Source organism: Eulemur rufifrons, chromosome 19, assembly GCF_041146395.1.
Source record: "Eulemur rufifrons isolate Redbay chromosome 19, OSU_ERuf_1, whole genome shotgun sequence".
Taxonomy (NCBI): domain Eukaryota; kingdom Metazoa; phylum Chordata; class Mammalia; order Primates; family Lemuridae; genus Eulemur; species Eulemur rufifrons.
Genome location: NC_091001.1, coordinates 61,757,102 through 61,901,280, shown reverse-complemented (window position 1 = coordinate 61,901,280; position 144,179 = coordinate 61,757,102). Strand labels below are relative to the sequence as shown.

General features: G+C 43.5%; 1 protein-coding gene and 1 non-coding gene across 3 annotated transcripts; one reads left to right on the top strand and one right to left on the bottom strand.

Annotated features, from left to right (window-relative positions):
* Positions 1 to 38,810: 38,810 nt before the first annotated feature.
* Positions 38,811 to 119,133, top strand: ARHGAP25 (Rho GTPase activating protein 25). 2 transcript variants are annotated; one of them, XM_069494272.1, is made up of 11 exons: positions 38,811 to 39,056; positions 76,977 to 77,176; positions 84,318 to 84,405; positions 89,570 to 89,686; positions 102,678 to 102,885; positions 107,723 to 107,855; positions 110,204 to 110,277; positions 111,846 to 111,967; positions 112,794 to 112,990; positions 115,444 to 115,976; positions 118,308 to 119,133. In XM_069494272.1, the coding sequence occupies exons 1-11, from the start codon at positions 38,816 to 38,818 to the stop codon at positions 118,513 to 118,515; spliced, it is 2,121 nt and encodes a 706-aa protein (XP_069350373.1). In that variant the 5' UTR covers positions 38,811 to 38,815; the 3' UTR covers positions 118,516 to 119,133. The 2 variants fall into 2 exon arrangements, with proteins under 2 accessions (XP_069350373.1, XP_069350374.1); XM_069494273.1 differs by lacking the exon at positions 89,570 to 89,686.
* Positions 39,563 to 39,627, bottom strand: LOC138400430 (small nucleolar RNA SNORD22). Its single transcript, XR_011236314.1, has one exon. It is a non-coding gene; the product is annotated as a small nucleolar RNA SNORD22 (small nucleolar RNA).
* Positions 119,134 to 144,179: the final 25,046 nt, after the last annotated feature.

The following is a 144,179-nucleotide window of genomic DNA, read 5'->3' as shown; positions in this document are numbered from 1 at the left end:
GGGTCATGAATATTCTAACTATGAAAGAGAAGACTGTATTATAAAAACAACTGAAGCTTCTATGGAACTTTTAAGGCTTATAAACAGAACATATTCAAGCTGGAAGAGAACTTAGCAATTATTTCATCTAAATTCTTTGTTTTATAGAAAAAAATTGGACCCTAGGAATTTGCTTAAGGTTGCATAACTAACTGTAGTAGAATTTTAGAAAAATTTTATTCCCCTTTAGACAGGGTTGAAGTGGAAGTTCAAAGTCTTTAATTTATGCGTTCATTCAATACATATTTATTACAGCCCTACTCTATGGCAGAAAGTGCTCTAAGCACTAGAGATCTAGGGGGAACAATCAGAAAAAGCTTTGACTTCATGGAGTTTATATTCTGGTGGGGATAGACAGGGAATAAACCAATAGGCAAATGAATATATACTATGGAACATGAAGAAAAATAAAAAAGGCTAAGAGCGATTGAGGGTGATGGCTATGTTAGAGTGATGTGAAAGTATGGCATTGCTAGTAAACTACCTAACATAAACACATCACTGCACACAACAGTGTGCTGGCCCCTATTGCTTGCTTCTTGCTTGACTACTTGTGGCTTAATTTGTTTTTTTAAGAGCTTGTTTTGCAGAACTTGAAGAGTACTAAAAAAACAGAATATGGCATATAGCCCCTCAGTGTCTGCCAGACCACACATTCTGAGAAGTCAGATAAAACCAGCCCAACAGAAAACAACTGCCTTCTGTTATCATTTCGCATCAGCAAATGCTCTGGAAAACAACTGCCATCCATTATCGTTTTGCATCTGGAAAACAAACTCTTTCCATTATCATTTTGCAACTACAACTACTCTGCTCCTTATAATTCCAATAAAAGCCCAAGGCACTCGTCCTTGGGACTGGCATTCTTTCTTCTTTTCATGCCATGCCCTTTCCTCCCTTAGAAAGTAAAATAAACTTCTTGCTTCAAAACTTATCTTAATCTTCAAGTCGAGAATTCTTTCTCAGCCTGTGGCATGAGCCCCCTAACATGATGGTTGGGGAAGTTTTCTTTGAAAGAGGTCACATGTGAGGTCACCTCAATAAGGTGAAGGAGCAAGTTGTTGGAATATCTGAGGCAGAAAATTCCAGGTTGAAGAAACAGCAAGTGCAAGAGCCCTGAGATGGGAAGAAGATTGGAGTGTTTAAGGAATGGTGAGAAGGCCAGGGTAGAGGGTACACAGTGAACGGAATAGAGGAGAATGGGTGACAAAAACTGGGTAGCCAGAGGCCAAATTACATGAGACCTTGCAGGCCATGGAAGGACTTTGGATTTTATTGTGTTTGGGAAACCATGGGGAGTTTTGAGCAAAGGAGTAACAAATATGGATTGCCTTTCAAATGTGCACTCCCCCTATTGTGTGTAGAGTCAACTGTGGAGGCAGGAGTGGAAGAAGGGAGACCAGTTAGGAAGCACCAGACCAGGTGAGATAGAAACGTGTCATAGGCAAGGATGGTAATCACAGAGATGGGGAGAAGGGAATGGATTCAGGCTGTATTTTGACTAAAAACCTGATAAAACTTCCATCAGTCTTAGATGTGGGTGTAGGAGGACAGAGGAGCCAAGGATGACTTCAAGGCTTTTCCTGAAAAACAGGGCAAACAGTGATAAAATATTTTGCTGAGAATGCTGAGGATAATCAGGCTTTGGGAGAGTGGTAAAGTGAGTATTTGGCAATATTAAGTTTAAGAGCAAAGTTAGAATGAAGAAATTAGGAAGTTATTCAGATATACAACTCTGGAGATAATGAGAAAGATTGGGGCTGTAGATACAAGTTATTGAGTCATCAATGTCTAGACAATATGTAATGCCACTGGATTGCATGAGATTGCCTAGAAGGTGAGCATAGAAAGGACATAGGTCCAGTGATTAAGTCCTGGAATATTCTAGCAAAGAGAGGCTATGTGAAAGAAGAGGATACACTAAATGTTACTGAGAGGGACGAAGTAAGAATTAAACACATGGGTCTTGTGTACCAAGATACACCAGGTTGTTCAGTTATGCTGGAAGCTGCACATAAACATTCATTCCTTTATTCAAATATTTATTTAGAAGAAAAGGTCCCTTCCTTTCCCACATAGAATTTAGGTTCTTATGATGGAAGGCAAGCCAGAACCTAGTAAACCAAAATTAAGAGATCATAAATTAATAACACGGAAAGTAATAATAATGAAATGTAGATGATCAATAAAACCAATAAAATTTGTTCTCTAAAAAGACTAGCTAAAGACAAATCTCTGTCAAAATAAGGAAAGGCAGAAATAAACAACATTAAGAAAGTAGTATACAACTAAAAATATATTATATTATTTAAAAATCATAAGACATTGTTATGAACAACATTGTGCCAATATATTTGAAAACCTTAAATGTCCACCAACTGCAAAATACACATTCCGGTAACTTACCAAGTTAGACTATATAGGCTAAGCCATAAAACAAGTTTTAATAAATTTCAAAGAATTGACATAATATAGAGTATGTTCTCTGATAAATGTGATTCAATCCTAAATCAATATCAATTATATAGTAAAAGAATTCTCCAAAGTTTGGAACTTAAGCAGCACATTTTCTTTCTTTTTAAAAAATTTCAGAATATCATGGGGGTACAAATGTTTTGGAAACACGGAAGCAGCACATTTTTAAATGACCCAATGGTTCAAACAAGAAATTACAAGGGAAATTAGAAAATATTTTGAACTGAATGATAATGAAACATGATATATCAGTATTTGTGGAATGCAGCTAAAGCAGTTCTTAGAGGGAAATTTATAGTTTTAAATGTTTATATTTGAGAAGAAAGTGGTTTAAAATTAATGATCTTAGTTTTCACATGAAGACTCTAGAAATCAAAAAGAAAATGAAATCCAAAGGAAGTAGAAGAAAGGAAATAAAAAAAATAAGAAAAGAAATAGAAAGCAAACAAATAATTGAGAAAAACTGACAAATTTAAAGTTTGTTCCTTGAAAAGATTAATAAATTCATATATCCTTAGCAAGACCAATCAAGAAAAGGAAGAAAAATACAAATAATCAATACCAGGATTGAAATAGGAGACTTCAATAAAGATTATAAATACAATAATTAAAAAGATGAAGGGGGGTAATATGAACAATTTTATGCCAATAAAATTTAAAATTCAGATATAATGGATGAATTTCTGGAAAGATACAACTTAGCAAACTAACACATAGAAAATTTTAATAACTTCATATCTATATTTAAAACATTGAATTTGCAACCAGAACTCCCATCCTCCTCCTCTATTAAAACTACCACCACCAACAACAGCAGTAACTCTGTCCCAAATAGTTTTATAAGGCCAGCATAACTTTGATCTAAAACCTGACAAAGATAATACAATAAAATTACAGACTAACATCCCTAATTAATTTAGATGAAAAATTAACAGGGTATAAGAAAAATGAATACAGTAATATATATATTTAACATATTAATTAAATATATCTATTCAAATGTGCATATGTATTATATATAATCCGGTAATATATGTGTTTATAGGCATATATATTATATGTATGTGTATATACATACATATGTAAATAAAATCACAGTAATGACATTTATCCCAGGATTGCAAGGTTGGAAAACACTTGAAAATAACCAAGTAAGGCTGGGCGTGGTAACTCACACCTGTAATACTAACACTCTGGAAGGCTGAGGGGGAGGATTGCTTGAGCTCAGGAGTTCGAGACCAGCCTGAGCAACAGCAAGACCCTGTTTCTACTAAAAATAGAAAAAATTAACCAAGCGTTGTGGTGCACGCCTGTAGTCCCAGCCACTCGGGAGGCTGAGGCAGGAAGATTGCTTGAGCCCAGGAGTTTGAGGTTGCAGTGAGCTATGATGATACCATTGCACTTTACCCAGGGCAATAGAGTGAGACTCTGTTTAAAACAAAAAAACAAAACAAAAAAGCTCAACCAACAAAGTTCACCACATTAACAGAATAAATAATAAAAACCTTATAATCATCTAAATAGACACATATAAAACATTTAACAAAATCCAACACCAATTCTTGATAAAAATGTTCAAAAAACTAGTAATAGAAGTTGGCATCCTCAATCTGATAAAGGTTACCTACCTACAAAAAAACCTATATAAACATTAAATGTTTTTCCTTTAAGATCTGGATCATGACAAGGCTGCCTGCTCTTACCACTTCTGTTCAACATTGTGCTAGAAGTTCTGCTAGTTTAATATTAATAAGTCAAGAACAATATTTAAAGAGGCATAAAGATTGAAAAAGAAGTAAAACTATCATCTTTTGTGATTATATCATTTTGTTTCTAGAAAGCCCCAAGTAATCTATAAAAAAATCTATTAGAATTAATAATTCAATGTAGCAAAGTTGTAAGATTTTGTATGTATAGAAATCAATTACATGTCTATATAACAAACAATTGGAAAATAAAATTTTAAAGCAATACTATTTACAATAATAGCATCAAAACCCATCAAATACTTAGGAAGAAAAGATGTGCAAGACAATTGTACTCAAAACTACATAATTCTCTTGTTATGAGAGAAAAATTTAATTAAAGGAGAAATAAAAAAAAAATCCAACCAACCTTCCAATGTGCATGGATTGTAAGACTCAGTTTTGTTAGGATACTCATTCTTCTCAAATTTATAGATTCAATAAAATTCCATTTGCCTTTACCTGTGGTCCCTCTTGAGGCATAGCAATCAGATTTTAACCAGGTGCTACCCTCACAAACATACAAATATGTTCTGGTAATGATTTGAGTTTTCTCACAGAGTAGAGGCATTTCCATGCAGAAGAGCAACAGCCTTAGCAGTGAGTAAAATTCTCTTAGAAAAATTATTCCAAACTGTGGAGTTCCTCTGGAGCTTCATAGTGATAGAGGTACTCACTTCATTGGACAAAGAATTCAATCAGTATGTAAAACTAAGCCTATTCTCCAACATTTTCACTGTGTTAATCATCTCCAGTCATCTGGCTTAGTGAAACACACGAAATGATCAAAACTCTGTTGGCAAAATCAACTGAGTCTTTTAAAATTCCTTGGCCGAAAGCTCTTCCACTGGTTCTGCTTCATCTGTGGTTGACCCCTTTTGGTAAACACCAGTTATGCCCATTTGAAATTATAATAGGCAAGCCTATGAAATTATCTCCAGGAAACTGTACATCTTTAATATTAATAGATTGCTTTTATTTTTTGTTTGTTTAGATGCATTTAGAGCAGCTCTTCTTGCTACTTTATCAGCTGGCTGATTTCCTTTGCTTTCTGGGATATCTGATTTGGAATAGCCTAGAATTTTAATTATGGCCAGTGCCTTTGTTGGTAATATAATTTCTAACAACTGTGAGATGAGGTGTCCATTACTCATGGATTGACCAGAAGAGGTTAAAAATTCTCTCTGTTTCCATAGGATTCCAAAATCATGAGCTACTCCAAAAGCATATCTACTGTCTATATGAATGTTAGCAGTTATTCCTTTTGCTGATTGACAAGTCCTGATTAATGTAATTAATTCTGCTTGTTAAGCCAAGGTGGCCTCTGGAAGGTAAGCACTTTCTATTTTTGTTGTTGTTGTTAAACATACTATTGCATAACCTGAGTGGTAAGTTCCACATACACCTTTTAAGTAACATCCGTCTGTAAACCAAATATCAGCCTTAGTAAGGAGAGTCTCTTGTGGGTCAGTCCCAGGACAGAGAAGTTGATCAGTTAGAGTTATGCAATTATGTTGTTATGTCTGAAAATGAAAGCAGAAGAGTTGCAGGATTTAGGTTATTACATCTAGAGATGGTGATGTGAGAAGCTGAAAGAAGTAAAACTTCGTATGAAGCTAGTCCACTAACAATAATGTTGAGTGTGGTGTGAGTTTAGCAATGCTTCCACAAAATAAGGGATGAAAACAGTCAGAGGTGTCCCCACTACAATTTCTACAGTTGCCTTAACTAACAAGGTAGTGGCTGTTATGCTGCATGCAAGGTGGAAATCCCCTTGTTACAGGGTCTAACTGTTGGCTATAATACCCTACGGGTCTGTTTTGGTCGCCATGTTTTTGAGTTAGGACTCCTAAAGCGTTTTCATCACTTTCATGTACAAATAATGCAAATGGAAGGTGATAATTTGGATACCCCAAAGGTAGGGTGTCAGCAAGGTCATTTTTGATCATTTCTAACATTAGTTGATTTTTTTCTGTCTAATCTGGAGTGCCCGGTATGTCCTGTTTTAAGAGAACATATAAAGGCCAGGCTTTTAAAGAAATGTTTGAGATCCAGTTTCCACAATATCCTACCAGTCCCCCAAACGCTCTTAACCATTTCCTGGTTCTGGGTGGTTGAAAGGCTAAAATTCCTTTCTGTATATCTGGATTAATAAAAAGTCCTTCCTTAGATATGAGGTGGCCTATGTACTTTACTTGTTTTTGACATAATTGAAGTTTTTTTTTAGAAACTTTATATCCCTTTCGGGCTAACTGTGGTAATAAGTGAATCCCATCTTCTATAGAGGCTTGCTTATTCTCTGAGCAGAGAAGTAAATTGTCTGCATATTATATTAAAATAGATTTTTTAAGAAGTTGATACCTGAGAGAACTGCTTTTAATATCTGTGAAAAGTAATTTGGGACCTCAGTATATCTCTGAGGCATGACTGTCCGTGTGTATTGTCTAGCTTCCCACATGAAGACAAAGAGAAGTTAACTATGTTTATCCACAGGAATACTAAAGAATGTACTATATAAGTCTGTTACAGCAAAGAACTCACCTTCAGTTGGAATGGCGGCCAGCCACATGTGGGGGTTTGGCATTACTGCATGTCAAGGAGAGACTATGCTGTTAATTACTTTCAGATTCTCTACCAACCTCCATCCTCTACCATGTGGTTTCCTTGCAGGAAGGACTGGAGCGTTACATGGTCTTGTACAGGGAATAATCATTTTCCTCTTTTTGTATAACTGAAATTATAGGCTTTACTCCTTTGGGGGCTTTAGTTCTTAAAGGATATTGTTTAAGGTTTGGAAGGGGTTTCATGGATCTGTTGGAACTTTGATTGGGGTAGCCGAGAAGATTCTTCCAATATCAGTGGAAGACTCTGACCACAATTGATCAGGTACTGCTTTTAGCAGGTTTTATAATTTTTCATTACTCAATAAATCAGTGTCTTCTATGGCAATATGGATTGCAATTGGATTAGATTTTGAAAAATTTGTTATCTAGTAACTCAGTTTTATTTTCTAATTCTAAATATTAATACATTTTCCCCTTTTGGAGGGAAAGAAATGTAGGTATTATATACTTTTTAAAAGTCTCTTTTCAGAAAATGGATGGGTACTAATGGAACCAGAAGGCAAACATGAGTCCCTTGTAACAGACCTAATTGAAAGATTACAGGCTGAGACTTGTATGATGATACAGGAGTATTTGTGACACCCACCATTTGAACTGTTTATTCTCAGGAATGGGAGTTTATAATAAGGTGAAATTTATTACAGATAATGTGACTCTAGTGTTAATAAAACCTTGGGTTAGCAAGAGCTTCTGTTAGTCCTCCATTTAAAATAATTTTTATTTTTGCTGAAGTAGAGCCAGGGACATAAGCTTGAATATTTAATTGAAATTTCCTGACAAAACCAATTAGGATCCTAGTGAGGATCAGAAAATTTCTTAGTTATTTCAAGTTCTACTTTTGACCATGATTGGTAAACGAGGGCAGGTTCTCCCCTGCCAGACATTGGCTGTTTAAGAAATGGAGCCAGAACAGTAGGATTAAGAAGAAGAAGACAAAGAGGAGGTAGATCTGGGCAAGGTAGTTCAGATAATAAAAGATAAAGAGAAGAAGGAACTGCAGGAGAAGAAGGAGAAATCTCAGTAGTCTTTTTAAATTCAGAAACTCTTTTAGACAATTTTTTGTTCTCTTGTAATGAAATAACTTTATTAGAATCTCTTTTGGATGCTTCTAAATACCATTGAAAATAACTCTCCCAATTATTTTGGTTTATCCCAAAGCTGGATTTTTTTAATGGAGTATGCAAGTAAATTAGTTTAGGCATGTCAAATGTACACCACTTTGGCCACTAAGATTTTGGTTTTGGACACGCTTGAAGTTCTGACTGAGGGGGGATGGGGCGGGGGAGGGGATGGGTGCACACCTACATGATGAGTGTGATGTGCACTGTCTAGGGAATGGACACAATTGAAGCTCAGACCCGGGGGGATGGGGAGGCATGGGCAATATATAAAGCCTGAACTTTTGTACCCCCATAATGAGCTGAAAAACAAAAAAATAAAATAAAAATAAAATAATATAAAATAAAAAAGATTTTGGTTTTCACAAGTTATGTGAGACCATTTTTCTAAATAAGGACAAGAGGTGGCGCCGTAAGGATTGCACATGAACTCAGCTGGAGTTTTTAAAGGCGGATCTCTACTTAAGCAGAAGGATGCAGTTTTGGATGTTCTCTTCTTAAATGACCGTAGGGGAAATTTTGGTCACTCAAAAAGAACACTTAGATATGTCATTTGAACCAAGCTTCAGAACCTGGCCAGTTTTAAAAATTACAAATTTTGCTAAAACCATAAATATTCACTTCCTCTTTTCAAAGAGAAATTATTTTCTCCTTGACCAAATGTGAATGAGAGGAAAGGTTACACACTTTAGCAAGTAAGGCAAACAAAACCTTAACCTCAAAGAAAAGTGAAACCACAAACCTGCAAACAGTGGAATCTCTAGAGAAATAACAAATGAAATTCCTACCTTAAAGCCTTAAAGCTGAGCTTCAATTCCAGACCCATCAAGTGTAGAATCAAATCACTTGAATAAAGACTGAATCTCAGCCAAAACCAGGGAGATTGGAAACCCAAGAAAGCATTACTGAATCGTCACTTGTCCCCAAGGCCACATCAGAAGAACGAGGACAAGTGGTTTGAGGAGAAGGAAAGAGAAATGTATTAGTTTATTGGCAAATAAGGAAAATGACAGATTCACATCTTAAAGTACCAATTCCTTATCATAAGCAAAAATACAGGGCTTTTAAAGGGAGGGTTCTCAGCTTCAGGCTATTGCTGAACTATAGTCATTGATTCTGATCAGTCCATTTCCTGAGAAGACAATTCGTGAACTCGGCCCATCCGGACCTCCTGGACCTCTGCCCTGACAATTCCTTGGAACCATCTCCGTGGGACAAAGAACAAAGGACACTCCCCTGACCCTCCCAACCACTGGCCTCAGGCAGGAATGCAGGTTTTAATTCTCGAAAACAGTGAGGGAAATTTTAAAGAGACAGAAAACATCTTTACCCTATTTTCAGGCTATTCTCTCTGTTACATATTCCCCACTATCAATTTTACCCTTCCATATCTATGGGAGGAGGGGCGGCTAGTCTGTTTCAGGAGGTCTTACCAAAGACTCCCGTGTCTCCAGGGAAGTTGGCTGGATGGGCAAGTGGTCAGTGCTGGTACCTGGGTCCCAGCTGTCCACAAAGCAGTGGGAATCAGACAAAGCCTATTTTGGGTCCCATTTGGGTTGCCAAAATGTCAATCTAAAATAATCAAAAGTGTCAGAATCTAATTTAAAGGAAGTTTATTCAAGCACAAAGTGTGAGGATGGACCACTGGAAATACCAACTCCAAAGGAATGGAGTCAGAATTCCCAAGTTGGGAAGTTAAGATTTTATTTATATTAGCAGAGACAGAGGATCTTTTACCAGGATTACAACATTATTCATACAAGGTTAGCACATAGTTACAGAAATTTGATTGGTTATAGGTAGTGTTCCTTTCTGGGAAGGATACATTTAGCATTTTTTAACAGAGGGTGTAATAATCGAGGGCTTTCTGTCATCTGGTCTAAGCAAAGCAGTACAACAAAGGAGAGGTTTATCTCTAACAAGGGCCATTAATTAAGAGGGTAGGAGGTTTTTGTCCCTGGTGTGGTTAAATTCTCTCTAGTCATTGTATGGAATAAGAAAAACAAGAAAGTGAGTCAATCTTTAACCCGAGAAACAGAAATTGTAACCACCTGTGATGTGACTCAGATCACAGTCACATCTCTCTCAAGGCCTAGACTGTTTGCGGGGTTCCAACAGCTTTTAAATTATATTTGTTTTCACACATGTTCATATTGTTCGTTTATTCAAAAGTATTTCAATCTCTTTTTTCTACTTGTTAATTTTGAAAAACCGCAGGGTATTGATGGAATGATCACACATAACCATTTATCTCCTAGCTACTGGGCAGAGCAAAAATCAGTAATTAGTAAGAAATGTGTTTTACATGAAATTTTATACTCAGATCAATGTAACTATAGCTGAAATTGATATCACATTCTAAATAAAGGACTGGGTAATTCTTATAGGAAATCTGAGTCTGGTATGAAAATTAAGTGCTTATCAATAACACTTCCAGGAAGCAATTTCCACTCAGGGGGCCATTTGCTGTGCATGCCGGGTTACTGCTGCATTCAAAGCTTGAGAACTTTAGAAGATGAAAATGCTTTTATTCCAGGTGACTCACACTACTGAGTTTCAGAGTTGGGAAGGCCCTTAGAGGCCACCGGTCCAACTCCCTTATTTTTTCAATTGAGGAAACACTCCAGGGAGGTTAACCATTTAGGCAAAGATCACTTAGTTAAGATTTGGGATAAGTATGTGGTCTTGCCATGCTTGGTTCATTATTCTTTCCTTTACTGCAAGTAGGTAAGAAGATAAATCATGGGCATGGCTTATTGCGGGGGTCCTGAGGGGACGGAGCATCAGTTTTGGGGAGAGTAGATTAATCACAGAGCTTTCCAGAAGCCATGTTCCTCAGCAGCTAAACTACACATTTTCTTTCCCTGCCACCAACCACAGCCTCTCGTGCAGGTTTAGGTCAGGCAGGTGGGAAGGGAGCTGGATACTAAGGGATCTACAGAAAGTGAAGTTCAGCAACTCAGTCACGGAAGAGGAACTGAGACTCGTTGCACAGAGAGGTTTAGCAACCTTCTTCATCCTCTTGGTAGTGAAAGAGACAAATCCGCTTTAGAAACCCATGTGAGAGCTTAGTTCTATTATAGCTGATTTTGAATCTCACATTGAATCACGGTCTCTAAGCTGTGGGCTTTATGGTCTTGAGGCTCTCGTTTTACTGATTTATAAAGCAGAAAAACAGAGAAGTGTGTGGTGTGGTGAGAAAGTGCTGGCAGGAAATGAGATGGCCGTGACCACCCGGGGCTCTCCTGTTTGTCTCTGCAAGGCTCCTTCGGAAATCTTCTTACACTGCCTTCCCGTTCCGAGTAATTTAGCAGGGCTTCATTTAAGTCGTGCTCATTTGCATTAACTCTCATAATGAAGGCAGACATGTGTTCCCAACCGGACTAGAACAAAGCCTGTGGTTACTTTGTGCCTTCTGTGCTGTCTCCATTCTCTGGGGCCTGAACCATCCTCAGTCCTGAGAGTCAGAGAGGAGTGGGCCACGGATTACATGAAATAAAGCAGTATGTGCCCGACACCCAGGAAGTATTCCATGTTTGTTAGCTCCTACTACTGTTGCAATATTCTTATGAAGCACATTGTGACAAAGGAAATGACAAGAATGTTTTCTATCTCTCAAAAACCTTCTCACCCTTTTTGAGAACTAAAACCTACATCCCTGCCTCAGGCCAGTGGTCAGGAGGGACAGAGGAATGTCCTTTGTTCTTTGTACTATAAGAAATGGCTTAAGAAAATTGTCCAGACAGAGGTACTGGGTGGAGGTCATGAAATTGTCTTCAGCAGAGAGAGAACAATCACAGTCATTAACTGTAGTAAAATGACAACAGCCCAAAACTGAAAACCGTCCTTGTAAAAACTCAGTATTTCTGCTTATTAGTAAGATGATGACATTTTTAGACAGGAGTCTCCATTCTCCTCATTTCCTGGCAAATTAATAAACTTCTCTTTCCTTCTCCTTAAACCACTTGTCCTCATTCTTCTGATGTGACCTCAAAGAAAGTGCTGAGATTTTGGTAACAATATCTTTTGATTCAAAGGTACCATTAGGCTTTAATAATTATTAACCAATCTAACAAGTTAATGTTTTAGTTTTTACTTCTGTTTTAAAATCTGAATATTATATGTAAATTCCAAGCAGATATTTGGTCATTTGTAGGTGTGTGACAGGAGTAGAACCTGTTTGGAGTTGACATCAGTGTCTAAAATGGAAAGCCGTGCATCCCAGCACATGGTGATTAGCAGCCAACGGTCAGTGAAACCTGCTTCTCTCCCTCAGAGGTGTTCGGTAGGGGCTTATCTTGCTCCCAACACACCTGGCCTGGGCTCTGCTGTGCAGGAAAAGGTTTGCTCACTGCACTGAGACCCCCAGAGGTAGAGCATATGGGGACAGAAGCCAGGTCTCCCATGTTGCTGGGTTTGGGGAAGGCCTCTAGTAGGTTCGGGTGCCCAGCCGAAAACAGCTTTCCAGGAAGTGTGCTGCTGAGGGGGATGGTCTCTCTGCACCTGGCCTGTGAGCCCTTAGTGATGCTCTAACCAGCAGGAGTACACCAATGAGCTCGACTTCTTGCCAATGGCCAGGGCAGGAGGGCCTCACCCTCATTTTTCACAGGGACCTGGCCTACAGAATTCCTATCCAGGTAGGGATGGTGGTTATGGACAGTTGAATAGATATGCTACCTAAATTGAAGGGGAAAAAAGCTAATGACAGAGCAGGCCATTCAAGGTCCCTGACACCTTGCTCAATGATCTCACATGAGTCCTCATAATTCTAAAATGACTAATTAAGGCTTTGGTCATGGTGGTCCCTTCTGGCAAAAAGGGCCTGCTCAGATAGGTCTAGTGAATAAGGGCCATGGATATCTGTTCATGCCTCAGAAAATCCCACTCTAAGCTTCTGTTTTTTATTTTTTGTTTTTTCAGTGAAGCCCCTTATCCAGATATAAAAGTGGTGGATAAATGTTTCCTCCCTATCAAAAAAATACCTTGATCCTGTCTAAGAAATCCTATTTTCCATGAATAGTACAGACAAAATCAAATAATGCATAAACAATCATAATTTCTGACATATCCCTTGCCCATAAGGAACATTCTGGAAATTCTGGCATTGTTGACTTGGTCCTTCCCTTTGACCATGCTGTCCTCCCTGCTCTCCTTCTCCCCACTCTACTCCCCTTTTCCCAGTGGTCATTTTTATTATCATGAGGTCTAGTTTATTAGACAACAGAAGTGTTAGAGAATTTATACAGGAAATTAAAGAAAAATGCAATAAATCTAGGAATGAGGTGGAGTGCTAGAAGAGCCCAGTGGGGTAGGTTTCAGGGAGTTTTAAGTTGGGAGTTGAGGATGAGAGAGAATTTCCAAGGGAGCCACTTGTGTCTACATGAAGGATATTGAGAATGGCAGAGCTAAAAAAGAGGACGCTTAAGATATTTGACTATGATCTAAGAATGTGGGTCCTTAAGAGATGGAACGTATCTGAATTATCCTGAATTGTTTTTGATGACTATTAAGTCATCTGACTGTTTCTCTTTGAATTAGGAGGCATTATTTAGAGTTTAGACCATGGGGTAGGGGCAATTATATTCATGTTTTTCAAAAACTAAAAGTGTAGTGAAGCTATCTTTGCACCGCATGCAGGAACCCTGCCTTAAGAGAGAAGGAGCATTCCTTCCAGTAAACAGACAGGAGCATGAGCAGCGCCTGTGTGGGCTGACTTCGCCTCATCCCCCAAAGCCTCTTGTCCTTGGGAGCTGGGTAAATTGTCTACTTTAGTTGCTCTTGCCTGCTGCAGTAACACTACCTGGAATTGCCGCTGACAACCCTTTGCTGAGTGTGTAGAGATGTGCTTCCTTTCTAAGAAGCACCCCCATGCCATTGCCACCATTGCCTCTCCTCACCCCTTCCCTCTCCCAGGGGTGCTCCAAAGATGGCTGGAATTCCAGGCTTCACTCAACTACTGAAGTTGGTTGTCTTTCAGCAGCCCTCCCAACTCCTGTTCAAAGAAAAAAGAAGGGTAGAAGAGAACAGGTGAGATGGTAGAGGGACTTACACTGTCCGGTGTAATTCCAGATCTTCAGCAAATCCTACCAAACTCAAAAAAATGGTACTGACTTCTGAGTCTAAGCTGATGCACAACAGAGACAGTATCGGCAGACTCGGGAGCCATTGGCAGGGAATACTGAGAGGATAACTCTCAAAAAATTCACAAAAATCACAAGGAGGGCTTTGGATCTCAAGGCTGTGCCATTGGGGGCTTTGAATCAAGTTTGCCTGTATCTCCAGGAGAGCTGATACTGGATTTTCATTTAAAAGATTTTCAGAACACAGTTGGAAATAAAGCTCTAGAATCCAAGTGTCTCTGAGGGAGATGACTCGTTGGCATAAATGCACACTAAGGTATGAAGAACTGAGTCATTTAAAAGACTTATTTAAAAGTGCACATGAGAGGGTAGTAGAAATGTGAAGCAGAAGAAGAGGGAAAGAGAAGAGGTGCTGATATGAGAAGGGAGGTGGTGACAGGAGGACATATCGACAACTGGGCAGCTTGTGTGGGAGGTAGGGGAGTGATCAAGTGAATAACAAGTGCCAACTTTTCTGTATTGCTGTATAAATTGTGAATTTAACACAAATATTTTAAAAGAGTCTGCTTTATAAATTATGAATTTAATGAAAACATTTTAAAAGGGTCTCAATTTCTGTTCCTAAATCTCAGTGATATGAAATAATATATATATATATATTCCTACATCTTTTTTAAGGACCTAAAAAAATCAGGTATGAGAACTTGAGATTTTGTGATCTATTACAGTGTGCACATTCTGAAGTTTATACTCATTTTCACTTTTAAGTGTCTTTGTTGTTTATTTTTCATTAAAACATTATGCCCATAAAAAGAACATGTTTTTTCTTGTAAAAATGTTTTTACTTTTCTCTTTTGGTTCACTAAATCACTTCCAAAAAAATGATTTCTCAGTTAAATTAGCTGCCCTTTTCTGTTCTTGACATTGAACACATCCGCCCCCACCACCACCTCACCGCTCCCAAAGATAAACACCTATAAATGTCAATTCATATGATTAAAATGCAGCAATTCCAATTGCATTGTGAACACTTGAGCCTGCTTTGCATTTTTCTAAGGTCTTTGGGGAAAAACACCTAATGAAAAATATATTTTCAACATGGACATTGCAACTGGAGGCACAGCCTGCTGCGAAGAATTCAGAAATCCTTGGCTAATAGGTGAACAGATTTGACAGATGGCTATTTGCACGGGGGACAATGGAGTCTTCTGACTGGTGCTGCATGTCTCTGTGTGGGATTCAAGCTGCACACACCACTGGAGTTCAGACATAACAGGGTATATCTGGGGAGCTGGTGGGACGGCCTCAAAGAAGCCTGCTGTGGGAGGTCGTAGCCTGAGGGAAGAAGCAGCCAAGGAGAAAGACTTCCAACCTGTGAAAACAGGTGTTTCCCAAAGGGAGTAGGAATTCAGAAAACATAATTGCTATTAGCTTAAATCTGCCTTGCTTAGATGCCCCCATGTCTATCAGGGGATAAAACTGAAGGATAAACTGGAAATTCTGTAATATACCAGGCTCCAGCAATCCTGCTCTGGGATCCCTCACACAGCATGTAACACTAAATGGAGGGAAACCTTCTCTCACTGCTCTCTACAACTTCGCACAGCTCTGGTGCCCTGTGGCTCACTCCTTGCAGCAGGATAGCCCGGGGTGGCAGCAGTGATGGTCATCCCCGGACAAGCTTCACTGGAGCAGGGGCAGGATCTGCTTGGCAGCATGATGGTGACCACAAGCCAGGAAACTCTGAGTGCGGTAGATATTTGAAGAGAGACCATGGTGCTCACACAATGGCAATGCCTGCAGGTCTGTGCATGGTAATGAGATTTCCGTATGTACACAGCCCAGGGAGACTACCAGAAATACTTGGGTGGGAGTAATGGTGCGGGCAGGTAAGGGTCAGGCTATTTCATTTCTGTATTTGGCGGTCCCCAGCCTTTCTGGCACCAGGGACTGGTTTCATGGAAGACAATTTTTCCACGGAAAGGGGCAGGGTAGAGGGGGAAGCAGAGCTCAGGTGGTGATGCGAGTGACAGGGAGCAGCTACAGCCAGTTCCTAACAGGCCATGGACTGGTACCAGAAGACAATAGAGTGATGTTATCTTAAAAAAAAAAAAGGAATTGTCAAACTAGAATTATATATCCAGTGAAAATATGTTTCAGCAATAAAGGTGAAAATTTTTTTAGGTAAACAAGTACTAAGAAAACTCATTGCCAGCACACCAGCACCATGAGAGAGATGAAAGAAGTTTCTTCAGGCTGAGGAATGTGATACAAGATGGAAATGACATTTGGATACATACAAAAGATTGAAGAGTGCTAAAAATGGCAAAAAAAGGTAGAAAACTTTAAATTACTTTTATTCTAATTTTCTTTAAAAGAAAATGAACTGCTTAAAGCAAAAATTATGACATTATTTGGTGGTGTTTATAACATACATAAAATAAAATATATGATAACGACAGCACAAAGGCAGAGTGGGGAAAATGAATGTATACTGTATATGTGAAATGGTATAATGTTATTTGAAGGTAAACAGTAAGTTAAAAACAAGAACAACTATTAACCAAAAACAAACAAATAAATAAATAAAAGAGTTATAGCTACTAATCCAATAAATAAGATCAATGGAATTATAAAAAATAGCAATTTAATAAAAAATACAGGAAAAGAGAAAAATGAAACAAGAACCTGATAACAGAATTTCAAAATATATTTTAAAGAAACCTAACCTGATAAAACAGAAAATAGATAAGGACAAATCCACAATTATAGTTGAAGATTTCAATACTTTACCTTTAGGAATAAATAGAACAAGTAGAAGAAAAGTAAGTAAGGTTATAGAATTCCTGAACAAAGCCATCAACCAGTTTTACCTAACTTACAATTGTAGAAAAATCCACTCACAACATTAGAATACACATTCTTTTCAAATGTATACCCTTCATTCATCAAGATAGGAAATATTCACAATAAATTTAAAATGAGTCAAATTTTATAAAGTATGATCCCCGAACACATTGAAATTAAACTAGAAATTAAAAAACAGAAACATATCTAAAACATTCTCAAAGAATTTAAAATTAAACAACATACTTTAAATAACTCATGTGTCAATGAAGAAATCACAAGCTAAATTGGAAAATATTTTGAATTAAATGAATATAAAAATACAACATATCAAAATTTGTGAGCTAGAGTTAAAGTTGTGCATAGAGGGAAATTTATGGCATCAAATATTAGAAAAAGGATAAAAAGTCTTAAGTCAATAATTTAAGTCTCTATCTTAAGAAAATAGAAAAAGAAAAGTAAATGTGATAATAGCAGAAAATTAATAAAAAGTAGGAAATAAGAGCAGAAGTTAATAAAACTGAAAACAGAAATATAATAGAGAAAATCAATGATAAAGGAAATTAAGTTTGTTCTTTGAAAAGATCAACACAAATGAAAAACTCTAGCTAGACTTATCAGAAAAAAAGGAAGAAAATAGATAAACTAGTAAAGCTCATTTAAGAAGACAGTAATCTGATTAGCGCTATATCTATTAAATAAATTAAATTTGTGGTTAAACACCTTCCCACAAAGAAAAATCCAGGCCTGGATCAGTTCATGGATAATTTCTATCAAACATTTAAGGAAGAAACAATACAAATCTTATACAAACTTCTCCAGAAAATAGTAGAGGAGAAAATAGTTCCCAAGTTATATCAGGCTATCATATGAGTACAGATTATGCCCCATCAATCTAGACACAAAAACCCCTAGTAAAATATTAGCAAATCAAATACAGCAATAAATAATAAGGAAAATTATCAAATTAAATGGGATTTATCTTGAGTGCAAAGCTGGTTTAACATTCAAAAATAAATCGTTATAATTCATATAAATGGAATAAAAAAAGAAAAATCCTATGATCTTAATGTATTTCACATAATTATTTGACAAAATTCAACATCCATTCATGATAAAAGCTCTAAGCAAATCAGAAACAGTAAGGGGACGAGTGGCTTTCTGAAAGGCCAGCAGAGGGAGCTAGAAACAAGAATTGTTCGTCTTGGTAACTATTTCCAGTGATCACATACAGGTGAAGAAAAACAGACAACTTTTCCCTACCAGGCTATAACTTGGAACAGAATAATCCAAGATCCAAATATCCCATAATTTGGCAAGTACATGTGCCTGGTATTTCAGTCCCTCTTTGCCTCCCTGAGCCAGCCACGTGGTCCTTGTCCCTGAGTGCTAGGAGGACAAATGTGACAGGCCAGCCAATGTGGACGTCTGTATGGCCTCATGAGCCTCTTCAGGGTGGACACAAAAAGAGCAGAATGTAATTGGATTTTGGATTATGAGGCTAAATGGCCAATACATTTCTCCTCAAATTTTTTTGTTCTAATAAGTTAAAGAATGGCTTTCCTTAAGGTAATAGTGTTAACCTTTCTGAGAGATGCGTTATAGAGCGGTCTGCTGACAAGCCTTTCCATTTGATCCATAAAGGAATCAGCCAATTACCCAGCATGATAGCATGAAGTTGATTTTATGTTAGGTCAGCAAATGAATCAAATAGGTAATTTATAAATAAAAAGGAGAATTGGCCATAGAAAGGAAGGAAAAAAATAATAATTCAACCTAGGATTGCAATTAGGAAGAGAAATAGCAATGCTTTTTTTAAAAAAAAAAACCACAAACTTGAATTCTAGAAGAAATGCATTGATGAACAGAATCCATTAAGTTCCTGAACAAATGGAATAATAACAATAATTTTGTACTAATGGAAGAACTTCAGATTATTTCCTGGGTATTAGTGGGGAATGATGACCAGAACCAAATGGAACATAAGTATCATTTGAATCAGAGTCTCTATTCTTCACAAGGTGAATGAAATAATGATTATAGCATGAACCAGGCTTAAAATAACTATAGAGCATTTATTTATTTATTTCCTTATTTACTTACTTAGAGAGTTCCCTGCAATGGGTCAGACTTGGCTTTTGTAGCTTCTTCTATAGATAAATGCCAGCCTAGGAGCTCTGAGAGTTGTTCCATCCGAAGGATACACTTAGCTTTTGGTCTACAGTGACCTCTAGCCTAAGTGGCTCTGGACCCTGCTGGACACCCCCCTACCTCCAATCCCCAAGATGTCTCTGCAGCAGCTGAGTGACAGCTCCTTCTCAGAAGGCAGAGTCCTCAGTCACCTGGCAGTTTCCCAGGGCTGAAATATTTGCTCTCTGACATGAACTTGGCGGCTTTATCTAGTTCTTATATAACTGGGAGTCATTGCCTTCAACTCTTGAATAACTTGGCCTACGGAAAGTGAAAACGAAGATCTCTGCCACATCTCCCTAGTGTGGACTCACCTTATGTAGTTCTTGGATTCTCTTCTGCCTCCTTGGCCTTCTGCTTCCTCCTGGGTTGTCTGGGTCATCTCATGTCAAACTTGAAACTTGGCCTTTTTAGTTTCCACCCAACAAAATCACTTACATGGTGTGCAACCCCCTCCCTCTGGACAGCACCCATTTCTCTCTTATTCCTTCTCTGCCCTCTGCTGGATTTCCCAAGGAGGTCCAAGGGCTTCTGTATTTGCAGAACATTCAGCTTGTTTCTCTGGAGCCTTGGTGCTGCCTTCGTGGAGGTCCATGGTGCTGCTGGTGGTGGCTCAGGGAGGGAGTAGATGTGAACTTTCCTCCCAGGTCCTCAGAATATTTTTCCAAAGGGGAAGAGTGCCCTTGCTAAGATAAATTTTGGTGCAAGCCATAGCTTAATATTTTGTCAGCCTCAATACAGTGATTTAAACTCAATTGTTGGTATTCTTGAAAGAGCAGCTACTGCCACCTACATTAAGTTCCATTCACAACCTTGACTTGATGCATGGAAATGCCTGTTTGGAGAAAGGAAAAAAGTTGAGAATATTCTTTAGTAGGAACAATGTGTGCTACAAATGCATTCTTGTTAAAGTAATATACAGAAGAAAAGAAAAATCTGATCTGTTCAGATGGGCATATAACAATCATAAAATGTGTCATTACTTCCCTTCCTCCCCCTCCTCTCCTGCTGCTCCCCAGAGGTAGCTACTTTAGGACATTTCTGCTTTTAGCTCTTGGTGATGGTTACAGTTGCAACTTCCCCGACGGAGAGGGATGACTGGCCCTGAGCAGGAGGGCGGGCCGTGCGCGCTGGAAGGCTTAGCTCGAAACGTGTGGGCAGGAAGTCAGGCTTGAAACCACTCTTAAGATGCTGAAAGCGGATGGGCCCTTTCATGGCTGGTTTCCTCCTCAAATCGAGTGGTTCTCAAACCAGCATCTTCAGCACCACCCGGGAACTCGGTAGAAATGCAAATCTCCCCGCCCCCCACACCCAGATGTATTAAATCAGAACCTCTTGGGGTGATGCCCAGCAGTCGGCCTGATGGTTTAGCATGTTCTCCAGGTGTTTTTGATGTCTGCTCAAGTTGCAGAAGCAATAAGACAACCACAAACAAACAAACAAACAAAAAACGAAACAAAAAAAACCCCAAACCATAATTTCTCTTGCCAGTGATTGGTTTAGGGGCGGGTACATGGCCCTGCCCAGCCTAATGAAGCGTGTTGGGAGGTTTGTTTTAGGGGCTCTGGGAAATGTTCTTCCCTTAAAGAGATGCTCCTGAAGAAGGGAGGCCTCCTCTGCCCTTGCTGGAGGCGGTTTCCCGCCTAGGGGAGACGCATAGGACTGCTGCTGCCACCTTGTGGTGCTGAGATGTGTGACACTCTGAGTGGGAAAAGCTGGAAGGTGGGAAGACTGAATGGGTAATGACATCTCAGAGCCCCCAAATGAACTCTCTGGGAGCCACCCTACCCTGGCCTTCTTGTCGTGCAATATGTTTTTTTTTTAAGTTAAAAAGTAGTTGAGTTTAGGTTAGTAGTTGAATAAGGTACTATTCTAGAGTGATGTCTCCTCCCAGACACACGGATCAAGTGGCTGCAAAGAACAGCTCTCTGGCTCCAGGCTGGGCCACAAAAGCCACTATCCGTGAATGGGTGGGGGGAAGGAACCTATCCACAGGTGTTTGTTCGTATTCACACCTGCCATTTCCAAGGCCGAGGTCCTTCCAGCTCCCTGCTCTGTTGCCGCCTTCTCCTCGCCACGCTCTGAGCTGTTGTTCCTTCTGCTGGTGTTTCTCCCTCAGTGTAATCGCACCCACCAACTGACTGCCAAAAACTGGCCTGGTGATCCTTTCCTGTGCCCCGCTTCCTCCTGTCCTTCTTTACTGCCATCTAGGTGGGATTGGGGACAGCAGAGAGGTAAGGAGTATGTTTGCCTTGCCAGCTTAAATCAGAAGGCCCAGGTAGTTTGTTTGTTTGCTTTTGTTGACACTTGGCACTCATTGTCCCTGGTAACCCATTTCAAAAGAAGAAGGAAAGATGAAATAGAGGAGGGGGACAGCTGCTCAGAGAGGTCCCCTCTCGAACATCCATGTAACCCTTTGGGGACATACTCTGGTGCTATGAAAATGATTCCCAACTCTTACGTTCCGTGGCTCCTCCCCAGAGCATAGACAGAACCGTCAAGACAGACAGGGACACTGCCGTGGGTCAGCTTGACGGGGGAGAGGCCTGCACGTTTCCTGAGTGTGCCCTGGATTACTCCCATCTTTCCCTGGGGCTTGGATGGACACCCTTCTCTCTCAGAAGGTAACTCAGAAGATGGGAAATATGAGTTCTTTTGCCTTCATAATTTTATAAAACCAAAGCTTCAATTGTCCGGCACAAACAGATTGAGAATGTTTATATATAGTTTTATTCAAACCCTCAACCACATGATGTTATCTTGAGGTAGCTCTTACATTGGTGAGAAACCACCTCAGGGTCTCTAGGGCCATCTCAGATCAGCATCCTTCTTCTACTTTATACAGTTTTCTGACCCAAACTTTCTTCACTCTGCTGTGGTTTTACCACAGCCTATCAACCTGGTTGAATAATACATTCAGGCTTTTTCTCTTTAAATGTCAGAATGTGACATTCGATATGTTTAGGAGTATTTATATTCCTTAATGTTTCTGTTAAAGTTAAAAACAGTCATGCAGGAATATGTTCTGAGATGTGTTGTTAGGCAATTTCATCGTTGTGCAAACATCATAGAGCATACTTACACAAACCCAGGTGGTACACACCCAGGCTATATGGTAGCATGTTACCACGTTACTGTACTGAATACTGTAGGAAGTTGTAGCACAACGGTATTTGTGTATCTAAACAAACATAGAAAGGTACAGTAAAAATACAGTATTATAATTTTATGAAACCACATTGTATGTGCAGTTCGTGGTCAACGGAAATGTCGCTATGTAGCGCATGATGGTATATGTTAAACTTTAGATCCTACACTTTATAAATCAGAGACCCCTTTTTTAAAGGGCAAGTTCTGGCAGAACATTGTGATCTGGCCCCGGGTCAGGATGTTGAGGCTTTTACCGGCTCTAGAACTGAGTCAATTCACTCTTTTCTTTTTGAGTATTAGGCTCTTCCTCTGCAAAAGATGAGAGTTTAATCACAGCCTCTGACAGGTTCACGGAGCTGGGGCTTGTCGCCGGTGTCAGGTAAAAACTGCAGTGCTGTTGTGAAGCCATAGGTCTGCACTGCGAGCCAGCGCACCAGCACCACCATTCAGAGTGACAGCAGTCACTTGACCTTTTGTGTTCTAACTTAAAAAGCAGATGCATAGTCCTATGGCTTTTCTTGTAGAAACCTTATCTGTAAGGCACTGGCAGGAAAGCTTTGGCTTCTTTAAAGTGGAAGTGAAAACTAGGATACATGTCAAGGTATCCCACATGTAGAGATTTTTGTGATTCCCCCTTCCACTTACCCATATGTAAATTGACATATTTTATAGTAACATACTTTTATTCTCTCTTTCCAAAGCAATGAACTTAGTTTTCATAGAAAGAGCTCTGTTTTTTTTCCTTTGCACTCATATTTCTTTGGTTTAAGTAATCTACTTCATCATGTAATTAGAAGAGTAAGTACAGTTTGTATTATCCTGGGATTCATTAGCTGGAAACGGGTACAGCTGAAGTTATCTATACACTTTACTTGGGGAAGCAGAAGTGAATGGCTGCTATACCAGCTGCGAGCACTCAACAGACACCGGGCACGGATCGAGGACTTTTAGAAAGGACTGGAGAGAACTGGGAACTTAGTTAAGGACAGATCTGTTAAAAGAGTCTCTTCTGTGCTAATCAAAAGTGTTCCCTCAGAGTGGTCCTCTAGAGCCTGGCTACTCAAATTGTGGTCCAAGGACCAGCAGCATCACATCATCTGGGAGCATGTGAGAAATGCTCAGTCTTAGGCCAGATCCTGGGCTTCCTCAGACTCTTCATCTTAACAAGAGCCAGGTGATTTAAATGCACAGGGAAGTCTGCGAATCACTAGTGTCAGGTCAGCCTTAGGGCCTCTGTTCTTCCCATGCTACACATTCTCCCTTGGCAGGCTTGCCTACTTTTGAACCTGGTACAAAATAGGTATGTCATAAACAGGTAATAATCTTGCTCTGAAAAAATGGGAAAGGTGGTCTTGTTGGAAATTTCTTCCAGGGGCAGCTTTTGGGCCACCTGAGAAAATTGGTTTCATAACGTTTGTTTGAGTTTCCTCTTGCTGCTGTGACAAATGACCACAAACTTAGTGGCTCAAAGCAACACAGGTTTATTCTTTGATAGTTTTGGAGGTCAGAAGTCTAAAATTGGTCTCACTGAATTAAAGTCCAGGTGTCAGCAGGGTTGGTTCCTTCAGGAGGATCTGGGGAAAGAATCATTTCCTTACTTTTTCCAACTTTTAGAGGCTTCCTGTATACCTTGCCTGTGGCCCCTTTCTTGCATACCTCTGACCTTTGCTCTGTACTCACATTTCCTACTCCTCTAGTCACATCTCCTGCCTGTCTCTCATAAGGACTTTGTCATTACAATTAGGGTCCACCTGGATAATCTGGGATGATGTCCCCATCTCAAGATCCTTCACTTAATTATATCTGAAAAGTGCCTTTACTGTGCTGTGAAATAAGAAGAAATATATATATATTGGTCTCTGCCCATGGTTCTGGACACAGAGCTCCTAAACCCTTGTCATTTCCTAAGTGCTAAGGGTGCTAGCAGCATCTTTTGTTCTAACATTTGGTCTTTGACCCTGGTTCCTGACACAGAGCTCTTAAATATCTTGGTATTTTCTGGGCGATAGGAGCATGTTTTGTTCTAAGAAGGCAACTCTCGATGGTCCCCTAGGTAGCTTCAGGATGGGGGCTGGTCACCAGAAAGACCAAGCCACAATTAGAGATTTGGAACTTGCAGTCCTCTGAGGAGGGCAGAGGGGCTGGAGATTGCGTTAATAATAGATCAATAATTGATCATGCCTACATGATGAAGTCTCCAAAAAAAAAAAACCTTCTAAAATATGGGGTATGGAGAGCTTTGGGGTTGGTAAACACATCCACATGCGAGAGGGTGGTGCACCCCAACTCCACAGGGAAGGAAGCTCCTGCACTCAGGACCCTTCCAGACTTTACCCTACATACCTCTTCATATCCTTCACTATATAATAAACCGGCAAACCGAAGTAAGCGTTTCCCTGAGTTCTGTAGGCTATTCTAGCAAATTAGTGAACCCAAGGGAGGAGTCCTGGGATGCCTGATTTATAGACTGTCATTCAGAAGTACTGGTGGCAACCTAGGACTTTTGATTGATGTCTCCAGTGGGGACAACCTTGTGAGACTGAGCCCTCAACCTGCGGGACCTGATGCTAACTCCAACTCCAGGTAGACCATGTCAGACCTGAACTGAGTTGTAGGACACTCAGCTGGTGTCAGAGAATTAGTCAAGATGGCAAAAAAAAAAAAAAAACCAAACCAAACAAAAAAAAAAGACTCCACACATTTTGGTGACCAGAAGAGAAATGTTGAAAATATGGAGAAAAAAAGTTCTTTTGTACACACGTTTTCAAGTGTGTGTAAACATACTCTCAAGCATTCTCAAGTTCTAGGTACTAGGACATGGATATCTTCAGGGGACCATCATTCAGCCTGCCACAAGCTTATTGTCAGATACTGTTTTAAAGTAATTTAGCAATTATCATCACTGCTCTTTAACAAGTACCTTCTATGAGCCAGGCACTTTACCTATACGTGAGAGCTAATGCTCACCAGAAACCCCACAGTAGATATTATCATCCTGCTCTTGTGAATGAGAAGCCTGGGATTCAGGAATCGCAGTGGGTAATGACAGAGCGGGGACTGGCACCCAGACCCCCAAGGGTCCAGGCCTTCTGAACTTCTCCTGGTGCCTGGCTCCTGTCACCATCGGAATCACCTGCTTTATTCCCAAACTCAGCAGGAGTGACGTCTACGGTCAGGGTTATCCAGTGACCTGTCATATCCACTGATCTAAAGCCCATACTTATTTTGAGAAGGGACATTTGTTATAAACGTTATGCAAAGACCAAGTGGATGGGTTTGGTGTCAATCTCTAGCAACTTCCTGTGTGCTATCAGCTGACTGATCATGGCCCTTTTCTAGAAATCAGCTCCCATCTAGAAGGCCCCATCTTTAAAATCACAGGTGTCAGAGAGAAATGCTGCTCCCTGGCAGGGGGTGGTGGCTTGAGCGAGGCCCCTCTAATGAGCTCCCATGGTAAACCGTGGCTCAGGTGTTTAGCGGAGCTGAGGGACGAAGCTGGGACAGAACAGAGATCACAGACGTGGAAACATTTCAGTCTTTGAAAAAAATACCTCTTGTACTTGCTCTGGTAATTTTGCTTTGTGCAGAGATCAAATTCCTCTCAATTATGTGGGCATAATCACTTTGTTATTGGTATCACCTGAATGAGCATGAAGGCCACAGTCTGTTTTTAGCCTTTTCCCCACCTCCCAGACCCAAAAGTCCTATAGCAAGGTGGGAAAAATTTATGTGGTTTTAAAACTTGCAGGCTATTTTCTGCTACACTCCCTCCACTCCAGATGTTTTGGGTATTTGAAGGTGATCCCAATACACTCCTCTGCTTGATCAATGTTCTCTTTCAAAATGGAAATAAATTTTTATAGAAAACCAGCTGTGCTCACAGATGTGACCGAATGCAGAAACACGCATTTAGGGCACCCCAAGACCCCAAGGCCTTATTGTTGTTTAATATCCTCATTGCTTTCTTCCTGCTGCAAGTATCTGGAACCACACATGAAACTCCTTGGCGACAACTTTACCCAACACCAACTCGAGATTAACATTGGAAATGATTATGTTTCAAATGAAAGTGTGCACAGCTTTTAATTGTACTGGGTACTTCAAATTTCATAAATAAATTTTTTCCATAACAGCTAAAGAGTGGTGACTTCTTTTATGAAACTGGCCAAAACTGATTTCCTCTTTGTGCCGGCAGAATTAATAATCAGAAATTAATTCCATGTTTTATTTTGAATTTTATACTTTATTTCAATGATCACATTATATATCTTCTGACCATTAAGATTTGCAACAGTATATTTTCTGGCCATTAGGATTTGCAACAACTCATGGACAAAATGTGGATTTCTGACCTGACCTGTAAGCAAACTATCCCTCCATTCCATGCTTCTTTTCTATAAAATGGAATGACTGATTTCTGCCCTGTTTATATATAAGTTTGTGATGAGAGCCAGAGGAAATGGATTTGAGATGATTATGAAAGTCAAGTGTTCTCTTTGCCAATGTGTGGATTTCGTTTACAGTGAAGTTACACATATGCTCCCACTAGCTCCTTCCTTCCCCCCAAAAGGTCTGGGTGCTCGTTGTGTAATTACTCAAGGTGAACCATGACTTTCATATCAGCGGCGAGATCAGCTGGCTTTGCCACTTCCTGTTCTGGTGGCGCCCTGCTGAGCATCTCGTGATCTCAGGAGAGTAGAAGCTGGCTGGGGGAACAGTCCAGGTTTGGCTTAAAAATATTTTTCTCCCACTGTTGTGCTGGATTTCCTCTCAGTGAAACCTCAGGTAGACAGATTACAAGTTTGCCTTTCTGCAACTTGGATCCCTTCCCCTTCCTTGTGTATCAGGATTATAATTCTCCCCTCTTCCTACCTACCCATCCCCACGATACCACTTCCTTCCACTGAGTATGTCTAAGCTAATCAAATTGGGTGTGTCATTGTTTGCACACGTGCTGGGCCACTGGGCAGGCAAGTGGCCCAGCACGTGTGCACCAGTGGTTTGTGGTCCAGAATAGTCACCACCCCGAGCATCTCAGCATTGCAGTGCTTTGGGGACGGACAGTGTCCTTCCTCCCTCCTCTACCTGCCCCACCCCAGCTGGCCCGAGTTGGCGTGGCACCCTGATAGGCCTTTTAAACAAGGAAGGGCAGGTCTTGCAGCTTCCTCGAGTTGGAGCAGGTAGAGCACATTTTAACTTGTTGGCTTTCCAGCTCACTTTCTCAATAAGGCTTGCAGAAGGAGTCAATGATATTCCCCCTACCCCAACAGTGAAAGCAAGTCGGGGGGGAGCAGTAAGCAGGGTGACCACAATGTCTATGGGCCAACAAGACCCTGAGAGGGCAGATTACTGGCCTAAGGACAGTTGGTGGTCTGGTGGCCATGTTGTCAGCTGTGGGCCAGGAAAGCCCTGAGGAGGGTCACACAAACCCCTGGTTACCCACAGATGGGGAGCAGGAACTAGTGGGCTGCTGCATTCAATCCTTTGGCTCCTCCTCATGGCATGAAGGGCTGGGGGAATAATGGGACCAAAGATGTGCCCTGGGATGAAGCAGCCACCACACAGATACACCCTGGGGCCTTCTGGAGACAGAGAACTGGGCTCCTTAAGACCCCTCAGGAGTCTCCAGATGGAATCTCTTTGCTGTTGAGTAAGCCACATGACAGGCAGGAGAGGGTTAATATAGGGCCCTTTATTGCAGAATGCAGTGTCTGGTCTGGCTGATCAGGAGAGAGCAGATACATCTTCGCAAGTCTTGAACTGGACTCACAGCGAGTAAGTTGACAAACCTGTGTGGAGTTTATAACTTCCTAGAGACCCCGGATGCAAAGCTGAACACCCCTGCCAAGACCACAGGCACCTGGACACAGTCTGCTCTGTCAGCATGGACTGTAAGATCCCAGCAGGATGGGTACAACTCCCAGGGTCTTCATCCAGAAAGAAATTAGGAAAGAAGGGGTAGAGGGGACCCAGGAAGGGAAAAGTGGGTGGGACAAACCTGCTGGGGGAGACCATCATCTAAAGCAAGATGACTAACAGCATTTTCGTTAGATGAGAAATAGAGGAGTTTTTAATTCTTAAATTATGGATAAAAAGCATACTGAAATCCAGCAAGGGAAAGCCCCCAGGCTCAGCAGAAGCCTGGGAGAACTGGGACAAATGCGTGTGAGACCGTCGATCTTCACACTGGGCTTGGCTGATCTGCACCAGGCAGTGGCTCATGGTCAAGGCCAGGAGGAAACATCTGGGCTTATGAGAGCCTGCAGGGAGCCACCTAGGTGGCTGCTGGTTAGTAGTGAAAAAGGCCAAGTGGAGCCACAGTGAGAGAGGGAGGGTGGTCAGCAGAGGGAGGGCATTCTGGTGGACTTACTCCTTGGACAGCCTGCCCAGGCCTATAGACCTATTTGGAGACCAGCTGCAAAACAGAAAACCAGTGGGCTACCCAAGACGTGGAGGGGCCATTGAAAATGACAGGAATGGGCTACGTGGATTGGGAATCCCCTTGCAGCTATTTGTCATAGTTGGGACAGAGTAACAGGGGACAGATAAAAACCTAGGGCATTACTGGGAAGAGGGTGGCCATCTAGAACAGGGTCAAGGAGGAAAAAGGGCAAAAGGGCCCCCTTTTTGCCCCAGGGCTCCATCTAAGGATTAGCAACAAGTCCACCAGGTTCAGGGCACTTGGAGGAGAAAGAGGAGGGCACTGACTCTTAGCGTCTCAACCACTGACATCCATCTTTGGGGGCTGGTGTGAGCTGAGTCTTTGAGAGAGGCTAGTGTGGAGGAGGCTCCCTGAGGGACCGCTCTGCTGTAGGGAGACTCCAGAACCCTTGAGAATGGTAGGATGAGGGACTGGAGAAGCTATTCTTCCTCCTCCTTGGTTACCTGGCCTGCTTGGCCAGGTCGTCCTCTCTCTTCCTCATCCAGGTATTATGGGCCATGGCCTTGACTGATGAGCCAGTGTGGCCAAAGAGTGGAACCATGCAGGTGAGCAGGACCATCAGACAGGTGACCACAGGTGCTGTCTGGGTACCTGGCAGGACAGCTACCCTTCTTCCAATGGTCAGGCCTGAGTCCCTCCTGGACTCAACTTCACACAGGACTAGGCCCCCAAACTCTCCAAGTATCAGGGAGCTGACTTTCCGCTCAGCCCCCTAAACACCTGGCCTCTCAGCTTAGATCGCCTGACATCTGAGCCTACAATATTTCTTTGTCCTGAGCAAAACCTCTCTCATACTAGCCCCTTTTTTAAAAAAAGGAGAGCAACAATGGGCCACTGCCTCAGCTGGGACACAACCAACAGGGCACAATCTCTGCAGGATGCTGAGAGAATGGGGGCCACAGGCACCTGTTGACTCAGGCTATTACCAATTGTACTTACCACTGTTCTTCCTGAGCCACTTTGGGTGACCAAACATATTTAAGGTCAAGGGAAGAAGTCTTTTTACATTATCTAGACCATGCATCCAATGGACCTAGCCCCAAACACTCATATCCAACTGCCTACTGCACCATCTTCTCTGGGTGTTTACTGGGCATCTTTAACTTACTATGGGCGGATCTCTACCCCTCTCCCAGCCTGCTCCTTCCCCATCCTTCCCATCTCAGCAAGTGAGACCTCCACTGTTCCATTTCTCAGGCCATGGACCTTGGCTCTTCCCTTTGTTCCTCTCTCTTTCTCACACCGTTCATCCAGTCTGTCAGTAAAGCTGACAGCATCGATCCAGGATATATTTGGAGTCTTGGCATCTCTCACCGCCTGCCTGGCTACCGCCAGAGCCTTTGCTGGTCCACATGGTGTTGATTTTGTAAAATTTAGAAAAATATCACCCCCATGACTTAATGGGTAGGCAGAGCCTTTGTGCAGAGAATGGTGCCCCTTCCTTTGATGGGTGCAGCGTCGCACTTAGGCCCTGGGCTGGATTCCGTGGAGGCCGATGCCCTGTGCAGTGCCTCAGTGTACAAGCACGTACAGGGAGCTGGCCGGTCCACACTGGTGCAGACCCACCATCCTCGCTCACTTGGGCCATTGCCAGCAGCTCCCATGTCTCTCTGCTTCTGCCCTTTCCCTGCCCACCCCTCAGTCTATTCTCAACGTGGAAGCCACAGTGATCTTTTAAAAGTATAAATCAAATCAAGTCACTCCTCTGCTATAAACCTCACTCCAAGTAAAAGCCAAAGTCCTGGCCAGCTCCTGTGCATCCTCCGTTATCTCTTTGACCCTGTCTCCAATAAGCTCCCCTTCCTTCCTGTGCTCCAGACACATGACCTTCCTGCTGCCACGTCCCTTGACTGTGCTAGGCTCGCTGCCACCTCTGGCGGAGCTCCTGCTCTCACTCTTCCCTCTGCCGGAAGGTTCATCCACACGAGTTTCCTGCCTCATTCTCACCTGCTTCAGGTCTTTACCCAGATGTCACCTACTCCATGAAGGCTTTGCTGCCTGACTATTTAAAACTGCAATCTCCCTCCCTGCTCCCCTAACTGACACTTCTTCCTCCCCTTCCCACAGCACTTTTGCTTTTTCTCCACAGCACTTACCACCATCTAACATTTGTATTTCATTTATTTATTTGGTTTATTGTCTGTATCTTCTCACTAGAATAAGCTTCGTGAAAGCAGGCACTTTTGTGTGTCTTGCAGTTCTCAGCACCTAGAGCAGTGCCTGGTACCTAATAGGTGAACAATCATTTGATCTTTGTTGAATGAATGAGTGGCAGGAAGAAGAGTGGACCTCTTATACTGAGCCATATGAAATCATTTTTGTAGGTCAAAAGCTGTCAAATATTGGTAGTTTGATGTGGTTCAACCTAATATAACGTAACCTATTACAATGGCCCAAAGGAGGTGTCATGTGAGGGACATTTTCTTCTGATTTGCTCTGTGTACTCCCATTTGAAAACATGGGGTTCTGTTTATAATACCTTGGTAACAAAAGTACCATTTAAATAGACACTTTTCTTCCTAACCCCATGATCCATGGAGCAGCCTTCCTTCAGGTACAATGACAATAATGCAAGTCTTGGCCTTCAGGCCTCCAGATTTAAATTTTGTTTAGCCATGGGACAGATAGAAAAAGTAAAGGTTAATAGACTATCAAACTGTGGCCAGAAATCATGCCCAATAGCAGGGACCTTGGCAGAGGAGAGATCAGTAAGGAGACAGGCGGCTCCAACTCATTGCTCGGGGCTGGGAGGAGCAAGGCTCTTGGTCTGAGCCCAGGAGCCTGTGTCTGGTCCCCTGAACTCATACAGAGTGCTCAGAGGACAGAAATCTCTTCCTCAGCCAAGTTTTTGTTCTTTCTGTTTTCCCCATATATCCAAAGGAAACGAAATAAAACCTGGAACCTGTGCCTTCTAAATCCAGCTTTTTAAAAGATATAGACTATAAATATCCATATGAAAAAGACCTTTACGTTTGCTGTCTCCAAATGCCACATTTCTGGACATAGATGCTGGGGAATCTGTCATTCAAGATCACAAGATGCAGCCATCAGCCCTGTGAGCCCAGCAGTAGCTACAGCGTGGCTGGCGCCCGAGGGCACCTGCAACGTGGGGCCACATTCAAACGCCCGCAGGAGCCGGCTGGGAAACAGACGCAAGTGAAACCGCTGGCTCATGCCCACAACGAAATGTGTTTTCTCCCAATCTGCTTCACCTAAGGCTACCTTTATTCTCCCCACTTTTGAATGAGATGTGGGTACAGAGTATTACTGTTTTCTCTTTCAACCTATTATGAGGAAAACAACAGTATGAGTGTGACTGCAACGGCTCCTGGCACTGCCTCATGCAGTGTGAGGGTTTGGGCCAAATTAGGGCACTTGACCCGTCTGAGAGGGTCAGCCTCTGCCGAGATCCCCCTAGTGATTAACAAGGCGTTGTCCTGCTGCACGAGGGCCTGGGTTCAGAGAAATCTCTCCCAGCTTTGTTCCGTGAACAGAGACCTCCCGACAAAGGTGGACACTCACATTCCGATTCTGGATGCTTTCTTCACTCACAGACCCAAACTGTGTACAACTCAGAAAGCCCAACTCCCCTTCTCCCTCCACGCATTTCTCTGATGCTTATTAGGGAGATAGCTGGAGCATCATCCTCCCCAGGATTCATTTGTAGTCCCTGCATGTCACAACAGCAATGGTGATAAGGATGATGGTGACAACCACAACCTGCAGTGTGCAATGCGGAGGGAGAGGGAGCAATCTGGTGACAAGTGACTTTCTCCAGCAGATCTTATCATTCCCGGGGAGACATGACTACTTTTTCATGCACACCATCACTTAAAACTTCTAGAAACCAGGCAGGGCTTAGTGGAACATAGCACTTCCGTGGAGCAGAAGTACATAGGAAAAGGTCTGCTGGAAATTTGAGATGATATTGAGCACAGTATACATCAGCTTCCCCTGAGGAAGGATTAAAAAGAAATAAAACAAAAACAGAATTGAAGTCAAAGTTGGAAACCTGAGTGTTAGCTGGATGTGGTCTTGAGGAAATGCAGGATCAGTGTGGCTACATCTTTGGATGTTTCATGAAGCAGGACTTCATGCTTTGGAAAACCAAACCAGCCAACAAGCACAGGAAAAGATGCTCAATGTCATTAGCCATCAGGGAAATGCAGATCAAAACCCCAATGAGATAACATTTCATATCAATTAGGATGGTTAAAATAAAAAGGACAGATGATAATAAGTGTTGAGGAGGATGTGGAAAAAATACATACATACATCTCTGCTGGAAATGTAAAATGGTGCAGCTACTTCAGAAAACACTCTGGCAGTCCCTCAAAAGTTTAAACATATAGTCTCCATATAACCCAGAAATTCCACTGCTAGGTCCATACCAAGGGAAGTGAAAGCATATGTTCACACACATACTTGTGCATGAATGTTCACAGCATCATTATCCATGATAGCCAAAAGGTAGAAACAATTCAAACGTCCATCACCTAATGAAGAGATAAACAAAGTTTGGTATATCTATACAATGGAATATTATTTGGTCATGAAAAGAAAGTTCTGATACGTGCTACAATAGGAATGAACATCATGCTAAGTGAAAGAGGCCAGTCACAAAATGCCATGTATTAGAGTATATGGTTCCATTATATGAAATGTCCAGAACAGACAAATCTATAGAGACATTAAGTAGGTTAGTGGTCACCCCATGGCTGGGACAAATGGGGAGGGTCTGCTAATGGGTTTCTTTTGGGGATGATGGAAATGTTCTAAAACTGATTGCAGTGATGGTGGCACGACTCTGTGAAATATGAAGTCATTGAATTGTACACTTGAAATGGGTGAATTGTATAGTATGTGAATTGTGCATCAATAAAGCTGTTAATAAAAAACAAGCAGTGAGGTAAAGGACTAACATGAGACACTCTCTCCAAATGCAGAAACAGTAACAGAGAAGATGAAATGAAAGACAAGGAAGTGACAAAGTGGAGAGCTAGCGTGCAGATAACTGAAGTTTCTGAAGAAGATGAGTAGGATAAATCACAAATAAAGATACAAGAAAACCTCCCTGCACTGATTCCTTGCAAAATCACTTAGGTACATGGACACCAGACACATCCGACCCCTACAAATGGCCAATAAGCACATTCAAAAATAATTTTAATTTCACCATATAATAAACAATTATTTGCTTATTCAATTGGAAATGACTTATAAAAAATAATGACAATATCAATTATTAGTGAGGCTATGAGGGAACCAGGCCCCACATATATTACTGATGGAAACATAAATTGATAGAACCTTCTGGAGGGCAATTTGAAAATACATGCCAAGTCTTAATATATTCTTATCCCCTTTCCCAGCATTTTTACCTCTGAGAATTCCTCCTGAGGGGGGAAAAAGAATAAATTTATCCAGATATTTGGCTACAAGAATATTATGAAAATTCATACACATCTCAAATTTTCAGTGACGCAGGGATTGTTGAATACATGTTGCTCTCACCATATAGTTAAAAACTATGAGGCCACTAATGATGTTTTGGAAAAATGCTTAATGACAGAGAACTACTTTTTTTTCTAGTCAGGGGAAGGCAACAGTTTATAAAACAGCTTATACACTATTTTTTAACATTTAAAATACTTATATACATACACTACCTATATAGACAAATAGAGTGAGAGAGAAATAGAAAATCAAGAACGGGAAAATTTTTATTATGCATTAAATGGTAACAGTGATTTTATTTTCTTTATGCTTATTTAAAACTTCTACAAAGATTAGTGAGGACTTCTGTAATGGTAAAATTAACAATGAAAGAAAGATTCAAAAAGTTCTCCAGCGATTTTCCCCTCTGGGTAGGGTCCAACCCCTCAGCAAGCGTGTCAGGCCCTGGCCCTGGCAGCCCCTGCAACTTCCAGTCATCCACCTTTCCTGGTACTTCCCTAAATGGGTGTCGTACTTGTGTCTTAACAGCTTTCTGCCAGTTCATTTGCCTGCAAGGTCCCCCCACTCCCCAACCTTGCTTCCTGACTACTCTCTCACAGGTCACCTTTCCTGGGAAGCCATCCCCGGCCACTCAAGCAGGGCTAACCATTTCCTCTCCCACCCTCCCCTGTGCATGCACTATTTTTGTACTTCGCACGGCACTGCCGTTCTGTTTATACTTCTCTCTCATGAGTCATTTGAGGATTAAGCCAGGTTCTTATTCACCGTTGTTTACTCAGCATCCAGCACAGCCCTGCACAAATGTTTACAGAGTAAATGCACGAACGAATGCACGAGTCTGTCTGAGCGCTAGGCTCACATACTTGCAGAAGATCTGCATGCAGGTGCGCTATAGTTCCATACATGCAACGTGTCCCACACTAGTCCACCAACACCCCCCTGGGGTGCATAGACTCCCCATTCCTCAGTATCCATCCTCACTCTTCTTGTGCACAACCCATCTCTGTGATTGGAACCTACATCCCTCCAGTGACTGCAGCCAGGATCATGGGTCTCTCCTTTTTCTCCCATCACAGTTCCCCTAGGGCTATGAATTCTACCATGCACATGGTTCTCAGGTTTCTTTCCATGCCCCCTGCTGCTGACATCTCTCCCTTACTCTCCTTCTCACTTGGATATCTGCCATACTCTCCTCTCCCCTACCCTGCTACAACTCATCAATGACCTCTGTTTCCCCACGGTAAAGTCAGAACTTTTCACCGAGCCTTAGTGGGCCCTGTGTGACTCATTCAGGCCCCCCTGTCTCTCCAGCCTCACCTCTTCCCCACCATACATCTCATCCTTCTCAGCAGCAACCTGAAGAGTTCTTGGTTGCCTCTGTGTTCCTTGCATGCTGTTTGCTTCATCCGTAACCCTTTTTCCAATCTCCTTGCTTCCCTAACTCATTCATCAAACCTTAATTTAAAAGCCACTTCTTCTGGAAGCCTTTCCTTACTCCCCAAGTCTCACTTAGGCCCCTCCCATAGGCACCCCCGTAACTCCCTACACTTGCCCCAACACAGCTCTTCTCCCACAGTATTTAATTGTTCATTTAATTGTTCTTCTCCCTCAACAGACTGTAAGCTGCGCAGGGTGGTGGTGGAGTGGGGTGGGGGAGCAGAAACTAAGTCTGCTTGTTCATGAACATTCCTCCAGCGTCCAGCAAAAATATAGTCCTTAATAAATAGCATTTGATAAGCAAATAGATGAATAAAATTTTTGTTTTTTCAGCTGCTAATTCAAACTTTGGGATCAGACAAGACATCTCGTTGTTGGTCTTATGAAGGTCAGGGAGCAGCAGTATGACAGATAACAGCCTTCTACCCCGACCCAGGCAGCTGGCTGACCCAGAGAGGGCTTCGCCCCGTGGAGGGAGGGCTGCTGTGTGGGCCTTTCTGCGCGGGTGTGCAACCAACTTCCCCCATGGGTCATGAGTTTTTCCAAGACTCACAGGAACTTACCCTAAAGAGTAAAGGAAGTTCCTTGTGTGTTTCTAAATGCCAGCTTCAAAATATTTCCAGAGTTCCTGAGCAAAATGTCCCAGAACTGAAACTGGTGTCAAGTTCCCTGGGGAGATGCAGCTGGGCTGGGGGTCAGGATGGCTACCCCAGTAGTCAGGATAGGAAAGAGAGCAGTGGTATTGGGCTGGGCAGGCACTAGCGCAGAGTGGGCTTCAAAATCTCCAACGGGCTGAGTCAAGTTCAGATGAATCCAGCACCCCTGGGAGGATGGAGAGTAGCTGGTGGATGGGGTTGGTGTGGTGGACTGGCCCTATTCCTTCAGCAACACTCTGGCCCTATTCCTTCCCCCAGCCCCTGTAGGGCTGGGTTACTTCCTGCCTCGCTGACTTTGGGGTTGCTCATGTGACCTGCATTGGCCAATGGAATGTGAGCAGACAGGATGTGAGCAGAGGCTCTAAATACACTTGTGTGGTCCTTCCCTCTTATGTGCCTTTCATTTCCCATGAGAAGAATATGCCCCAGGCTGCCACTGCTCTTTCAGCCTGGTTTTTGGACACATTTAGTTCTGAGATGGCTATTATAGATCTAAGCAGAGATGTGTGTGATTTGGAGTTTAGGGGGTGGTCTGGGTGGAAAGGTATTAACACATGGAGTCATCCATGTAAAGCCTTGAGATGGAGGAGCTCACCAAGGTGTGGCACAGAAGGAGAAGAAGTTCACTGACGGAGTCTTGGTTTCTTCCAATATTTACAGGTCAGAGCTATGAGAAGGAATCAGCAAGAACATAGACACATAGCAGCCAGGAAGGCAGGCAGACAACTAGGCCGATCACAGGTCCTGGGAGCCACAGGGAGAGAAGGCTCAGAGCTGGATAGAGCCATCAGATGTGTCCGACACTGCCGATGGGTCAGTGAGATGACGATGGAGAACTGACCTGTGGGTTTAGCGACAGGGAAGTTGTCACTATCCTTGACACGAATATATTCTGTGCAGTCGTGGGGTAAAAGTATTAACAGAGGGGATTCAGGAGAGAATAAGAGGAGGGAGATTTGCAAGTGTAGGCAATTCTTACCAAAGTTTTACTCAGAAATGAAGGAGAGAAATGGGCTATAGCCCAAGGGGGAAATGACATCAAGATAGATTTTTTCAAATATGGGATAAAATATAATAAGTTTGAATGCTGATGAGAGAGATCCAGGACAAGAGAAGAAACTGAGATGCAGCAGGGATGGGGGCGTGATGACAGCGGTTCATCCACTGTGCCAGGGAAAGGTTGAGGGTTTGGGTTTACAGGCAAGTGGGCAGATAGAGTAGGGGCCCTTGGGGACATTCTCTTCCAGTTGCATCAATTTTCTCAATGAAACAGGAAGCCAGGTCATCAACAAAGCGTAAGTAGGTGGGAGGTGAAGAAGAAACTATGACAGAGTCACCCAGGAGAGCTGAAGAATGAATGGACCGAGGGTGTGTAGCTTGCATGCTGTCCAGCAGTGACTGTCCTGAGCACTTGGTATTTGCTATCTACTAAAGCCTCACAGCAGCCCTATGAAGTGGGCCCTACTATTTGCTCCCTTCACATAGGAGAAAATTGAAGCACGGAGTAGTTAAGAAACTTGTCCAAAGTCACACAGCACATGGTAGAAGCCGGGATTTGAATGCAGTCAATCTGGTTTCAGGGTCCAAATGCTGAATCGTAGGTTAGGTTGACCCAGTTAAACATATGAAAGCCTGTCACGGAACTGAACTAAATAGAATGAGGGTTGAATTAACGTTGTGGTGAAGCCACTGTGTCAAGCTCTGTTCTAGATTCCTTTGCAAAAACTCTGTGAGTCATGATTACTGTCAACCCCATTTTACTGATGAGGACATGAGGCCTGGGAAGAATCAGTTGCTTGCTGAAAGTTGCAGAGCTAGGAAATGGAAGAACTGAGTTTTGAAGCCATGTTGGTTTGATTCTAAAGCGCACACCCTGCACACAATATCAAAGACCCTCACGTGGGCAGACCCTGCGTGGGTCTGCCCAGCTGAAGCTGATTTAGCTAAGGACGTCAAAACCCTCCTTACCTCAGGCTGGGATCACTTGCAACCTTTACCCCGAGCAAGTAGAGAACTTGCTATGTGGTCCTTATAGCGGGAAGAACTTAAAGGAAGGTGACTTTGGGGCAATGCTGGCTGTCTTTCTGACATCTGTATCCCTGGATGCTTGTTGATCTGTTGGGGGAGGAGGAGGAGAGCTTTGATTGACATACATGGTGGGAGTCTTAGAATTTTCTTTTTCTTTTAATTAAAACTATAGCCTTTTATAACAAAAGCACTCATTCTAGTTTCACAAGCATTTCCAAAAACCATTTTCTCAAGAAAGAGTGCTCATAATGCATCATCTTCACTGAACAGCCACCCACTTCCTCAAATGCAAGGAAGCAGACAGTTAAGAAAAAAAAAAAAAAGCCAGAGGCGGCAGTTGTTTATCACAACCTCGCCTCAGCGAGGCCTGAGATTCTTTCAAATAGGAGCTTTGCTTCCCATGACGCAGAGGGAAGTATCAACCGGGATCTTTCTGGTAAAACTGAAAGCAAGAAAAGCCGGTGCCAGCCCCCTGGGGGACTGTGGGGCTGGGGCGGCGTGGGTGCCATCCCCCAAGTGACAGATGGATGGACCTTTCAACTGAGAAAAAGGAGGAGACACATTGGCAAATCAACCTCACACCTAAGATTGCTGGTGAAGCAATCGTAAGGGGGAACAAAAACAGACACCAGCTCGAAAAGACAAGAAGGGCGCAAACTTTGCCAGGCTCGCCGCTTCACCAACTGCTCACCGGAACCAGAAGCAAAATGTCCCTGAAATTGCCCAGGAACTGGGATTTCAACCTGAAAGTGGAGGCTGCGAAAATAGGTATGGTCATCATTTTCCGTTGCCTCTGGGGTTCTTGTACTTCAGCACCCACCATTTGCATGTTGGTCTGCAGGGAGCACAGTCTACTTAAAAATGGATCTCCCAGCAAATCTGAGTTTGGGGGGAAATTTGCATTCAAATTGATATGTTGGCTCAAAGTTCTAACAGGCTGGGAGGAGGTGGCATTGGAATGGAGTTCCTTGGTGTGCGGGATCTGGGGTACGTCGGATGGTCTAAGGCTACAGAGCACACACAAAACTGTGAGTTTTTTTTTGCCACATGTCATGGAAGAGTCATTTCCCTCCTGTTTGGAAATTCATCCATGTTTTGAATGGTTTTCAACAGGAGCACAAAGACTGGAGTCTTTTGAAGTGCTCAATCTGTAAGTAAACTCAATGGGTGTTCTGTTTAGTGAGCCCAGGGCGGGGTCAAGGTGGGGCTACTTGTTGCAAAGAATAGACAGTAAGGACAAGACAGGAACGTAGAGATGTTTAAAGATATGATAAAGACAATTTTACAGGCTCTGGAACTGGGACAGGAAGTAAGACATGTGAATGTTTCTTCATTGGGAGATAAAGACAATTTTAAAGGAAAAGAATGGGAGAGAATTCTTAGAAGAGTTGGAAAAGAGATGCACTTTTGATTAATCATCTTAATACTAATTAAGATACTCTGGCCTTTAATCCAGATCCTTTCCTTCTAATGATGGTGCTGACACATTCAGTTTAATCTGTTATACAATTGTTAGCATGAGGTTCTTTATGTAGATTTTTTCTATTGTTAAGTTGATCATAGTAATTTAGGGTAGAGCAATTGGGCTGAAAGTGATTGCCTGTGTTTTACACAAATCTCACCCATATAATGAGATGACTTCCTTGATATTAGACATAGATAAGCGTTAGGTGTTTTTAACAGCTTGGTGGAGTTTTGCTTAGAACGAGGTCTAGATTTGAATCGCTAATGGTGGTTTGTGTGCTACTAAAGTAAGTGCCCACAAACAGGGAGTGTTAATGATGTAGGTCTGAGAAAGGATTGGAAAGAAAACTAGGTAATCAGAGAAGCCATTTATCTTGGTAATCAGAGGGGATTATTAATCCCTGGTTATCATTCCCTAACCAAGCTATTGTGTGCTGAGGTCAGTTCAGAGAAAAGGTAGTGTTCATACTTCTTACAGAAGCAAGACATTTTTCTCGTAACTACCATTGATATAAATGTGCTCAGCTAATGGTCAATCTATGTCATAAAAATTGTTTACAAGTAAAACGTCCGTGGTTCTATTCCTTTGAAAGTGTCGTGCTTCTACGTACATAAGGTCATTCTGCCCTCTCACCATCTGTGTTTCAACAGGTGTCAGAGTCTTACTCTCTTACGGTTTAAAAATGGGAAACTTGAGACAGTTAATAGTTAAATGATTTTTTTTTCCCCAGGATGTAGGAAGTCACTACATTAGAGCTCAAGTCTGCAAATGCTCAGTCTGAGGACTAAATTGGGTGGATTTCATGATTTTTAGCAGGGTCTCCTGAAGCGTGGTCCCATGGATAGCCTGCATCTGAGTGACCACAAGTGCTCGCTGAAAGTACATATTTCTGGGCACCATCCTTACAAAATCAGAATCTCTGGAGGTTGGCCCAGGATTCTGCACTTTAACAAGCACCCTCCCCTTCCGCCCCCACCTGATGAAGAACTCCTGCTGTAGGTGCTGAGGTCCGAGTTCACTAGCCTCAGAGAGTTAGCATCCATGTAGCACAGAGCATAGCGCCTGGACTTACCAGGCACACGATAAATATTTGTTGGCGAATGACTGTTTGCCTACAAGCAGATAATATTATTTAGTATTATTTAATATGAAAAAAATAATAATGTCATGATGAAATATAGAGGATCCTTTGTCATTATCCATGCCATCTACAAGTTTGTCACCCTGAAGGACTGGACTTCTGTAGAACGCATTTGTGAGTGTCACGTAAACTAGAGTTCAGCTCATGAGCCGAGTCCTCTGAGGGGGGAGAGTCACTGACTCAGTCACAGGACTTCTGGTCCCCTCTCCAGCGTCCTGTATCCAGATGCAACTGTAGGAACTGGCTGAACAATACATCAAAGAAGCTCACCTATTAGGAAGAAGTGTGGAACTGGAGTCATGTCAGGAAAGCCAATAATCTGTGGGTTTTTGCAGCCCAGATAGTAAGGAGTAGATCAGGTTTTCTTAACCTGGACACCACTGGCATTTTGGCAATGGATACATCTTTGTTGCGGGAACTTATCCCCAGATATTGCCAAGTGTTCCCTGGGGGTAAGGGTGAGGGTAATATCTTCCCTAGTTGAGAACCACTGGAGTAGATAATCACTTAAAGGGTGGATTTATAAGGTCACTTGGGATGAGAACCCAAATATTAACTCACGTTTCACTCTCTAGCTCAATTTTCAGGAGCTTCTTTTTGAGATATGACCTCAGAGGGATGGTCCATAGCTTAGAAAGGACATCAAGATGGACATTTGTTAGGGAAATAGCAAAGCACTGACTCACAATGTGGCCCAGGAAGGGGACCCAGCTTTTTCTTCATGAGCTGCACTTCTAGTTTCCCCTAAATCCTTTGGGTGCTGAGCCAGGGCTGGTATGAAAGTGAAAGTCTCTGAGAGTGAGGGGAGGGACTCTCCACTGTACTTCCATCTCAGAGCTGAGGGGTCCTTGCTGGATGACAGGACTGACCTGAGACCACCACCATGGGCCTGCCAGCTCTTTGTGCTATGATGGGAGAACATGACACAGCCCATCTTGCATCTGAGCTATTGATCCTGGGCAGGGGTGGGGAGGGAGCAGGGGTTGGAAGAGAAAGGGAATGCAGAACAGAGTCTTGACTTGAGATGGTGCCCGGAGCACACATCTCTTCCTTTGATCCTTTACATCATCAATTGTAGTCCAGCAATTAGAACAGTGACAGCTTTTCACTGCATTCATGAACTGTTACTCAAATATTTTATTCTTTCTGAATTGTCCTCACGGGAGGGCAGTTTCTAGGACACAGCATCCTTTCTTGCATGCTCCCTAGGGGTCTGGCACACCTAGAGCCTGCGTGCAGGTGGGTCATTGAGAGGGCAGTGACCATCCAAGGGGAGCGCCCTGTGCCCTGGGGTTTGGGAGCCTTTAGTTGGAAGACAATGGGGTGAATTGCAGGACCACCCATACTGAAAACCCATTTTTTCTCAGTCTCCCTAAGACAAAATAGGGGAGAAGTGGGCTTAGTGGGTGTGTGATTCTGAAATACATAATGAAAGTGACTGTGGAGGGGTAGTTGTTTTCAACTTTTTTCCTCCCTGAAATTTAATATTGAAAAAAAAAAACCCTATTCAGAAACAAAAATTCATTTATTATAGTTTTCAAATAATGCCAATAGTGAGGGATTTTTACTACTTGATATTTTTCCATTTGACAGTAACCTAATCATTAGTTGTCCAACATGGGGTCTAGTTTTGCCTTTTAGAAAATTGGAGTAAGAGGAATGAAAACATCTGTTACTTAAGACTTTCATAACTAGACCAACTTATAAAACCATAAGGCTTTATGCAATGTAGATTATTATTCTTATTAAAAGAAGGAATTTGAGACCAGTCTGGGCAACATAGTGAGACCTAGTCTCTACAAAATTTTTTTTTAAAAAATTAGCCAGGCATGCTGTCGTGTGCATGTAGTCTCGGCTACTTTGGAAGCTGAGGTGGGAGGATCGCTTCAGCCCAGGGATTTGAGGTTACAGTGAGCTTTGACTTTGCTACTGCACTCCAGCTTGCATGGAAGAGTGAGACCCTGTCTCTAAAAAAGAAAAAAAGAAAGAAAATAGTTTTAGATAGATAGATTTGTAGGTAGATATATAGATACATAGAAATAGAATTGAATGTATAAAGAAATCCTACAAGTTATTAAAAAATAGTTTTAAAAATGATTAAAAACATGAATAGACATTTTACAGAACAGAAATAATACTTGGCCAATAAACATATGACAGTATACTTAATCGCAAGAATCAGGGAATGCAAATTAAAAGCACAACAACATATTTGTTCTCACCCACCAAATTGGCTGAAATACCAAGTGTTTTCAAGGATGTGGATAGGCTCTCTCACGCTGGGGATACAACCATTTGGGAAGAGCATTCGGCATTGCTTAGTGAAGCTGATGAGGCACGAACTCTGCAAGCAGCTCTTCCGCTCCTGTACCACCCCCAGAGAAGCCCTGTGCATGTGAACCAGAATAAATGCACAGAATTTTCATGGCAGTATTGTTTTTAATGACAGGAGACAGGGAACAACCCAAACGTCCATCAGTAACAGAATGGAAAGATAAACTGTAGCATCTTTATAAAATGGAATGTTACGCAAGAGCAGGGAGTAATTAACTAGAGTTACACATTTAAATGAGATTAAACAGGCAAAACTTAATATTGAGCAAAAAAAGGAAGTCCCAGAAAAACAGAATGATATTCATTTATGTTAAGGTTAAAAACTATGTATGTATGCCTATATGGCAAAACTATAAAGAAAAGCAAGGAATTGACTGATACAAAATTCAGGGTTGCCAATATTTCTGAAGGGGGAAGGAAGGCAAATGCATTTGGGAAGCTTCAAAGATACTTAACCTTAGTAGTAGGTACATCAGAGTTTATTTTAGTACTGTATGTCAAATGAGCAAAGAAACAAACATATAAGTAAGCCCTCAAAAATCTGGAGGAATATAAACCATTTGTTAATAGTTGTTAACTATGGGTGAAGGATTTATGGGTGAGACATACCCAAACATATATGTTTTATTATTTTGTGAGTATTTTCTAGGTTTTCTATAATGAGTAAGTATTGACTGTGTTATTAAAAATACCCAGAGCTAAGACACATTCCAAAGTGCTGGCCAGGCATGGTGGCCCAGGGTTTTATAGAGGGCACACACTCTTTGGTGACCCAGCAGCCAGCTCCGGAGCCCTTGTCTGGCTGAAGAGGCTCTAACAAGCCAGGCCCACGCCTCGTCTTCAGGGTACTTTCTGGACCTCCAGTCCCGGGGTACAGGGCTTTCTTGAAAGGGCTACATGGCTTCCTAGTGACCAGGACAGCCTGCTCGAGCCTATTTTGTACATTATCTGAACACTGAAGTACTGGTTCCCCAGACTGGGAATCCCAAAACCATGCAGCCTGTGCTGAGCTGGTCTGTGTTTGGTGTTCAGCTTTGGTATAAGTTTTCTTTACAATTCATTGCCAAACTTACTGTGTGCTAATCCAGACCATCCCGAGTTCCGGACTGAGCACAGTTCATTTGTTGTGGCCGAAACCTTTGCACACCCTGAGCAGCTCCCAGTCCCTGATGGACAAAGATTCCCACACAAGCCTTCCTTAGACAGTGCGCACTGGCACAAGGGGGTGCTCCTTCCAGGGCCCACAGCCCACTGTATGCAAAGGTGATGTCATCATTCCTTGTTCCAGTAAAAATGTCTGTCCCTATCTTGTCATTGACTTAACCTTCAGGTTTAAATTAAATTCTTTCCACAAGGTGCATGCCCAGGTTGACAGCCTCCTGGCCACCTGGGGAACAAGGACTGGTGTCATCTCTGGGCCTCCTGTGGCAGCAGCAGCAGAGTGAGGCCCGATCTAAGTGGTGATGGGAAGACAGAACCTGGTTTTATGCCCATTCATGCACAAAGGACCCCCTGCAGACACTAGCCGAGGTTGGCTTAGATTCTGTGCTTTGTGTTAGCCTGGGAGCCAGTGCACTGGGATCGGCAGAGGCCAGCTCAAGTGGCTCTTGGTGCCTGTGTCTCTGAAAGTGGGTCTGGGCTGAGTTGCCCCGTGGCCTGGCGTGGGTTACATCACCATACGCAGCTTACAGTAGTGGCGGCGCTGCCACCTCCGCCTCTCACACAACACAGTTTATAAAGCGTCTTCACAGACAGTCCAGTGGGAAGACTCTATGGAGACTCCCCAGAGCTGCAGTGTGGTCATTTGAGTAAGGAGTGCCCACTACGGGGGTATAGAAAGATCCTAGGAATAAGTTGGTGACAATGGTCCTTCACACACAAGACAGCTGGAAAGAAAAGACTCTTGCATGAGGCAGCACGTGTCAACTAATTAGGTAAGTTCAAAGGGAGATGGGGGGTATAGAGAGCAGAAGCAAAGCCCCAGCTGCAGCCACAGCAATTGAAACCAACCCTGGTGAGATGCAGGGAGCCTGAGGCAGAGCCCCGGCGGCCGAGGCACAGGCCGGCCACAGGGATTGCACCACAGCAGGGCATGGAAGTTTTGTAGAGTCCCCAGACAGGAACTGAGATACGAAACTTACAAAGAGGCATAATTTACATTTCTTGTCTTATGCTTTACTCATCATCATTTTTCCCTTTGAAATCTCGTTTAGAAACTAAAACTCACTTTACAAAAAATAAAAAAAGATACCTGTAGATCTGGCAGTGAAATCTAAAGACAGCCCCGCAGAGCCTGTGGGCAGGTCGGGGCACGGAAAGGACTGCAATGCAAGGAGAGACGGCTGTTAGGGGAACGGCTATGGGAGCCCCAGGGGGTGCCTGTGAGGAGGAATTATGGTCCCGCCACCCTGTCCCCATCACTGTCATTCCCTTTCTTTAAGATACCGGTGTGTATATTCCTCAGTGAGTCCCAGACTTGCCATTTCTCTTACGCTGACTTTCCTGCACAGTCTCTGCTTCTTTGGAGAGGCAGAAAGCTTTACAATTTTGTACAGCTTCTCCTCTTGAAGGGATTAAACGGAAAGTCCTTATGATCCGGCCCTGCTCACCTGTCCTGTCTCTTGCCACGCCCCCTGTGAACACACACACACACACACACACACACACACTGATACTTGAGCCACATTGCACCTTCTGCAGCTCCCTGCTCTTTCTCATCTGCTTGGAGCCTTCTCCCATCCACGGCTCCCTGACCACCACCCAATTCCTGCCCATGCTGTGGTCACAGTGCAGACAACTTGTCACTGGGAGTCTCTAAGTCCACTAAGCCCTGGAAAGAGAGAATAATAATCCTTTTCCAAGCCACTTAAATGGAGACATTTACCGCTCTGGAAGATTTTGGACTTCCTTAGAGGTGAGAGCTGTGAAATGCTTCTGAATGTCCATGATCTGAGTCAACCTACCAACGAACTGATCCTTTGGGCTTTGAGCGAAAGGATTTGTCCTTAATGAAATATGTGACACCGGCACTGTAGACCCTCACTGGAGAGAATAACCTTGATGTGTCTGACAAAAGTGGCGCTGGCAGAAGATTGTCTAAGGGCTGACTTGTGCGTTGTGGCTTCTGGACAGGAGTGGCAGAGGCAGGAATGTGCGTGGTCCAGGAAAGACTGCGTGAGTTCGGGACCCTGGCTAGGCAGCCATGAACCTGGGACAAGTGGCTCAGCTTCTACAAATAAGATTTTAATAGCACATATGCTGAGAGGAAGAAAATACTTCACGCACACGGTGTATGTTGGGTGCTCAGCAAACATCTGTTTCCTTTCTTTATAGACGATCCTATTTCCAACCTCAGATCAGACTAGAGGCTGTCCTTGGATGACATTATCTTGGTGCCCTCACAAAACAGGGCTCACTGAGCTGCGCTTTAATCCTCAGTTTTCGTCTTTCCTGCAAGCAATGATTTCATGACATCTGCTCCTAATTGTGTTGGAAAAATGAGAAGGAGGAGTGGACAATGCCAGTGACTCCTGTGTCTAACTCTCTGTGAGAAAGTTATTCAGGAATTCAGTGCTCAGAAATAACTTTGTCTTCTTGGAGGAACTGCTATGCTTCCTCAAAGACAGTAATTCAACTTACTGTGTTCCCCTCTTTGGCTGCCAGGAAGCTGAGCTAAATTGAAAGTTTAATCACAACTACCTCTGCCCATTGGATTAGCATACATATATTCTTTGTCTTTGATAAGAGTTTATGTGTTCATGGCAATTAATTTTCTATTTCAATATGAAAGCCTCATTAAGTCTTTTCTTTGATGAAGAGAGAATAAGAATATCAATACACAATGTATCAATACACAGTGCCTCAGATAGCCTGTGGGTAGACTTCATACTTTTTAGTGGCAACTGAACATCACAATTTTTTGATGAAAGTTTCAAAGAACATCAAAGTTCTGTGGATCATTTCTTTTATTTAAAGGTTCATAAATGAAAACAAAATTTTGTGGTCACTCATATTCTTTCCCTGGATTACATACAATTATGGTATCTTCAATACATTCAAACCAGTCATTTCATTTCATTCATTCATTCCTAAAACATTTATTTGCCCACCTCTATGTGATAGGTACTTTTTAAGGCTCATTCCCCTGCTGTGCTTCCCAAGTTGAGAGCACCCCTCACCCACACATCCACCTTTCTAAAGAATCTCTCAACTTTGCAATCACCACATATTCTCCATAAGCTGTGATGTGTCTGTCACCAGGACTGTGCCTGACTCAGGTGACAGCTGCTTCACTCTCTCCCTTCAGCTCCACGTTACCCATCCATCCCCACAATGCGCACACACAGATCTTAGTTCTAGACGGGGCGGGCTGTTCTCTGCCGCTGGAATTCTTGCGTATGTCTCCTGAACACTTGTGTGCTTCCTTGTTGGTCTGGAGTATCAAAGTGAAAGAGGAAGCATACAGGATAGAGTTTCTGAGTCTGACGTGAATAATTGTTAATATTTTAAAATAATTTTATAATGCCTACAAAAAGAATTTTCTAACAAAGTCTAAACTAACTGTAATCGAACAAGCCAGCTACAGTACAGTGGTTAGAAAGCTGGCTTTGGAGTCAGATTGCCTGAATTTGAATCCCAGTATCTCTAATTGCCAGCTGTGTGACCTTGGTCCTCAGGTTTTTCAGCTATAAAATGGGTGTAATCATAGTGCTAACTCATGCGGCTATTGTGAGGATTAGAGGAGATGATCTATGTCAAACCCTTACCATAATAGCTGGCACATGGTAGGTGCTTCATAAACACTAGCTGGAATTATTACTGTCATGGGCAGTACTGCAATCGAGGTCTGATATCAACTCCTTCAAACCAAGTCGTTGGTGAGAACCACGGCCAGCAGTGCTTGGGTTTTGTTGGTCTTGGTCAAGTTTAATTCTTTCTTTTCTTTACACACACGGCCTCTACAACATCTGCAGACCCCCTTTCCTGCCCCATGTCCATCTCTGGCCCACAGCAAAGATGCTGGTCTGTAGTTGGCTGGCTGTGTTTTGTTTCTTACCCTTTATGCCTCCAATTGCCACGTGTTCAGTCTTTCCTTAATTCACATGAATTTTATCCGTCATGCTTGCATAGCTATGCTTGTTTTCTTGTTTTGGGTTTAGTTTTGTTTGCTTGGTTTTGCCAGTTGTCTCCAAATCAGCAAAATGCCAGAGTTGTGACTTTCCAATAAGGATAATGATAGCTTCTGGTAAGTGTCCGGCAGACCCTGCTGAAGAAGTGTCATGGTCTCTGTGCTGTTATGGCAGGAGCAGTTCCTCAAACTACTTTCCTTACTTTGGGCAGGAAAAGGGGGACTCTGGGTTGTACACTCCTCAGAAGACCTTCCTTTGTGACTTAGGAGCCACTTCCCCAGACTTGCTGACCCCTTTCCTACTGTCACTTGTCCTCTGGCTAGGAAGGGAGGCTGAAACTTGTTTGTTTGGGCCTCCCTGGGGCTCAGTGGTTAACTGTTTGTGATCACTTCCATGTGGGTGGCAGCAGTACCAGAGTAGGGTTTCCTGTTTGCCGTAAGAATCCTGCACCTGGCCTACATTCAGATCATTATTTGTTGGGAATTGTGAAGGAACAACAGGACCTTCGAAATGAGGCTCCTGTCTTTCTTGCCCTCAATTCTGCTGCTGCTACCCAAGGATTCTTGTGTGTTGTTTCCCTCTAACTACTGTTCTACATTTTATCTCATGCACCTGGTCACTTTGCTAATAGGCGAGGAATCTTGTGAACACAAGTCAGAGTTATGATGATAACAGATATCGAGTTGTCACCTCCAGTCTATTCTCAGCCCAGGCCCTTTGTGTGCTGCATGAGACCAACCTGTTTGATACGCCTTTTGGCGCTGATCTGTTCCCTCTGAGTAATCCAAATTCTCCCTCCCAGCTGGCGGAATGAGCTGACCGGATTGGCCTGAGACTCAGGGAGCTCCTGGGACATGGAGCTCTCAGTGTGAAACTCAGAAAAGTCACCCAAGAATCAGCTGTCAAGGCCTGAGAAAGCAAAATATTTTGAGAAAACAAATACCACAATGGTGATAGGTACTCTGTATATTTTTTTAATTGAATTTCCCATGAGGCCACACAGTTTATAGGGTAAAAATTGAGTTGTAAGAAAACATTTTTAAACCCAGCCATACTGTTCGTTCTTTCTAATACCCATGGTTAGAAGTCCTTCCAAATTCATTTTTGAGCCTACTTGAAGGTGCCATGCTGGCTTCCTCCATTGATTCTCTTGTGGAATCTTTTATTCTTGCTCACACTTTCTCTGGAAGGATTGGGGGCCACAGTTGTCAGTCAGTAGATTGCGGGGTACTTGCCAGAATCACACAAAAATTCTTGCCCTCGTGGATCCTATATCTTACTCCTAAGTTTGCATTCTACTTTCTGCATTTTATTTTTCAACTCTACCCCTCTCTCCCCATCCACATGGCCACAATTCATTTCCTCCTGGGAAGCCTTCCTGAATTGCCTACATAGGTTTAGCTGTTCCTTCTTCTGTGAAATCGTAACACTTTGTTTATTTTTCTTCTATTCTGATTGATACGTATTTATTCGACACCTACTAGGTACTGAGCACTGTAGAAGGCTCTAGATGTTAGAAGATTTAAAAAAGATTAAAATTCTGACAGTTTCATTAGAGTCATTTTGAGGAAGCAGGGCTTTCCTGCTAAAGAGAATAGACAATGCAGTGTAACTGATCATGACATTGAAAAAGCTGACAGAGGGTTTGTTTTGTAACTAAAGATTTCCTTATTCCTCTTGAGCCATAGCCTTTAAATATCTACAAGGGGCAAGTTTTTGCATGTTAATTCAAGTCCCTATGCTCCTTCCAAAAACCCACAAATCAAGTTTCCAATCCCAGGTTGCTATTCTAATTTAGAGCCAGTGGAGAGAGCCTGCAGACAACATAGTTGCATTGCCAATGATAAAGGTGATCTGTTTCCATTATTTCTCCCCAAAAGCCCTGAATTTAACCAATTCTCTGGTCAGTGCAAAATTATCCTCATATCTCATCCTTCTGTGGCCTGAAATGCCCAGCATTATAAGGAAAGTGACTGATAATGTAGTCACCTTTGTGTCAGTAAGGTTCCATAACAAAAGTGTTTCTTGAAAGAACAAAAAAGGACTCTCGACTTAACTAAGAGGCTGGACCTGAGTATAGTGAGGGGATCATTGTGAAGGGGGCCCTTGCAGGCAGATAAGCCTGGGTTTGATTTCCAGCTCAGCCTTTTACTACCCCTTTGACTTTGGACAAGTCACATTAATGCCTCTGTGCCTGTTTTCTCATCCGAAAAATGGGGGCAGTAGTTCTGCCTACTTTACAGAGCTGTTAGGTAATGCTTGCCCCAATCAGCTCAGACACTCACAGTCATAAGTAAACCATGTCATCGCCTGTCATTGTAACATCTCTGAAATCTCACTTTCAGACATCCCACTCTGTGCCCACCACATCCTATGTGCCCAGCTCACCCACTCCAGCAATTCTCTGACGTCATCTCGGTGTGCGATATTCCACCGGTCCTATTACTTTTCCACTATTAATTACCATATTACGTCCTCCTTAACATAGATTCCTAAATCTAGCATTAAATCCACTGCTGAATAAGCACGCTTAAATCCTCTTGTCCTCTTTTCTCATCACCACCACCTGGAAAACCCCTAACCCTGTTTAAACCCAACAGTCTGCCTTCTCAGTGCCTGCATCTGGGCAGCTGGACATCACTGGAGAAAATCAGACCCTTGAGCTGCCTGGATTTACTTAAAATTTATGACCAACCACCTTAGATGGGCACTCAACAGAGCCTGACCAGCCTACTACATCTACTGTCGTAGTCCATTTGTGCTGCTATAACAAAATACCTAAGACTGGGTAATTTATAAAGAGCAGAGATTTATTGTTTACAATTCTGGAGGGTGGGAAGCCTGAGGTCAAAGCACCAGCAGGTTCGGTATCTGGTTAAGGCCTATGCCTCATTGACAGTGCCGTCTATGTGACCTCGCATGGCAAAAGGTACGGAAGAAAGAAATGGATGGGTGCTGTGACCTCACATGGTGGAAGAGAGGAAAGGGGTGGACCCAGTCCCTCAAGCCCTTTTATAAAGGTCTTAACGCCATCTGTGACTTGATCGCTTCACAAAGGCTAAACCTCTCAATATTGTTGCATTGGGAATGAAGTTTCAAAGTGAATTTTGGAAAGGACACCATCGTTCAAACCATAGCACCTACTTAGTAAATTTACTCTCCTTTTCCCCAAAATTTTTATGCCTACACTTTTTCTCTTTTCAAGACCTTAAGACCTCCTCCTGTCATCACCCTCACTTATGTGTTTCATAGAGAAAAACATGTGCGACCAAGTGAGAATGACTGTTTTCCTCCCACCAAAGGCTTTTGTCTGTTCACATCTTTACCTCCAGTACTCCCTATAGACATGGACAACAGGGGCCCCCATCTGGAGATCCATATTTTAGAGGCTTCTGCTCTGGTCTTGCTCCAGATATACTCCTCCCTATAGGCAGAGTCTGGCCAAGGGGACATGTCCACATAGACCCTGTGCCCTGCCTGCCCCCTAGACCAACTGTGATTGTGAAATACTCTACACAGATGGCCAGGGGCTGCACAAGAGCTTTCCTGAGTCCTCCCAATTTTTGTTCCCAGGATGGTCGATTGCAGAGAGGCCCAGAGTTTGGACATCTGCACTGGCGTGTCCACATGCATTTGTGTGGAGCCCTCACTGTGAGAAATGGAGCTGGGAGTGGGAAGAGAAGGGACGTGGACTTTAAGACAGGGACCTCCACTTGTCTTCTTGCAACAGGTTCTCAATGATCAGCGATAGACCTGGTCAGTTCTCAAGCAGCAGTAAAACTAATTAAGCGTCGGTGCATGCTCCTCCGCCAGGAAGGGTCACCAGCACTTCATTTCTTGCCAACCCAAGGGTGAATCCTCCATGCTCATCTCACTCAGCTATCCTGTAGCATTGGACGCAGTCATTTTCTCCTTGAAATAGTTTATTTTCAGACTTCCTGGACACCACACCCCGGCTTTCCCTCACCCCATTAGCTGCTCTCTCATGAAGTCTCCTTCGCTATCAGAACTCTTAACATGGAAGTGTCCCAGGCAGGACTGGCTACATCATTTGTGAGGCCTAGTGTGAAATGAAATTGTGGGGTCGCTTGTTAAAAATTTATTGGGAGTTTCAAGATGGTGATAGCAGAGCATTAAACCAAGTGGGGGCCCCCGTGTGAGTTACAGGCTATCCATGTAGCTGGCCCTGGTCCCAGGGCTCAGTCTCCAAATGCTCTGCTCTTCTCTTTATCCAACTTCGAAACCTAGGTGACCTCAGCCCTTAAATTCCACTTGCACTTCTGTCCATTGGCCCCCGCCCCTTTCTGGCTTCTGGACAGCTCAGCATGTCCGCTCTGCTGTCCCCCAGGCCGCTCTCCCCCGCGTGGCCAGCACAGAGTCCTGCATCACCTCTCTCCCACTCCTCCACCCCGGTTCCCTGGCCTTAGTAAGAGGCTCTCCATTCACCAAGTGGCTCAGGCTAAGGTTTAAATAAGATCACAGCTTTTTTTTTTTTTTTCCTCCCCTGTCCTTATAAGGATTGAGTAAGGGCTTGATCCAGAGATATTTCTGACTTTCTTATGGAGAGGGAAGTAGGACTCTCGGTTTCTGAAGCTGGTTTGGAACAGCACGTGATGACTGAGCATTGAGCTATCCCGGAGGGCAGTCAGGGCTGAACAGGGTCACAAGGGCACTTCTTCCTCCTGTAGTCAAAGTCTTCTTTATGACTGAGACTGAAGTGTGGGCAACCAAGTCCGCAGACACAGGGGCGGGGCCGTCTCGCCCGCCCGCCTGCCTCCCTCCGCCTGTCCTCTCTGACCGAACCTCCGTTCTCTCCTTTACATCAGGGAGCTCCTAACTCCGGCAGGTGCACATTTCCACACTGAGGGCTACAGGTAAAGTGAGAAATTTAGTGTAGGTTTTTTTTTTCCTCTTTATCCAACTCACATTTACTAAGAAGCATGAGAGAGGCAGCTCCAGGCAGAATGCAGACATGGAAGCGAAGCCTCAGTTTTGTACCGTGGACAGTCAGGGTCTGCGGGTAGCTGTGATGCAGGTGGGGCTGGGTGAGGGAGGGAAAAACAGACAGACAGAGAGGGCAGGAGAGAGACACCAGCCGTGCACGTGGGGCTTGTGCAGCAAAGGCAGAGGGAGGAGACACAGAGGAGAGAGGGGAGAGCGTTCGGGGGTGGGCGTAGGAGAGGCGCCTCCAGGCGGTTCTGCTGTCTGGGAGGACACCGTCTACAGCCCTGCAAGTCAGCGTTTAGCAGCCAGACCGAGCTTGTCACCCGCTCACTCAGAAAGTGATTCCACTGGTCGCCACTGGCTGATGACACACAGGCTGTGTTCGTTACTCCAGACTTCAGTAGATCTCCATTCTACCTTCTTTCTACATGGAGAGGTTGGAAAGCTAAAAATGAAACTTCTCAGTGGCTCAAAACATCTTCCTGTGGCTCCCTTCTGACGACAGCTGCAGGTGAGCGAGGCCAGAGCAAAGCCCCAGCGTCCAGTCTCTGTCATCCTGGGCACGAGCCAGTGGCAGCAGCCGCTGTGGTGACACTTTCCTTGTGGAATTTCCCCAGTTGTGGCCTCCAAGGGGGTCACTCCCTCAAAGAATCAGTTCTGTATGGCTTTGGGAGGTGTTGTAGAACCTGCTCCTTCAGCCCCCCCAAATATTTTATAAGCACCTAAATCCCTGGAAGGTCGTTCCTAGTTCTTACACTGAACTCCGGCTGATATGCTGGGTTATGTCATCGTTGCAAAGTTTGTACATAACTTTGTTATCTCCACACAGATCAGCCCATTCCGCAGACTCATCCACCAAATATTTCTCCAGAGTTTCTGATACCATCAACAGCCAGTTAGTGTCTGAGCAAACCACAGGCCTCAGGGACACACTTCTGTCATTCAAATATTCTACAGGAAGTTCACTGACTCGTGGGAAAATCTCCTACAATAATCCCAGCTAGCGCTTCTGTGGGTTCTTCACTGACACAGAGGTCATCAGTCCGGTGACCTTCCATTTCTGGTCATCTCTCCACGCACCCCCTCTGTCGTCCACTCCCCCTTGCTCTGTCTAGTGACCAAGCTCCCATTCTCAGGGCTGGCTGCTTGGGTGTGCAACCTGTGCATAGTTTCAGGGGGCCCACATTCGAAAGGGCTCCACACTGAACTTAATGTTTTATTGTTACCAACTTGAAATTCTTAATGATTTTTGAAGAAGGAGCTCTACATTTTCATTTTGCACTGGGCTCTGCAAATTATGCAGCTGATCCTGCCATTCTTCCACCTTGTATTGCAGGAGCTAGGTCGTTTTTGAGCCAGCCCTTGGCCTCAGGACCTCTTCACATCCCGACTAGAGCACCAGCGGTCCTATCTACCTCCTGTCTGTATCTCAGATCCACCTACTTTTCTTATCTCCAGTTCAGGCCTAGACTACACTGCGAGCTTCTTAACCACTCCCTGTCCTCCAGTGGGGGAGGCCTTTAATTTATTCTATGCAAACTCCCCAGTGCCTGCACGTGTTGGTAGCGTCATTGATCGGAGCAGTCAACACCATGCTCAAGGGAATCACACAGAGGCAGCGTCACCTCTTGAGCTGAACGTTCTCTGCCCCTCCTCTAATTCATTGGCTTTCAAACTTGGCTGTCCTGGGATGTTTGAAAAAAAATTCTACTGCCTGTGTTCTACTCTGGATATACTGATTGAAGTGGCAAGGGCTGTGGTTTAGGTACTTGGATTTTTATAAGCTCCCGGGGGACCAGATATGCAGCAAAGTTTGGGATCCGCTTCTGTAATTGCTGCTAAGACCCAGAGCCATGGCACGAGGGCAACACCTATGTCAGATTGGAAGGGGGATCTGGAGCAGTGGTTCCAGAGTTGTTTGGAATTGTGTTTCTTTATCATGGTGGGTTTGAGTTTTCAAAATTTTTCTTCTCTAAATATGTACATGAAAACATTATTTAACGTTCCAGTGTATAGCTTGGAGTGAGATATAGTAGTTCATGAGATAAAAGTGATATTTTAGGGGGTTGCCAAAAACAAAGGTGAAAGTTTTTTACTTATAATATGTGTGTGTGAGACAGGCACTAATAATAGTTACTGATGCTGTTTGTCAACAGACCCATGGAAAAGAGGACATTACACCTTTTTCTCCCAGCAAGTCCACCTGACATTTATTTCTTCTGTTGTAAGCATGAATTGCCCATGGAGTATCCAAGAAGGACTTGCTTTCGGAATAACATTGCAGACTCCAAAAATTGTATGCCACTCTGACTCTTTCATTGTTTTCCACCTGTACACAGTGTCTCATTCCATCCCTAAAGGGATTGAGGGACGCTGTCCTCATTTGGGGCCCAGAGAGGGTGCAGGACTCACTCCCTCACTGGGCACATCGGGCTGCTGGCCTAATCCCAGCCAGTCTTCTCACTCCCAACTCAAACCTCACTGCTGGTCTGCCAGGGACTTTGGATGGAAACCAGAGGGGAGTGGGAAGGGCCAGGAAGAACTCAGGTGTGCAAAACAGGGAACCCATGTTCAAGGTGAAAAGACAAGGTGGAGCACACACAGCTTGTATAGATGTGGCTGAAGAGCCATGGGCATTTGGCACATTTTAGAGGGTGGTAAGACTCTTGTTTTCCTCTGATTAGCAGTAGCTGTCCTCTTCCTTTTCTTATGCTATTTTCCTTTTCTGCTCCAAATGGCTTCAGAGTGGCTGACAGTTATATCCAATTAACATCTCTGTGAGGACTGCATTCTGTGTCTTCCCCTTTGTTTTCATGGATTGGCTTCAGTAAACCTACAACTCTCCTGAAATTGTATGAAAAATATGTGTCCGTGCAGATTCTCAAAGGGGTCCGCAATCTTACAAAGGTTAAAATCACTGCTTTATGTTTCCAAGTACACAAAACCCCTCAATAAGGAATCCTGTAATAATTAGCCCAGATAGGACATGAGGGGCAAATAGCTTCCATCCTCTGCCCTGCCTCTTCTATGCAAGGTGTTTCCTGGGTTTTGTGCATAGAGAGAAGTGGAGGAAAAGTTTAGGCCGGCTGAGAAACACAACGTGGGTCCCCTAGTTCACAGTCTTTTCCTGGCTCAATTTTCCTGATTTAGGCCAATCTGAGAGTGACAACTAACTGGGAAATTCTTAGAATTGCTTCTTGTTGCTGTGGCTGTTTGTTGCTGTGGCAGCCACAGGCTCGCAAGCGCAGCTCATCGATGTGCAAGCTGAAGTGGACAGTGGCCACCAGATGGCAGCAAACTCAGCCAGGTTTGGGATGGATTTTAGTTGACGCTGACCACTGACAAGATGTGCAGGTTCATGGCAGCCATTTCATTAGCTTCAAAATAACGTTACCATGAGCAGTAGACAATTAGAATATAAACCCCACTTAAAACACTTTTGGACCCCACTTACTGTGCTGGGTAGCGATTTACTTTCCTTTCAATTATCTCACTTGGTCCTTATATTAGCAAGGGCACGCAGCAAAATTACCCTCTGCGTCCTGACATCGCTAAGAGGGTAAAACTTGGGACTACCATAAATGAGACTTGTTAAAGTTAAATGAAATCAGCTATGCAAATGGTGGCACATGAGTAATGGTTCCGTTTGTTCTGTAGCAGTGTAAAAACCCTATATATATTAGGGTTTCCCAACCTCAACACTATTTTGAGCCAGATAATTCTTTGTTGCTGGGGGCGATTTTATGCATTGTAGGTTATGAGAAATGGCCCCAGATTTCACCCAATTGATAGCAGCAGCAGCCCTCCCAGTTGTGACAACTGAAAATATCTCCATACATTGCCAAATGTCCACTGGGGGTGGGTGATGGAACCACCCCCAGCTGAGAACTGTTATCTATTTACCTAGATTAAACCAACTTGATTCAGTGTCTGTTTCTTGCAGCCACAAAACTGTTCACTAAGACACTGAAAAAATAAAGACATAGTGAAATTGTGCGCAATGCTAAAATACAAACACAGCAAGTTAGTGGCAGAACCAGGACTAATCAAATCTCTTGAACACCAGTGGGCTTTCTACTACTGTCCACAAGAGGACTCCTTTGCAGGGTCTTTAACCACATCAACTTGCCTAACATTTCACTTTCCCTTATACTAAAACCCAGTACTACTTGAATTAGAGATTGCGTTCATGAAAGGAAACACTGCTGGCTACATTCCCTTATCTGCTTGGGACACCGAAATGAATAATGTGGGTGAGGATCATGGTTGGAATTTCTGCCCAGGAAGCTGAAGCCGTGTGGGCTTGTTGCTAAGGATGGCATTGCCATTGCCTCCTCCGGCACCTATTACGGGGACTTGCTAAATGCAGGAGCACTATTGGCTGATTCTGAGCTCTGACTGAGATCACTGGGCTAAATTCAGCTTGATATTTATCTTGAATGTGGTCTTCTCACATTCCCTTGGTTCTGAGGTCACCTGCCTCACCCATGTCACAGGGAAATAGTAAGCATCACTTATTTTTTTCTTTCAGAATTTGCATTAGCTATGGAAACATTTGAAGGTCAGGAGGAGGTGAGAACGTCAGTTCTGGGTAACAAGTGTGAGCAGATGAAAAAATATTTATTTTTAAATTGTCATGCAGTAAAATTTATTCATTTTGATCTGCAATTAGATGAGTTTTGACAAATGCATAGAGTCATGTCACAACCACCACAATCAAGATACTGAAAGAGTTCCATCATTGTAAAAAATTTCCTCCTACTATCTATCTCTAATCAATACCTCTTACCTCACCCTCAGCTCAGGCAACCACTCATCTGTTCTCTGTTCCTATAGTTTTGCTTTTTCCAAAGTGTCATATAAATGGAATCATATAGTGCATGGTCTTTGGAGACCGGGATTTTTTTATGCAGCATAATGCATTTGAGATTCATCCATGTTGTTGCTTGTGTTGACAGTTTTGTCCTTTTTATTATTGAATAGTATTCCAGTATATGGATATACCCATTCATCAGTTGAATGATATTGGGGTTGTTTCTAATTTTTGGAAATTATGAATAAACTGCTGTAAATATTTGCTTATAGGTTTGTGTGAACATAGTGTTTCATTTCTCTTGGGTAAATATTGAGGAGTGTAACTGCTGGGTCATATGGTAGGTGTATATTTAACTTTATAAGAAACTGCCAAATTGTTTTCCAAAGTGGCTGTACCATTTTGTGTTCCCACCAGCCATGTATGAAAGTTCCAGTTGCTTCTCATCCTTACCAGTCCTGGATATTGTTAGTTTTTTTTTTAATTTATTTTAGTTATTCTAATATGTTTATAGTTATATCTCATTGTGGTTTTACTTTACATTTTTCTGATGATGAAAAATTTAGCATCTTTTCATTCAGTCAAGTTTCAGTTCAAATATTTTGCTCATTTTAAAAATTAGCTTGTTTGTTTTCTTATTGTTGAGTTTTGGGAGTTCTTTGTCTATTCTGAGTCCAACTCCTTTGTCAGATATATGATTGGCAAATATTTTCTCCCAATCTGTGGCTTGCTTTTCATTCTCTTAGTGTCTTTTGTAGAGAAAAAGCTTTTAATTTTGATGAAGCCCAACATTAAGTTTTTCTTTTATGGATTGTTCTTTTGGTGTCAAGAGTTATTTTTGATAATCCCAAACCAGGATATTCTGTGGCTGTCAAATATGTTTCATAAATAATATAAACTCCTTGAGTCTTTCATTCAACTCCTGCTTTCAATGGTCTGCAAATATTTTCTCTCATTTTTTAGCTCCAGCACTGCCCACATGAACACACCCACACACTTAAGCTTTACAAACACAGATTTCCTGTGTCACTGTGAACCCTCAGCCCTTCCTTTCCAGGCCTCCTCCCAGAGATCATAAAAGCCACATTTTCCAAAGTATATTTTATCACTCAGAGGAAAGTGCTGTAAGATTGGAGTTTCCAGTACTATTTTTATGGCAGAACACTCTGAAATGTCATTCTGGATGCTCTTTCTCAAAATTATGAAAGTTAACTGAAATGGCATTTTGAAAACTCATCCCCCCAAAATACATCTGTACCTGGTATGACAAAACTCATGCTATATATTAATGGAATTTAATGTTCAAGTCAATTAATTAGCTGTGTTTATCTATTTGTGTTTTGAAACATCTTCCTATTTATTAAAAGGAATAGATGTTTTGGTGGCTTTTCTTTTTCTATTTTCAACTCCCTCTTATTTCTTTTGGGTCTAATGTGAAATTGGCTCATTTCACAGTTGATACAGTAAGGAAATGCCAAAAAAGAAAAAAAGGGAGGGGAATGGTTGAGTTGAAGGAGGAAAAATATGATTCCTTCTTGAGTACATGAAGCAAATCTTTTTCTTCTTTCATTTTTTGAATTATACATTAAAATATTTATTATTTCTCTTACAAATGTACCCTATGTCAGCTTATTATAAGATAGGTGGGTTATTTTATGTTTGATGAATCTCTATTTGGTGCATGCAATAAAATTTAATGAAATTGTACTCTTAAAACATAGCTCATAGAAGATTCTGGGAAAACAGCAAAGTGGGAAGCACCAGAAATTTATCTACCCACCTAGATAAAAATTGCTGTTTCAGAGTCTGTCTGATATAAGTATTTTAGAACTCTGATGTTAAATGGAAGCTTGCAAATTCCAGGGGAAGGCTTGGACAAGGAATTGTACTTAATTTTGGTGAATTTCAGCTCTTAGCACAATAGAAGTTAACCAGCCCCCACCACCACCCTTGTGCTCAGCTTGCGGGAGCCAGGGTGGGCAAAATGAACCCTGTCCTCCAAATAATAGGGATTTATGCTGTGATCACTGATTGTTGCTTCTGATCACAAAGGTGCAAACAAAGAAATGGCAACCATAGTTGTTGCACCTCTCCCTATTGTTGTAAGCCCCCTCCCCCGCCAGCTGAATCAACTTCCAGGGGATTTAAAGGGCTGATGTTTTTTCCCCCATCTCTTTCATTTTTCTCCTTTTGGGAATCAGACATTGAAGACTAAGATATTAAAAGCAACATATATGGGGTAAATTAGAAAGATATTGAGCATGCCCAGGGGAAGATGCAGCCTCAGAAAAGACCCTAAGAAGACCTTAAGTTTATACCTCACTCTGATGCTTGGCATGGAGACAGCCTACAACAATCACAACAAAGAAACAAAAAACAGCACACACTGGGGGAAGGGGGAGAATTTCATTTCCAGCATTGTCATATCATTAGATTCAGATATCCAGTTTTTAGCAAAAAAATCACAAGGCATGCAAAGAAACAGAAAAGTATAGCTCATTCAAAGGGAAAAAAAGACCAGCAGAAATTGTCTCTGAGAAAGACCTGATGGTAGACCTACTAGACAAAGACTTTAAATCAATGATCTTAAAGATGCTCCAAGAACTAAAGAAAGATATGGAGAAAATTAAGAAAATGATATATGAGCAAAATGGAAATATCAGTAAAGAGATAGAAAATCTGAAAAGAAACCAAAAGAAACTCTGGAGCTGAAAAATACAATAACTAAAATGAAATTTTCACTAGAGGGGTTTAAAGGCAGATTTGGACAGGCAGAAGAAAGAATAAGCAAACTTGAAGATAGAACAATGAAAATTATTGAGTATGAGGCAAAGAAAGAAAAATCATTGAAGAAAAGTGATCAGAACCTAAGAGATCTGAGGGGCACCATTAAGTGGGCCAACTTACTCATTGTGGGAGTTCCAGAAGGAGAAGAGAGAGAGAGAAAGGGGCAGAGAGAATATTTGAAGAAATATTCTTCAAATGTGAAGTGAAGAATTTCAGTCACTTCAAAAGTGACTGAAATCTTCCCAATTTGATGAAAGACATAAATATAAACTTCCAAGAAGCTCAATGAATGCCAAGTCTGATAAACTCAAAGAGACTCACCCTGAGACAACATTATAATCAAACCGTGAAAAGCCAGAGATAAACAGAGAATTTTGAAAGTAACAGGAGAGATGTAATTTGTCATATACAAGGGATTCTCAATAAGATTATGAGCAAATTTCCCATCAAAAACTTTGGAGACCAGAGGCAGTGGTCAGATATATTCAAAGTGCTAAAAATAATTTCTTTTTAAAAAAGCTGTCAACTAAGAATTTTATACCCAGCAAAGTTATCCATCAAAAGTGAGGGAGAAATTAAGATATTCCTAGATAAACAGAAGCTGAGGGAGTTTGTTACATGCTCTTGCAAGAAATGCTAAAGGGAGTCCTCCAGGTTGACATGAAAGGACACTAAACAGTAACTTGAAGTCATATGAAGAAATAAAGATCTCAGTAAAGGTAAATATATGTACAATTATAAAAGACAGAATTATTATAACTGTGGTATATAACTCCACCTTTTGTTTTTTGCATGATTTAAGAGACTAATACATTAAAAAACAATTATTAGTGTAGAAGATAGTATTATTGTAATTTTGGTTTGTAACTTTACATTTTTTTATATAACTTAAGAGGCTAATACATTAAAAATTATTAATTATTTAATTGGACACACAATATATTAAAAAGTAATTTTTGACATCTATAACTTAAAGGGGTGGGGCAAAGCTGTTAAAGCAGCAAAATATTTATGTATTACTGAAGTAAAGCTGGTATAAATTTAAATTATAGTATTATAACTTTAGCATGTTAACATAATCCCAATTGTAACCAAAGGAAAATAGTTAAATAAAATGCACAAGAGGAAATAAGAAAGGGGGTTAAAACTTTCACTACAAAAAATCAACTAAACATGAAAGAAGACAATAAGGAAATGAGGGACAAAAAAAACTATAAGTCGTGTAGACAAATAGCAAAATTACAGAAGTAAGTTCTTCCTTATCAGTAATTACTTTAAATGTAAATAAAATTAAGCTCTCCATTCAAAAGACAGAGACTGGAAAAATAGATAAGAAAACATGATCCAACTATATGCTGTCTACAAGAGACTCACTTTAGATCCAAAGATACAAATAGTGAAAGTGAAAAGATAGAAAAGGATATTTCATGCAAATAGTGACCAAAAGAAAATGAGTAACTCTACTAATATCAAATAAAATGGATTTTATTTTTTTAATTTTTAAAATTTTTTTTCAAGCTTACCCTATGTGGTAATTTAAGAAAAATGGACTTCAAATTCTAAAAATTCTATAAGAGACAAAGAAAGATCAATAAATGGTTCAATACAGCAAGAAAATATAACAATTATAAACATTTACACACCTAATAACAGACTATAAAAATATATAAGGTGAAAACTGACAAAATTGAAGAAAGAAATAGATAGTTCTAAAATAATAGCTGGAGACTTTAATCCACTCTCAATAAGGGATAGAACAACCAGACCAGAAGATAAGTAGGAAATAGAAGACTTGAACAATGCAATAAACCAACTCGATCTAAGAGACATATACAGAACACTCTACCCAACAACACTAGATTACACATTCTTCTCAAGTGCATATGGGATATTTTCCAGGATAGCCCATATGTTAGTAAACAAATTAAGTCTCAATAGATTTAAAAAGAGAGATATACAAAATATCTTTTCTAACCACAATGGGATGAAGTTAGGAATCAGTAAAAGACAGAAAGTTAGAAAATTCACAAAATTGTGGAAATCAAACAGTACACTCTAAAACAAGCAATAGATTAAAGAAGAAATCACAGGGATAATTAGAAAATACTTACAGATGAATGAAAATGAAAATGCAACATATCAAAACTATGGGGCATATAGAAAGCAGTACTAAGGGAGAAACTGATAGTCATAAATGCTTGCTTTAAAAGTAAAAAAGATCTCAAGTCAACAACCAAACTTTACAATTAAGGAACTAGAAAAAAGGACAAACTAAACCCAAAGCCAGCAGAAGGAAAGAAATAATAAAGATTAGAACAAAGATAAATGAAATAGAATAGAAAAATAATAGAGAAAACCACAAAACCAAAAGTTGGCTCTTCAAAAAGATGAGCAAAATTGACAAAATTTTAGCTAAAAGGTTTTTCATGGCTTATAAAAAAAGCAAAGAAGATTCAAATTACTAAAATCAGAAATGAAAGTGGGGATATTACTACATATTCCACAGAAAGATAAAGAATTTTAAGAGTACTTTGAGGAAATTTAGACCAACAAATATGCTAACCTAGATTAAATGGAAAAATTATTAGAAACACAAAACCTACCAAGGCTAAACCACAAAGAAATAGAAAATAGGAATATACATACCTAAAATTAAGGATATTGAATCAATAGTCAAAAATCTCCAGGAAAAGGAAAGACTTGATGGCTTCCCCAGTGAATTCTACCAAACATTTAAAGAACTAACACAAATCCTTTCCAAACTTTGGCAAAAAAAATTAAAAGGAAAGAAAACTCCCTAACACATTCCACAAAATAGCATCATATCATCACTTTGATATTAAAGCCAGACAAAAACATCATAAGAAAACTATAGACCAATATCCCTTATAACATCGATGCAAAAATCCTCAACAAAATTCTAGAAAACTAAATTCAACAGCACCTTAAAAGATTATACATTATGACCAAATAAGCTTTATTCTTAGAATGCAAGGATGATTCAACATACAAAAATCAATCAATGTAATACACATCACTAACAAAAGGAAGGAAAAAAAAAAACACATGTGGAGAAATTGGAATCTTAGTATACTGTTGGTAGAATGTAAAATTTTACAGCTGCTGTGGAAAACAGTATGGCAGTTCCTCAAAAAAATAAAAATAGAATTACTATATGATCTAGCAATTTCACTTCTGAATATATACTCACAGAATTTGAAAGCAGAGTCTTGGAGAGAGATTTGTACACCATGTTCATAACAGCATTATACATAACAGCTAAAACATGCCAGTGACCCAAGTGTCCATTGACAAATGAATGGATAAACAAAATGTGGTATACATTCAATGGAATATTATTCAGCCTCAAAAAGGAAGAAAATTCTGCAATATGCTACAACATGAATGAACCTTGAGGGCATTAGGCTAAGTGAAATAAAGTAGTACAAATACTGTATGATTCCACTCATATGAGGTACCTAGAGTAGACAAATTCATAGAGACAGAAAGTAGAATGGTGGTTACCAGGGAATGGAGGAAGGAGGATTGGGGAACTTACCATTTAATGGGTACAGAGTGTCAGTTTTGCAAGATGTAAAAAGAGTTCTGAGAATGGTTAATGGTGATGGTTGCACGATATGAATGTACTTAACACTACTGAAATGTACACTTAGAATGGTAGTAATTGATCAACACTTACGTGCACATATGGAAGTAACATTCACTGGGTGTCAGGCAGGTGGGAGTGGGGACGAGGGGATGGGTAAATTCACACCTAACGGGTGCGATGCGCACCATCTGGGGGATGGGCATGCTTGAAGCTCTGACTCGGATGGGGCAAAGGCTATATATGTAACCAAAGTGTTTGTACCCCCCATAATAATCTGAAATTTAAAAAAAAAGTCACATAATAAAAAAAATTTACTGACAGCCTCAGGAAAAAAAAAAAAAGATAGTGACTTTTACATTATGCATGTTTTACCACAACAAAAAATAATTGGGAAAAAAAACCAAATCAAACATTACAAGTTATTTTTCACCTTAAAAAGGTCTCTATTAAGATATCTATCTACTAAATATGTGGAACCAGAGGGATTTGGAATTGGGAGTGCATCCTGGGTGTTCTGGCGTCAGCCTGCTGAGTCACTCACTTGTGCTTCACCTTCTTCCTCTTCCTGTTTGTCCGTCATGGTTCTTGCCGCTTCAGCCTCGGCACCCACTCCTTCAAAGCTTAGTACCATCTTTCAATGATCATTGGCTAAAAACAAACAAATGGATAAAGAAAAAAGAACGAAGCCAGATACAGAGGCTCATGCCTGTAGTAATCTCAGCACTTTGGGAGGCCAAGACAGGAGGATTACTTGAGGCCAGGAGTTTGAGACCAGCCTAAATCACATAGCAAGACCTCATCTCTACAAAATATCATAAAACTAGCCAGACACAATGGCATGTGTCTGTAGTCTCAGCTACACGGGAGGCAGGAGGATGGCTTGAGCCCAGTCGTTTGAGGCTGCAGTGAGCTATAATGGCGCCCCTGCTCTCCAGCCTGGGTGACAGAGCAAGATCTTGTCTCTAAAAAATACAAATTAAAAAAAAAAATTTTTAAAGAAAGAAGAATGGTGTTCCTCTAGGCTTCTATAGGAACCATGAAGGAGTGTCCAGCCACAAAGACACATATGAGGGCAAGGGCCAGTGTGTGAGCACTAAGAAAGCCCAGGCCAGACAGAGGCACCAGGGCTGCTCACACATGCATACAACATAAGCCCTGACATTTTTGTGAAGACCTTGGATGATAAAAGGGAAACCCCCTAAAGCATTTTTCAGACAGCTGATAATGTTTGACAGCTTTGAAGAGGAAACAGAGCTGCCGGATGTCAGCGGCAGAATCACAGGGAAAATTCTGCATTCTGCAAAGCCTCACTCAAGTACTGTGAAGCATAGCTTGAAATTGATAGAAATGCTGGTAATTGACATAATTTTATGTAAAAGTAAAACCTCAATAACTTTTTACAAGTCGGTAGCTCTAAGCAAGGCTTTGACTTTTTTTTTTTTTTTTTTGGTATTTGATTATCTTTCATGAATTTTAGAATGATTTCTTCTGTTAAATGCTAAAAAATTTTTAACAGACTTGCAAAATGTCACAGCAGTGGAAATTTTTACATACTCCACAGCTTTCAATTATATGACACAGTAGAAGTGTCAGGAATTTTTTGCTGTATCATTTTCTGTTTCTTTGAAAAGTCTCACCTGTACTTTACTTTTTCCCTATACAGCTAAAACACCAAGAGAATACTTGGCCCGAGTCCTAAGAATTTATAATTCTTCCAATTTTCAGTAGTTAAATTTTCAGCAACATAAAGCATTCTTTCAATTCCCTCCAATTTTTTATTTGAGATAGATATTCTTTAATACCTAAGACTATAGCCTTCTTGTTTTGATAATTAACATTTATAATACTTACATTGCATTTATCAAATGAAAGTTCACAATCTTTTGAAAACATATGGCTTTTTTTACTTATTGATAGGATAAACTATGTATTAGTTTTCCTAATAGTGAAGCATCCTTGCATTCCTGGAATATACCAGACACTTGGGATAGATGAGTGACAAAGCAGGCAAAAATCTCCAACATCGTAGAGTTGATGGTCTATTTAACTTCATAAAATGTGTTGGAAATGATTCCCTTTTTAATGCAGAGAATATTTTGCTCCTCACTGTTTCTATTGTGGGATTTTTGTGTGTATGGTAACTACATATATTTATTTAGTGCTTGATCTTTCTTCTTAGAGCTTTATTGGGGTATAATTTATATACCTTAAAATTCCCTCATTGTAAGTGTACAAGTCAATGATTTTTAGTAAATTGATAGAGTTGTGTAACAATCACCATAAACCAGTTTTAAACTTTCATCGGCCCAGAAAGTTCTCTCCAGTCCATTTGCAGCCAATCCCTGCCCTCTCCCTCGGCCCAGGCAACCCTTGCTCTTCTTTCCATCTCTATAGAGTTGCCTTTTCTGGATATTTCCTATCTAAGGAATCATATAATATGTTGTCTTTGGCATTTGGCTTCCTTCACTTAGCATACTATTTTTGAGGTTCATTATGTAGCATGTGTTAGTCTTTCATTCCTTTTTCCTGCTCAGTAGCATTGCTTTGTTTGGTTACCCTGCCTTTTGTTTAGCCAGTTATCTGTTTATGGCTTGTTTTCAGTTTTCACCATCATGAATAATGCTGCCAGGAACATTCACATACAAGGAATTTTGTGGACATGTGCTTTCACGTCTCCTGAGTGGATTCCCAGGAGTGGAATTGCTGGGTGGTATGGTAAGCTTACGGGTAACTTACTAAGAAGAAGCCAGTTAAGGGAAGGTAGCTCTCCTTCTGTTTGCGGAGAGTTTCTTTTTCTTCTTATCTTTCTCCTTGTGGTATCTCCAGGTTAGTTGGAAAAGTGTCCTCTGTTCTCACTGGTATAGTGACTCAACTTAGAAGCTAGCAAGACAGGGCTGTCACTTTTTGTCTGGCCTAACTTTGGGCACTCAGAGTAAACTAGAAATAACGTGCCCAGACAGCCTCTGTTCTGCACACACTTTGGGTTTCCGTCTGTTCCCTGCCTCCCGTGCACTGTTCCTCTCTGGGAGTTGCAGATTCTTCCTGGAGCTCTCTCTACTCCCTCAGGGGCAGGCTGTAGGCCATATGCATTGAGTTGGGGTTGGTGGCTCTTTTCAGTTAGCCTTGCCTATCCTACATCTTAAAGAAATCACCAAATGACATGCAGATAGTATCCTTCTTTAATTTTACTTTCATTTCAGATTTCCCCTTAATATTACTAAGATAGTCCTTTGGGCATGTCATGGAAGTTTGGAAATGGGAACTGTTGCCACGAGGTGGGACCCCCTAGAATTCCAGGCAGTCATTCTTTCCTGGGCTCCCTCAGGGGCCACCCTCAGGCTCCCTCGGGTTCCTGCACCCTTTCTTCCTCTCCACCATGAAGTGCTGGAGTACAATTTGACTTTACAGGAAATCCTATCCATATGGAAGCATCAGGAGTCCCTTGCTTCTTCCCACTCATTAACCAACAAAATGACAGCGCAGGGGAGGGCGGGGCGGGTCGTCTGGAAGGGAATGCCTACGTGTGTGGTATAACATCTGTGCAGTGTCATTCTACAGAGTGACTAACAGGTCTGGAAATGCAGGCCTGGGAAAATAGGCAAGTTGAAGTTCAGGGCAATAGCTGATGTGTGAAAAAAAAATATGCCTAATAGAATTTATTTTCTTAAGCCCAACAGAATCTGGAAAATATTTTTTATTATACAAATATTTCAAACATCAACATAGAAAGTATAATGAACCTCCATCTAGACTCATTACTGAAATGCAACAATTATCAAGATTTTGTCATATTTGCTTTATCTATCCCTTTGTTTTTCTTCCTCCACTCCTTTTCTTTGCTGAGATATTTTTAAAACAAATCCCAGACATGACATATATTTTTTCCTCATGGTTATGTGTGCATCTTTAAAAATATGGAAATTTTGTTTCCTAACCACATTGCCCTAATCATGCCTAACAAAACCAATCAATAATTTATTGGTATCATTTATCTTATAGCTGTAATAAAATTGCCTCAATTGTTAATGGATTTTTTAAATCAGGTTGTAGACTAAGAAATACATGTTACGACTTGTACCCTGGGCCCACCCCACTGCTAGCATTGTTCATTGTTCACGGTCTCAGTAGAGTTAGAGGCTGCAATCACTATTCCCAAAGACCAGTGAAGGCTCCAGGAACTGACCGGAGTAGTGTCTGTTGGAATGGGCAATAGTCTGTGGCCTTCTCGGGGCCCAGTGCTTGACTGTAGTTGCCAGTCCTCGAGCATTGCTCAGGCAGGATTCTTGCTATGAAATACTGGGCCATAGAGTCCATTCGTGCTTACTCAGTACAAATACTTCAAGCATCCTGATGCACATGTTTATTTACAAATGCTGGTGACCAATGAAGCAAAACTTCTTACCTAAAATGAATAACTAGCTTTGACAATGGAAGAGTTAATACTTCTAATACTCTTCTTAATTTAACACAGCACGAGTATGCCAGGCAGAGCTTACTGTGCTAGTTATCCCACAGTCCTACATGATGAGAATTGTTCTTCCTAACATTCATGCCTGGGAAAGCAGGTAGCTTCCACAGGCAGTTTACCAGCCACGCGGTCAGCCCAGTGTAAGTTTACCATCTGACTGCCAAATCTCCACTTCACCTTGTGCTGAGGAAGAGGCAGCTCCAGGGCAGGGTTTAGTAGGAAGCATTCACAATTCTGCAAGCTTCTTGTTATTACACGTGGCTTCCTGTTATGCAAAGATAGGCGGAGAAGGCCTGGTAAGCTGTTGCAACTGATGGAGACACAGGCAGACCTACAAGAGGCAACTAACTACACTCTAAATTCCTAAGACACACAAAAGCCCCAAAACATGAACACCAGAGGGGTGGCCCTGGAGAGACACCCTAGGCCAAGTGAATTTGCTGGATGAAGCGAAAAAAACTTGCAAGACTTATTGCTAGCTTCCAGATGTCTCTCTCTCTCTCTCTCTCACACACACACAGACACACACAAACACAGAATTTCTCTTTCTTTCTCTCCTATTGCTACTCAGACAGCGTCTTTACCTCCTCCTGCAGAAGACATAGCTATCTATGCTAAGCCCCTTTCCAAAGCAGAATTTATTCTGTTAGATTGAAATATTCACTTGTCAAACAATGAAGGTCGTTTCTAGAAGCTGCAGAACATGAGAAAATTAAACCTGCTCAATTCCTGGGGATTGAGGCAGGCATTTAGGGAATAACTTTTAGATATTTCTGTGAATTAGGTTATGTAAATTTGTCTCGAGGGTGAGCATCCTGGGAAGGCCATGTGGTCTAATTTTAGGGTACAGAGAGAAAGCTCCTTTGCTGTCACCAGTCTCACAGCTTGTTGCCTTTTGAAGGAGCAATGCTTTCCATACGAAAGTTAAAAATGAAACTGAGAATAAAAATAACAAAAGAAAATCCAGGAGAGAGAGTAATCACGGGATAAATTTGTCCTAAAGTCTCAATGCCGTGTTTTGAAAGTGGAAAAGTTGTAAAAGTCCTGCTAACCCCCTGTGTGATGGGTGCTTTGAAATGGAGGGCAGTTTGCTCTGGAGACAGAAAAGGGATAAAGAGAGTGAGCCTGGAGGTTCTGAAGCCAAATGTTCTAATTTTCTTCTGGGTGGAAACCGAAGGCCATCATCCCATGGTCTGCTAGGTCGGCCGTGTGTGTGAGCGCGGAGGGGCATTGCACGTGTGCGCATGTGCGGCGTGTGGGCAAGGGCAGTACGAATCTGTTTGTCATGTTCAGGAGGCAGTGACGAGGGGTCTGTGCTGCACAGGGCTCCCCAGCAGCCCCCTTCTCCGCTGTGGTGTGGGCCTGAGCGCTGGGCCCATGCTGGGTTAGCTCAGTCTTCCTTCTTCCCATGCCTCGGCCACACTGGGTTTTGGCCAGAATCCTTAGGTCTCTTCAGATGAGCTCGGGTAGCGCGAGCTGGTAAGACGTGGCAGGATTACCTAATATGTCCACTTTCCTGTCGGGGCGTCAGCACAGCCTCGGTGGTGGCTTGAGGTTTCAGTACTATTTCTCCGTCACTGTTTTCTCAAGGCCTGCTGAGCCTTGCAGATCATACATTGGGCGGAAATAATAGCACCAAGTTGTTTATGCACAATAGCGAGGCAAAATGGGTGGGGCTGAGGCAGGTGCTTGGTGTGATAGGTTAGGAATTGTGGCTTTGTTCCCTGCCCAGAGGAAGGGTGGAGCCCTCTCTCCTGTCCGCTTCACCCTGCACTCTCTAACCTTGTGAATTGCTGCACATCCATTTGATTCCCAGGGCAGACGCTGCTTTTTACCACGAGAACACAGGCTCCTTTCTGGACTGTGTGGATATTGGACTTTGAAGTATGACTTCTAGCCGTTCATTGGAGCAAATCATTTCACCTCTGTGAGCTTCAGTTCCTTGTCTGAAAAATGGGGGCGTGTACCATAAAGAGCATGAACATTAAATGAGACTAGCCATGCAAAGCGCTTGCACTGTGGCTGGCGCATGGTAAGTACTCAATAGAAAAACATCAATGTGCATTATTACTAGATCAGGGATCACGTCTTCCACCAGCCACTCTGCTTGAGTGGGCACAGTGAACATTTCTAGAAATCCCACAAATAGGTACATTTGTCAGTATTTGTGGCAAATATAAAATGCCTGGATGGTGGCTCACATTTCATTCTAAAATATTTATATTCTTCACTCAACGAATATAAATAGCATCCTTTTCTGCCTTACATCTGGGTTTATCTCCATAGCCCCAGGTACAGAGGCTTCCCTCAGTGCTAGCTTCCTCTTGTTTAGTTTCTGAATGTCTATGATGTCACTCTTCTGACCTGAGATTTTCATGTCCCTGAAATCTCCTGGCTTTCACGTGAACCTCTCCCCCACCCCATCTCTTTCTTAATCCATACATTCTACCTGTCAAAACCAGACCTCTGGGGAAGCCTGAGGCCCTCAGTCCACCCTCACACTTTATCGTGTCCAGACCTGGGCTCACCTGCCTGTTCACCCAGGCCTCGTTCTCCAGTTTCCTTCCCGGCTTCCATGAGTGGGTGTGTGTCCCCGGTCGCTCGGCACATGTCTGGCTGACCCTATATGTCCAGGACCGTGCGTGGTGTCTGGAGGAGGCTGCCTCACCTGAGCCACTCAGACTGCAAACATTGTGACAGTCTTTGGCACCTGCTCTTGCTCGTTCAGCCAGTCGCCGAGGCCTGTCGGTCTGCCTCTGCACTGCCTCGAGTGTTCTTTCCTTTTCCGTTAGCACCGCCCTGGGGCATCATGCGCTGTCCTGCTAGTCTTCCTTTATTCCTCCTCTCTCCCTCCCTTCATCCCTCTCCTGCTTAATATCTTTTTCTTTTCTCTCTTTAACATATCATTGAGTCCATGCTATAATAATAATGTGAGGAATAATAGCCTCCATTTAATGCCCATGTTGTAAGAGGCAGACTCTGGCTGGGACCTGTCCACTTACCATATTAATCCTTTTAGATTAATCACCCCACGAGGTACATGAAATTATCACCATTTCACAGAGGAGGAAGCTGGCACTCAGAGATAGAGCATGGCCTACCCAAGGCTGCACGTGGAGGCGTCTGTGCACATCTGCTGCTCTGTCCTGCCTTCTCTGTGCCAGGCACAGTGGCAGGGGCTGGGACACAAGGATGAGCAAGGCCGAACGTGAAGGCGGCAGCCTGTCTTCTTAGAGCACACGTGGAAAGGGAAGGTAGGGTACAAGAGCAGTACCAAGCAAGGGGATGAGGACTACAACGCACATGTACCCCCGAGGAGGGGACAGGGCCAGGGTGCAGCTGTGTCTGGCTGGGCTGAGAAGGCTTCTTATGGGAGGTGTGTCCTGAAGTGAGTCTTGAAGGATGAATGAGAGTTTTCCACGAGGTAGAATTGGGTGTGGGTGGGCACGGAGGGGGAAGAACATCGAAGCAGAGGGATGGCATATTGTCATGGGTAAGGTACAGGATGGGTATGGAGGAAGAGCAGGAAATGAAGTAGGAAAAGCCATAAAGGACTCGAACTCCATGGCAGGGGGTTTAGCCTTCATATTTTAGGAGGGAAGTGTTGGGGGCCACGGGAGACTTTTAGGCAGGAGAGTAACATGATCAGATTTGTGTCATAAGCAATGTTGTCCGTGCTGGCTGCAAGAATGGGCCACTTCTGTTTGGGTGAGTTGGCTGGGAGAATGTCATTCACAGCACATCAGAGAGACCCGTGGAGGTAAAGCAGGTTTCAGCGTGTTTGTCAGTGCAAGGCGGGAGAATGGCAGAAGGCGAGAAGGGGAAGATGGTAAGTTTATTTAGCAACACTGTGAGCTCGAGATTCCCGTGGAGGTGCATCAGGCAGCTGGATCCACAGGTCTGCAGCTCAGGAGAGGGGGCTGGGGGAAGCCATGTAAACTCTGCTCCCTTTTCAAATCCATTTAAATGTGGTTCCCAAACTAATGCACTGCTCATCTCAAATATGGAGAAAACACCTGCAATAGTTCCCCCAGCTTTGAAAGAACTACCCATACCTCACCCACACGTTCACGGCCATCTAAAACAGAATCTACACGGAGGCAGAACTGAGAGCAGACATAATCGAAGGTAGACCCTAGGAGATTTTGTGATTATACTGTGTGTTAGAGGTCAGAAGATGGGAAGATAAAGAAAGGAAGTGATAATGTTTCTCAGCTGACTTCTCTGTTCGTACTTCCTTCTTTAATTTTCTCTTGTTCCAACTTGGGGTAGAAAGTAGCTAACTTCTACTGCAGAAACCACATCCCTGGCAATAGGGTATTTCTTCCATTTCTCTTCTTTCCCTTCTAGAACCCTCCCTCAGCTACAGACTAAAATTCAGCATAAACAGTCCAACTACATAACTTACCTATTTTTATCCCAGTCCTCCCTTGCTCAAGAACATGAAATGGCTCCCTATTTCCTCTCAGACCAAGTTGGTATGCCTCACTCTGCCACCTAAAGCCTCTTGTTCTCTGGGCCCTCCAGCTTGGTTTCTCTGTTTGATGAAATGCTGTCCCACCATTATGGCCCATGTCATCCCATGCTTTGTATTGAGAGCACTCAGGTTCCAAGAAGTGCCAACCAACAGAGCTTTTTGTGGTGATGGAACTGTCTTCTATCTGTGTTGTCCAATACTGTAGCCATGAGCCACAGGGGACTACTGAGCACTTGAAATGTAGCTGGTATGACTGAGGAACTGAATTTGAACCTAATTTAATTTAATTCATTTAAATATACACAGCCACTCACAGCTGGTGGCTCCTGTACTGACAGTGCAGTGCTAGGGACTAATTCTTTCTCTCTCTGCCACAGTGAGGGGTTTCTGACCTCATGAGACCCTCATTTCCCACTCGCCCCAGAGTGTTCCGTAAACACTGAGCAACGGCCTTCCCGCCTTGCCTCCCTGGTCCGCCTGCAGCCCCGTCTCCGGCCCACGGCCTGCTTTAGACCCCTCCCTGGAGGGCTGGGAACGTGCACTCAGGGCACAATGCCTGGCTCACAAGCAAAGCTTATCATGGTTATTATTTTCATTATGAGAAACAGCTCCATTAATAGTAACAGATCTCTCTGTTTACTTTATCCGGAACAAGTCACACCCACAAAGAGAGGCAGTTCAAAGAAACTAACAAGGAAAGTTAGTCAAAACCAAGGCAGACTCAAGGCCCCCAGGCTTTCTTCTCTGATATTTGAATCATCTCGTGGTAGGCCTGGGTGGGAGAGCGCTTTACAGATGGGACAGAAGTGCCCCTGCCTGATCACTGGCTCATCTGAGCCCCCAGCTGTCGCCCCCACCCCCGTGTTTGGGCCTAATTTCAGCAGCGTGGAGGTGGGTGCCAAGCTCGCCCCACTCCCCCACTTGGAAGGATGGCTCAGTGGCCATGGTCACATCAGCTCTGGTGGGATGATAACAGGCACTAAAGAAGCACTGGTTGGATGTACAGTGAGTGGTTTGATTTATGGAATACGAAGTGCGGTCAGTCAAAGCCTTGATCAAATGTGGGCAAACTAGGTGGCCATCCTCCTGCCACAAGCGCCTCAAAGCCCCTCCTGGCCAGGTCTGAGGGCGTAAGGCCTTCACACCTACTCCTGCCTTTGCCAGGCCATTCTGCAGGGCACGGATGCTGCTAAGGGCATGTTTACGGTTTTTGTTTGTTTTCTTGTTGTTTCTGCCACGACGAAGTGTGAAAAATTTCACAGATTTAAGCACAAAATAATAGCCACTCTGAGTTCTTCCACGCTGAGCTAATTCTCTTCACTTCGTAGCATCCTTTTAGCTCCTGTGGGCACCTGCCCATTCTTCAGTGCTGTGGGAGACCTCCAGTTTCTCCTGTCTTCCACAGTGGTCCTAACAGTGTCTTTGGGAATCTAGGGGTGGCCCAGGAGGCCTGGGTCCTTATAGCCACCATGTGGCACCTGCCTGACTTACGCTTCTCCTGAGTTGGTGGCATCACTCCTGAAGTCAGGAGAAGGCCTCTCATTGCACCGCTGCCAGGAAGAGGCCTTCTCTCTCATGTCTGATGTTTCTTCTGGGGGATGGTCACAAAAGTCACACTGTGGTGGACCACACAGAGGCTGTTGAGGTGGGGAGAATGCCCCTTCATTCATCAGAATGCCTCACTCTTCCATTTTCTCCAAAAATTTTGTATGTAAACCATCCTCTTCGTTTCTGCCTACTCTCAGCCCTCTTTCTAGGACAGATAAGGTCCAGTCTCTGAGCTAGAGAGACACAGAGACACACACAGTCCTTCAAATTCCCTCCTTCCCACTGCCTTCCGCCAACACCCTTCCATGGTTCCTGTGGATCATTTACACAGCCTTAGCCTTAGAGCAAGTGAATTGGAGTTATTCTCTTCTAGCTATTTTGAAATGTACAATTGATCAATCCATTAATGTGACTGTGGTCACCTTATTTACCTATCAAACATCAGGTATGATTTCTTCTAAGTGTATATTTGTACCCATTACATTTTGAAGTGAAGAGAGAAGTTGAAGAAGGTCTTGAAAATGGTCCCCTTCCTTGTGGTAGGAAGTAAACTCATCTATTGATAAAAGTAATAAGAGTAACCTATGATTACCTGTGACCAGGGACTGTGCTAAGTGGTCTGTATATGTTAGTTTGTTTAATCTCCACAATTCCATATAGCAGGGACCATTATTATCCTAGTTTAACAAGCAAGGAAACTAAAACTCAGGGAAGAGGCATAATTTATCCAAGGACAAAGAGCCAGGAAAGGAAGAGCTAGTCTTTGGTCAGGTGAGACGGATTGGGCTAGCGAGGAGTTGACAGCTTGGTTCAGCCATGTCCTGAAGGTTCTTGGACTGACAAAAGCTGACGGAAGGCATTGGAAGATGGAGACCTCCAGAAATGCTTGGCAGAAAGAAAGAAACGCAGACTCTGAGTACTAGCAACGGTGGAGGGTGGCACAAGGCCAAGGGGACAAGGAGTTCTAACGTGGGTTTAAGGTCACTGTTGAGCCGGCTGGCAAAGTAAGAAGATGAGGCTCAGAAGGAAGTGTGGAAGGGGGACAGGATGACCAATGGAGCCCTGTGGGGGCAAGGAAAGGAGACAGTTGTCGTGGGTGGGAGTTACCATGGAGACAAAGTGTGGACGCACAGGCCGAGGCCTAATCCAATGACAGGCAGAACTCATGTATGACAACAAAAGCCATTCCGTGCAGGGGGTTGAGGGGTCTGGCTTCAAATGCCGCTTCTGAATTCTGTTGGCAGCAACGACCTGCCTGGAAAGGTAATGGAAAGTCCTTGTCCAACATAAAGTGCTGTGAAGACTCTCAGCAAACAGGGGACAGGATGGCACTCAATGACACTCAGCAGGAAAATTCAGGAGGTACTGACTCCCTGCAGGCTGGTCGTGGGGCCGGGGGGCCAGGGTTTAGTGGGGTCTGTTTAGGACTCAATTCGACAGCAAGGTCAGAGCTAACACAACCGGCTCCTCCTCAGATGCGGCCGCTGTGGAAGAATGCCCAGGCCACTTCCGGCGGCCTCTGCAGCTGCGTGGGACTCACCCTGAACCCTCAGAGCAAGGCATTATTTTCTCCTCTCTCTTGTCAGATGCTGACTCCCACGCAGGAAAAAGGAAGCACCTTGTGTCAGATGCTGCGGCCACTTCCTCTTCAGAAGGCTCCAGCCAACCTTTCGCTTTGCAGAATGAGAGGGCAGCCAGCAGCGCTGGACTGCGTGTGCACGGGGCCACTGGCGTCCCCCTCGTTTTGGGTCCCGGCCCGGCCCTGACCGGGAGCTGACCCCTGGCTGCCTCTCTGGCTCTCGGGGGATTCTCTCTGATACAGATCTGCACCCCTGAACTGGACCTGGCTGTGGCCTCACCCGCCTCTCGCCGCCCCCCCCCCCCCCCGGGCTTCCCCTGTCATCTCTCCACCCACTCTGTGCCTGCTGCCCCATGTCCCTCAGTCAGGCTGCCTGTCTGTTCCTCTCTACAGCTCGGTCAAGGAGCGTGATGACCGGCGAGCAGATGGCCGCCTCTCACCTCTCGTCCACTCCCAACCCGCTGGAGAGGCCCATCAAGATGGGCTGGCTGAAGAAGCAGAGATCCATCGTGAAAAACTGGCAGCAGAGGTACTTTGTGCTGAGGGCGCAGCAACTCTACTACTACAAAGATGAAGAGGATATGAAGCCACAGGTACCAGCCTGGCTGTTTGTCCCCACTGATAATAAGACTGTCCCTCTCCAGGCACGGAGGAGGCGGGCATGAGGCCCACTCAGACTGCACTTAAACTCCCATGGCCTTCTCAGTAGGACTAGACACATCCAATGGAGAGAGGTCACTTTTTTGCCTTTTTACCATTTTCTAGCTAGATAAATGGAGTTGTGAAGATGACAGAGTGGCCCTCCAGGAAGCGCGAGATGGGCACTGGGGAGTGTCTTGGATGCAGCTGTAGTTCAAGGCTCCGGGCACGGTAGTGATGGTGGTGATCTGGCTGCAGGAAAATTGACTTGGGAGCTCACTGATTTGCTTGTTCAAAAATATTTATAGAGCATTTACTACATGTCGGTACTGTTCTACGTGCCTGAAATAAATCAGTGAGGAAAACAGATAAAAATCTCTGCCGTGTGGAGCTTAGTATATGGGGGAAAAGACAGAAAATAAGCATGATAAATAAGGGAAGTATGCAGTTTGTTAGAAAAAGATTAGAGCTATGAGGGAAAAAATAGAATGAGTGAAGGGGGGATCAAGAATTTGGGGAGCTTTAAATAGGGTGGTCCAGGTGACCTGAGGAAGAGGATGACATCTGAGCCAAGACTAAAGCAGAGAAGGAATTAGCCAGGAGGATCCCTAGGAAAGAGAGTTCCAGGCAGAGGGAACAGCCAGTGCAAAGGCCCCCAGGGGAGCACGTCTGGCCTGTGAGGGGAGCAGCAAGGAGTTCAGTGTTGGGAGCAGAGCTAGAGAGTATGAAGATCAGAGAGGATGAGGTCAGAGAAGTGAAGGGGGTGTCAAGGCACAGGGGCCAGATTGCCAGGGGCATTGTTGGCCCCTGTAAGGACTTGAACATTCACACTAAGGACCACAGAAAGGCATTGCAGGGTTCCAAGCAGAGAGGGGACATTCTTTGGCTTATATCATAAAAAGATGGCCCTGGCTTCTGTGCTCAAAAACAGACCAGGGCTGGCGGGGGTGATGCAGGGGTAAGCTAGGCAAGGAGTATGATGCTTAGAATCTCAGTGGGAGCAGTGGGCTGGAGCAAAATGGTCAGCTTCCAGATAGACTTTGAAAGTCGAGCAAACAGGATTTCCTGATGCAGTGCACAAGGCTGTGAGAGAGGGCTTCGATTCTGAATCTTGGGCCCAGGTCTCTTCTCCCCACCTCACTGATTCTCCACAGCCACTGTGGAGAGTGAAAGAGGGCACTATTAACAATTACCCTGGGACGCCAGGTATAAACCGGACGTCTCAGGTCAACCAGCACAGCTGGTCGCCTACCGAGGCTCACATCTGTGGAGATGGAAAGATGGGCCAGAAGGAATTTATTAGAGAAGACAGATTCTGGTGAGGATAAGAAGTATATGGGTGTTAGGGGTGGATGGGCAGGTGGGTGGAACTCACATGAAATGATCATTTTGGAAGAGGACAGTTTTCTTTAAGGGCAGGCTTGAGAGTCCGTTACACGGCAGCAGGACTGGGTTAGACGGGTTCTCCATTTGAGTGTTCTGAGTGTCTTCACTGCAGAGGGAAGGACCACAGAGACCCCACCAGTGTCCTGTGCGTGGTAACCCGACTTCCTTCTCTTTTTGAACAACACAGTCCTCATCAGAGCCAAGCAGTTTCAGGCTAAGACAGTGCTGGTTGGTGCATGACATCTGCAGAGGGCAAGGGAGATGGCAACGAGGCTCTGTCCATCTCGAATCTATGGACAGGGCAGCTGGGCTGTGTTTGTTTCCAGGAAGTATAGAGGGTGACAGGTACTTGCTATCAAAGATCATGTTCTTTTCCTGGCTCTGCCACTGTCTGGCCATATAATTATTTAATTTTTCTGTACTCCTCTTTCTTCTTTTGTAAAATGAGGCAATACTACCTGGCCTGAACTTGTCAGAGGATCAAATGATAGGAAGCATGTGTAAAAAACTGCTTTATAAAAACAAACTAATGTCAAAGGGTGAAATAAATATTTGAAGGGCTTTGCTTCTACCCCGTACTTCTGGGAAGAAGAAACTCAAGGCCTTCTCAGGATTAAATTAGCCTGGGATAATTAGGTAAAGCTTCTTCTAGGATGACAAGGATAGTTTATTTTTAGGACATCTATTAATGTCACACATCAGATCAATAGGTCAAATAAGAAAAAACACACAAACCCTCAACAGATAGCTGAAAAAAGCATTTGATAAAATTCAATTATTATTTCAGATATAAAAAAATCATTCTTTTAGGAATAAGATTATAATTCATTATAAAGAATAAGCATATTTTACTGTATGTTGATATGTAAATATAGATTACAAAAAAAGCTGTACCTATGAATGGTAGGAAATTTGGAAGATGCAGAAAAGCACATAGTAGAAAATAAAAATTATTTACAATTCCCTCAGCAAGAAATTGCCACCTAAATCCCCACCCCTTCCAGCCTTCCATATACATATATATTTAGAAACTCATCTATTGCAAGTGAAAATTTAGTATAATAACATTATTTAATTAAAAAATTAATAATATGTCAAGAATATTGCCCCTTAGCAGTAAATATGATTCTACAATGTAATTCTTAATGGTGATAAAATAAACTATTGTGTGTACAGTCTATAACTTATTTAATTAATTTTCTACTGTTAGAAATTTGGGCTGATATTTATGTATTATTATCACAAATAAGAATTAAGTGGACAGCCTTATAGATTTTTCATACACTCATAATTATTTAATTAAGATAAAGGAAAATCTATTTAAAATAAAAGACTGTTATTATACCATCATTTAACCTTGTTGGGGAATTCTTAGACATTGCAAATATCTAGAAATAAAATGAAAGTTACAGACATGAGCTAAATTCTTGGGAAAGATTGTACATTTATACATTACATTTTACACCATTCATTATTCTGGTTGGATTAAATACTTAAATGTAAAAAGTGAATTCATAAAAATACTAGAAGAAAATGTAGACATCTGCATGATCTCTGGGAAGTGGAATTAAGCATAACAACAAAGGTAGCACAAAGGAAAGATTAATTTAATTTCATAAATAAAAATGTACTTTAAAAACCAATATAATAAACTAAAAAGGCAAATAATAAACAGAAAAAAATTGTGTATGTTCATATAGTAAACAAATATTCTTAATGTTTAAAGTATTCTTTCAAATCCTTAAGAAATGTTCAAACAGCTCAATAGAAAAGTGAACTATGATACAAATGAGCAATTTATCAAAGAAATGTAATGGCCAATAAGCATATAAAACAAAGTTCAATCTCAGTAATAATTAAGGAATACAGTATGACCTAATGAGACATCATTGTCCCATTATCAAATTGGCAAATGTTTTCTAGAAATTTTGGTGGGTGAGGACTGGGAAACAGGAATTCTCGTGCACAGCTGGTGGAAATGAAAATTCATACAACCTTTCTGGAGGGTGATAATGCCTTAAAAATACAAACCCATATTTCTAATTCTAGGAATTTTACCTAAGTGGATGGTTAAGGATGATGTAGATAATGGGTTTACACCACAGCATTGTCTGTAATAGTGATGTGAAAACAATGCCCAGTAGTCGAGGCGAACTTATATTAGGGTACATGCTATATCTGTGCAATAGAATACAATTCAGACATTGATGTTCTAAATTAATACTTCTTAAAATGGAAAGATGTCCATAATATTATTACCTTTAAAACAAACAGTTTACAACAGAAGATGATGTATATATTAATCCCACTCTTGAAAAAAAAAATATGAATCTGTATTATGGAAAAAGGCCTGGAAAGAAATACACAGAAGTGTTAACTGGTTACCTTTGAGTGCCGGGGTTATATACACAATTTTTAATTTTCTTCTTTTTTGTTTATTTTCTAATATTTTTACAATTATAATACTTTGTAAATTTAAAAAGAACACACACACACATCCTATTCCTCAAGAAACCAAAAAACAGAAATATGCCAATAATCTTGGAGCAATCAGATGAAGAGAGCCCTCGCATACACTTATAATGTGTGTGTAAGTTGGTACAACCTTTCTAGAAAGTCAATTGGCCAGATGTGCTAAGAGCCAAATAATTATCATACCCTTCGACCCAGTCATTCTGGTTCTAAGGTGCTATCCAAAAGAAACAGTAAGAGATATGCACTGCTAGTTATGACAAGAAACCCCGGAACTAGTGTCCCACAAAGGAGAATGACTAAACAAATTATGGAATCCTACGTTATAGACTTTTCTGTATGTGCTTTTAGGGAATCCTGTGGCTCTCTCTATGGAAGGCAATCTGTGCATTTTTTTCTCCAAGTTCTCGGAAAGATCCTGTCTAGCTCTAATAGCATAATGCTCTGTAAGTCTATGAACTAGCTTTATATAACCCAGTCCAAAAGGTTCTTTGTCAGGGAAGTTGTTTAAAACAGAATCTCAGAAAATTGTCCTCAAGTTTCTGCTATAATAACAGTTTCAGACAATCCTAGCTTAATAGGGTAAACCCATTGTCCCACTATCTCATCTCCCTGTTTTCTGAAAAGTTACCCCAGGTGGTTGTCTACTGGTGGTGTGCTGATAAACGTTTAACGACCAGCTCTCTGGTGGGAGAGCTGATTCAAGTACAGCATTTGCTAATTTCTGTGGTGCAGATACTCCATTGTGGCTGATGCAAAGCTACCAATGCCCCGTCACTGAACCCAGAGCTGAGAAGAGATGCGCAATAGCACAACATGATACAGAATTTCCACCACACATACAGAATAGATGTAAATAACCACAACAGCAGAAGTAATAGGAAAATGTAATAAATAATTAGGAAGTTATACATTTTGAGTATCATTACCTTTCCAAATATAAAATATTTGATCATAAGTTTATAGAATTTAAGTTTTAGCAATGGCCATGTGTAGCAACTGGCTCACAGAGCTCCCGAAAATGTAAAAGTTAGTTTTCGTGAGCCAATATCTTCATTTTGAAAAATGCTTTAATTAGGAGCTGGGCTATAACTGAGTTCTAGAGGAACTTATAATTGGATTTAAAAGTTATATCCAGAGAATTGTAGATATTCCAGCACCCACTGCCACGGCTGCCTCCCCTGCTCTGTCGCTGTAGCACTCGTGGCCTCCAGCGTAAGCCTCTCCCTCCTTCCGTCTTTACGCAGAGCCCACCCTTGTCAACCTGCAAAGTGGGTGGAAGTGGCTCTGAGCAACTTGGGCCCTTCCCTTTCTGGGACAATTCTTCCCTCCCCATCAGTGTCCCCATCCTGACTCCCAGTGGTGTCTGTTCCTCTCACCTCCCTTCCTTTATGCATTTATGAAGTTCACAGCTCTCACAGTCAATTCGAGGAAAGTACCTGCAGCTAGTCATGTATGCCTTGGTGTGGATAAGTTTAACTCTGACTGTTACTTCGTCCAGCAAGTGGGACTTGTCAGTCAAGCCCTTATTTGTAATTCTGGATTCACACTGACTGAGGTTTGAATCATAGCTTTCCTCATAGTTAATAACTAGCTTTGTGACGTTGGGTCAGCTAATTCATCTCTCTGAGCCTTACTTCCTCATCTCTCCAATGGCAACAATAACAGTCCTTCTCTCATAGAGTTTTTAGGAAGATTAGATATGCTGGTACCTTCAGGGCAATTAGCACGGAATCTGGCACCCAGTAACTGCTCAATAAATGGCATATATATTTTTAGCATTTTATTTTTACTACCTTCTGATGACATGATTTGGGGTATCAAATGGCAGTTTAGAGAAGTACTTAGGGTAAGCAGGCACCTTGGAAATTGCACCTTCCTTCTCTTCCTATGAGGCAGCGCTCCTTCCTGTCTGAAAGTAACATGGTGCCACAACTCATCCAAAGTAGCCTAGCAGCACAAACCCAGGATCATTTCTTCTGAAGGCATTGACGTGATTTACTAAAGATGGTGAGGACCATGCAGGTAAATGGTATCTTTACGTAATAAAATTAGAGGAATGTAGAGGAATTGCAGAATGCCATTTCTTAGATTCTTTTTTTTTTTCTTCTCTTCTTGTTTTCCTCCTTTCCCCTCCTCTTCCCTCCCTCCCCACCTTTCTCCTCATCCTCATTCTCTTCCTCCTTTTGCCCTTTCTCCTGTTCCTCCTCCTCCTCCTCCTTGTCTTCTTCTCCCTCCGTCTTAGACATTTTTATTTCTAGACCTTCAAGAAACATTTATTGTTTCAGGCTCCTGGGCAGACCTTACTTCTGAGAATTCCTTAGGACCCCCCTGCCTTTGCGGTGCTCTGTGTCACCAAACCCCTTTGTCCGCACTTTATTCTGCAATGAAGACACACGCGTTTACTCAGCCCAGAAGTTGCCACCGTCACCATCCAGTGAGATGTAAATGAGCAGTAACTAACTGCAGTGCAAATTAACTGTGTCACTTTGTGCACTTAGCCTTTCGAAGTGCCAGTCTCCTCCTCCGCACAGTGGCGGTGACAAATCTTGCTGAGCTCTCTCTATGGAGCTGTCGTGGGGCCTGATGAGCTATATCGCATGTGAAAGTGCACAGCGAGTCGCAAAGCACCTGCGAGCACAGACTGCCAGTGGCTTGTTTTTCCGATAACATATTTGTATGTAAGAGGTCGCATATCCCAGTGAACCCGAGCACCCCTCTGTGGATTGGGGCTAGGGGTGGGGTTAAGGTGACATTTCCCACCACCTCAGCTAAAGGTGGTGGAAGGAAAGGAGGGTTGCAGGAAGGACTACACGAATAATACATTCAAGGTGGTTAGCCAAGGGGCAGGCTCTTGCTGCCACTGAGTGCCCTGTCCCCTCAAATGGCTACCTGCAGCCTGGCAGGGAGCATGGTCCCCCCAGCTTCACAAAGACCAACTGTCTGCTTTGCCCGTGAAGTCAGGTCCTTGGAAAAGTGGGAAGAGGCAAGTGTTGGTGACGGTGCCCTCTCAGCCCATTCCCGTGCTGGGACCTGGGCCCTCTCTCTCTCAGCACCTAGCTTGCTCTCAGAGAGCTGCCACTCAACTTTCCCGGGGCCTGGGTTGCTAGCTTCCTGTGTTCCTCTCCAGCCACCCTCCTCCCCATCTCATCTTTATCCTATCTGTTCTCCAACTTAATTTTAGTTCATAGGTGATAAAATGGCTGCTTTTCTAAGGCCTGACTTCTGATCTTTCAGGGCTGCCTGTATCTACCAGGAAGCACCATCAAGGAGATCGCCACAAACCCAGATGAAGCTGGGAAGTTTGTCTTTGAAATCATTCCAGGTAGGTGACAAAAGGTGGCACAGAAGTGCATTACACTGCTGATTTACTTCTGGATCCTAGACATCAAGCTATCTTCAGTGAGTCCTTCAACCAACTAACCAACCAATCTATTAAGAACACATAGTGTTTCTGTATATAGCTAATGAACCTATCCTAGTTCATTAAATAGTATCAAGTGCTTGAATAATACCCATGAACTAAGTGGGTATTCAGTTCAACTCTGTAAGCATTTCATGAGTGCGTGCTTGGACCGAGGTAACAATGCACTAGGCACTGGGCCACTGATAACAAAAAAAAGTACATCTTCTCTACTCACTAAAATGAGCTCTGTCTGGAAGGTGATTGGGTCGGACATTAAAATTAGCTGTTAAAATATACATTGAACGACATGAAATTGCCATTTGGGTGGGTCAAAAATGGTGAAAAGTCAGCCGTCTCATGTGGTCCAATGTGACATAATGAGAAATGACAGCTCCAGCCTCCTGAGCACTTAGCAGGTGTCAGGTGCTGCATGTCATCTATCGCACATGCGAGCGGCACACTGAGGACACTTACTCCCAGTCAAGAGTTACCTTTCTCCAGTGCATTTGGAGAAGGCAAGTTTGGCTCATGCTCCTGAATCTGCCACACTGAGCCACTTCTCCCAGCCTCCCCATCTCTTGCTCCTGCCCCAGTCCTAACCCTGCCAAAATTAGGCCAAGAACTCCAGGACTGCCGGTTTAGCTGTGCAGCCTTGGTGCTGTTGCCTTACTGACCATGGCAGGGGAGGCCACAACTCCCCTGAGTGCCCCTTCCCTTAAATCCCTCCTTCCCGCCCACACAAGCTGTCTGTGTCCATAAGAAAGTTGATGGAGAAGACAGCATAGTGTAGAGGTTAGAAGTGCTCGGTGTACAGCCAGCCTGCCTTAGTCCATATCCTGACCCTGCCACTTACTGTTTGTGTAACAGGTTACTTAATTTCTCCCTGCCTCTGTTTCTTTGTCTGTAAAGTGGGGACAATGATGATAATAGTGAGGGTTAAATAAAGAAATCTATATGAAACATTTGGTACAGTGCTTACTATATAGTGAGTGCTATGTAAGTGTTGGATATCTTGGGGATAACTAGAGAAAATTATAATGCAGAAAAAAAATCCTAAACTTGGCTATGACTATTTATAGAAAACTAAGAAATGAAATTTTTTTAGTTCCTAGGTGGTCCCCTCATGAGGACCTTTTTTGTCTTTTTTACCCTTTGCTTTCGTATCTGAAGGTAAGATAAAAGAGGAAGAGCCTGCTTTTTCAATCTCTTCCCTCTGGCAAAATCCTACTCCTTTCCTATAAAGGTTCTTCTAGTCTTAGGATCCCGCTCCCAGTGCAATTTATGGGACACGACCATCCATGGCAACATGTGTCCTAAATCCTGGGTTTTCAATCTAGGATAACCCTACTGAGAGCTGCAGCTGAAAATTCACTGTGGGCTTTCACCAAAAGTACACAACCCTCCTACATTGCTGTGCCAGGGTAGGAGGAAGATTTGTCCTCTTGTTATCACCAATGCTTGCAGCAGTCTCCTGGGCTGCGGGAGGAATTCTTGAACAGATTCTGTCTCTCTCTTTCTCTCTCTCTCTCTAACACACACATACACACACACACACACACACACACACCTCATAAGGACAAATCTAAAGCAACAGTAAGGTAGGAAACCATTTTCCTAAAGTCACCATCATCTTCCAAGGCTCTGCTCAGCCTAAAGTGAGACACCCTTTATGTGATGATGTAGAGAATTGTTAGTTCCCCTTTTGTCATTCTCTAGTGCAAGATGATTCTCAGGGGCCACTGCTGGAGCAAGAAATGGGCTTCCTAGTCAGGGTCCTCTCTCTGTGATCACCAGTTTTAGTTGCAGAAAGGCCACATAGAAACCTTTAATTGTAGTTACGCTAGGTTTTCCTTTTCATTTGGGGCAGGCAACAATTTAGGACAAGCTTCCCTCTCCCTCCTGATCCCTAGCAGAATAACTATCTGTTCTCCTCCTATCCCAGGGAGTCACCAGGGATGGGGTTGTTCCTTCTGTTACATACGTGATCTCATTTAATTCTCATAGCACTTTAGGAGCTGTTGTCACTCATGTATACAACAAATTTATTGAGCACCTGCTCTGAGCCAGGTACTCCTGTAGGACGGGAGATTGCATGCGGCTTACAACCTAGCTGGGGGGAGGTGCAGAGAGCCTGGCAACGAACCAAAGAAATGGGTAAATCACATAGTTTTTCTTATGGGATAAGTACCATGGGAAAAATTAAAGCAAAGAGAGAAAAAGTTCTGGCTGAGGTGATTGATTAGTCATTTTAAACAGAGCCAGCAGAGTATGTGTCGTTGACAACGTGACCTTTGGGCAAGGATCTGAAGGCGCTGACAGAGTGAGCTAAGGGCACATCTGGAGGAGGAGTGTTCCAGGAAGGGGGAACAGCCAGTGCAAAGCCCCACGGCCTATTTTACACGTCAGTGAGGCCAGTGTGGTTGGAGCGCAGTGATGTGGGGACAAGAGTAGGGGCTTTGGTCAGGGGTGCGCACAGGTTGTCAGCATTTGTAGGCAGTTGTAAAAACTTTAGCTTTTATGCTGGAAGGATGGAGTGTCATGGAAGGTTTTGAACAGAGAAATGACATGATTTGACTCATGTTTTAAAAGTCTTTGGAGTTGAGAATAAAAAGTAAGTAGTGCAGGGCAGGGCAGGGAAACCGGGCAGGGCAGGGAGACCAATGAGGAGGATCTTGCAAGAATGCAAGTCAGAGACAGCAATGAGAAGGGGCTGAGAAATAAACAATTTCTGATCACATTTTGAAGGTAGAGAGGACTTCATTTGCTGATGGATTGTATGTGGGAGAGACACATCAAGGTCGACTCCAAAGTCTTGGCCTAAACAATGGGAAAGACAAATTTACTGGTATTTGCTAAGATCTGCTCAGGTAGCAAGTTTTTTTTTTTTTTTTTTTTTTGTGGGGGGGAGGATTAGGTCTTCAATTTTGGACATATTAAGTAATTATCTCAATTGCAATAATGAGGAAACTGATATTCAAGACAATTTACTGCTGTGATAGAGGTAAAGACAAGATATGAGGGATTATAGAATAGGGACTCCCCATTCAACTTGGAGTAGAGGAAGGAGATGTTAAGAAAAGGTTCCTAGAGAAGATAACATTTGAGCCAGGTTTTAAGGAATGGTAGGAGTTCCTTAGGCAGATTAAGAAAAGAAGGGACGTCCATTTTTGACTAGGGAAACAGCCTCAAAAGTAACACATGTTGCACAGGCTGGGTTTAAGTCAGAGAAAGAAAGCATGTACTCAAGGGCAGAGTTCCTGTCTGTGGGCTTTGTATCAATGTCAGGCACTTTCCCTCAGAGAAAGCCTATCCTAGCACCCCAATTATGCTCAAATGTTTACTTTTTTGTAGAACAACAAAAGACTTTCATATCCCCTTTTGTTCTGGTCTCTTGTACCTATGTAAATGTCACCTTCTTTCACCCTTTGGGGCAAGCTGATTCTGAATCCATCTGGTCACCAGGTCATCAGCTCTCCTGACCAGAAAGATCAGCTCATGGAAGCCCTGGCCATTCAGGGACATCCTGAGAGCTGGGTGTTTCCCAGTGGGTTGCTCGTGACAGAACAAGAGCATCTTCCAGGAAACAGGGAAAACTAAGAAAGCATGTTTTGACAACATAGTAGACTGGAGTGTAGGCATTGTGGGAAAGGATTCCAGATAAATTTTGTCCAAGGTCAAATTGGAAGCAATATGGGCTAGTGAAATGTCCCTGGGGAGCAAAGAAACAAGTGGCCCTGCCCTGCATTTGGCAGTAACTCACTGGATAACAATGGGAAGGTACTTTTACAGCTCTGGGCTTCAGTTCTATTATCTGTAAAATGGAAACACTAACTTTCCCATTCTACTTCAAAAGAATATTGTAATTCCTAGGGGATCTTGTAGTTCTATCCTGAGCACTTTTTACTTCCCATTTTACTTCTGGCAACACCCAGCTCTTGGGATGTTCCTGAATGGCCAGGGCTTTCATGGACTGACCTTTCTGGTCAGAAGAGCTGATGACCCAATGACAAGATGGATTTACAATCAGGTTGTCCCAAAGGTGAAAGAAGGTGAAGCTCAGTGATATTAAGATAGGTGCAAGAGACCAGAACCTAAGGGGATTTGAAGTCTTTTCTTGCCCTGCAGGAAATATATGAGTTTGGGCACAACTGGCCAGCTGGAGTAGGCAGGTTCTCTCCGAAGGAGGTGCCCTGACATTGTGAGAGCAATGGGTTAACTCAGTGGTCTAAGACCAATGTTTGATACTCTTTTTCTTCTCTTGCTTCTTGCGCCTTCTTTTTTGTTTTGTTTTCGTTTGGTTTGGTTTTGGGTTTTTTTTGTTTTTTTTTTTTTTTGTCACTTCCCCTTATTCTTTCTCTCAGCCTCCTCCTCTCTTTCCACTCCCCCCCCAGATCCCTCCTTCTCATTTGTTTCACAATTTGTCCATTTGAGAACATCAACCCAGGAAACACTGCATGTCTATAATTTTAGGTTCGAAGCAAAAATGGTAAAGAAAATCCTAACAAGTTTTGTGTGTCCATTAATGGGGCATTGAGAACCTACCATTTGCAAGGGCCTGTGTGGTCAGGAGAGCAGTAATCTGAACAGGAAGCACCAATTTTGTGAGAAAGGCTCACCCATGTGCTCATTGTCTGTCCCTCTGAGGTTGTCATCCCCTTCCCCACCCCTACAGCTGAGGTCAGGGCTAGCTTAGGAAAATGTCCGTGATTGGCACGATGATCTGAGGTCTCCCAGCTTGTATGAGCTGATCCTGTCTCCTCTAATGCTGAACCTGCACCATGAACTTCCTCTTCCTTTTGGTCGGAAACGGTTTCTGTCCTCTGTGGAAGCAGCTCTCAGCCTATCCCAATCGCAAACCAATGTGTCTAATGATTTGTCCATAGAATTAGAGCTTCAGCACAAACAGTGAGACTGCGTGAATGTCCAGTTCCACTGAGGATGATTAGATAAGGCTTTTACGTTGTTTGACGGGTAGTGCTTCAGTGAACCAGGGAGTCAACTCAGGTTTGGCTTCCCTTCCCTTCCTCTTGCTCTGGACCATTTGCCACTCTAAGACCTTCATAAGTACAACTTCTTCCTCCAGCCTCATGGGACCAGAATCGCATGGGACAGGACTCCTACGTCCTCATGGCCAGCTCCCAGACAGAGATGGAGGAGTGGGTGAAATTCCTCAGGAGAGTTGCTGGCACACCCTCTGGAGGTAAGGACCCTTGCAGGCTGTCCTGGGCAGGTGTCTGTGACATCTCAGGGATGAGGAGGAGGTAGCTCCAGGTGTGATACCTCCTTGAAAAGTGTTTAAGGGAGACAACCAGAAGACAAACTCTGCATGGTCATGGCCAAGTCCTCTGTCAAATGTGGAGGAAAAGTGGGTTCAGAGATTTTAGCTTCCTTCCCTGGGTCATCTCAAAGAGCCAACCCCAGATTAACTAGAGGAAAGGCAAGTCCTTTGCATGGATCAGAAAATGCATATGATACCCCAAAGCAGTCCTTTCTCCTCTCTGGGCCAAAGTGTTCTCATCTGCAAAATGAACCAGTTGGACCAGCTGAGCCTAGATCCCGCGGCACTAACTCACACAGCACCATGGGTCTGCCCGGTCATGGGCTTTGTGGGACCTGCGAGGACTCATGGCAAGAGCTATGCTGAAAGCACAAGTGAGGCTGGTCAGCACAGGACAGTAAAACTTCTGTCCAGAAGAGGGGCAGTCAAGACTGGGGAAAGGTTCAGGGGTGGTGTCTGGAGTCTTGCAGGTATGCAGTGAATTCAGCTTTTTAGACACTCTCCTGGGTCACATATTCAAGTGTTTGAGCTCTCTGGGAATCCTGGTGATGTTTTCACACCTGAGGAGGGACATGACTGCAGAAAACTGATACAAAAAAAAAAAAAATCTGAAATTAACAAACATATGAATCTAGTATGTTTCCCTTCTTTTATGAAAGTATGAAAGAACTGACCTGTCTGAGTTCTCAAGTTACCATTGTCCTTCCACTTTTTAGGAACACACCTACTTGTGTCAACTCCAGGATAACTATATAAAGATATACTTATTTAAGGACTGTGCTGCCTGTTATTTTGGAAATCACTTATGGAGGCTCTCATAGTTCAAATGTCAAATATGTATTTGCCCAAAAGCTTCTTTCAAAGATTATAAGAATACCACAATAATTTTGTGGAAATTTGGAAACAAAATCCCTTAAACCATGAGAGATATTTTTATGTTTTCCTTCCAGGGAGTGTTCTCTTCTACATACTTTTTCCAGAACAACAAACATAGAATATACATGCAATTTGATAGTTTTTATAGCTTAAGCCTTTCCCCACATTGCAATAGAATCTTACTTGATACATTTCAGGGATTAATTTGAATACAAGAAATAGAAATCCAATGACGTTAAATAACAAAGAGGGATTTACTGGTTAGATATAGGAGCTACTACTCAAAGAAACCAAGGGCAGGAACTGCCCAAGGCCTCACCAGGGACTGGGGCCAAGAAACGGGACAGCAGCATTGCTCTGGCCACACCATTTCTCGGTCTGCTTTTCCCTGCATGCCTGCCTGCTTTTGTCTCGTCAGCAGCCCCTCGGGTATGCGCTTGTTTCAGATACTGCTGTGCCTGCCCCAGCTTTCCTCTGCTCCCCCCGATGGAAAATGAGCTCAGCCTCCACAGCCCACCCCACACTCTTGAGAAAGATTCTCTACCTGGCTCAGCTGAGGTCAGGATGCCACCTGTGAACCCAGGACCTGGGGCAGGGAGGCAGTTTTGTGACCTACACAGCAGGGGCTTCAGGAAAAGAAGTGACCTGAAGGGGACAGGCAAACTCAGGCGTGCCTGCCACAGTCATCCTTACCATCTGCATCCTGTGCCAAAGAGAGTGGCACAGTTTCGTTAACCATCTCCCAATCCCTAAACACTGTGTTAATTGGACTGAGATGTGGTTTTTATTTGTTAAAACTTGGTTACACGCTGTTTCAGCCTGGGTCATCTTAGCCGTGATCTTCCTTCCTGCCCTGGATCCTGAGATTGTGAGCTGCCCTTTTCTGCGTTCCCCAGTCCAGTGCTTTAGGCTGTCTGCATAGACAAGGCTAGTGGATGCTGCCTAGTTATGCACCTGCTCTGGTTCAAAGTGCTGTTTATGTACTTTCACTAGGATCTGAGCCTCCCGTGATGCTTGGCTGAGCGTCTCGTGGTGAACTGCTGTATCTGTCATAACCCACATGGGGATTTCTCCCTCACCCCACCCCGAGAAGCAAGTCAAGCGTAAGTCCTGTAGGTGGTGGAAAGTCCAGGGAAGGGAAGAATCAGAGTGTGACACCAGTTATTTATTCAAAGAACAGTGTTGGCTCTGATGTGGCATCTCAGATGTTTTTAAAGTTACTTGTTGAACCAAAATCATAGATCCCAAAATGAGAAAACATTTTAAGACAGCAGAGAGTCCCATCTAAGGCCACTTAAGAAAATCAGAAATTTGTTCTTCCTATTTGTAAGTCAGGGAGCTTTAGTCCTAAAGGAATAAATGACCTGTTCAGGGGGCCCAGTGGGTACAGGGCAGGGCCAGGGCTCCTTCACCACGGCACATTACCTCTTGCAAAGCACCTCTAACGCAGGTCTACTAGATGGGCAGGGCATGGCCCCCGAATACTGTGAAGTCACTAAGCTATGTTGCTTCTGCCTCTTTCTAGCTTCTTATGAAACTTTCTATGGCTTTTTCCTCCTGCCCACTTCTCACTACCTTCACTACCACTCTGGCTGAAATGGAATCCTTTCTGGTCCAAATTACAGTAGCGGCCTCTAAACTCATCCTCATGCTTTCCCCCCTGCCTTCTTCCAGTCTGTTTCCAACAGAGCAGCCAGAGTGAGCCTGTTCACCTGTCCTATCAAGACTCTTCTCTGCTCAACATTCTCCAATAGCCTTCCTTTCTCATGCAGAGTAAAAGTCAAAAGACTTAGAATGACTTACAGTGCACAATCTGCCCCCTATTACCTCTCTGACCTTATTCTCTAGAAGCCCCTCCCATACTCATTTGACTCCAGCTTCACCACCCTCTTCAAATGCCCTAGGCACACTCCGCCTCAGGGCCCTTGCACCTGCTGTTCCCTCTGCCTGGGATCCTCTTTCCCCAGGCAGCTGCATGGCTTGGTGCCTCGATTTCTTCAAGTCTTTGCTCAAACATAACCTTAGTAAAGACTTCTCCTGATCATTCTGTTGAACTTAAACCCTTGCTTACCCCAGCCCAGCCCTTCCTGTCCCTCTGTGCTGCTGCTTTTGTCTCTTCAGCATGTGCTTCCTTCAAATACGCTCAATATTCTACTCATTTGTTTTGTTCATAGTTAGTCTTTTCTCCCTAGAATGAAAGTTTTATCATACTTGGCAGAAATTATTTTTCTCTGTTTTGGTCAGCGCCATATCCCAGGATCTAAAGGGTGCTCAATACACACTCACTGAATGGATGGGTGAAGGAGTGACCTCCTTGCCCATAGCATGGTCCCATACTACATTCTCCCTTCCCAGCTTCTCCTCTTCCTTAAATGATGCTCAGCTTATCTGAGAAACAATTCAGTAAATGGGTTGTTCCCTCTAGAATTATCTCCTTCCAAGCATGTCAGTGGTGAGCCTTGGTGAAGCTCTTTATGGTTCAAAGACCCCTTAGAGAATCTGATAAAAGCTATGGAAACTCTCCCCAGAAACATATCTAGACACAATTTTTCTTTCAACAGCAGGATATTTTCAGACCTGTAGTCCATCCGTACACCCTGGGTAACGAATCCCAACTTTAAATGTTGGAAGGCTCTCTGGTGACAGTTCTGCAGAGCTGACACCTTTTCCTGCTCCCAGTCCCCTTTTTGGCCCCTCCGCCCCACCGACTGGAGAAGTGGCCCCACATAGTCTCCATGGCATTCCCGGCTCCCTGCTCTGGGCTCCTCCTGCCCATAGCTGGCTCTGAACATTCCTCTCACCTTGGAGAGCAGCACTTCAGCCTTTCAGCCTTTTTCTTCTCAGCAGGCTTTCACAACTCTATCTTAAGGGCTTGGCTGGAAAGGAAGGTTAGACCAACTCTTTCCCCCAGAAGTTCATGTTTTCCTGATTTAAGAAAGAGAACAGAGACAATCACATCTCAACTTCTAACAACTACTTCCCAGGCTGACTCCTGCCCCTTTTCTTGAAACCACTCCCTCTTTTTAATAAGAGAGCCAGGCCTTCTCTGGGTTCCCACATTGAAACCTGGTCTCTGTCCCATCCCCAGGAGGCAGGCAATCCAAGTCACAAATTGTCATTCAGTCCAGACTTGCTTTCTCCCTCTTCCTCCTGAGGCTAGCCATCTAAGGTTTTGCTCAGGCCACTGCTGGGCATGTAAGAGTGCATTAAATTGTGCATAGTTCTGCTCTGCCCAGCCCAATTGTAAGGCCCTGGGGCAGGTGCTATGTTTTAAGCATCTTTGTGTGTTTGCCAGCAAGCGGAAGGCACATGGTATGTAAATATTAAATTTTTCTACACCTTGGGTTCCTTTCCTTCCTCTCGTTCTTTTAAGTCCTCTGCATCCTTCAGAGCATGAGTTTATAACCCACAGCACAGTTCAGACCGGTGGGGTGTGTTGTGTCTCTGATTCATTGTTATTCCATGTGTTCTGGTTCTTTCTCACTAGCTAAATGGGACATTAAGAGGAATGATTTTTACTTATTTCCACTAATTCCCTCATCTCTCCTTCCCAGAGTTCCTAACACCAGATAGATATTTATTCATTTACTTCACAACTATTTCTTGAATAGGTGCCATGTGCCAAACACCATGCTGGCCCTGGGGGTACAACAGTGAGAGGGAGAGAGAGAGAAAGAGAGAGGAAGGGAGAGAAAAGAAAAGACAAAGTTCATTCTCTCAAGGAACTCGCAAGCTACTAGAAAACACAGAAATTAAACAAAAATACCAAGGAAAAACATAAAACTACAATTTTGAAAAGATCCATGAAGGAAAGCCACATGCCGTGTGGGAAAACAGTGTCTTTGTCAAGGTCAAGGAAGGCTTCCCTGAGTTAGTGATAATGAAGCCTAACTCCGAAGGGTCAGCAGAAGCTAACTAGACAGAGAAGCGGGGAGAGGAATGGTGTCTCCGTTAGAGGGAACAGAATGTGCAAATCTTGTCACAGAAAGAAAAACAGACTCCAGAGCAAGCGGAAGGTGACAGAGTAGATGTAGCTTTGTTGAGGATGTTGGTCTTCATTCTAACACCAATAGGTAGCCATTTGAGGGTTTCAAGAAAGGCGATAAAATCATATTATATTTAGAAGATCATTCTTGTTGCTGTGTGGAGAATGGATTGGGCTGGAGGTAGCAGATCCGAGTGAAGGCAGGAGACCAGACATGAAACTCAAGCTGTCACCCAGGCAACAGAGGAGGGATGGTGGGTTGGATAAGGCGCTGGCAGTGGAGACGGAGAGAAGTAAACAGCTTTGCACAACGTTTTGGAGGTAACATTGCCAGGATGTGGGAGTGAATTCGACATGGAGCTAGAGTGTGGACTCAAAGATGAGTCTGCGATTCCTGCCTCTGAATAAATGGAGAGCCGAGCGCTACGTTGGCAGCATGAGACTGCCCCGGGGCCCTTCCTGACAACCCTGCTCTTGCTTGTCCCCCTGTGATGCTGGGAGTTCATTTCACTTCTCCTCAGTACGTCTGGTAGAATAGCTGTGCTGTTTGCTAAATCTTCTCAATGGGAGGGGGACATCGTCTCAGTCTACCCCACAACCCACCTCCAAGATCATTATCTCTAAAGGCCCTGGCTGAACCACGTGCAGCTCTGAAAGCATTTCCAAGGAAGGGTGGGCTGACTTCATAAACACTAAGTGAGATTCTGTGTTCCTGCCAGACACTTTGATATATGGAGCAGTGCTGGTAAGGGCTTGTGTGTGGGATTTTTTTTTTTAACCCACCTCCAAGGTATCCTCTGAATGGCAGTTGACAATTAGCTGCTAAGTAAAAGGAGGCACTTATTTTTATTGCCAGCCCTGACAGCTTTATGTTCACTCTTTAAAAGCCAAGAGCCCTGTGTGTAAAGGTGAGTGGGGAGGGGACGTGGCATGGTGAGGAAGCCCGAGAGCACCAGGGCAGGTACCGACAGATCCCATGGTTTCCGTTCTGGAGTCAGAACCTGAGCAGTATTTACAAGCATGTGCTGATCTGGAAGCAAGAGAAGAGGGCCTGGGGAGGAGGGAAGGTCTGAGACCGGCTCCGGGAGGCGGTGCGTCCTGGCCCCGCCATGCCTCATCTCCCCAGGATGCCACGGTGGGAGCTGAGCTGCGGCTTTCCAGCCCTGGCACTGCTCCTCTGCTGGGATTTCAGGAGGAAAGCCCCCAAGCTCCAAAAGAAAGGTATTTCTTCCCTATTTTTTCAATTCTTCTACTAAAGGACACTTTTCCCAGCCGCTCTTCCCTCTCCTGTCAGGGATGGGGACGCTCCTGGAACCCAGCGCTGGGAGGCAGGTACCAGTGCTGGGCGGGTGGAGGGTGCTCTCCTGAGCTCCTGGGCTGGGCTGGAGGTGGGGTGGGGAGGGGCTCCTGTTCTGATCCCAGGAGTGATTGAGTGATGATAAAGGAGGAGCAAGACGGGGAAGGAGGTGACAGCTGAGCCTTCCATTTTCACTTCCCCAAACCAATCCAGTGTCCTGGGATTTCCTAGCCAATCTAGGGAGGGGACTTGTGGGACAAAGGGTGCAGGACGGTTGGTGAGCAGAGCCAGGCAGTTACCCAGTCTGGGAATGAGGTCTTCTGTGGTTGCTCAGGACGGGGCTTGTGTCCAAAGCGTTAGGTCTGGGGGCTGGAGAAGAACAGGTGGACGTGGTAGGAGGGGAGGTGGGGATGGCATGGGCTGGCATGTGAGACTATGTAAGAAGCACCAACAGCCTCCATCCCTTAGTCCCTCACCTTGAGATTTGATGCTATCTGAAATTTTATTTCATTGGCTTTAAACAAAAGAAATTAGAGCACTGAATATAGAATCACGGGGTAAATGTGACCTTGGACAAATTCCCAGTTATGGTCTCAGTTTTCTTACCTGTAAAATGGAACAGTAGTATTTACTTTGTGAGGTTCTCATGAAGACTAAACAAGATAGCACATGTGAAAGCATCTAGGTCAGTTCTCAGCATAAAATTAACTTCATTAATTAAATTGGTTAATAATTATAATTATATTATATATTATAATTAAATCAAATCACATTATAATAATTACATGATATATAATAATTATAACTAATTAAAATTTAGACCTATTAAGATGGAAATGCTTTAATGGTGACTGGCCCAAGGTGTGATGAGTTCCAAGCTACGGAGTTGATTAGACCCTATCCTGTTGCCTAAGGGTAGAAAGAGCCATGGAGCCCCAGTTTCCTGAAGGAGTGGGTGCAACCTAGGAGGGCATGGCACAGAAGGGGAGCCTGGGTTTGCCCCTTGTCGTTCGGATGGAGAATGTTCTTCAAGTAGCTCCAGCCCCAGTCTTCTTCCTTCACTGGCCCCCATCCCTAGTTCCCTGGGGAATTCTCTGTTCATCTCTTTCCCCACATCTAGGCTTTTTCATGTCCCTCCAGAATCAAGGGGGTGGTAGTAAGGACCCAGAGGTCAGAGATCAGTAGAACTCAGGATCAGGTCTTTGGATTTATAGGGATGTTTTGGACTCCTCGTATGTGATCTGAGATGAAGAGCAAAAAAACCTGACCTAGACATGCTAGTGAAAACAAGGATGCTCTTTCTCTCATGTAAGAAGGGATCCTGTTGGTCCTAATGTCTTCAGAACATGCAGTGCTTAGCTATTGTTGGAGGGAACAGCTGTAACTGATGGTTAGGCTGGAAATGTAAAGTTCAGAGTCTGCATCATATGGGTGATATTTAAGGCCATGAGGTTATGAGAAAGTATGTGTGGATGAAGAAGGGAGGCCCTGAAACCCCCCAAAATTTTGAGCATAGTAAGAAGAGGAAGAATCATCAGAGGCTAAGTAGAAGCAGCTAATGAGATAAATGGAGAACCGAGAGAGAATGGTGGGTCAAAAGCCATGTGAGCAAGTGTCTCAGAAAAGAGGGTGGTTCTCTGTGTCACATGCTGCTGGTAGAGAGCTAAGATGAAGACTGAGATTTAAAATGTAAATCTCCTTGACAAGAGCAGGTTTGGAGAAGTGCTGGGCAGAGGGGAGGGACATAGGAGGGGAGGACTGGGAGACAGCAGGTAGTGACAGCTCTGTGACGGGCAGTCCATCATGTGCCAGGCTCTGTGCCAGGAGATGAAAATAGATGGTGGGCCAGACAGGCTGTCTGCCTTTGAGGAGTCCGCAGTCCAGTGGAAGAGAGGGATGTTTCGATGAATCATCATAAAGTTACATGAAAAGTGATAAAATAGAAGTGCGCCCAGGGAGCTCTATGGGCATGGAGATGACAGTGACCAATTCCCTCTGAGAAGACGTCTAAACTCAGAAAGACTGGGTTTCCAGGTGGGGAGTAGGAGGAAGGGCATTAGCTTGAGAATTTTTAAGAGCAAAGACCATTTTTCATTCTTTCCATCATACTCTCCAGCTACCAAAGAGCCTGGCCCACAGCAGATGCTCAGTCTACCTTCTGAATGATTTTGTGAATTCTGGTGAAAGGAATTTTCAAGAAACAGAGCTGCAAAAGAAGCCATGACAATAACATAGGCAGCAGAGGTGAGGATAGAGAGCTGATGTAAAGCATGTTTAGAATGTCCCAATCCATTTGGAGGAAGAGAAGGTGTTGAGGGTAATTCTCACGTTCACAACTTTGCTAATTGGCTTAGTTGTGTGCAGGTACCTTGTGTTAATGGCTTTGTATTCTCAGTGCTTAGGAGAGCAGCTGTGCCTCACTGATTGACTGAATGCTATTGCTTGCAAGGAAGGAGCGGTGATTTAGGGGTGGAGTGAGAGTGAAATTAGAGAAGATACTGGGAGAGTTGCCATTAGATGTTGGATTTATAGGAATAGAACAGGGGAGAGGGGAGAGAAATCTTGACCTTATATGCAGATTAGTGAGTTATCAGTTTCTAGATGATATCCAAATGTGTGGAATCACATGAACATTCCCAAGGAGGATGCCTAGAATAGAGGAAGAGAAGTCTGGGTTGGAGTCCCAGGGAATGACACCAAAGGAGCAGGTGGGGGACGGAGTACAGTGAAGGAGACTGAAAGGCATCGTCAGGGAGACAGGACAAAATGACAATAGAGGGGTTTGTATCCATGCAGGGAGAAAGTCTTGAGGAGGAAGGAGAAGTAGCACCATCAGAGCCTTCAGAGAAGACCAGTAAGCAGGGTGTGGCATGAGCATTAGGAGAGCACCAGAAATCTTCGTGGGCAGATTCAGAGGAAAGGTGCAGGCTACTGAAACCAGAATGCAGTGGTCGAGAGGCTGAAAAGCGAGTGAAAAGTAAGGAAGTGGGAGCTTTGAGGGCAGATGACATTTTAGGAGTAGCCACATTTTTCTAGAGTACACCGGTAAAGAGGGAAAAGGCAAATAATTGGTCATTTAAATGAGAGCTGAAGTGGGAGATTATTCTTTCGTAAATTGGCAAAGATTCACATGGGGTCTTCAGTTGAAAGAGAAAAAATTTAAGAAACAGAGAAAGATAAGTCCGGGGAGAGGTGGAGGGGATGGAACCCACAGTTCAGGAAGGCATCATCCCAGAGGAAAGCCAGGGCCCCCGTTCTTCCTCTGAGATAGGACGGGTCAGAGGAGGAGGGGTGGGACGGGCAGAGCTGGCAGTGGGGGTGGAGGAGTCATGCATCTCCCTCCATTTGGGGACATAGGAGAAAGAGGAGCCCAGGTCACCCACTGAGACAGGAAGGGAGGGCACAGTGGGGCTCAGGGGGCTGGTGAAGATTTGGAGCCAAGCTCTTGTGAAGACTGGAAGGATGCATTTCCGTGATGTGGTTGTGCATGTTCCCTCACAGCTCCCAGAGGCGTGATGAAGGCATGGAGAGGGTCGTGGGAACTGGCAGGGTGGGGAAGGTTGGAGGGAAAGAGTGCAGGGAAATGAGTGTCCTGGTGAGATTGACATGGAAAGGGTGATGTGTGGCACATGGGAGGGAAAAGATGAACGCAGGACAGGGTTGATAACCTCAATAAGAAGAGGACTAGCCACACAGAGCAGTGTAAGAAGGAACTCGGTTCCAAATCACCTGCAAGGTGGGACATCGGCCTCGGGCCTTCGGACATGGTGCCCACATTTGAAAGCTCCGACTTCTCTGTGCACATCCTCACAATGTGTCTGGGCTGTCTTTGCCCATCAGGATCGGGCAGGCCCCTGGGGCCCAAGTTTCATCTGCCTTTCTGTTTGAGGGGCCTCTCCCTGGACCCACAAAGGCAATTTTCCAAGCGCCATGTTGTCACTGTTTTCAGTGAGATCACTTCAATTGTGTCATTCCAATATGATGAAAATATCTACCCAGCTCCTTTTACAGACACATAGAAACCTGGTTCTATATGGTTATTGACATTTTCTAATTGCTTCTCAACATTTTTTGTGTGTGGTCCTTATATTTTCATAACTTGATGGCAAGCTCATTGAGAGCAAGGACCACGTCATCCATGTCCCTTGTGTGTCCAGCCCATTCCGTAGGCCTGCTGCTGGCACGAAGCAGGGCACTGGGTCAATGTTGGCATGAAGCTGAATTCATTTACTGAGCTGACCCTGACTAGTGTTTAAACTAAAGAAATGCCAAAATAACCACCAGTCATGGAAAATACTTGCTTAAAGACAAATTCATTAACTATCTACTTTGTGCCAGGCATTATGCTAAACAATGGGGATGAAAAGAGCTCCTCCTCCTGTTCCCAGTATCAGGCAGGGTGCATACAAATCATTATGGCACAGTGTGGCAAGGGATTGGAATATTTGAGAAGGAATGTGGGTGCACAGACATGTAGTCTGTCCATCTGGGAGTCAGGGAAGGCATGGTGAGGTGATGGCATTTGAGAGGGCCAAGGAGGACACACAGAATTCCAGCAGATGGGAGGGAGAGAACAGACTGAACAGACTGTTGGAGGACACAGAGAGTGCAGAGCGCTGTGCTTTAGAAACATGAGGGTGAGGTGCCTTTGGGGCCATGGCAGGATGTCAGGCCAGAAAGGCAGGTGGGTGCCAGGCCCATTGCCAACCTGGGGATGCCAGCCTTGGTTCTCAAACTTTAGCCACAGAAATATTTAATCTAACAGTCTCATTGCAATGCAACAAGTGAAGCAGACAAGAGCCCAGCAGATCCAGTTAGGGAGTACGGAGGCCCACCTACCCAGCTCCTGCTAGATCCGATACCCTCACCTCCCAGCACCAGGTGTGATGAGGGAGGGGGCTCTGAGGAACTCCCAGGGCTTTGAGAGGCAATTTGAAAAACATCACAGTGGCAATTGGGGAAGAAGCGGAAGACTGTTGAAAACCAGGGAAAAGGTGCTCAGGGAGAGCAGTGGTTTAGAAAGGTGAGTTGCTGGGAGGATTTGAACAGGTTGAGAGAAGATACTGCAGCAGTTACAGGTGAGAGAGGAGGTCGGCCTGGCCCGAGCAGTGGGTGGGAGCGGAGAGGATGCAGAAGATTCTAGAGCCTGGCACGGCTCTTTACGAAGGAATCCGAGTTAAGAGACTGGCAACAAGGGGCCAACCAGAGACAGAGGGAAGCATGGGGAGAAAGGGACTTTGCAGAGCAGTGTCCTTGGGATTGAAGTGCAAGATGCAGCAGGGCCCTGATTATGACAGAGGGAAAGTCAGGCAGGACAGGACTGAAGCCACGCCTGTCTCTGAACCAGGACACCAAGGGCTGGGAGAGAGAATGGGTAGGCAATGATTGTCCTGATCTATGAATTAGTCCTGGGGTGGGGAAACTACAGAGCCAAGGCTGACGGGGCTGGGGTGGAGCTGGTCCACACTTGCTTTGCTGGAAGCAGCGTAATTTGGAAAAATATTTTTGGAAAGAAATTTGCATACCATTGAGTAACAAAATTGTTCAAATGACTTGACCCAGCAATCCTACATGTGGGATTTTGTCCTAAGGAAATAGTCAAGAAGAACAAAATGTCTATGTTCATCCATCCAAATGTTAATTCATTACGCAATTAATTAGAAATTATGTATTGTACTATATACATTCCAGGAACTCTGCTAGACGAATGGACATGTTTGCTGTGGCAATGTTTATAATTAGAACATAGTAAACAACCTAAATTATTTAAAATGCCACAAGGGTTCAATACAGTATGAGACATCCATGGGATAGACTACAGCAATTCCCTTTATAGGGGGGTGGGGGGAAATACGTTCCAAGACCCCAGTGGATGTCTGAAACCGTGTATAGTCCTGAACCCGTATATAGTACTAAACCCTGTGTATACTGTTTGTTGGCTCTTGTAACCGAGACTGTTACTAAGTGACTACCAGGCAGGCAGTGTATGCTGCGTGGATACACTAGACAAAGGGATGATTCACGTCCCAGGTGGGCCAGAGTGGGCTGGTGTGAGATTTCATCACACTACTCAGAATGGCATGTAATTTAAAACTTATGAATTGTTTATTTCTGGAATTTTCCATGTAATATTTTCAGACCATGGGTGACTGTGGGTAACTGAAACCGTGTACAGCAAACCCTCGGATAAGGGGGAGCGTGTACTGTATTATGCCTTAATGCTCCTGGGCACAAGCAGAATTCAAAGCAGCCTGCTTGCTACTGTGGTTAAATGCACATTCTCAGGAGTTTGTATACTGCTGGGCTTGGACTGTGCCAGGCCCTAAGCTGCCTGACCTTGGCAAGTTCCCCAGCGTTTCTGAGGCTCAGTGTCTTTAATAGTAAGGTGGGTATAACATTACTACCGCCTCATGGGGTTGTTGTCAAGACTAAATGAGAAAAAGTGTGCGAAGTGCTTGGCACAATTCCTAGCACAAAAGTACTCAGCAAAAGCCAACTGTTATTTTAAATATGTAAAAACTGTGGGTCAATAGAAAAAGACTGACAGAGACTGCCCCAAATTTACAGCCCCAAATTTATAGCCCCAGGAAATATTATGAGTGACTTGTCTCCCGTGTTTTGTTTCATATCATTGCACTAAAACCTTTGAAGTTACAGGTGACACAGAAAACCCAGAAATAGGCAAACCCTTTGACCCATCAGTTCATCCACAGAAGGTGAGAATGATGGGTGGGTCCTGTGTCTCCTCTTCCCAGCGGTGTTTGGCCAGCGCTTGGATGAGACTGTGGCCTATGAGCAGAAATTTGGCCCTCATCTGGTGCCCATCCTGGTGGAGAAGTGTGCAGAGTTCATCCTTGAGCACGGCCTGAATGAAGAGGGCATCTTCCGACTGCCTGGGCAGGACAACCTGGTGAAGCAGCTGAGAGATGCTTTCGATGCCGGGGAGCGGCCCTCCTTCGACAGGTACGCTGTCCTCGCCTGCAGGGTCCTGCCTGTGCCTTCCCCTCTGCCTGGCTTGAGTGAGCGACCTCTCCATTGCAGTTGAGCTATGGGACTTGCACAGACACTTCTGAGAGCCCTGGTTTGCAACAGGAAGAGCTTTTGTTTTGCTCATACTTCTGAATCTGGGAGCCTGGAGCACAGTTAGGAGAGAGACAGTGTGAACCGGCACTAGAGCCCTGCTGGGGAGATTCAGGTGAGGTTTAGGATATTGGGTAAGGGGATGTACAGAAGATGGGACTCAGCCTAAGGCCCACCCTTCAGGGCAGATGAGGAACATGGAAGTGTCGAGCTGGCTATACGAACACTCGGTGTGATGGAGAATGCACCAGATCTAATCCAAGGTCACCAGTGGTCTTCCTTGGGGTTCCAGAAGTGGCGAGAACCAGAACTTCTCATTAGTTTCCAAGACCACAGTACTGTGTGACTCTGACTCAGTTCTGAGCCCTTTTGGAGGGAATAAGTACTGATATCTTGGCAGCCTAGTGTCCCCAAGTCTCCTCTGTGGAGGTTGCCCAGCCCTATCTGGGGCATATGAGGTGTAGTGACATTTCTTTCCACCATCCCTTCCCCCTGACCTCCTCCAGCCACTCAGCTGAGGCTCCGTTCTCTGCTGTGCTCTGCCCGAACAGTCCCCAATGTGCACCCCCTGTCTGTTGTGCAATATTTACCCAGGTTGCCTGTGTGTGCTTGTCCTGCTGGCATAAGACAGACCGTTCTTTCCAAATTACCAACATTTAGTAAGATGGGCCTGAACTCTATCCAGTTTCCAAAAGTTGAAATTCTCCAGAGCTTATTTAGGCAAAAGGGGTAGGGCTTATTCTGGGAAAATTGTGAGTACCTAAGCATCATGCTTGTGTGGTCTCTCCTTCACCCCCCGCTCTACTCACCAATGCTGCCCATTCTTCCCCTGAAGCACATCTGAGATCCATCTGTTTCTCTCCGTGCTCACAGCCAGTCTTAGTGTGTTTTTCCTGCCCTTGTCATGTAGTAAGTTAATTTACCAAGGGTGCTGTGTTTTAGCACCTAGGGTCTCCTAGGGAAGCAAGGGGTGTGGAGTTGTTACAGGAACTATACCAGGTTATGGGCAACAAATTTAGGGATCTTTCAATATCACCATAAATTGTATTTTATTATCAGGCACCTGTTCCATGACGCTCACCACCTTTATATTCAGTTTTCTTCTTACGTTTTTAATTAGCTTTGACTTGATCAAAAGATACGGGTGGGTTGTTGCTAAAGCCATGCAAACAGTGTGCCAAAAGGAGCAGAGGTGATTGCTGGGATTTGCCAAACAACTGCCTTAGGCCTTAGCTTACACACCTATAAAGTCAGCATGGGTGGTGGTGGGAGTCTTTGATTCCTGTGAAATATTGGGGACTGGAAAGAGGAGAGTTAACACACCTTGTCATGACATCTTCACCCCTAGAACTGAGGGGTGGAGCTTGCACAGAAATAGGAAGGATCACCTGGGGCTCTTCAGGGTCCTCCCAGGGCTGACTCTTGGGTTCACAGGACTCTTGAGAGAACAAGTCTGATGTGGGAGGCGTGACTGGTTCTTATTGGATTCTTGTTATTTAGTTGCATTTGAACATACTTAGGAGCCAAGGCCTCCTCTAAGAGCATGTCTCAGATTTAAGAGAAACTTCTTTTCCACCTGTAGATTATCAGGACAGAGCATCCCACAGGCCTTTTCCCGGGCATGGCAGTAAAGTCACCAGAGCCCATCTCAATGCCCAACTTTCCATTTTTTTGTCTTCTGTGATGGGATATGAGTGCCTAATATCACATTGAACTACAGAATTTTTAAATGACTTTCATATACATTTCTGATTTGACCCTCAAGACAAACCTGGAGAACAGGGTTATTGCCATTCTACAGGTGACGAAGCAGGCTTGGAAAGGTTAAGCGACTCATCTAGGGTCAGGCAGCCTGTTCCTGGTCCCTGAGGAGTAGGCTGAAGGTCTTCTCACCCCTGGGCCACTCACGACTCCAAACTGCCCCCTCCCCTTCTTTGTCCTTGCCCACCCCCTTCTACTCTCCCCCACCTCCCACCTCCCCCCACACAATTCGGGTGATGTAGTCTCAAGGCGGATCTCTTCCCCTCCCACCTCCAAGCCAGACTCACTCTCAGGAAATCATCTAATGCTGGTCACTTTCACTTCAGAGTTAATTTGCCAGTTTTGTTGACTTCTCTTGGGTTTTGGCTTCATAAACCTTTACTGTGGCTATATAATTTTTCCCCCTTGTAAAGGAAATTCTGGGAGTCAGTGAGTGGAAGAAGGGAGTCTGGGAAAACAAGGAGCACCTTCCTGGTGCCCTGACATCACACCTGTGGGCACTCACCTAGACCCTCTGTGCTGATCACCCCCAAGATCCCCTCGTTGCCTCTTTAAGATAAAGGAAAACAAAGGAGCTCTTGTTTTATGAGATTTTAGTGCAGGTGTATCTGGTATCATTAAATATTAAATATTAAATTATATAAGTATAATTTATATTAAATTATATAAATATCATATTAAATATATAAATATTAATTTTAAAATCTCCTTGTCAAGTTTCTACTAGGATGGACACTGCCTGGCCCCACAGCCGACACACTTCCCACACCTGTATTTCTGTGAGAAATGGACTTACAGACATGCCACCTTGCAAGCATGGGTGCCCCGGGGAAGGGCTGGCAGAGCCATCTGAGGGGCCCTGGGTAATCCCTGGTGCATCAGCTGTGGAGCTCAGAAGCCACCTGGCTCCTGACTTGCTCTTAGCCCTTGATTTAAAAAAAAAAAAAAAAATCATTTAAGGATGTTCCATTGGGTTGGAGGAACAGCAAACTCAGAAATAAAAATGCTGGAAACTTAGACCATAACATTGGCATCTGAGTCAGCTCTAGTACAGGGGCACCAACATTAAAACAAAGCTTTACAGAAATAATTGTATAAGTTCCATTATGTTAAGTGCTAAAAATGAAACATAGCACTCTGACAACTTAGAACAGGGGGCTTTTGACATTGTCTGGTGGATTTACGGATGTCCCCAAGAAAATGACATTTCAGCAGAGACCCAATAAACAAGAATGAGGAGTTAGCCAGGCCTCATGGACATGTTTGATCAGCATTATCTTTGGTAAAATGAATTGGGAAGGTTTCTGTAGATTTCAGCGTTCTAAGATGATTTATAGAGCTAATTGTGTTCTTTTATTATGACTTTGAAGTATCCATACTATATCTGTGGTTGTAACCCTGCCTCTTTTCTAATGTTAGATATTTTTGCTGTTTTAATTTATCCTGATTACACTGTCTAGTTGTCTTTTTTTATTGTTGTTGTTTCTCTTCAAAAGATTCCGTTTCTTGACTTATCATTTATGCTGTTTTTCTCATTTCAAATTCATTTTCTGGATTCATTCTCTGGGTGTGTTCTGAGTGCAGGAGCTCTGCACCAGGCAGTGCATGGTGAATAGACTGGACACGAGGCGGGGCAGGCTGGGCGGAGTCCTGGCCAAGGACAATGACCTCCTGAGATAGCGCAGTGACAGGAGGGGAGAGGCCTAGAAGGCTCCACCCGACTTTGAGATAATAGAACCGAGGGGATTTGGGAGACTGGTTGGGTGCAGGGTAAGGAGGGGCCCCGATCAAACAGGAGCTCCAGGATTCTGATAAAGACAACTGGATGGACTGTGACTCGGGGACTTCAGGAAAATGCCACCCCTGCAAATTGTCGAGCTGATTGTTTTTCTGCCACTTCCTTGGGAACTTCTCATCGTATTTTGACATGAGTACTTTTCCCAGCCTGGCTTTGCCTGGGTATATTTTTAGATAGTGACTCAGCAGGGAAGGATTTTCTAGAATCCCCATGTTGTGAATAGCCCCCACCCTAGATTTCCTGAGGGCAGCCATGGAGCACAGACAGAGCTCTGTGCCAGCCATTTCTCCTTTTGAGGTAGAGAGTTCCCAGGCTGCAAATGGGGAGACTTTTCAGATGACAGCTCCAACAACTGGCTATCAAAAGCACAAACAAAACAAAAATGTACACAAAGTGCTAAGGCAGAGCTTTCAATCAAGGCCCGGTGCTCTTGCTTCTGTTGCCTTAAGAGCCTCTGTTCTCCTCCTCCTGTTCAAATCCACCCCTCCCTTCCCTCCCAGGACCAGGAAGCGTATCTGCCCAGCCTACTCTACGTTCTTCCTTGCTGAAACCCAGATTCCCAGATTGTCTAGACCTGGTAACTTGAATCCTCACAGCTCTGTGGCTCAGTGAGGCCAGGAGTCCTGGGTGTCCCTCTGGTTGGCTACTGAAGTCCCAGTGCTTGGCAAAGTATCTTACACTAGTAGGCTCTCTCAATGCTTATTGGTTAAATGAGTTATTGAGTAAATATATCAATGAATCCCAGAACTATTTTAAACACTCTGGGATACTAAAGAGATCAATGGACCAAGGACATAAAGGAGTTAACACATGCAAAATTAGGAACTAATTAGACAGTGCTAATTGTGAGACACTTAATGACTTGGAGAAAGAAGAAAGTAATAAAAACTAAAATATTAAAGAAGATTTAATTAAAAAGTGGACCTTGAACTTACCTTTGAGGTAGTTGGGTGGAAGAGATAGAGGAAAAGGGGTTCAGTGTTGTTATTCCAGGAGGGGGAATTAGCAAAAATGTTTTGATCTGATTCTTCTTTATAGACTCGACTCCTCTGCAAAACTCCCCTGAATGTAGCTTATGGTTCTGCTCAATGGATCACCCAAGTGGAAGTGGGGAAAGTTTCATAGCTTCCCTTTCAAAGAGCATGGCTTATTTTCTTCCAGAGACACAGATGTGCACACCGTGGCCTCCCTGTTGAAGCTCTACCTCCGAGACCTCCCGGAGCCTGTGGTTCCCTGGAGCCAGTATGAAGGGTTCCTGCTCTGCGGGCAGCTCACGAATGCAGATGAAGCAAAGGCATGTATCTCATCGGCGTTAGTTGACCTGCTGTAGCAGAAAGTGATGGGTTTTCTGAACACTATTCTGATAGGCAACAGGAGGTCAAGGTGCACCATACCTTTTGGTGAGATACTTTGTCAAACTGAGACTTCCTGCACACCAAAAGGCAAATGAAGTCAGTCGTGGTGACCAGCAAACCATAGCCTTCATGGAATTTAATAATACAATAAAAATTTGGACTATAATCAAATACCCCTGAGTCACATTAAACATAGTAAGAAAAGAAGGATACTTCTGAGAAGGGTTTCAAGCACTATGGCCTTGCGGAGACCTACTAGGACGCAAAGACAGGCTGACCAAACTGGAGGGCAGGTGCAAGGTCAAATTGTTCAAGCTCTACAAGTGGCCAAGAGTGTCAGGCATGGTGGTTCAAGGAATGCATGTGCTGGGAAAAGGAAGGACAAGGAGATTTTCTCTGTTCTTTTCAGTCTGTAGTGTCTGTAAACACCCTCTGCAATGTCATGCTTATGAGAGTAAACAAGTTCACCAGCAGGGTTTTTGATCATGTATAAATTGTTTCTAGAGGAGCCTTATGGTCAACAACCACCATGCTGGAGTCATGATGATAAACCAACTAACCAAAAAAAGAAACTGATAAAAACCAACTAACAACAATAAACCTTCATAGTTTTTCACTAAGATTTTCAAAATTAAATGATCCATGAATACATTTGTGTTACACTGCTAATATTGGAGGCTCTAATCCCCTTAAGTAAGTTGGTTTTTATCACAACTATATTAAAAGCTCTTTCTGGCAAAGTGGTACACAGAAAAAAAACTATAAAGAAGAACTAGATTGAACTTGGATTTTGCCATTAGGCAAATTATACATCTTCTACGAAATTCCATTTATTTGCTTAGACCAATAGAACTTTCTACAGTCATGGAACTTTTATATATCTAGACTGTCCAGTGTGGTAACCACCAGCCACAGATGGCTATTTGGCACTCAAAATGTAGCTAGTGCACCTGAAGAGCTGAATTCTTAATTTTATTTTAATTTATTTAAATTTAAATAGCCATGTGTGGCAAGTAGCTACTATATTGGACAGCACAAACTTAGACAATTTTCTTAATAATATCAGCTATTCCCAGAATTTTTTTGAGGACCAAGGAGTATGACACAGGTGAGTGACTTTTTAAAAATATTGGTATAAGGGGAAGTTTATTCTCTTCTGTACTTCAGAATTTGTTATACATTCTGCTCCCCAGAATATTCATTTTAAAAATGAATGAAGAAATTTTTTCCAAAAGTAGGAAAGGAAGAGAACAATGACAATGCAGCTATGCTACAGCCATTGTAGCTATTTTCCAAACAAAAATTCGATTGCATGATCTGATGTAGGCTATTTTGTACATGACTTATTAATGTGCTGGGGAGGGAGAAGGGACATGAAAAGTCAGTTTACACAAAGTATATCAGCTCACCTTTGTGAAAGTAACAAAAATTTATGGAACAAATTTTTAAAATCAGCTAAAAAGACGAGTGTTTCAGATATTATAGCAGGTCAGCCCTCAGCTCTAGGGAAAGTAAAGGAGATGGAAGCACTGAGATGCTGTTCTCACTATAAGACTCCACCTCTGAACTTCCCCTCTTCCTCCGGCCAGACCTCCTGGCTTAAGCTTGTAATCCTAGCACTTGGGAGGCCGAGGTGGAAGGATTGCTTGAGGCCAGAAGTTTGAAACCAGCAAGAGGGAGACCCTGTCTCTACTAAAAATAGAAAAATCAGCCAGGTGTGATGGCGCGCACCAGTCGTCCCAGCTACCCAGAAGGCTGAGGCAGAAGGATCACTTGAGCCCAGGAATTTGAGGTTGCAGTGAGCTATGATGACACCACTGCATTGTAGGCCACGCAACAGAGCAAGACCCTGTCAAAAAAAAAAAAAAAAAAATCCTCCTTTTATTGCTAGTCTTAAAGTGATTCTGAGATATTTGATTATGGCCCAATTCTTTATTGGATTGCTACGTCTCAAGCATTCATTAAGCAAACAATTAGTGTATGAGTTGTCAAATAGTCCTCGCCTTAGAGTAGCTTGGGGTCAGAAGTGGGGCGGGGTGGCATAATTAAAGACAAATAAAAAATATACTTTACCAAAAACTATGACCCTGTCTATGCTATTTTTTACAATTTTCTGAGAATTTACAGTTATTTCCAAATAAATTTTGTTTTTAAACCCACAAAACTATAGGATCAGGAGTGACTGCTGAAGCGTTACACCAATACATAGATACACCAATTCTGTTGCAGGGTCTCCTAGCTGGCAAGTGGGCAGGCTCATTTACTGGTGTTAAAAATCTCTTCCCAGGCTCAGCAGGAGTTGATGAAGCAGCTCTCCATCCTTCCTCGTGACAACTATAGTCTCCTGAGCTACATCTGCAGGTGAGAGTCCCCTGGCATCAACATTACAGCTTTCAGCCGCCTCAGGAAAAGCCTTTAGTTAGAAGAGGGGGGACCATCTCTGTGAACTCAGAGATTCTGGTCCAGCACTTTGGAAGATCAACTCTATTCACGTAGCACTAAGGTAGCTTCCTGTTTCCACAAGACAATTATCAAGGATCCTGGAAAACCTGGTTTGCACATAAAATGAACATGTTCCTTCCTTCAGCCCTGCCCCAGTGATGCCCAGAGGCCTGGGACATGCAGGAGAACCCAGAATCCTCATAATGTTTCTAGACTTCTTGCCCATCTTCCTGACTCTAGACCATAATTTAGTGCCTGGGAGATATTCCTTCTGGGCCACCCTTTTCATCTTTCTTCAGCCCTTTCTGAGGCCCTGCTCTGACCTTCCCCATGGCAACATCTGGATGTGGGTGGACCCCAGTCTGACTGGGCTAGGAATCTGGATCTTCATTCCAGACAAACCTGAGTTTTGTCTTTTGTTTTTAAAAAATAATTTGTCATAGTTTCCAGATTGTAAAGGTGATAATTTACTTGATTTGGAAACCAGAAAGATACAGCAAACTGCAAATAAAAAATAAAAATTACCTACAATCCCTAAAATTCCCTCTTCCAGCAATAATCACTATCAACACTCAGGCATTTCCCCTTCTGGATGTTTTCTCTCTGTGATAGAGCTTTTCATTCATCAGCATAAATATAAGAGAACAATATTTTTAATATCAAAATGAAATTATAATATATATATAAAGGGTCGTACCCTGCCTTTTTTGGTGTAATGTTATATTGTGAGCATTTCTCTGTGTTATAAAATAGGATTATAAATGGCTCCATAGTATTTCATAATGTTTCATCATTTGGACACATCACCATTTAACAATTTCTCAGTATTTGGAATTTTATGTTGTTTCAATCTATTCATTTAAAAATGGTTTTTAGAGAGAGTATTTAGGAATTCCCTACCGATCTGTTCGGATTTTGTTGTTTTTTACTGTTGTTGTTTGCAGTGAATCTGAGAGCGTCTTGCCTCTAATGGGTAGAATTGTAGTAAAAAGTCCATGTTAGTTATTGAGCACCTGCTGAGAATTAGTGATGCTTGGTGCTCTAATCAGAGGATGAGAGCCAGGAGGAACCATGGATTCCTTGTCTCTGGGACCTTCTTACCAATAACGTTTTCCTCCCTGGAGACTTGGCGGGGTGGGTACTGAGAGCTGGGAGACATGCCTACAAAGGCAAGACAAGGGAGAGCCAGATACCTACTTTGTCCTTCTGGTCTCCTCTTGGCCCCCAGAACTGGATCCTCCCTCCTACTTATGTGAGTTTCCACCTTGCTCCCAGCAGCTGTGCAGGCCCCTCTTGGTTTCTCTCCCTTTCTTGGCCTTGGGTCTTTCAGGATAAAGCTAAACTCTTGTGGGCAGAGCAGTCTGGCCCCATTCCTGAGACCAGGAGGACAGAGTTGGGATCCATCCCTGAGTGCTTGTCGGTACCTTGAAATGCTTCCTCCTGACAACTTCCTGTTTTCTACGGTGGGGTTTCTTGGCTACCTACAGGTTCCTACATGAAATCCAGCTGAACTGTGCGGTTAACAAGATGAGTGTGGACAACCTGGCTACTGTGATTGGTGTGAATCTCATCAGGTCGAAGGTCGAAGACCCTGCTGTGATCATGAGAGGTATGGCTGGTCCTGTGGTGAAGGCAGGTGCAGAGGAAGGAACAATGACAACACTACCCCTGACGTGTGTGCACTGCTCTGCAGTCTGCCAAGCATTTTCAGCTGACTATCTCATCTGAATCCTACAATAGCTCTGTGAGGTAGGCAGGGCAGGAATTATGCCCTATTTTCAAGTCACGACAGAGGGGAGAGGTCAAGGATTTGCCCAATGGTCACACGGTACAGTAGGATACCACGGAAACAGCAGGTGTTTCTTAGCCTTTTATCACTTTTAAATAACCCTTAGCCAGACAGAGCAAACAGGTTTCATTTTATAAGCAAGTTCACAAAAAGTCTGCTTTGTAAAGCTGTGTTGAGCAGGCTTTTGAGGCTGTGTCTTAGCTCAATGGGCAAAAGTCCTGGCATAGAAGACTAACGTCTGCCATGGGGAGGGCAGTAAGCCTGGTACGTATTTGCTAGGTCTGATAAGAAAGCAGATATCATATTGGGGAGCACATCAGGAGAGAAAGATGTTTTCATTTTCTCTCCTATTATATTGCTTATTTTCCTGATCAAAAACTAATCCAATGGACTATAGGCCGAAAATAACCTCAACAGCTCCTTCTTTTACCCCACTCACATATCTTTCTTCTATTCCATCCCTTTCACCATACTCTCCTACCCCAAGTGATTAAAAAGGGTCCTGTGAGTGGCAAAATGAGGCCCCCTTTGGGCCATGTGGTTTTAGAGCCAAGTTTGGAGACACCCCCTGGGTGGAGACCCTTAAGCACTACCTGTTTCTCATCCCATGGTTCAGAACTACAAATTTCTTTCTTCTTTCTTTCAGGGACTCCTCAGATCCAAAGGGTGATGACTATGATGATCAGAGACCATGAAGTCCTCTTCCCCAAGTCCAAAGATGCACCCTTGTCGCCCCCTGCCCCGAAAAATGACCCGAAGAAACCTCCAGTGCCCCGAAGCTCTGTGGGCTGGGATGCCACCGAAGACCCCCCAATTTCTAGAACAGACAGCCTCAGTAGCATGGTAAGATGTGGAGAGCCTTCCGTTAGTCTGAGCCATTCCATGTAAGAGCTGCTCTGGGGTGGTAATTTGGGGAGTTTTGCATGGTGCAGTGGCAGTGGCAGTGGGCACAGCCGGTACACACGCATTTGAACACGTCTTAAAAGCCTGGCCTCTTTCAAAATCTAATCCCTATTAGCATTCTGGAGGGGGATAAGTGACATATGTGTCAGTCGCCCAATGACTGAGCAATGAGGATCCCCCCTGAAGCCCACTCTGAAAGAGAAACCTTTTGAAATATAGTCTGGGGAAGTTCAGTGGAAAAAGTATAGACCACATTGTAAATGTTCCGATGAGAGCTGTTGAAAAATTCCTGGTGAAAGTCCGGAGAGAACTGGCTTCCCGCTAACCCGTGAAACGTGATTCCTTCCTCAGAGTATGTGATGTGTTTGTGTAATATTTCCCATTCCCTGATAAGCCGTCTCAGCAATGTCATCCCCCTTGTTTGTACTGAAGGGTTGGAGCTCACGTTCCCAATGGCCAAAAACTCTGCTGTTTCCGAAATGTAGACTATGTGAGGGCAATAATTTATAAAGGTCAAAGATATTTATAGTGACAAATATTTTTAAAAAGAACATGTGAACCTTACATAGCAGCTTGACCTTTACATGTGGCCAAGAAATGAATTTAAGATTTCTGGTTGACCAGATCATTTACCTAGAATACTGTTAAAGATGAAAAAAAAAAGGTAGGTAGTGGTAATGGTTGTGATTTTTGTCTTAGGTGAGATCTGTCTGGACACAATGCATCTTACTAACACTCTAAAACTAAATTAAAATTTTGACATGCTCATATTTCATGTACTAAGATCATCCCAGCAGACCTTGAGAATAGCCATTGTTACACTCATTCACCACGTTTCTGCTGTTTATTGTTTGTTATGGGCAGGCACTGCTCGGGGAGCATTTAAGTAGATCACTCCTCGAGTCCTCACCGTTACATTGCTGGGCAGAATTTCTCATCCATATTTTATGATTGAGGAGCTGAGGCTCAGAGAGGTTGACCAGCTGGCCCAAGGTGGCAGCATGTTCTCAAGTAGGACTCAGATCTGGTTCTCACTTCGGGCCCAGGTGCTTCTGACCCCAGACAAGGTTGGAGGGAGAGCTTGAGCCCTGATTTTCCAGTGCTGTGTGTAGAGCTCACTCTTGCTCTCTTGCACTCTCTCACTCTCTTTCTTTTCTTTCTTTTTCTTTATAATTTAATTTTAAGATATATAATATATACACATGGTTCAAAAAAATCAGGAAGATAGAAAAGATATACACGGAGAGGCCTTGCTCCCTCCTCATTCTCACCCACCCCAGCCCTCCCTGTCTTTATTAGTTTCTTATTTGTCCTTCCAGTGTTCTTTATGCAAATATAAGAAGAATGAATGTAAATAATTTACCTCCCTTTTTACACAAAATGTAGTAGAATTTCTCTTTCTCTCCTTTCTTCTCCCTACACACACATACATACATACATACATACACCCCTACCTCTATATATTGCATTTTTGTACTTAACGGTATACCCTGGGGACTTTTTCATGTCAATACATAGACAACTCCCTCCCATGACCTAATTTTTTGGGCAGGTGTGTGTATAGTGTTCCATTCTGCAGCTGTACCATAACCTACTCAGCCAGCCTCTATAGATGAGCAGGTTGTTTTCAGTCCTTTACATTACAAACAAGGCTGCAATGAGTAACCTTGATCAGACCTTTTGTACTCAGGCAGATGTATTTCTGGGGTAAGTTTCCAGAAGAGGAATTTCTGGGTCAGAGGGTAAATATATTTGAATGTGTCATTTTGATAAAAATTCTTGGAATTTGTGCCTTGTATACTTCCAAAAACAATGCATGAAAGAACTTGTTTCCCTGCAGTTTCATCAACAAGAGGGTGTTGTCAAATTCTGGGGGTTTGCCCATCTGATAGGTGAGAACTGGCATTTCAGTAATTTTAATTTTTTTTTCTCTTTTTTTTTTCATTTTTTTTTTTTTTTGTTTTTCAGCTCATTTTGGGGGTACAAAAGTTCAGGCTATATATATTGCCCATGCCTCCCCATCCCCCCGAGTAATTTTAATTTTGACTTGAGTTTCTCATGTTATGAGAGAGGCTGAATATCTGTTCTTATGTGCAAGGACCGGTTGCATTTGTGAACAGTCTGATCTTGTTCTTTGCCCATAATTATACTGGTTGTTGGTTTTTTTCTTCTCATTGATTTTAGTGAGCACTTCATCTCTAGAGTGTGAGTTCCTTTACGTGCAATATCCTTTTGGGAAAAATGACATGCAGATAATCAACTAATGTGATAAATTAAGAGATGGGCTTCTAATTAAGAGTTTCATAGGTGTACAACCAGGAAACATTTCCTGTCTTACATTGGGGCAGGGCAAAACCCATGGTTTATAACATCCTTGCATATTTTTTTTCTAGACAAGTGACTCAGACACAACCAGCCCCACTGGACAACAGCCGAGGGACGGGCATCTGGAGGACAGCAGCAAAGGCCCCAAGGAAAAGCCAGGAGATTGGAAAGTGGAATCTCGAAAAAGGACACAAACGCTCCCTAACCGGAAATGCTTCTTGACATCAGCTTTCCAAGGTGCCAACAGCAGCAAAGTGGAGATCTTTAAAAATGAGTTCTGGTCACCTTCCTCGGAGTCTAAGGCAGGAGAAGGGCACAGGAGAGCAATGTCTCAAGATTTGCGCCACTTTGCTGACGCCCAGCGGACTTCCACCTACGATAATGTCCCTGCCTCGCCAGGGTCCCCTGGGGCCGAAGCAGGTGCACTTTCTTCCCAGGCCTGTGACTCCAAGAGGGAGACTCTTGCCAGCCCAAACTCTGAAACTGGGCCTGGAAAAAAGAACTCTGAAGAAGAGGAACTTGATTCTTTGCAGAGGATGGTCCAGGAGCTCCGAAAGGAAATAGAAACACAGAAGCAAATGTATGAGGAACAAATTAAAAAGTAAGTCACATACAGAGAAGCACTGGCCAGCACTTGGCTTCCGTCTTTAGAAACAATAGAGATTGTTTTCATCTGCCAAAGAAATCACATTATAAAACTTCAGTTTGGGAAGATGGTAATCTACAGCAGTCAGCCCTACTATGGGTAAAGGGGATGATGAGGTGGCTAAATTAGTGCTCTATATTTGATTATGTTTATGAAGATTTAAATATCTAGCTTAAGTAGCTTAATCAACAATTCCCAAAGAATGGTTCTTTAAGGATCAATATGCTTTCATGCATTCAAAGGAACTTTAAAAATTTTTCATAGAAATGTCATTTATTGATTCTGCGAATATTTCTTAAGCCCCTGCTCTGAGCCAGGCACCCCTCCAGGTTTTAGGGAATAGTACTGAACAAAAGAGACAAAAGTCCCTGCATGTACAGAGCTTTTATTCTAGTGGGGACAGATAGACAATAAAATATATATATATATATAAAACATAAAATATATGTTATGTCAGCTGGTGGAGAAAAATAATGTGAGTCAAAAGGTTGGAAAGTTCAAGGAGGGGACTCTAATGTGAAATGGGGGGGGGCAGGGAAGGCCTTCCTGAGAAGGCAGCATGTAAGGAAAGGCCTGCAGGAGATGAGGGAACAGATGGGTGGCTGGGGGAAGAGCATGGCAGGGCGGAACAGAAGTGCACGGCCAAGGCCAGGAGAAGGGAGCAGGACCACCAGGGTCCTGCACAGCGAGCGTGGGAGCAGCTGGCGCAGGGGAAAGTAACTGGTAGGAGATGAGGGCAGAGAAGTGCAGGAGGCCAGGGTTTCGTCAGCCACCGGAAAGCCTGAGTGAGATGGAAGCTTCTGGACTCTTTCAACCTGGCTTATGCTTCATGGGACCCCTGGCTGCAGGAGGCAAACAGAGGTGGGAGGCCGGTTGGGAAGCCATTGCCACAATCACATGCAAATTCCCTAGATACTTGGACACAATTTGTTCTGTTGGGTAGATAAAGTATTTCCTTGAAATCTTTTTCACACTAGTGATCGGGCAGCAAATTCTTTTTCATGGGGGAAAGCTTCAGTCCAGCCATGCCCCTATCAACATTAGTCATGAAGCAGTGAAACATGAATTTGGGGGGCTTTCCTATTTATGGATAGGGCTTGGTTCATTAAGACTCAGGTACCTGAAAGAAAGACTTCTGTGGGTCTTCATCCAGTGTTCCCTATGGAGGGCTGCCATCTAGAAGCACGATGTAGCTCCTTTGTCTGAGAACCTGATATCAATCATCTGTAGAATTACAAGGCATCTGTGGCATCTTGGCAATGACCCAAGCAGTCCCAAAGAAGGCTACGCAGCACTCTAACTAAGAGTATTATTGACAGAGTAGGAAAAGACAGGCCACTGCAGAGGTGGCTGCTCCTCCTGAATGGCACAGAATCCACCTGTCAGGGAAGCCTCCCATGCCAGGCTCACAGCCCACGGAGTCTACCCCCGACTAGGACCAGTGGTCAGGGACTAGCACAGTGTCTCACTCGGGATTTCCCCCAGAGCCAGAGGGGTATGAGAAACTTGGAGAAGAAAACTAGATTTGTAATGAGAGGGTCAGAAGGAATGAGACCAATTTAGCTTTAAGAAGAGATAGGCAGGGGTAGGCAAGGCTCTGAAGAGGGGCCGTTACCTGCAAAATGGGCCAAGGCCTTGAAGATAGAACCCAAGGCACAGGCCCAAATGGGAGTGCAAGTCTCCATGTGGAAATGGCCAGGCCATCTGGGGAGAAGGGAGGCAGCACCCCACAAAATGAAATTCTGCAGCAAATTTCCAATGAGACAATCAATCTCTCCTACAGGCCTAAAATTCCGTTGTTTGCCTTAAAAGGTGTCATATGATATGTACACTCATTTCTAAGGGTTAATTCCGCCCTGCCTGGCGGGGAGGCACCTAGGACTACATTAGGATTTTGGTCAATAGCAATGAAAAGCCTGGGAATTCAGGAATCCTGCAGACATGCAGGTCTTTAACATAGAGTGGGATTCAGAAGTGAGGGTGGGACTGCCAGGACCACTGTTCCCCAAAGGGCAGTTCCCTTTGCTTCTCCAGATCTCGATCCCTAGGAGACCCTTACTAAGAGGGGGTGCTAGTCTGTTCTCGCCACTGAAGCAGGAGCAGGCACTTGTGTGCACAGAGGGGTGAGGGCTCTGGAATATGGGTGAGGCTGCCACAGTTTCCACTGAGCAGGGCTGGTACAAGGTGCTGTGGGGATGAAAATATATATACTAGACTGGAGGTTGTGAGCCAGGAAGTGTCTGGAATTAATGCCCTATCTTTCATTCTTTTCTTTCCTTCCTCTAGCCTTGAGAAGGAAAATTATGACGTCTGGGCTAAGGTGGTGAGGCTCAATGAAGAACTGGAGAAGGAAAAGAAGAAGTTTGCAGCCTTGGAGATCAGCCTCCGCAATGTGGAGCGCTCCCGGGAGGACGTTGAGAGGAGGAACAAGGCCTTGGAAGAAGAAGTCAAGGCATTTGTCAAATCAATGAAGGAACCCAAGCCTGAGGCTTGAGAGTCCCAGGAATACTGCAGGGACAGCCCGAGAGGCCCAACTCTGCTGCCTTTCTCGGTGCTGCCTGACAACTGGGAAGCAAAATTACTCTCTAAGAGGGAAAGGACATTTTGGGGGAAAACATCACATTTCCCGGTAAATCAATCAATGGAGTTTGCAAGAAGATGAGGGTGAGCATGGACAGGTGTGGACATCTGTGACTGCATATTGCTGTATTCAAAGGGATTGCATTATTGCACTGTGGTCTCAGGCAGAATGAGATGGAACCTTCCGTGGCTAGATGGCCATGTCCAATGGAGACATTGAAGCAGGCCACATCTCAGGACCCAGGCAACAGGCTGGCCTCCACAGAGGCTGGGCTGAGGTGGTAGTTCTTTGTTTTCTGTGTGGAACAACTCACCTTGTCAGCCTCGGGGCATCGCTGAGACACAGGGCAGAAAAGGATATTCAGCTTAAGAGTGCTCAACCATGGAGTGCTCTGTTTTGAGAGGCCGTACCTGCTAAAGCCAGAACCCCATTCTGCTGCCCCCACCACAGTGCACATTCTCCAGGGGTTCTCAAACATTTTTAGACTAAGACACAACAAGCAATAAACTGTATTTATAAAAAGAAAATTGATAGAAAATTATATTCAAATAAAGCAAAAAAAAAAAAAAAAAAAAAGCAAGGCTATTGCTAATCCATACAGTACCTTTGTGAGAATTAGTAAAAGACACCCCTTCCTTGGGGTAGATGCATCCTTCTCTGGGCACATGGCTTAGTGATCAGGGTACGGGCTGGATTCCAGTCCCCAACTTGCCTTTCAGTGGCCACAGTTGTGTACGGAGGGGCTGGAAACCTCCTCAGAGACTAGTCGTGGGTGTAGATAGTAGTAGTCATGATCATAACATTTTTTTTCTGTTTAACCATAATGTGAGTGATTTCACCCTTTAAAGGGACATCAGGCACTAGACAACAGCTGGGAGAGGGGCCTTCCTAGAGGATGGCTGACTATTCCTCCTCTATGTCAACTGGCAGAGCCCCGTGGTCAGGCCCCAAGCCCCTAGGTAGGTTGGTTGGCTCTTTTATGGTTTTTTTTTTTTTTTTTACCATTCTAATTAGGTAGTCTCTGAGCTTTCTTGACTATGTACCCCATCAGTAGAAACTGTTTGTGCATACACCCCCCAATATAAGTATATTTATTTATTTATAAATTATATGCAGGTACTACTATATTACTACATTGTCTATGTTGTAAAACATACACAGGACAGAAAAAGAATAATGATAAGTCAAAAACAAAGATCAGTAGGTGTTCCCAAATGTGCTCTCAGCTCTGGAGACCCCTGGCCCAGTTTCCCAGCAGGTGTCACCTGTACCGAGTTTACATCTTCCAGCCCATTTCTCCCGTACATTTACCTGAAGCCCCGTGGCTTAGTGGTTTGAAATCTGTGGTTGCCACAGTGAGAGTTTAACCTCAACAGAGGAAGCACATGGGCCTCCTCTGTTCTTCCTTTTTCTCTCTTTGTCTTCATCACTCTGGTAAGTCCCCTTGCCTATGGCCATGACTGATTACCCACAGTGTGACAGGGACAGACAGGAGGGTCAGTCTTTCTTGGTCCTGCTACTCAGGCCTTGCCCTGCCAACCCCAGCCCTGGGAGGACAGGATTGATGGTTCCTCTCCCAGGCCTGTTTGCGGAAGAGTGGGGGGGAAATTGATCTGGAACATTATTAAGAAAAGCAATAAAATATTTGATTTCCTTGGGTTACTTGTATTTTAATCACAGAGTAACAAACATGGAAGCACTTACTGGCCACCTGATTTACGTCTGCAGTTCTGCCGGGCATAGATCCCATGTTCTCCCGTGGATTCTTCACACTGACTCTTTGGCTGCTAAAACAGAGCTGCGAATGGAAGTGGCTGCCATCACGATTCCAAAGGGAACACTTGTCAGAAGGTATAAAGAGGAGGCCTTGAAGTCTGTTTGCTTTGAGGCCCGCGTTACAGGATCTTGCTGGGTCTGGAAGCCAGAGCTCAGGCTGAGTGGACGTGCCACGTTTGGATCCCCACCCCGTCCTGGTCTGGCCATGCCTCTCCTTCTGTCCCTGCCACCAGGATTATGAGGCAGCAGAGCAACTGTTCTAGCTTCAGCAGCACTCGGCAGCCTGAGAGTGTCTGTTCCTTTCCACAATCAAGAGAAGAGTCTGGCTTGCTTAAACTGCTACTGCTCAGTCCTGTGCCACCCTGTATATAAGCAGAACACAAGAAACAGAGTTTTTCTAGGGCCCTCCATCCTCAAGAGTCCAAAGGAGGGCTAGGGAAGAGGATCTGGGATATGATGCCACTGTCCTCAGTGCCCCCAAAGGGCATGCATGAAATGCATGGCAGGGTAGCTCCAGACTTCACCTGGACCAAGTGGCCAGTTTCTGGAAGGCAGTACCTGGAGACTGACCTGTCAGGTGTGCTGTTGGACCCTGGAGCTCCCTTCCATGGACAGGACTCTACTAAATCTGCCTTTTTCCTGCCACACCCCCATCCCCTCGTCTCCCTCACCCCCTCTTCTATCGCTCACAGGCTGAGAACCTAAAAAGGTCTGCCGTGTGCACTTCCAACCCCCTGCCCCCTTCCCTACCAAGCTCCTTTTCCGTCACAGCCTCAAGCCTAGCATGGATCAGGGCACTCTTAAGTTTGAGGCAGATGGATGGTTTTCTGATAAGTTTGTGCACCAGACAGGACAATTTGTATTAGGGGCCTGGCTGGGATGATCCCTTCTAGTAGATTTTGGTCAAAGTCTGTGGCCTGGAGAGTCCACGTGTGGCATTCCTAGGACAGAGACTACTGCATAGAATGTAAGCAATAAATGTTTGTTATTGTTCTATCCAACTTCCTTAAGCTCTGCTCAGAGGCCCATCCCCTCAGAAAAGCACGAAGTAGGAGAGTTCTGAGGCTGCCTGAGGCGGCTGAGAAGGGGAGGACAAGGAGCACAGTGGCACAGCGACCGCTGGCTGGGCTCCACGGGCTCGGAACTGGAAGATGAGTGTACGCTAACGTCCTGTAAACTTCCACATTCCACCACTTCCTTTGCAGATACCAGCAGTGGTTAGGCCACGTGCTTGCCAGGAGCAGAGAGAACACTTGGAGGCTGCTCCTGCAATTAAAATGGGCTGCATTTACAAGAATCACCTGAAGCCCTTTATCCTGCTGGAGAAACAATAGCTACCATTAATAAGCAACAAATACTATTTATTTTCTGGCAAACACTCTGCTAAGCATTTTGCACCTGTCATCTCCATTAAATCTCGAATCAACTCCTTTCCAATCACAGTCAAACCTATCTTGCTGAGGTCTCGATGCAGCAGAGTTCGGAACTGAAGTGTATCTGTCCTGCTTGTCCAAGGCTATGTTGGCCTTGCTCTCACGCAGGGAAGGAGGGCAAGGAACATAGAAAACAACCTCTTAGTAGAGATGGACTAAAACAAAGTTTCCAAGAACATTTTTTTTTTTTTGTAAATAGGCCTTGTGGAGGTTCAGGCAAGAAGCACTAATTGTGCCTTTTCTGGCTCATCATCAAGGTGGAGAGAGATCTACAGGCAGACGCCTTCCCCACAGCACCAGGTTACACCCCCCTGCTTGCCCTGGGGTGGCTGGCAGGCCACCTATCTCCAGGTCCTTGCCTGCAGTCCATTCAGGGTCCCATGCCATCAGCTCCGCCCTCAAAAGACCTCTTGGGAAAAACTCCATGGAGACTGAGGTGTCCTCAGAGTCTCTGGTTCTCAAGTGGGTAAGTTTGAAGGATGTTCTGCCAGGGAGACCTTTAAGAGAGAGTCCACATAAAGGACTCTGTATGAAGAGCCCAGTGTTGGTGGGCGGCAATAGAGTCACGCATTCCCCATCCCTTCCTCATCTTAAGACGGTTAAATATAGGCTCTGGCCCTGTGGGAGTTGACAGCCTAAGACAGCCGTCTTGACTGGGGGCTTGCAGCTTCTGAGCAGAGGGCATTAGAGTATCTTCAGCCTCTTTTACATGGTCCAACTGTTTCCAAAGCACTTCTGGTGGGTTAGACAGCAAAGGAAGAGTCGCCACGTGACAGCTTGGGAACCAAGGCCCATCTAAGGATGCGCTGACACGGACTTGCCCTCTGCTGCTTGCATTTTATCATTGGTGACTTTGGGTGAGGATAAAAAGCCCTGTTTCTCATAGAAGTCACTCCTTCTCTGCCTGCAAAACAGAGCAGTGGTTTGCCTGTCAGTCCCCTGTTAGGGAAAGAGCTGGGTGAGCACGTGGCCCAGCTGGCCTGGGGCTAGACACAGACATAGTCTGTGGGAACTTGAACCAGGAAGCAGGTGATCAGGATTAGGTACTGTGTCTATTTTTGGGCTAAATGTTACCTTCTGTGAACAACCAATCCCAATCACAAAAAGCCAACACCACACGCTGTAATACTGAGTTTACTCAACTATTGAAATGCTGGTTATTAACCAAAACTAATACCCTCAGAATTCCAGCTATCACCCTCAAGTTTCTCATGTAGGATGTCATAGCACTGGGGCCAATTGTGTGCACACCAATAGTTTGGCTTGCTATTCATGCCCCTTATTTACTCAGGGACAATCACTCGTGTGTGTCTCTGTGGCTCTTCTGAAAGTATTAGAATACGTTTCAGATTACATTCAGATACATTAGGATACAACTCCCAAAGAATTCGAGGGTAATCAGAGAAATTAAATACATGAAAACCATATGCTAACTATCTAGCAGCTGCCACGCCAATCCTGACATAGTTGATCCCTATACACACATAACCTGGGTAGTTGTGTTGCCGATGTTATTTCTACTTAGTACAGATAGATTGCACCAAGGTATAGCAAAATGTTACAACACTGATTCTTCCTCCTACAGTTAAAGGCATTTCAGAAGAGCTATGCTTGACTAAAGCCATTTTTATTTATTTTATTTTATTTATTTATTTTTACTGTTCTGCCTTGGGTAGACATTTTTTAAAATAATTATTAAGCACTTTCTATTCCTTAAGCATGGTGTTCTCTTCTTTACCTGCAATATCTTAATTAATTCTCGCAGAAAACTATGAGATAGTTGCTAGTATCATCCCCATTTTACAGATAAGGAAACTGAGGCTTAGAGAGGTTAAATAATTTACCCAGGTTCATGGTGAGTACTCTATTTCTAAGGGACTGTTTTTTTTTTTCATTTCATTTTTTTCATTTACTTTTGAAAGTCAGTATGTGTTTTATAATTAATTGGTGCATTTAAAGTGGAATATCTTAAAAACCAGTGGCTACTTAGAACTAAGAAAATATCATAAGTGACAGAAGCGAGCACTGAAACATCTACCTGATTCTATCACTGGATCACCTGATCACAATGGCGTGAGTGCCAAAGGAAACATTCAGCCTGTGTCTGAGTTATAAAAATAATAACTATCCCACATTTGAATAGAGGAGGATGACACATTGTGTTCCTCCATATTTGATACTATTACTCTATTAGAACCGCTAACCAGTTTGGTCAGTTTAATGAGATTGATGTATTTATTCTTTGTAGAAAATCATCAGTTAAACCTGGCATCATTTAGAAAGCCTCAGGCTTTTCCATTCTCCAGTGAGAGTTTTTTCACAGCATATTTAAATAGTCGAGAGCTGAGACATCAGTATTTCCACATGCAGGAGGGTCTGACAATCACTGAACTTTGCGTGCACAGGGCTATGGCTCCTACCACGCTTGCAAGGAGAGAGCAGTCAAATTAGTTGCCTTGGCTCTTGTCTGACTGGGGAGAGACTCTCCAGACATGTTTTTGGTAAGGACAGCATGTATCTAGCATGAGATTTTCTACCCTCTGATGATCTCCTTGTATTCCTTATAGAAGTGTTTCCCAAAGCTTGTCCTCGGAAGGTTTTCTTTACATAACTTCCAACAATGGATTCCATGCTCAAATAAGTTTGTGAAGTCCGGCACCCCCTCAATCATTCACAAGGCAGGGCAGCCACGTCATATTTGTAGCCTGATTCTAAAGTCTATAAGATGAAATCCCCTATTGCCAAAATTACCCTTGAAAATCAACAAGAATTGCTTATAAGGGCCATAATTTATAGCTCTATGTGTACACCGTGGTCACTGAGGTATAACTATAAAGCAAAGTAAATGAGACCAAGAATATGGACCCCTGAGTTGGTCCTAGTGATGGGTATTTTCTTTTCCTGGCATCCCCATTTAAATTGTTATTTTTATTTTTTCATCTAGTGTACAGTTTGATTTATAGAATTTAAATCCATATGTGAAATTAAAAGTAATAATTAACAATCATAATCACTAACACTTATTGGGAGCTATTTCCTGCCAGCCTCTTCTAAGCACTTTATTTGTATGAACTGAGTTAACCCTACAAAAACCCCCAGGGCTAGATACTATATCCCTTTTTACAGCAAAGTAACTTGCTTCTGCTTTTGCTCCTGCCTTTGGTAATGCAATGACTCTGCAAACTGTCCTGCACCCAGAGGAAAACATTTTTCTGACAGCTTCTGGGGTTAGGGATGGAGCTAGGACAGATTTAGGGCAAAGTGAAAACTTCAAAAAAATCTCCAGTAATTGAGTGAATTTCTTGCTCATCTGGCTTTTAGGCAAATTAGTGTGTTTACACATATGAACAGCCAAGCTCAGCCAACTTGAAACATAGAGATTTACTGGAAACCACAGTGAAGTGAGGAGAGAGACAAGAGCATAACCTAGCAGGAAAAGAAAGAAGACCGGGGCAAGGCAGAGGGGATTCCTGGACCACCCAGCTGAAGGGCACAGCCAGCGGTGAGGTAGGGTGGCCCCTCTGCTAGAAACCCACAGAGTGGGTCAGAGAGAGGCTGAAGGCAGAGCGAGCCTGCCATTCGGAACCCCACGGGGATGAGGGCCTCTGCGTGCCAGGTACAGTTGCACCACTAGAGGCAGGAGGCCATTCCAGGCCAGCCTGCACTGCCCTCTCCAAGCGGTGCACCCTGACCGCTCGCCCAGGGGAGCAGTCAGCTCGCTAAGCCAGGGCCTGCAGGGCTGCATGGGCCCAGGGGGGCAGTTTTCAGCTCACACCCAGGAGCCATGTAGGCAGCTGGATGACTCTCCCACGGATGTCCCAGTAGAGTAGAAATGACAGTGCAGCACATGGAGAACGAGGAATTTCAGGCACGCCACAGTTATTAATAGTAACTACGTAAAAACTCAGAGACAAGAGGGGACTAGGAGATTCTTAGCTTTCCAGACATTTTCCAAGAAGCTGATCTTAAGATAGCTCTTGATTAGTAAATGGAGCCATGATGATGATGATGATGATTACTTAGTAGATAAGAAGATCTTTTTGTAGATAAAGAAGTCAACATCAAAAAGATTTGGTAGAGCAGAGAACCAGTAGGCTGCAAATTTAGAAGTACAGACTTCCACTTCTAAAATAACTTCCTTTCTCCAATCTAGGTGCTGGGTGATGTTGATTAAGTTAAATACAGGTATTACCTCAGAAGAACTGCTCCAAGTTTTTAATTATTATTCTACTTCAGAATGTACTATATGTGTAACAGAGCTATCACACTACTCTCTGCCTCGTAAACCTTTGCCTGCCAACAGCACACGCTCAGATACCCTCCCTGGGTGTGGTGAGCTCTTAGAGAATGATCAGTCCAAGGGCCCTTTTGTGGGACCTGTGCCCCTACCACGTGCCCCTACACCCTTTGTCCCCGAGGGAGCTCCTGTGTTAGCTCAGCGTGTCCCTTGGCCCAAGCTTTCCTTTCTTCCCTTAGGGCCCCAGGACAAATGCCATGACAATGCTGTAGCAGGAGGCAGCACCAGCTACTGCACACGGTGTCTCTTCTGTGCATATTTTAGTGCCATTACTTGACTGGCAGTGTAAGTGTCAGTCACGGTCATGCTGTGAGACATCGCTGTCCTCACCTGTAAAACTGGGGTAAAGGTGAGACCTGGCCCACTCACTGCACAAGGTGATCTTTAGGACAACATAGGCCAGCACGTGTGAAAGGACCGCACTGCGCCGGTGTTCGCTGTTGGCAGGAGGGTTTGGGAGTACTGCATTTCCCAGCCCCTGCAGTGAGGAGTTCTCCTGAAAGCAGGCTTTCCACTCCGTTTCCCCCTTGTCAAGCTGTTCCCACAGTGAGACCTGCCACCAGGCAGTCATCTCCCAGCAGGGCACAAATTCTTCCCAGCTCCTCTGCGTATGTGGGGCTCGAGTAGGAGGGCCCGTGCCCCCATGAGAGCATCTGGGCCTCTCATGCAGCTGAGAAAATGGGCTGTGGCTGCCCATAAAGCCACGATGGGAAGTTTCAGGTCCTTGGCCCCATGTGCACATGACGAGCTTCCCGTGCAGCACTGACAGGCCTGCGGCAGCCTGAGGACCTGGCCCCTCCATTTTGCTCCCGTGCTCACACCAGAGCACTTGGCGCAGAGGAAACACCTGGAAAAGATGCAGAAGCCAGACTTACGCCTTCAGCCAGAAGCCTTGTGTGCCACAACACAGGGGCGAAGCGACCCTAAAGCATTTAGAAAGCAGTCTTCACTGAAAAAAAAAAAAAAAAAAAAAAAAAACGATTTCCTCCAAAGCGTTCTTTAAAAGCCTTTTGAAAGCCATTGTTTCAAAACAGCCTAAAGTGGTGAACAATTAATATCTGCCATTTCCATAGAGACTGTGGAGGAAGAATCACCTGACTTGGAATCCCAGTTCTACTCTATTTCATGGGATCATTTTGAATTCCGCATCATCCTTGAAATTGGCAGAAAAACTCCCAACATTGGTATATTAGTTTTCTGGGGCTGCCATAACGAAGTGTCATAGACTTGGTGGCTTAAGCAACAGATATTTATTTTCTCACAATTCTGAAGGTTAGAAGTCCAAGATCAAGGTGTGGACACAGTTGCTTTCTTCTGAGGCCTCTCTCTTTGGCTCGTAGCCGACCAGCTTCTCCTTGTGTCTTCACATGGTCTTCCCTCTGTGTTCATGTGACTCCTGATCTCTTCTTTATAAGGATACCAGCCACACTGGATTTGGGCCACTAATGAGACAATGACCTCTTACCTTAATTACCTCTTTAAGGGCTCCGTGTCCAAATACAGTCCCATTCTGAGGCACTTGGGGTTCAGACACCAACATTTGGAGGGATGCAATTTGGCCCATAATACTTGGTAACCATTTTAGTGCTATTAGTTCTCCAATGAAGAGGGATCCCCATCTTTTAGAATTTCCTCTGCAAATCAGGCAAAGTCTTAATATCTTCATAAATAAAACTACAGGTAGTTGTTTCATTTTGTTTTAAATCTTTTCTCACAGGAGAAGAATAAGATCAGAGCTCTAAGGTCTTGCTGACCCACGGATGTCGCGAGAAAGGCACTGGATGGGGGTCAGGAAGCCTGGCTTTTAATTGTAATATTCAGCATTTTTTATTAAGTGATTTTTATATTAAGCTACTTTTATTAATAATAATATTTTTATTCGTTTGGTGTGATGAGGCAGTTTGTAACCTGACCCAGGAACCCTGAATGTCTGATTCGACACTCACCCAGCTATTACTGTGACAGGTTTGTAGGGATATGCCAGACAGGCTTGTTCTTCATTACTATAAATACTCTGCCCAAACTAGTGTGAGCCTTCAGGGACCTGGACTGGACCTCGAGGTGACACGGGGCCCCTTGCTCATGGGCTTGGGGTGGATCTGCCACCTACACTCCGGGCAGGCTGAGTGGCCTCCCTCCCCCACTCATGCTGGACTCCCCCAATCTCAAACACCATTTTCACCCCTGGGGTAGGGTTTTTCTAAGTCACTGGCTCTAGACCTCCCCAGCCACCTTACCTGTCTCCCTGATGGTGGGAGGAAGGGATAACATAAATCTGTGCGTGTGTGTAAAAAATTTACATCATTTGATTCTGAACAATCCTCAGAAAAAGACAGTAGGAGGGGGAAGGGGGAAGATGGTAGTAGGAATGAGCTAACTTAAACTTCCCTCCTACTAACTGAGGTTTTTGGAGTCAACAATTAAAAGACCTTTCTAAAGGCCTGGAGGCATCCATTGCTCCCTTAAAGTCCACAGAAAACTGCCTGTGTTTGGAGAAATGTCCCCATAAAGGTGGAGAGGGCATTTTTGGATGCTTCTGGTAGACCACAGGCCCACCAATATAAGGGAAGAAAAGCTGAGAAATGTTGGTGGCCCACTCCTGCCACTAGTGGGCGCTCTAGGTTCATGCCTCTCCATCAACCCAAGGACGGGCTAGAATAGAGGGTGAGGATATTTTGAGGGGGCCTGGAACTAGGGGTAAAAGGATGAGGTCAAAACTCTTCCCTACGATGTTATCTTTTGGGAGTCCTGTTACCCCACAAGACTAGTCTGGCAAAAGAGGCCTGGGGCCTTCCCCCACCTCTTCAATCCCTTAAACATTGAGTTTGAAAAACAGAGATCTGGAGATGATGGTGGGGGCCCAAGGCACAGAGGCCCGGGAGGCCAGACAGCCCACTTCTCAGCTGCAGGCTTCAGCCCGCCTGGGACATGGACGAAAGGCACCCATCCTAAAGGCCCCAGGAGCTCAGCCTGACCCTACTCCTGGGATTTGTAGCAAAAGCCTTGTTGAAACAATGAAATGCTCTTTCATGGAGAGCCCCCTCTACATATCTTCCCTGAAACCCAGGTGAACGAGAGGAAGCTTATATAGGATATGGGCATCCTCCTCCCCAGCCAGATGCACCTCATTAAGATGGACACTATTATTTTTAATTTGACAATTCTGTACATACCAGTTTTCTTCCCTGTCCAAGTCATTATTTTAGGAAGGGTGATGCTGAGTACTATTGGATGTTTGCTTCTGTCAAAGGAAACACCTGCTGAGAACGAAATGAGGATAGATGCTTGTTCCCTCAGGCCTGAGAACAAGGCCCATCTGGCAACACCCTGGCTTAACTTCACTGCACTTATCATAGTTTGTGATAATGCATTTATTGGTAAGGTTATTTTATTCATGTTGGTCTCATCTGCTAACCTGTAAGGCTCCTGGAGCACAGACGGTGTCTGCCTGCTTCATTGCATTAGACCCCATGCTTTGCAGAGTTCTTGGCACACCATAATTGACTAGTCTGGTGGTTTCCAAACTGTGTGCCGAGGCACCCCACACCAGGAATTACAGCACATTCACAAGGGCACCGTGACATTTTATATTTTTTGAGGGAAACGCAGCAATCTTTAATATCCTGGAAGCCAGAGGCAGCTATAAGTTTCAGTTAGTTCACAGCTTCAACATTAGTTTGCCTGCATTCCTTTCAATCACATCAAGCCTTTTGAAGCTGGGCTTTTGGTTGTTGCTCTGGCAAAATGCAAGTGCAACACAAAAGTCAGTGTGGAACAGAAAACGAGGGTGGCAGAGTCCCATCTGATTCCCAGGTTTGAGAAACCATGCAGTACCCAACAAAGGCACATATTCCATCAGTAATTGTGGTTTATTTACAAATTAAATAAAAAATGGTATTGGCTTGCTTTCAATTTATGTATATTTTTTTTTTCCGAACAGCTACTAAGCTATTAAGACATAAATGCTTACTAAATTGTTTGGACTTTACTAAACAAATGACACAGTTAGGTATTTCTTTTGTCCCAGGAGCACCGGGAAAGGCTTACCGAGAAACTAAGGACACGGTGAACTGAGGTTTGGGAACTTCAGACCTAGTCAATAGCTCTGAGCCCATGCCGGCCACTCTGTACAATTTCTCTCGTCTCCGTGTGGTATTGAAGACAGAGTGGAGAAATCAGAACTTTTTTTTAAAGAGAGGAATTCTTGTATTTTACTTGTATCTTTTGAAACACCTCCCAGCAGTAACTTTTCGTACCTCCAATCTTTCACATTCCACCCTCATCGGAGTCGCAAAATCACTTTCTCCGCCCTCACCCCAGAGGGTCTGCCCATCCATGTGTTTGACCTTCATTTTCCTACCACTTCTCTTTGCCATCTCTTTCTTCATCAGCCTCTCTGTCTAACTTCTCTCACTTGGTCCTCTCCTTGCTATTCTATTTTATCTGGTTCTCTTTCTTTGCCCGTCATCCACTCTGCATCACAGAAGACTAGGAACCCAGCAGTTGGAAAGAGAACCAGAAAGCAGGCCCTGGAAGTGAGACTCCCTTCCCCACTGACCAGCCTTAAGGGCAAAGTCACCTGCCTTCTTCCAGTCTTAGTTTCTTCCCCAAGAGGGGTCTAATGATGGTAATGACCTGATTCAGTTAAGAGCATTTGACTGCAAATAGCAGCACACTCAACTAAGAGAGACCTGGACTATGAAGACAGGTAATTCTCCTAATGAGAGGCCTGGAGAGGGGTACGGGTGTGGCAGGGCAGCTCCACATCATCTAACAGGCTCAGGCTCTTCCCCAGCTTCCCCGCCTGCACCTCCCCATCCTTCTGGCTGGTCTCATGCTGGTCACCTCATGCTTCTAAGATGACCCCCTCAGCTCCAGGCTGCTTGACCACATTCAAAGTCAAGGAGTAGAGGACAAAAGCCTTCCTCCTGTTGAGGCACTGTCTTTGCCTCTGGAAAAGGAAGCATCCCCAGGAAACTGGCCCTGGCTTCCCATTGCTCGGAACACAGGCACGTGGCCACCCTTGCTGGGAAGGCAGGCGAGGGTGGGCGTACCTGGCAAAGCAGGGCAGAACACTGTGGTCTGCTCAGATCAGTCGTGAGCCACACCGGTTTAGGGAGGGGACTAAATTGGGCTTCTCTTAGCAAAGAAGCATGAGTAAACAGGGATCTGTTTCTACCCACTTCATGATATTGTCATGAGGATTAGATGAGGTGACACCCTTGGAACACTGCCTGGCACTTAGTAAGGGCTTAGTAAGTGTGAGCTACTATTTTTTATTTTTATCTTAATCATTTTTGATCCTGTCTCATCACCCCTTGCTGTGGCAGCCTGGAGTCTTATGTGTAGCCATTTCACGTTCACGCTTAGGTGTATACACCTGTGCTCTAGGCAACACAGAGACTCCTTCCCCACTGACCAGCCTTAAAGGCAAAGTCACTCGCCGCCTTCAAGTCTTATTCATAGTTTCTTACTTTGTTTATGCAGCATAAACAAAGGGGCCTGAGTTTCATGGATGAAGCTGCAGGTGGATGAGATCCACAGGCAGGACACGGGGCCCAGAGCATGGAAGGAGAGTCAGGGATTTGGAACACTCTTGAACCAAACAGAACATGGAGACGGCTAGTGACACTCGAAAGGATTTTGGGACAGCCTTGTGGTCTGGAGACTGTGATACTATACAGAGTCTGCGTCAATCTCTTGTCTGCATGGTTTTGCCCACAGCAGTCCAAGGGCAGGAGTGAAGAAAGCAGGAAGTAATGTAAATCCAGGTTTGGAGCCTTGGCTTGTGGGTGAGCTGAAAGGACAAGGAGACGAGGTGACTTGAGAATATAGGCCCGAGAGTGGATCGACTGAGGGACGGTGGATCCGTGACAGGTAGACACAGGAGTGGAGCTTGGAGAGGCTGGTAAATTAGGACAACAAGAAGAGAATGGTCAAAGGACCTAGTGTCTTTTTAAGTCTTAGAACTGGTACAGTCAGCGAGAGTGACAGAGAGAGAGCTAGGAGGATAGAAACCCGGCTGAGCATCCAGAGGGATGGATCAACCAGAATCCCTTATAAAATGAGGGCAGAATAAAGCTATTCCTGTTCGCCTGTGCCGCACGTCACAGTCTACCGTGCTTGACATATGTGTTTCTATAAAATTGTTCACAAGTTTTTACTTTTAGCAAGATTTTCAAACCCCCACGTACTTCTATCACATTTTCACTGATGTGTTCTATCTCCCGAAGCATCCCCAGCCCAGCCACGACTCACGGCGCTGGAACTCCTGCCTCCTCTGAGACGCTCGGGTGAATCTGCCACTGGAGCTGCACAATCCCAGTGCCTTGACCCACGTCTCCCATTGAGGCTGCCACAGCCACTGCCACTTTGTCATGCTGACCCAGAGGCCACAGGTTCCGTGGCCTCTTACTGAGAGAGTGGATTCAGTAGGGGTCTGTACCTCCAGAGCTTGGGTAGAGACAGGTAGTTGACTGCGGACAGGCCAGCCTTCTGGTGGTGACTAGCAGACCAGGGCCACCTTCTGGTTTCCCAGTTTGGGTCTTCATTTGTGACTTTTCTCCCATCTCCACATTCGCAGTTGTAACTGCTGGGCACATGCACCACAGGGGTGGGCATCTCACATTCAATATCTTCAAACTGAAACCTTTGGTTTTCCCCTTCAGCCATCCTCCCCACTCTCGCCATTCTTAGTTAGTCACCATGTCGCCGTTCCACCAGCCTCCCGGGCTAGAAAACACTGAACCATCTGGTGTTCCCCATGCGCTGCTCCCTGTTCCTATTACGTCCATTCCCTCACCAAACTCAGGCAATCCTCTCTCTGAAACTACCTCTTGAACTATCCTCTCCCCATCTCAAGCACTTACACTGCCTCAAACCAGGCCTTTTTATCAACGTCCTTAAGGGACTTCTTCCCTCTCTAGCTCTCAACAAGGAAATGGGGCAACTCTGGGAACCAGTGACCCTGGTGAAACAAGATGGACAAATACCCTGAGTCACAGTGAGTGGCCACTGGATGGGAAGAGTCAGTGACGTGTAGCTGTTTCAGCTCCGGGAAGCAGGGTAGCAAAGGCACTTTCTAGTAACTGGTGGGAAGTGAGCTGCTGATGTTCTGGCAGGCTAAGCACCACTGTTTACAGCAGGATCAGCCAGGCACCTCCAATCGCTACTATGATTAGCTCAGGAAGTTAAATTGTTTCAATTAAATGCTATGTATTGAGTACCAACCATGTTCCAGGTCCTGGCCAAGGCAATAGGGCTATCAGACAATGAGGGAGACCAACATGGGCCAAGCCTCCTGAAGGCATTTTGCAGTCCAGCTGGGAAGACGGACATTAACCCAGAGTGTTGAATGTTACAAAGAAGGGCAGGGTCCAGTGGGGCAGGGTCCAGTGGAGCATAGACCTGGAAGCCTTAACCTTATCACTTCCCCAGGGGTTCAGGGAAGCCTGCCCTGGGGAAGTGATAAGAACAGATAAGAGAAGATTCTGCAGGGAATGCCCACAATAGGTGAGAAGGGGAGGAATTGGAATTGTATTCCAGAGAGAGGAACAAAAGATCCAATTTCCTTACTGATCCAACTTCAAAATACATTGGACTTTAGAAATGTGTAGAAAGATTCTCATGTGACCACAGTGTAACTGCTTCTTGGAGATCCTTGGTTTTAGCATCACCATGGTTTTTTCAAATATTTCTGCTGATACATCTCTAATGGCAGAAGAGCCAATTGCAAACTGAAGTCTTTGATGAAATATCACATTTTAGGTTTAACACTAATGTATTCCTCCATTCAACAAATATTTATTGATTACCTACTATGCCAGGCACTGTTCTAGGAGCTGGGGATACAGCAGCGTGGGCGATATGAAAATTGTTTCAGTACCGGGCTTAGTGTGAAACTGAAGCTCTAGGAAGATGCCTCAAGTTGTATCCTGTAACTTTTGTGTGCCTTGTGCCCATGGCCAATCCAGGGGTGCACATGGACCCCAATTTCAAGAACCCTGGAGTAAGTAGTGGAAAGGGTTATGGTTTGGGAGTTCTCAACCCAATCCTGCACCAAAAACACTTTCTGATCTCAGAAGTTGATTTAGCCTCTCTAGCTTCAGCCTCCATGTGGAAAATAAGAGGGTTGAACTATTAAAAAATATGACTTCTGAAGCCATTTCCAGCTCTACAAATGGACAGATTTGTACACTTACAAGTTGGAAGAGACCCTAAAATTATCTTGCCAATTACCCATCAAGCCCTTAAATTGGTCATTAGTAGAATCTTAAGGAAAGAGCAGCAAGTGTCGGGACCACTTAGGAAGAAAAATGAGAAACCCAGAAGGCCCACTGGAGAGTGTTTATTCAGAGACTCACAAACGTACGGAAGCTTTGCCATGAGGTGACCTTCGCTTATCTCCGCAGTGCTGATGGACTATACACATCTGTCAGAATTCTTCCCCAGCATCTGCGAGTCAGCTGGAAGCCAAGTCACAAACAGGCCCACAATTAACCCTAGAAATAAGTGCCTGCTGCCTTATCTTCCTCCCACCCTCATTTCTCTAGTGATGCAAAAGTGAAAATTCTCCGGAGCTAAGGGGGAGGTTCCACAAGCAGCAGAATGCACAAATGTTAAGCCAACTCTTTCTTTCTGGAGGAGGAGAAGAAAGAAGGCATGACTTTGGCGTGAACTGCCAAATTTAGAAGAGACAGCACTGCTCCAAGATTCACCTCAAAAGCTTTTCAAATGCTTACTGTGGAAAAGTCTTGTCAAGGATGGTCTCTTACTTTTAGTCTGGAATTTCCTTCTCAGTGGTCACTGGAAAATTACAAATTGTGGGAATTTCATGTTGGCCTGTTCTGTGGAACTTTCATTGCCAAAGGAGACTGTATCAGACAAACCATATTTAACAATGTGTGTGGTCCCACCCTGGTGTGCAGCCCTGTTGGCCTTGGGGAGATTTCTTCGCCTTCACTGGGAATATACACCAGGGAGCTCCCTGAGAGCTCTTTGCTGAAGCCAGGCAGGGTTATGAGATGCGGCTTCCCCCTTTTATGCCCAACGACTCATGTGTACACACAAAAGAAAGATAAAAATCAGCTCCATGCACAGTCTTATGAGAAAAGAATAGAAAAATGTCACAGAGAAGGGTGAACATAACATCAAACGTGGCCAAGGGTTTCAGTGAAGCTTCCTGCCTTGCCTTAGTAATGCTATTAGCTGACATTTATTGCAAAGTACTTTGAATGCATCAACACATTTAATCCCCAAAATAAGTCTGAAAAGGTAATGCTTTTGTTCTTTTCGCTTGGCAAATGAGAGAACTCAGGCATAGAGAGGTGAAGTAACTTTCGAAGGTAACGCAGCCATAAGTTGCAAAGCTGAAATTCGAAGCCAGACAGGCTGGCTCCGGCACCCAGGTTTTTACCCACTGAGCAACACTGCCCCATCAGGAGCAGGGAGGAGGTGGGGCTGACTGAGGGACCAGTGCATGGCCATCTATAGTTCCCCGAAGCTTGGTGGGCTAAGGAGTCCTTAGTGCAGGGGTGGGGAAACTTTTCATATTGGAAGGTAGCATTAATTTAGCTGTAATCAAATAAGGCTGCATTTAGGAAACTTCAATTAGATATACTTAAAAATCTATATTATTTTGTAAAAATCTAACTACAATGTACCTAATAACTTCAAAAAATGAAAACCGTTTGTTAATTTTAAAGTTAACTAACATTTCAGTGACTACGTTGCGTCTGCTTTTTGTTGGAAAGCGTTTGAATATTTGCTTGCAGCATAGAGGTGCGCAGTTTCAGTTGATCCTCTAGATGAGTGTCAGTCATTTGTGACCTTAAGGGTGTCTTGATTTAGGTTGGGTAGGAGAATGTATTAATAGATTCACAGCAATAAGTAGTTGAAAAGCAAGAAAGCATTATTCCGGCATGTTGCTGAAGGTATGGGTATTCTATTGCATTTTTGCATATTTCAATTCAATCTTTCTTAGCATCAAACAATGACTTTAAAATGTCATCTACTGAGAGCTCAATCAGTTCTATCATAGTTCTTTAGATGCCTTGGTGATACCAACCAGGTGAGACTGAAATTCTAATTTGAGTGTGATGTCATGATTCTCAAAGTCAGTGAAGCTTTCATTGTATTTTCCAATTAATAGGTCTATAACAGCTGTGCATTCTTCAAATGATTCACATATATCATCCTGCTCAGCAATGACCTTTGCTAAATGGAGAAAGTGTTCATCTGAAATCTCCTCTTGAAGAAGAAGTGTTCTGAAGAAAAGTTAGCTTTTTTCAAAATGCTTGGATTTTTTTGCCACATATCATATATAGACTTAGTTTTACCTTGCAAAGAAATATTCAAGTTGTTTTGATTTGACGTGATATCACACAGAAATGCTCTATTCCTATAGAAATCTAATGTCAATAATTCACATTGCTGATTCTGTTCTTCATAAAATTTAACTATCTGTTCTTGCAGAGGTAAAATTTTGACTAACACCTGTCCCTGTGAGAGCCAATGCACTTTAGAATGATATGACAAATCCACACTGAATCCCTCATCATTCAACTTTAGTATATTACAAAACTGACTATGCCATGTTGCATTTTCATGAATATAGTTAACAATACTTACAACCTGTTGCAAAGTGTCACTTAAAATAGTAGCTTTAGCACAGAGATTTTGCTGATGCAAGATACAATGAAAAGAAATGAGAACATCTGGATCTGTTAATACTTTTTTTATCTGTGCAATAAATCCTTCATGTTTTCCTGTCATGGTAGAAGGTGCACCAACTTTACATATGCTCACTAAATTGACCAAATTCAGTCCAACTTCACAACATTTATCTTGAAAATTGTTGAAGATATCTATTCCCCATGTTCTGTTCTCAAGAGTGTCCAAAGTGAATAAGTCTTTGTAGCAAAGAAAATCTTGTTATGACCCAACTGAAGTATAAAACCTGCACCAAGTCAGTAATATCAGTGGATTCATCCAAAGCAACTGAATAACATGTATTTTCCTTTTGAAGTATAGCATGAAGTTGTTCTGTTAAATTGAAGGCTAATTCATGCTGCTGATCACTTATGGTTCTCCTTGAAAGAGGCAGTTGTTTGTACCTTGAAACATTATCAGGGTCTAAGCATCCTACAATTTTCACAATGCATTCTTTCATAATTTCTACAACACTGAATGGCTTCCTTTTTTCCCCTAATATATAAGCTACTTTATAAGTTGCTTCCATGGCATTATTTCCAGGTCTTACTGCTTCTTGAAAGAACTGTCTTTGCTTTTGCTTTTCATCTTTTAATTTCCGCAATACAACCTTTTGTGCCTCTCCCTCTAATTTAAAGTATTTATGGTCCTTATCAGTGTTATAATGCTGATGGGCATTGAATTTCTTTAATGTTGATATTGCAGTATCACAAAGCAAGCAAATCATCTTCTCTTTAGCAGAAACAAGATAATATTGCAATTCCCAATCCTCATTAAAAAATCCGTTTTCTTCCTTCAGCATTCTCTTGGTCTTCTTTGACATGATGGGCTGTTAAGCAGACAGAATTAAAAAATACTGTCAAGCTGTGCAACTATTCACAAATTCCACTTCAGACAGAAACACAGTGCACCATTGCCAAAAGATGGTAACAGACTTGTGTACTCAATCCCCATAAACTCTCGCCAGCCAGCCTGGTGTGCTAGAGGTGCCAGTCAGGCAGCGGAAGTTAGAACTAAATCAAAGTGTAGCAGCCATCGATGTAGCCATTATGGCCGACTAATGTTCTAATTGTGCCGGTCAGTCTGGGTGGATTATTTCATTGAAACTTATTTATTCTTTGGTATTTTATATAAGTTCATCTAAAAATAAAATACAAATATAAAAGACAAACAAAAATGTATTAGTAAAAATAAAAGGATTTGTTCTATAAAATTTGGATTCAGTCAAAAGGCCAAACTTAAGGACCTAGAAGTCCACATGTGGCCTTCAGACTGCAGGTTCCCCACCCCCGCGTTGGTGCTTTCTTCCCACACCTCTGGTCGACTGAACAGGGAAGGTGCAAAACACTATCGACTACTAAAAGTTTCAAGAATCCTTAACTTGCAAAAATGTGTCCAGGAGAATATGAAGATTTTTTTCTTCTATTTCTGTTTTCTCTTCCTTCCCCCAGCTCTTCTAATTTTGTTACCTTCCACATAGTCACAAACATTTGTCCAAATCAAATCTATTTAAGAACATCTACAATACCTAAATAGATGTACAGGCATTTGCACATACACACCCCGCAAAGAGATTCCAAATATGTTTCATATTTTTGGAAGTGGTCATTTTTCCATTTTTTAATAGAATTGGCTTCAGAATTGAAAAGGAACTTAAAATTCATTTAGTCCAATAGGTATCAACTAGAAGCAATATCACTCTCCAAATAATTCTCTCAAGGGCTTTGGGTTTTTACAATGGTTGGGGTGGGGTGTGGTGCTACTTGTATTTAGTGGGAAAGGGCAGGGATATTACATATCATATAATGTGAGGGACAGTACCTCACAACAACAGCTTTTTCTGCCTAAAATGCCAATCGTGCTCCCAATGATAAACATGAACTCAAGTGCAAAACTTCCATTTTACAGTTGGGAAACTAAATCATAGAAAAATGGAGAACCTTAGAAAAATGAAGGTCACTTAACTAGTTAATAGCACACCCTGAAGTTGAATCTAGATTTATATAGTCCTTACAAAGGGCTCTATGGATCACATGGTCCATAGAGGTCAAAACTATTTTGATAATAATATCAAGACAGAGTATACAGTGGAGTTTTCCAGAGGCCACATGATATGTGATGATACTGTGTAATGAAATGTGTCAACATTTATAAGGTCTGTGAACAAATATTTTCCAAATGACAAATATATGATGTTACAGAATCGTGCTTAGGTAAAAGATCCAATAAAAGATCCATTAATGTAACCAAATACAAAGAATTCATTGATAGGATTTAAGATTTCACTTTGCAATTAACATGTAAGAAACTATCATTCTTTGAGTTTTAGTGTAGTATCAAAGAAGAATATACACAATTATCTGAACAGGCTACTAAAATGTCTTCCTTTTTCAACTACAAATTTGTAGAAGGCCAAATTTTCTTCATATACTTTGACCAAAACAAAATGTTACAATGGATTGAATGTAAAAGCAAACAGGAGAATCCAGACGTCTTCTACTAAGCCAGACATTGATGAGAGTTACAAAATTGTAAAGCAATGCTAGTCTTCTCATAACATCAATTTTGATTTGGAAAATATATTTATATTCACAGAAATGTTATTTATATCAATGTGCAATGTGTTTGTTAATTTTAAAATGAATTAATAAATGTACACTTAGATTTTTTCCAGTTTTGATTCCTAATATGGTAAATATCAATACATATAACCCACATAAATACAAGCTCTTTGAGGCCAGTAATCTTAAGGGGATAAAAGGGATCTGAGAATAACATATTTGAGAACTGCTGCACTACAACAGACCCATATGGCTAAGTCTGATTCTCCAGGGTGAAACCAGGGAAGCTATTTTTTAAACTACTCTTTAGATGACTCTGATGCAGATACTAGCTTGAAAACCACTGAAACAGAGTACCTCTTTGTTGAAGAAAGTCCCATTCTAGTGTTGAGCTGTAGAAACAGAGCTAGGATCAAAGGCCGTTCATAACAGGCTTACTGGGGACTTCAAGGATGTTGTTGGCTCTATATCAACAAGGAGCAGATATAAATTAGCCAGAAGTGGGGGACAAGGAAGCACCCAACCCAACTCCTAATCAGTCTTAACCACGACAGGCACGTGAGAGTCAAATGGGAGAATGAGCCTGAAAAGGAACAATTTGAGTTCTGGACGCTGTTGGCAGAACTGTGGGCCTAGTGGGAAAAGCCAGGGTCCCAGACAGGAGGAATGTGATTCTCCCAGTGTTGGTACTAACCTCAAGGTCAGAGAGGGCAAAGAGGTAGCTTCTGAGCCAAACTTGACTCCAAGATGTGCATTATTTGTACTTCACAGAATGTAAACACTTTCTGGAATCAGATAGAAAAATTCAAAAACCTTTAAATTCTATACTTCTAGTTTATCTGAAAAATCAGAAGATCTGACACACATAGGTTTGAACTCCAGTGTGGTAACAGTTGTCCAGAACTGTACAGCTGCTGCTTCCAACAGCTGGAGCTGGAGCCCTGCAGTGGTCCCCAGCCCCTGGGCCACCTCGCTTGTTTATGCTACTTGCCTGGTCCCTGGCGTTGCCATCCTTGCTCTAGGGAGCTCAACTAGAACTCTGGGACCCTTTGGTAGTCTAAGGAGAAGACAGAGACTAGGGTTGTATCCGTGAACAAGAAGATGGCCACACAGGCTCAGAGTGGCATAGAAGAGTCTGTAATCTGGCCTTGGGACTTCAGTTGGTCTAACTTGCCTGGAACACAACGGTTAGAGGCAAACAGATCAATCTTCCTGTTACTGATTTTAAATTATTGTGCCAGTAACAGTGCTAGTAATATCTCTGAAAGGCTCAAATTAGCTGCAGGTGGTTGATTAACTGCATCTTTTTGGTTGGTATCAGAGTTCAGAATAATCCATATTTTCCACTCAGTGTCTTTTTTTCACATCACATGTTGTGACCATGAAAACAGCACTTATAATAAACCTCATAACATCTTCCATATGGAGTCTCTTGCTCTGTTGCTGACTTTTCTTATTTGGTCTTTGTTTGTCAAGCCAGTTAAGGAAAGCCACTTCCTCGAGTGTCAGCTGTGGATCCAAAAACATCTCCAAAGATAAGCAGTTGTCATGGCAAAAAACAACAAACCTAAAGGTGATAGATCATGGGACTTGGTTACTGTACTCAACGTGTGAATCCACACTGCCTTCAACCTTGACTTAACTCCACACGCAGCTTTTCAACACCATGTTCTGGGTTGCATCAAAAGCACTTTGCTTCTCACTTTGCAACTCCTCAAGCAAATAACATTCTACCACATCACGTGGATCCCTACTTATTAAATAATACTGCTTGGCAGTATTTATTTGTCAAAATCTGGCTTTTGTTCGAATGCATCATAAAGTTCAGAAAATGCAGAATATAGTCTAGTAAGATCTGGAATTTTTTCTTTATTTTCTGCTTCATTAAAACAAAAAAGTATTGAGGCACACCTTAGGCTAAACTTCACTAAAAACATCTTGGTTGCAAGAGGCTGAGTCTTGATACCAGAAGCTGAGAAAATCTAGGTCTTGTGATTAATCCTTTCACTGATTGATAAAATGACTTTAGTTACATTACTTAATTTTTCTGAGTCCTTTGTCCAAAGAGCAAGCATTCCAGATAAAGCTTTAAATTATACTAATAAATAAAAATAACTAAAAGAGACCTATAGCTTTAGCTTAAACACATTGTTTAGCATCTTGGATTACCACGTTTTAAAAGTCTATCATGTTTTGACTTAAGAAAAATTGTTGTCCTATTAAGGAAATATTTACCATGCCTACAAATATTCCTCAAAACTTGATTTTCAGTTGACTACTAATTCACTTTTGAGTGAATTTTAATTTTCTTAGCCAAGCTCTGATTGTTAGAATTAAGGAGAATGAGGAGGATGCCTGTCTTTCATGTAGAATGCAATAAGAGTTACTTCAAATGGTATCCCTCATTTGATACCATTTGAATTTGATATGTGTTTCCTAATGTTTGGGGACAGGGCATGGAGGACTCAAGTCCAAACCCCAACCAGGAAGTCTGAGGTCAAGAGAGAGCTGACTAACATAGTCTGGCGGAGAAGTGAAAAGGAGCCATTGCTGAGCAGGGGATGACTTGCACTCTCCCGGCTGATCAGGGTGAGGAACACAGGCATGTCTCCCGTGGACCCTGCATGACAGTGTGCAGAAGAGAGGGATCCCATTCAGAGGTTTCTTAGATTCTATCTGTTGGAGTTTTTAAAGATGACTGAAAATTCATCAACACACCTCCCATGAGCAGGTGGAGTCTAATTCCCCTTCGCTTGAGTATGCGCTGGCCTCAGTGACTCACTCCCACCACGTAGGATGTAGAGGAAGAGATGCTGCCTGGCTTTTGAGGTCGGATAATAAAAGACAATACAGAGTCTGCCTCTTTCCCTCTTCTTCTCTCAATCTCTCTCTCTCCCTCTCTCCCTCTGAACACGAAGTCTGGTTACTCTGAGGTGGCCCTGTGGAGAGAAACAGCGTGGAGAAAAAAGACAGAGACCCAAGCAGTTCCAACTCAGATGCCTTGGAGACGATGACGCCACCGCCACCAACTGCCTGTATGAGATTCCAAGGAAGAATCTCCTAGATGAGCTCAACCAACCCCCAGATGTATGAGCCAAGTGAATGATTGTTATTGTTCAAAGCCCTGTTGGGGTATGGTTTCTTACATAGTGGTAAGTAATGATAATGGGACCCCATCCAGCTAGACAGCCTAGACTGGAGGCATGACGGGACATTAGCACAGAAGACCCTGGGCTGCACTGTGCATTCCCTGGACGTTGCAGAAGGAGCAGCAACCAGCACTCGGGTCATAGGAGCCACAGACTGAGAGGTTTTCAAAGAACTCACTAGAGAAAGTAAAGCTTTAAACTTCTTCCAGGCCCAGATGGTATGAAATTGGCCTAGGATCATTCTAGGAAGAAAGAGAAATAGAAAGCAATTTCCTGTTCCATCTTTTCTTCTTCCTTTGGCTATTTTATTAGGCCAGGCCTAATAAATGACAGTTACTTTGCCAACAAAACATTTTAATAATTTTGAGGTGGAGGAATCATTTCTAAGGATGATATGCAAAGCCAAGAAGCCACAAACGAAAAGACTGAAAGATTTGACTAAATAAAAATGTGGAAATTTTGAGTAGCAAAACATACTATTTTTAAAACTAAAATATAAGCAACAAAGTGGAAAAACCACCGATAGCATATAGCAAAGGATGAACTGTGCATGACATAGCAGAATGTCAATAAATTGACCAGAAAAATATAAAAAATGAGTAAAAGATGGGAAAAGTTTAGTGGCAGACTAAAGACAACAAAGAATTATTGTATTTAGCATCATAATACTTTCCCAGGACTGCTGTGACAACTTACTACAATCTGAGAGGCCTTATCAACAGAAATTTATTGTCTCGCAGTTTCAGATGGTAGAAGTTCTAGATCGAGGTGTCCAGCCAGGCTGGTTCCCTCTGAGGACTGGGAGGGAGAATCTGCCTTTCCTGTAGCTTCTGGCAGTTTGCTGGCAATCTTTGGTGTTCTTTGACTTGTAGAAGCATCACCCCAATCTCTGCTTTCATGTTCAATGGCATTCTCCCTGTGTTCATATCTGTCTCTGTGTCCAAATTTGCCCTTTTCAAAAGAACACCAGTCATGTTGGGTTAGAGTCTACCCTAATAAACACATTTAAACTTGATTATCTCTGTGAAGATCCTATTTCTAAATAAGGTCACATTCTAATGTATTGAGGACTAGGGCTTCAGCATATCTTTTCGGGGGCACACAATTCAACCCTTAACAGCATCCATTAAGAAAAACAATAGTATCAAATATTGGAAACCGTATAAAAACAGCACTCTTGTCCACAGCTGATGGATTATAATTTGGTATAAACTGCTGAAAAGTCATTTGGTAGTATCTCTCAGAATTGTGTAATTTAAATGTGCATAGCCTTTTCTCCAGCAATTTCATTTTTATGAATATAACACAATCTAAAGTAGATAAAGTCAACATAAAAAAAGAGAACTTTTGAGGGAAATATTTTCAGGGGTCAGAGTTGGAGAGACTCCCAGGAAAGATAATGGAGACATCGGCAAGATCAGTTGAATCCTCTGAAGTTCTGGGGAAACATGCCTCTTCCCCAGCGGGGCCGAGCAGAAGAGGAAAACATCTCAGGGCAGGAGCCAGGGAGAGGGAGGGGGGAGAGTCTGCAAAGACGCAGCTGGCCAGGACGCTGGAGGAGTCTCTGGGGATGGGGAGGTCGGCCAGCAGTGCAGCCTGGTTCCTCCTTGGCCTGCGGGCCGAGCATCCTGGTCTCACACACCCAACACCT

Coding starts and splice junctions, on each gene's coding strand:
- ARHGAP25 (XM_069494272.1), top strand. CDS start 38,816: ATGGACCTTTCAACTGAGAAAAAGGAGGAGACACATTGGCAAATCAAC. Junction 107,856..110,203: donor CGAATGCAGATGAAGCAAAG/GCATGTATCTCA, acceptor ATCTCTTCCCAG/GCTCAGCAGGAGTTGATGAA. Junction 110,278..111,845: donor CTCCTGAGCTACATCTGCAG/GTGAGAGTCCCC, acceptor GGCTACCTACAG/GTTCCTACATGAAATCCAGC.